This window comes from Saccostrea echinata, unplaced genomic scaffold, assembly GCF_033153115.1.
Source record: "Saccostrea echinata isolate AGI-Se365-2 ecotype Australia unplaced genomic scaffold, CSIRO_AGI_Sech_v1 ptg000080l, whole genome shotgun sequence".
Taxonomy (NCBI): domain Eukaryota; kingdom Metazoa; phylum Mollusca; class Bivalvia; order Ostreida; family Ostreidae; genus Saccostrea; species Saccostrea echinata.
This window is the reverse complement of record NW_026889829.1, coordinates 112020-256198: the sequence shown is the minus strand read 5'-3', so window position 1 is coordinate 256198 and position 144179 is coordinate 112020. Positions and strand designations below refer to the sequence as shown.

General features: G+C 32.7%; 4 protein-coding genes and 3 pseudogenes across 4 annotated transcripts in view; 1 reads left to right on the top strand and 6 right to left on the bottom strand.

Moving 5' to 3' along the window:
* LOC133176662 (uncharacterized) overlaps positions 1-4511 on the bottom strand; it is a 6158-nt gene extending 1647 nt beyond the window's left edge. The window contains exons 1-2 of the mRNA XM_061311759.1: positions 4480-4511; positions 1-318 (exon numbers count right to left, since the gene is read on the bottom strand). The exon at positions 1-318 is cut by the window's left edge and continues 417 nt beyond it. Coding sequence (XP_061167743.1) covers positions 1-313 — 313 coding nt within the window. The 5' untranslated portion in view covers positions 314-318; positions 4480-4511. The remainder of the gene's footprint in view (positions 319-4479) is intronic.
* Positions 4512-38940: 34429 nt separating this feature from the next.
* On the top strand, positions 38941-61596 carry LOC133176661 (heat shock 70 kDa protein 12B-like; annotated as a pseudogene).
* A 13078-nt stretch (positions 61597-74674) lies between these two features.
* LOC133176660 (interferon-induced protein 44-like) lies at positions 74675-81804 on the bottom strand. The gene is made up of 7 exons (XM_061311758.1): positions 81787-81804; positions 78989-79649; positions 78206-78285; positions 77783-77980; positions 75874-76020; positions 75568-75739; positions 74675-74943 (listed from the first exon to the last, which is right to left on the bottom strand). The coding sequence occupies exons 2-7, from the start codon at positions 79641-79643 to the stop codon at positions 74675-74677; spliced, it is 1521 nt and encodes a 506-aa protein (XP_061167742.1). The 5' UTR covers positions 79644-79649; positions 81787-81804.
* Positions 81805-82810: 1006 nt separating this feature from the next.
* Positions 82811-85387, bottom strand: LOC133176659 (uncharacterized; annotated as a pseudogene).
* Positions 85388-92401: 7014 nt separating this feature from the next.
* Positions 92402-98023, bottom strand: LOC133176658 (interferon-induced protein 44-like). The gene is made up of 6 exons (XM_061311756.1): positions 98017-98023; positions 97562-97638; positions 95176-95373; positions 94793-94939; positions 93785-93956; positions 92402-93523 (listed from the first exon to the last, which is right to left on the bottom strand). Exons 1-6 carry the CDS (start codon positions 98021-98023, stop codon positions 93195-93197), a joined length of 930 nt encoding a protein of 309 aa, XP_061167740.1. The 3' UTR covers positions 92402-93194.
* A 9377-nt stretch (positions 98024-107400) lies between these two features.
* On the bottom strand, positions 107401-112940 carry LOC133176649 (interferon-induced protein 44-like; annotated as a pseudogene).
* A 10599-nt stretch (positions 112941-123539) lies between these two features.
* LOC133176657 (interferon-induced protein 44-like) lies at positions 123540-128949 on the bottom strand. The gene is made up of 5 exons (XM_061311755.1): positions 128941-128949; positions 128466-128663; positions 125488-125634; positions 125124-125295; positions 123540-124132 (listed from the first exon to the last, which is right to left on the bottom strand). Exons 1-5 carry the CDS (start codon positions 128947-128949, stop codon positions 123849-123851), a joined length of 810 nt encoding a protein of 269 aa, XP_061167739.1. The 3' UTR covers positions 123540-123848.
* Between the last annotated feature and the right edge of the window lie 15230 nt (positions 128950-144179).

Below are 144179 nucleotides of genomic sequence, written 5' to 3'. Positions count from 1 at the left end.
TGATGTTAAATTTGTACGCACAGCTACTATTTTGATTTTGAAGCTGGAAGAGAAACGCGTTCCTATCCGTAATCGATGAGTTGTTTGAGTTCCAACTCTCTGAGAGATATCCACCAAACACATTTCCTGTTGAGTTATGAAGAACAGTTACCGTAGGTCCTTTATTATCACATAAATTGTGAAATGTTCTAGCTGATAAACCGTCCCGACTCACTCTGTACAATAACTGAAACTGACATGATTTCCCGATCCAACATGACAGCTGCTCACGATCTTTTCTCTGAAGAATTGACTCTGGGTCTAAATCGGCCATGTTATCTACAATTGAATACTAATTACAATGATATATCAAGTTTTAAGTATCAAAAATCTTTTAACTGAATTGTTATAATAGAAAGCCCATGCATAAATAATGCTTACATTAATGACAGTTGACTCGCATAAAGAGCGAGGTAGAGATAATAAATAAAGTAACCGAATCAAAACACAGGCCAGCTTACATTTTCAATTTCAAAATGCACATGCAGAGGAAAGAATTACATGTTGAAGCACTTTTTATTTTGATAGAAGTTCAGCGCCTGTTGCAGTTTTAAGATAACTTTTACAGGAAACATGTCATGATATACATATTTACTTCCTTTCGACGCTAGCATAATCTTCTATCCTCAGCTTATTCAAGTGTCGTTACTTGTCTACAGGAGAATACTTTAAACATTTAGTCTTGTTGGACATGTCTTTACTGATGATGTTGTAATAATAACAAGAGGCCCAAGGGCCTTAACGGTCACCTGAGTACAATACAACAATTTAGAGGATCCATAAACTGAAAAATGAAGCTTTGTTGCCCAAAAGCAAGAAAAATAGTATGATTAGCATCAACAAAATAATTGGTCTAGTATCTATCTGCCTATCTGACTTTCCAAGTCATTAAATCTATGAAAGTACATTTTCATTATACAATAAATTATCTTGCATAATTCTCTTATTCTATTAAGCTTTCAAATACATTATTTACATTGATTAATTATCAAAGGTGAATGGCAAAGGGGAATAACTTTGCTCAGCAGAATACAAGTTAATAGAGCCCTGGCCAGGACTAGAACACTTGACTAAATGGTCCGGGTGTTCAAAAATCTGGTAAAAATACCCTTGCATATTAAAACTTTTACTCTGTTTGCCTTGAACATCCCCAGAAGCATAGATGATTTTCAAAGAAATGCATTTTCACCATAAAATTAAATAAATAAAGCCCCATCCTTACCCAGAACATCTGACCCATTGGCCACGAACTCACAATTCTGGAAGAAGCACCCTTTCTCATTATAACTATACACTTGTTTCTTTACTTTATAACCAGTAGTAGAAAAAATATTTTGAAAGAAATTATGCATTTTCACTATATATAATCAATAGAGCTCTTTCCCCCTCACCAGAACCCCTGACCCAAAGGCCATGAGGCATTCTTCCTTATCATAACCATGCACTTCCTTTGTTTGAAAAATACCCAGGCGCACACAAGATTTTGAAAGAATTCATGCCAATTCCCTATCTAATCAATAAAGCCCCGCCCTAACACCAGAATCCCTTACCCAGAGGCCATTAAATTCATAATTTCTGAGGCAGCCATGCTCATCATAACTATGTACTTAGTTTATTTAATATCCAGGAGCAGAGAAGATTTTCAAAGAATTAATGCAATTTTACTATATAATCAATGGAGCCCATCCCTAACACCAGAACCCCTGACCCAAGGGCCATGAAACAATTTCTGAAAAGGCAGTCATGCTCACCATAACTATGTTCTTAGTTAGTTTATTTAATACCCAGGAGCAGAGAAAAAGATTTTCAAAGAATTAATGCAATTCTACTATATAATCAATAGAGCTCTGCCCTAACACCAGAACCCCTGACCCAAGGGCCATGAAATTCAAAATTTTGGAAGAGGCACTCTTGCTCATCATAACTATGTACTAAGTTACATTATTTAATGCCCAGGAGCAGAGAAGATTTTCAAAGAATTAATGCATTTTAACAATATAATCAATAGAGCCCCACCCTAACACCAGAACCTCTGACCCTGGGGCCATGAAATTCACAATTTTGAAAGAGGCACTCTTGTTCTTCATAACTATGTTCTTAATACCCAGGAGCAGAGAAAATTATTGCAATTCTACTATATAATCAATAGAGCCCTGCCCTAACACCAGAACCCCTGATCCTGGGGCCATGAAATTCAAAATTTTGAAAGAGGCACTCTAGCTCATCATAACTATATACTAAGTTAGTTTATCTAATACCCAGGAGCAGAGGAGAAGATTTTCAAAGAATTAATGCCTTTTCACTATATAATCAATAGAGCCCCACCCTAACACCAGAATCCCTGACCCTGGGGCCATGAAATTCATAATTTCAGAAGAGGCACTCTTGCTCATCATAAATATGTACTAACTTAGTTCATTTAATATCCAGGAGCAGATAAGAAGATTTTCAAAGAATTAATGCATCTTCACTATATAATCAATAGAGCCCCGCCCTAACACCAGAACCCCTGACCCTGGGGCCATGAAATTCACAATTTTGGAAGAGGCACTCTTGCTCATCATAACTAAGTACTAAATTAGTTCATTTAATAACCAGGAGCAGATAAGAAGATTTTCAAAGAATTAATGCATTTTAACAATATAATCAATAGAGACCCGCCCTCACACCAGAACCCCTGACCCTGGGGCCATGAAATTCACAATTTTGGAAGAGGCACTCTTGCTCATCATAACTATGAACTAAATTAGTTCATTTAATACCCAGGAGCAGATAAGAAGATTTTCAAAGAATTAATGCATTTTAACTAATGTATATAATCAATAAAGCCCTGCCCTAACACCAGAACCCCTGACCCTGGGGCCATGAAATTCACAATTTTGGAAGAGGCACTCTTGCTCATCATAAATATGTACTAAGTTACTTTATTTAATACCCAGGAGCAGAGAAGAAGATTTTCAAAGAATTAATACATTTTCACTATATACTCAATAGAGCCCTGCCCTAACACCAGAACCCCTGACCCAGGGGCCATGAAATTCACAATTTTGAAAGAGGCACTCTTGCTCATCATAACTATTTACTTAGTAAATTTATTTAATACCCAGGAGCAGAGAAGAAGATTTTCAAAGAAATAATGCACTTTCCCTATATGATCTATATAGCCCCACCCTAGCACCAGAACCCCTGACCCTGGGGCCATGAATTTCACAATTTTGGTAGAGGACTCAATGCTTATTACAATGATGCCAACAGTTTGACTGCTTGATGTCCAGGAGTAAAGAAGAAGATTTTTAAAGATTGCATTATTTTTGGTGGTTTTAGCCCCACCCCTCAGGCCCCAGGGGGGCAGGGACCATGGAATTCACAATTTTTGTTCCCCTTTACCCATAGGTGCTATATGCCAAATTTGGTTGAAATTGGTTAAGCCGTTTCAGAGAAGAAGCTAAAAATGTTCAAATGTTAACACACGACGCACACCGCACGACGCACGACGCACGCCGACGGACGAGAACGGATAGCAATAGGTCACCTGAGTGACTCAGGTGACCTAAAAATGGGGAACGTAAATCATTCTTTTGAAATGGCCTAAATTTAGGGAACCCTGATCTTTTTATTAATTGGAAACTGAATTTAAATAGGAATTCTGTTGAAGATTATACCAGAGGATGGGTTCAATATGAAGGAGAAAAGAGCTTAACGATTTGTCAGAATGGATTAAAAAATATAAAATGGATGTTGAAATATTGTGTAAATCGATTAAGAAGCAAAAGGAGATTTACATATCCTTCTGTCTTCAGTAATTCTGGATTGACTAAGGCATTTGTATGGCTACATGATCATTGTACTGCTCCCAGCTAACAAAGCAAATAACAACATAGCCTTTTTCTGTATGTCTCATTATTACAATTGCATTTTGAAGAATTTGGATTTAAGAAGATAACTCTTATTATTTATTTCACACTATGTATCATATAACAGTTGAAGTGCATAGAAGAACTGAAATACCGTAGAAGTATTTTAAAAAATCTCTTAATTCCTGGATAGCTATAGTTTTTTTAAAAAATCCTAAAGATACCTGTTAATGAATTTTCAATTTGAAAATGCGTAGCTGGTGCTTTTATTTGCGTTCCCAAAAATATGTTTGAAATCTGATAGATTCATTGTATAACATGATTAATTAGAATTATAATAAAATTGAACTTTGAAGAAATACCAAAAATAAATACACATTACTTTGTGAATTCAGAAACATTACTTTGTGAGCATTTTCTATTACATAAAGTTTTGCTAATATTTAGAACCTGGTGGTCGGACCACCTAAGTCTACAAGTGGTAATCCCAACTTATACTAGTAGAACACATTCTAAGTAAGAGATTGGCATTTTAGAATTTTTTTTCCAAATTTCTAACAACCACATAGATTTTGAATTTTCATACCTAAACTTGATTCCAAAACTTTATAAGAATCCTTGCAACCAAAGACACATAGCGAGATTTAACACATTTTCTACCAAGCATCTTCTTTTTACTCCTGCCTAAAATGATAACAGCATTAGATGGGAAACTTCAGCAGTACTGTGAAACGACATAGTTGAGAAGTTTTCTAAATCAAACATGAATGCTTATAAAATCCAAAGAACTTTTAGAAATATTTTTTTTACCAAAAAAGACACAGCTTCAAAATGTAGGACTCTTTAACACGTTATATACAACAGCTCTTTTCCCAAGATAAGTTCAAGGCCAAGCTATTTTACACTACAGACAGCTCATATCTTTTCACTGAAACTTTCTTTTAAAAACTTTTTGATTTTTCACACAAGTACCTTGAAGATGATATTAAAAAGTATGCTTGAGTTCCTCATTGACAATATCGAAGTAGTCTTTGGAAACCAGACTTTCCAACAATCTGTTGAAATTGCAATAGGGTCCTAATTATGATCCATTATAAGCATTTTTTGGTACTCTTAAAAGCAGAATTTATTCTAAAAATAACATGAAAAGAAGTCACTTACGGCAGTCTTAATTCGACATCTTGGAATATCAGAAGACACCACAGAGTCTGTCACATCTGTTTCATATTTGGAAGTTTTACTGACTACTGACGACAAAGGCCAAATAACTAAATTGTATGGCAAACAAGAGGTCTTCAGCTTTTCCATGTCAACTTTTCTTATTTATGTAATAATACTCTGCTATCACCTCTATATGGAGTTTATGTCTCACAACTTATTAGCTATTCAGAGCATCTGAGTACGATCAATTTTTAAACCCAGGCACACTATTCACATAAAAATTGTCGCCTGCGTTGCGCAATGGTTAGAGCGTCTGCTCTAGAGTCGCGGAGTAAGGAGTTGATCCTTACGTCGAGGGTTTGAATCCCACTGTGAGACGTGGAGACCGGTCCTTCGGATGAGACCGTATAAACCGAGATCCCGTGTCGCATTAGGTGCTGGCACGAAAAAGATGCCTCACTGCTAAGTGCAGTGTATATGACAATATTTGCACCTCTCCACCGGCAAGTGGTGGCGTCTCCATATGAGTGAAAAATTTTCGAGAGGGACGTTTAACAACAAACAAACAAACAAACACACAAAAATTGATGTTACAATGATTTCAACAACCTCGGTTAAAGTCAGCATTTCGTAAATTCTTTATTCGTTATAATGACCTTATTAGCAAATATATTGTTAGGCCTTTGTTTTTGTACTAAATTTGACTACGGAATGTTCCGCCTACTCGATCAATACATAGGGCACACGGCGGGTGTGACCGGTCAGCAGTGGATGCTTACTCCTCCTAGGCACCTGATCCCACCTCTGGGATTTCCAGTGGTCCGTGTTTATGCCCTGTTCACAGATTGGTATTGTTTGTAGTTTTTATGATATCTATCACGGTTCGTTATCTTTAAAGAAGATGGGTGAACAAGGCGGGCGAAGTGCCTATAGTGCGACAAACATGAAGTGAAAAATAAAATCTCAATTATATCAAAATTTTCTTTGATATTTCATCTAACGTTAAAGTATACTTTATGTAAAATCTCTACAATTTACAAAAATCTCACAAAGACTGAAATTATTTGCCTACGAAATAGCACACACACACTTAAGAGGACAAAAAGGATCATTTTCTCACACGTTAACAATTTTTTTCGATATGAGTGGGTCTTCGCTCCATTTTTTTGAAAGTTAATCCAAAAAGTTTGCATAAAAATATGCATTTTTTCGTTTACAAAAATATGGAACAAAGACCCACTATACCTTAAAAGTACACTTTTATGACAAAGCATTCGCATCTTTCCGAGAAAAACTTGAAGTCCATTAAGTCAAGGGTCATATCACAAACATGATTTAAATGCCACTATTCATCAGGAGCTGTGTAGCGTAGTGATTAGCGTGTTAGTCTCAAAGCAATATGATACTTCGGACTTTTATTGTTATGGGTTCGAATCCTACGAATACCATTTTATTTTTTTAATAAAAGAATAATTTTTTCCGAGATCTTTTTTTCTCCGAAAAGTTTTTTTGATCATAATTTCCTAAATTTCAATAACGAGAACTTTACTTCAAATACTTAATTCACAAATTGAAAATGATTTTTTAGTATCTGAAGCTATAGGCATTCTGCACGCCTTGTTCACCCATCTTCTTTTCATAAATCATGATACATGTAGTTAGGACCTGTAAAAGATTTTTTTTTTTTTTTTTTTTTTTTTTTTTTTTTTTTTTTTTAAATATCGACCAGCAAGAGCAGCATCTTGTGGATATACCATGGCTGACAATATGCCAGAGCTTGATTTTGCGATGGCTTAATATTCTGAATTCTTGAAAAAAAAGATCTCAATATTTATGCAAAGAATGGTACTTTTATTATAGAATGCACAATTACTTAACTATGCTGCATTGCTATAGCTAAATTTAACTTTTGTAACGTGAGTGGATGAGCTTCGCATTAATTCAACTCGTTAAAAATACATTAATGAAGGTACTCATATTACGATCGCTTTTTGAATAATTAAGTACGCACAGAGAAATGATATATCACTTATGCTCTAAAATATTTCAAGGTCGGAGATATTTGGTCATGCATGGTCGTTCAAATGAAACAAGTTATATAAAAGTCACATTTATAGAAATTGTTGTCGGGGTGTGCAGAATGTAAATGAAAGACACGTTACATTTTATACCTTGTACAATTCTTCAAACAACAGATATTTTGTTGGTCTTAAATCTAAACAGATCATTGCATTTCATATTTAGAAAACTGGGTAAATATAATTTTACAGGATATAGACTTGATCGTATTGTATGACGAGGTTTTATGTATAAACGTTACATTATTTTTGGCAGATTGTCAGATCCTAAGTCGAAATACTATCTCTCAATAATTTCAGTTTGCGTTTTCTTGATCTTCAACTATTTGAAGTAATACATGTACCTGTACTGATATCTATTAAAAAGTAAACTAACATTTTTCCGACCTAATTATTATAGTGTAAAATATAATTGAGAATCTGTTTTTGTCAAAATGTTTTAGGTTCACTTCTTAACCTTTATCCAAGAGGCCTTTTCTGTTTGTTTATAATGAACAACTTCCACAACAATTGTATATAAATAATGTTAAATATGTTTCATAATACTGTCACAGGCTCTATGTTTTAAAGTGGTGAGCTTCATTCTAACTCAATTAAAATTAACTATCACTCGAAGTATCCTTGTTACAGTACAGACATTGTGACATCCGGGGGTAAATATGCCTGGCGTTTGTTGCGTGAAAAAATCATTTGTTTTTCAAAGAAATTAATAAATATGTTACATACCTTGCCGACATATGCAATTTTACAACGATTTTCTTTTTTCCTTGAAATTTTACTTTCGTTTTAAAACCAGTATCCATTGTACCTTATCTAGGTCAAATGTGTGCAAATTGCGGTTGTTATTCAGAATGGTCATATTAAGCACATACCGTAGCGCCAAAAGACGCACCCCGACACTATTTTTCGTTGATATATTTGATTCAGCTTTAAGTGTAGATATAAAAAAAAAACAATTAAAAAAAAACATATATACATAAATAGTACATAAATACGTAAATACATAAAAAAGAACAAACAAACAAAATTATCATGAAGACATTTTGACGTTTTTAAGTTGAAATTTTCCATTCTCTCGGACTCCTCAGAATTTTATTTTCGGGTGGTTGTTGTGGGTGGGGAGGGGTACGTATGGAAGCGTAAAAGTCTCTACACTTGTTGCGTTATAACTTGCATATTGTCATATATTTTTTTTACCTTATTAACATATCAAGTTTTATAACTACTTATTTATGCACATATTTTGATTTGTATTTAGATGTTTTTACATAATTTAAGGCACCTTCTTTTATTTATTTAATTTTATTTCTATAAGTATTATCGACTTTAAAAAATATTGATTTTAAGATATTGATCAAAGAAAGATATTTGATCATATCAATATAGCAATGTCGATATGTAAAAATAAATATAGAGTTATATCGATATAAATATAAGAATATTTCCGAGAGAGAAGTGAGAAAATATTGTTATTGAATTAACTTCACTGGTGGTGGTGGGTGGTGGTGGTGGTGGTGGGGGGGGGGGGTTCAAATTTATAAGGAAATACAGTTTCTTAACCTTATGTTGCTTTATTTGCATCAATATAATACCTTAATGCAGATAATCTGTTGTTCACTAATCCCGGTCGGTCTTTCCGCTGTCATTCATGACAACAAAAATGCAATAAAACAACAATAAAACCTTTTGTTATACATGTACTTTAAAAATTGTTTCCTGTATAATTCTAAACTAAAAAAGTCTAACATTTCAATTGTTTTACTGACTGGTCATAAAAAATCGATGCGAGATATTGAACCTGTCGATGAGATGTTGGACAGCTCACGTCACAGTGTGGGTGGGGTCAGCTGTATCTTATTTGAATTCGTTGATGTCCGAACCTTACGGAATTGACCAAGTTTAAACCGCAATGCGGGTAAACAAAATTTACATCATGTTATATCAAAATTAAAAGAAAAAGGTGTAACAAAACATTTATTGACTGTGTTTTCGGGCAAAATGCGTTTTGTCGACCCCTCGAGCCAAACTGCTTGCCTGAGGCCTAACGGCCTCAGGCAAACAGTTTGGTTCTTGTGTCCGACAAAACGCATGTTGCCCGAGAACACAGTCAATAAATGTATAACGTTTCTTCAGCTCGAAAGCCCCAATTCTATAACAATTGGTGAGTGCTGCTAGAATCATTGAGTAAATATAATTAAAAGCTAAGAAAATTATAGGAATGACACATCTGTTTCCCATTTGGATAATTTACTATAAAAAGATATTAATGGCAACCTTACAACAAACCATTATGATATACGTTTCCAATTTTTTTACTTAACTGCACTGCATCAAAAAGATGGGAAACACTTTAATGAACATTTGCTATGGTAAAAATTATGTCTGGAAAATACTTGGGGGGGGGGGCAGTCCCCCCCCCCCCCCCCCGATTTTACGTGCCTGTATCTATTTGTGGATTATAAATATTATAATGATAACCATTTTATCTCTCTCTTAAAAAGAAAATAGAGAGGTTAAGCAGATGACCGTGTACGTCGACGTGTATGTGTAGCTAGGGAAATCCCCTAATTCACTGCGATTTACGTCATCAGTTTTGCATAACGCGTAATTCTACAAGTTGTACACAACGTGTACATTCATATGTACTCGTAGGAAAGAACGTGTAGCTTCTTAAACCCAAATTATAGAGTATATATTTTTCAGGCGGTGTTTGTTGTGATGTTGAGAGTTTATTACGTACATCTTAATCTTTTTTAATCAAAGTCATAGAATTATTTGATACAAATGGATTGTAAAGTGACTTATTGAAATCATAGGTACTTGTAGACAGGACCCCCCCCCCCCCCCCGATATTCAACCCCAGGGCTTGTTGGACATATTTTCACAAATTATATTTATTACACTTATTCATCATGTGTACAATAGGAAAAAGTCCTGAAAACCCCCAAATAATCATTCCACACAAAAATATCCCACTATACATTATAAAAGAGAAAGGTATGCCACTCAGGTTTGTTTACGTTGTACCCCAACTGGTCTTTCTGGGTTTAAAAACATGTTTTTATTTTATTTTAACCTAAAATCAGTTTACACTGTCTCTACACATATTTCTTTTCTTTTGTATCTAGACCAGGAAAGGGGCAAAAAAAAAAAAAAAATTAAATCGAAGAGAAAGTCAATTAAAAAAAAAAGTTGTTTTTTTTTTTAATTCTATGTTATGAATTTTTCCATTCAAGCCATTTCTGAGAGTCATATTGAAATCTAAATAGATTGAATATTTCCCAATAGTATTTATTTTTGATGTCAGAACAATTTCCCTTAGCTTTTAGATTCATATAATGTCATCCGAAAGATGAGATAGGGAGTAATCGCCGGTCTGGACAGCGCAGTGAAGGCTACAAAATGGAGACTGAGCCTAATTTATACGGAAAATATTCACTATGACATCACGTAGAAATGTCACTTATTCAATTTACCTCGAAATAAAACGATTGGCGATTTTAAACAAAATTTAATATTAGATGCAGTTTTATCGTTAATTTAATTTCACACAAGAAGGTTTAAACAATTCATCGCAATGCAATTGTCAATGTGAAGTCATATCGTAAAATTTATAGCAGTTTGTTCGCAGTGATAGGCAGATCAAGTAATATTTTATACATAAAACAAATGTATTATGTAATCAAAATAGAATATTATTTGAAGACATGTAGGATAACTTGGATGGGATATATGCTTTATGATTTTATTGATATGTTTCCCATAGATTCCCTAGTCAGGTGATATAGTTTTATATTTGTATGCTGATATAGAAGGGTCTAAATAAATCGATCTATTGCAAGGGCGTACCCTAGGTGGATCATGACAAGATTTAACACATTAACAAAAAAAGTTTTAATGCATGTATTTTAAACATACTGCGAATCTGATGAATTATTCTTCAACTTAATTATTTCTTTATTTCATGTCAGATTATCTTAGCGCTTCTTAAACACACCTGCGTACAAAAACATAGGCCATTATTTTCACACTGAAATGTCTACGGATTTTTCCGTTTACCTGATCTTGACAAGGAGCACAAGGCGGGTGTGATTTGTCGACAAGGGATGTTTATTCCTCCATGGCACCTGATCCCAACTCTGATATTTGTGAGGATCGTGTTTGCTGTGATTTGTACAGTTTCTATTGACTTTGAGCATGATTACGGTTCGTTATCTGGAAAGAGCTAGGTTCACTTTATGCATAAAATGGCCCTGTAGATATACCAATTTATTGACTAATACCCCGTGTACCATTTTCAACATTAATATAAAGTAGATACTTAGTGCTTTCAGTTTACACAACAGAATTTCCTTTGAAGAGTCCAGGCATTGAAAAACAGGTTGTGTGAAACTGCAATGTTATTGAACTTTGCAGAAAACAGGTGTTTTTGAGAACCTTCAGCAAAGAATAAAAAAATGAACACACCCCTCGATCCAAAAATTAAAATATTTTTATAATCTTCATTAACAGTTCTTTTATAATATATTTACACATTTTGGATCGGAGGTTGTGCTGTATACGAAATATTGAAAAATGGCATCATATTTTAGCAATTTTTGAAGGAATATTCAGGATATGTGAATAATGACGCTATTAATGACGTCATAATGCATTGACTAGAAAGAAAATTACGTCATTTTTAGTAGATATTCATTCACCAAGTGCTCAAGTATTATTTATTGCCTTGTTGACTGAAACTATACAGTTTTGAATTTTCAGAAATCCACAGGTCCAAAAAAGGCCCTAAGTGGCTCTTGCTCTTTCAATGATTGAAAACTCTCCGATATTTCCATTAGGTGCTTTTTCTGTACTGCGGGCAATTCATGATCAGAAAGGTTCATTTAAGGTCGACCACAAACAAAAATTGAAACAAATCTATAAGGAATCAATGATTTGATATTGTAAACCAATACATTATATATGTGAAACTGATGAACAGAAATCATTTTTGTTTACTTATGTGAGAAAAATACGAAAATAAAGTGTTCAATTAATTTATCTTAATTCCCTTGATTGACACAATTGAATACAATAACCGCACAGTCAGAATGACGCCAAATTGCGCGAAAATATTTCGTTATTCTTCCATTCCTGGTAGCTTGACTGTGCGTGTTGAAAGCTCATTCATTCTGGCATTTCTATCAGTTCTTGTGTTTTAATAAATAAATATTTTGAATAAAAAAAAACAAACTTTAAAACATAATTTATTTTGAGATATTTTGAATTTCTAAGTTAGATATTTATAAGTTTTATCTCATTTTAATTTTTGAGTTTAAAAAAAATGTAACCTAAAATAAACACATGTCTTTCTCCTTGAAAATGTTTATTTACCAATTTTGTTGATAACTATACGTGTAGTTGATTGACTTTTAAAAAAAAATACGAGTCAATCACTTAAATCCAACCAAGAAGAAATACTTTACTTTCCTCCACATTAAAAAAAATTACTCTCCACCCTCTTCCTTCCGTTTTCCACGTAAAACAACGTTTTGTGCTACACAATATAACGATTTGAGAGAAAATAAATTATTTCATAATGTAAGGAGCATTACTTTTGAGAAATATATACAATACAACAACCATTTCTTGATATTATGTAAACCTACTGCGACTTATAAAGTATCTTACATATAATGTAAAGTCTTATTTTGTGTATTTATATGCCCCCAATTCACTACAATAAAGACTACCCCAATTTCCTTTTCATGTTTTAAATGAGGAATGGATATTGCATAATACGAGGGGTGATCAAAAAGTTCGCGAACTAATTGAATTACTTCCTTAAAAGAAATAAAATGAGGTTTCAGTGTTCATTATTTTTTAAAGTAGTCCTCTCCGATTTTAATGTAAATCTGCCATTGTTCTGCCCATGTGCGAATCACGTGATCCAGGTGGTCACGTAACATGCTTTGTAGCTGTCTGTTTACAGAATCTAAGAGATTTTTCCAGTCTTATATCTCTTACCATGCATGTAATTTTTTATAACAAGAACTGAGCATCTGTCAGAAATGGCCAAATCTCAGCAATAGGATAGGTGGATAAGGATATCCCTTCCCAAAACCAAAACATTTCACCATTTGATTTTTCTTAAGAAGAAGGTTCGGTTTTAGCTTTATTGTGCCCTAAAAATTCAATGTTTTCAAAAGGTTTTGAAACTGGCTTAAATATTAGTTGAATATATAACAGTGATAAATCAGGAAAGAATATGGCATGAAGAAGTACCATTCTGGAAATACGACGTCATTAATTTAATGCATTTCTCTATTTTAAACGTAAAAAGCCTCAAAATGACCCATTTCAAGGGTTATTTTCCATAAGAAAATAGTGTCCACAGCCGTCGCCCACTTTAATTTTCGTATATGTTGTGTAAAATTATAATGTAAAAATCACATATCTCAAAATATTTGTGGGCGATACCTGTGGACAATATTATCTGAAGGAAAATTCCATTGAAAATTGGTGTCTTCTGCAACTTTTCAAGAAAATACGGAAAAATGCACAAGTTTATGACGTCACAATTAGCATTTAGAAGGTCATATAAGAAAAATGATTTGTATGACCTTTCTGCATGGAATTTGAATGATGCAGAAAGCATGAGTTTTAATTTTTTATCTCACTTTCATTTTTATGAAAAACACAGGGCAAGATTTGTATTGAAACCGTACCTTGTTCTTTATCAATCCATTGTTTTTATGTAGATAAAGCATATAATCAAGGCAAGGTAACAAAAGGCACTACAATCAAGGCAAGGTAACAAAAATTTCAATATATTTTTCTTAGCATGATACATACAAGTATAGTCGCCCGCATGGCGCAGTGGTTAGAGCGTCTGCTCTAGAGTCGCGAAGTAAGGAGTTGATCCTTACGTCGCGGGTTCGAATCCCACTGTTGGACGTGGAGACCGGTCCTTCGGATGAGACCGTATAAACCGAGGCCCCGTGTCGCAGTAGGTGCTGGCACAAAAAAGATCCTTCACTGCTCAATGGCCGTTAGTGCCGAGTATAGGACAAAATTTGCAGCTCTCCACCGGCAAGTTGTGGCGTCTCCATATGAGTGATAAAATCTCGAGAGGGACGTTAAACAACATAGAAACAAACAAACATACATACAAATATATATTAAAAAATTTAACAAAAAAATTGCCAGTCTGTTTTCGTTATTTCCAACAAGATTAGGCCTCGTTAAGAAATAAGGTATCATTTTAAAACTTTTAACGGGATGTAAATACGGGCTAGTCATGTAATCAAATCCCAAAAAGCCGAAAGAGCTTTATGGTAGATTTGATCACGTACCAACCCGTTTTTTTTTATCCCGATAAAAGTTTTTAAATGATAACTCATTTCTTATATTTACATTTGTGACCTATTGTTAACAAATATATGGATACTGGAGTTCAAAAGCCATGAAATGAGTTTTTTCAAACCTCAATGGTACCAATTAAATGCTTTGAACTTGTGACGTCACTATGAAACTACGTTGATTGTTTATGACTAAACAATGAGTTTATGGTCAGGTGACGAACCTGTTTATAAAAAAAACGTAAATAAGCCTTGCTCAAATAATGTTATAAGGGAAAGCATTTGCAGATGTAAATATATGCATGTAATAGATGTAAATAACTCCTGTCGGTATTAATTTTTAAAAAGGTGTGTCCCTTACCACACCACTTTATTTACTCTATGTACTTAACCAGTCTTTACATGAATATCTTAAAACACACAAAAAGAACATGAAGAGTGTAGAGGACATACATAAACACAAAAATTATAATTCTATTCAATAATTTCTCTTTTTTAAAATTTTATTGTACAGCATATACAAAAGGATACTAGAAGACACAAATGTACGAACAGCAGTCAAGAATTATTTCTTGAAGGGGAAGGGATAGACCTTTCCCTAAAGATATCCCTAAGCATATCTTAACCCTTTAACCCCCAAAGACGCATTTGGACGCATTTTCAGCATCACAGATATTTAACTGTTGGCGTTCTCTAAATATTCGGGTTACAACAAAACAATTGATATTTTCTGAAACTAGAGAAGAAACTAAAAATTTTCTTTACTCAAAATTTTTCTGTGCGATGTTGATAGATTCTCATAAACTTGAATTGAATATTGCATATCATTGCAGGAAGTTGATAAAACTACGCATAAATGACTGATTTTGTGTTATCTTCTGTTGGCTTTATATAAATTACAAACAAAATAAAATAAAAAATGAATGTCATAACCTGAAAGCCGAGAATATGCCCTACATTTTTTATTTCGGACATTATAAGGTACGTGCATCCGTTACAGAGATATTTGTTGTTTAATATTGGAAATTTTACGAGTAAAATACACAAAATGCACTACGACGTCATTTGACGTTTTACATGCACAATGAAATCGTTCATGCGCTCAGTGTAATACAAACTGGCTCTTTTGATATATGGAACAGATTTATTATTTTTTTTTAATGAATTATTTGTAAAGAAGAGTTAGTGTACGACTCGTTTTGAGCCATAAACATGTAATAAAAGGAATTTTCCATAGCTTTGGGAGATATATTATTGCTAGCGCTCTCGAGCGCTAGCAACTACGTTAGTCTATATTTCTGGAATACGCATGCTCGACTTCACGGTCGGGCATTCTGGGAAAACTACTGAAGATAGACTGTACGATGATAATTTCGTTTTATCATAAAAATTGATATGATCCGAATTCTGAATTTCTTAATTTATTGTCTAACCTATGACTAAAAGTACAAGAAAATTTGGGTCATATAATGCCAAGATTGTAGAGATCAACTGGTAAAAACCATGTATACTACATGTACATGTACCTTCCTAGATGATTCCGGCAAGCTCAGACCCCCCCCCCCCCCCCCCCCCCCCCAGGAAATCTTTCAGAGTTTGTCGGAAAGACACGAGAAGCGATTGATACAATGCAGTAGCACTGATATAATTGTTATTCTTTAATTTTTCATTTTTCCTTTTTTTGACGGAAAAGCCCGAGTAATGATCCGATTGTTATTGCTAGCTCTCTCGAGCGCTAGCAACTACGTTAGTCTTTTTTACTGGAATACGTATGCCAACTTCATGGTAGGGCATTCTGGGAATACTACTGTAGATAAACTGTACCATGTCAATTTCGTTTTTTAATCTGAAAATACATATGATCTGAAGTTTCGCGTTTTGTTGCCTAACCTTAAATAAATGTACAAAATTTAAGGTAACAGTAAATGCCAAAACTGTACAGATCAGTTATAATTTCTAAATTCATAATTTAAAAAAAAATAGCTATTTTTTAACTATCTTCCTGGATCTTTCCGGCAAGCTCGGAATAACAACCTCGGATATCTTTTTTTTATAAATAGTCTGATGAATAATCTGTATTAAACACTGAATAGCTGATACATTCACCATTCTGAATTAATTAGGGACGACCACTTGATTCTGAAGGGGGGGGGGGACTGGCAGATTTTGGAAATAAATAATCTGTCCTCAAAAAAATAGAAAATAAATAACTGTCTTTCCACGACCGGCAAGAAAATAAATAATTTGTCATTGACTATTGCTACTTAACCCCCCCCCCCCTCCCGTCCCTCTTTGAACTTTGTTTTTGTTTTTTGTTTTTGTCTAACTTTTTCAGTGAAGAAGAAAATAAATAATCTGTCCTTGATCTTCTTGAAAATAAACAAGCATTCTGAGAGTATTGCATTAGCAATACTAGTCCCCTACCGGCAAGTGTAATCTGGTTCCCGTTAAGAATTGAAAATGCCATAATTCCGTCAAAAATTAATAAAGCGGGACGAAATGCAAAGTTGATCTATAACTAATCAAGGTAAAGCTACATACCAAAAATCAGCTCAATATCTACAAGCGGTTAGAAGAAAATTGCGGAAAACCCTTAAAAATTGAAAAGGCCGTAATTCCGTCAAAAATCAATGAAGATGAACGAAATGCAAACTTGATCTGTAACTCATCAAGATACACTCACATACCAAAAATCAGCTCAATATCTGCAAGCGTTTAGGAGAAAAGTGCGGAAAACCAAGTGGGACAGACTGACAGACAGACAGAGGGACAGACAGACAGACAGACGGACGGACAGACTCAGAGGAAACCTATAGTCCCCTCCGGTTTCACCGGTAGGGGACTAATAATCTGACTCGAAAGATTTTGCCAGACCCCCCCCCCCCCTCCTCAGAATCAAATGGTCGTCCCCTTAATCGATTCAGCAAATTAATCCAATAATTCAGATATCTAATTCTGTGGTTTATGATAGCTACAGCGCTAGCTCACCTATCTTTTTTAAAAAGATAAGCTTGTATACATCTAGTATAATAGTCTTTCACCCAACGCCCCGATTGCGGGCATCCATTGTATCAGAAATCTCTGTAGAATTTTGTATCAGTCCTTCATGTGGTAGAAATAGTTAATCAAATAATTAAATAGTATCCTTACCATTTTCATAATCTTCAGATTTATTATTGAAAAATTAAAAAAAATATATAAATCTTTTTGTAGTACTTGGTGTACTTATTAAAGCGACAGGATATATAACGCAGTTATCCTTTTTTAATGATTAAAAGATGAAAAAAAAACTGTCACAATAAAAAAATAAATCAAAAGTACTACGTCGTACGTCGTAAACATAGCCAAACAAACAGCTGATTTTAATCAGATTGCTATATATATAGATATAATTTCTGAAGAAAAACACAGGAAACTCAGGTTTCTTTGTTCGTGTTAAATTCATTTTTCAGTCTTCACAGAGTTAAGAACAAGTGTATATCAAATTGGATAAAAATGGAAAACACCAGGGATAAACTAACAAATTCTCCCTCATATTGCCTAATCTTTTACAGATTAGCAGTGATTACAAGTATGTGTATTGAAAAAAACTGAAATGTTCAATCTACTGCTACAACAAAATAAAACGGAGCGAGTATGTAAAATACAGCAAAATGGGCTTTTGAATATAAAAACCGCCATTTTACTATTTTCTAAAAGCTGTGGAGAAATGTTAATGAAAGTACAATCAGGAGTATTCGGAAACTATGCCTACGCTCTATAATTTTGGAAAAACTTGTGTTTTTCACTATAGAAATCAACGGAAAATATTTTCAAAACATCTCCCTTTCCTTTTTACAGCAATTTTGAATTATTATTTTATAAATTCATACCAAAGCCTTTGTTGTTCCTGAGGGTAGGGGTATGTTTTCAGATAAATTACACGAGTTAAACATATGGAAAAAATGAAGGATCATTTATCCATGTCTATGAGTACTTTAAAATCTGAGTACTATTTCAAAATCTCTTGATGTTTTAAAGCCTGATTTCAATGGATATACATCTTGTAGACCCCTTATAAAAAGAGTTGTGATTAAGAGCAATGAACAATTTAAAACTGGTATTAATAATGTCATATTGTAATTTTTGAATTTAATTTAAACTACCTCAGGATGCTTTCATATCAATATCACTAATCATGGCTTTGTTGTTCTTAAACAGAAGAATTTTAAAGATTTTTTCCCTATGTTTTCCACTGTCATGGTAGCTTATGGTAGCTCATTCTGTAGAGCTCTGGCTCCGTGATCGGAAGGTAAGGGATTCCAGCCCTGGTCGCGACTGACCTAATTCGATAAAAAATAGATAGCAACTGTTCCTTCGCCAAGCGCTCGGCACTTTGAAGTTGGATGTTGCGGGTCCTTCAGATGAGACCTTAATAACCAAGGCCCATGTCACGGCAGATGTAAGCACGATAAAGATCACCCATTGCTCAATGGCCCTGAGTGCCGAGTAAAGGTCTAAATTTGAAGCCCTTCACCGGTATATGGTGAAGTCTCTATATGAGTGAAAAATTCTTGTACGGAATGTAAAACAACATACAATCAATCAATCCTAAGTTTTCCTATGTAAAACTATGATCTCTCACTGTGGCCCAACACTACCCACCCTACATTTGAACAAATTTGAATCTACACCACCAAAGCATGCTTCTATAATAATATGACTAATCATGGCTTTGCTGTTCTCGAGCAGATTTTTTCAAGATGATTCCTATATTTTTTCTTATGCAAAACTTAACTGACCCTTTGTTGTGCCCCCATGATTTGAACAAACTTGGTTTTACAATACCTAAGGTTGCTTCTACATAAATATGACTAATAATGGCTTAGTGGTTCTTGAGAAGATTTTAAAGATATTTCTTATGTAAAAGCATTTTATACTAGAAAAGGATTTATCAAGAGAAAGTTCCAAAAATGTAATTAACTAAGCAGTAATTAATTAACAAAGATTGCATTGAAGTCTAAGGGGACAAGCGATTTTTCTTTTTAAAAAAATATTCAAATAAAAGGAATATTAATAAATACTGTGGTGGAAAGATGCATAAAACATTAGAAATAGAATGACAATTGATTTTTTTTACCAGATAAGTTTTTTATTATTGAATTTTTTAAAATAAACAAATGGAGATAACCCTTACCAAAATTTTCAAGGTCATAAATTAGGACACATCCCACCCTTACATGCTAATAGCAATAAACGGGAATTATGTCTAAATATACTGAGTATTAAACACCTACACATCTGTCATGTATTCAATTTCATTGAATATGTTGCTATTAGGGATGGAATTCCTTAACTTCTTTATTGCTGATTCAGCATCCAACTTCTTCTGCTAGCTTTTGAATGCCTGACTTTCCCAAAGCTTTGGCTTATATACCCTTTGGTTTGGCTAGTCCATTCCAAGGGTTGCCAGGTCATTCCATTTCTTTCAGGTCTTTAATGCATTTCACTTGAATGCCCCTTAACCGGTACATTACACCTATATATTTCTATGTAAAACTCCGACCCACTGTTGTGGCCCTATCCGTGGGGGTCTTGATTTGAACAAACTTGAATCTACACTACCTGAGGATACTTCTATTATAATATGACTAATCATGGCTTTGCTGTTCTAGAGAAGAAGATTTTTAAAGACATTTCCTATTTATTCCTATGTAAAACTTTCACCCCCTCTTGCGGCCCTGCCCTACCCCTGGGGGTCATGATATGAACAAATTTGAATCTACAGTATGTCATGAAGCTTTCACACACAAGTTTCATCTTTTCTTGGCCAGTTGTTCTTGAGAAGAAGATATTTAAAACAAGCCACCAATTTTTCACAAATTCTTAATTATCTCCCCTTAAAAGAGAGCACGACACTTCCTGTGAACAAAATTAATTGCACCCAAGGATGCTTTGTGGCAAGTTTGGTTGAAATTGGCCCAGTGATTCTTGAGAAGTCGAAAATGTGAAAAGTTTATGGACTATAGACGACAGACGGACGCCGGACACCCTTTGATCAGAAAAGCTCACTTGAGCCTTCGGCTCAGGTGAGCTAAAAATTACAATATGACAAGTTGTAATATTGTAATTTTGTATTTACTTCCATCCGGTAAATTCAAAAATTACAATACGACAGTAATATAATTCAATCACTAGTGAACTCTTGTTTGCAATATAAAAAATTAATGGCAAAATTGTCATTTTTAATGAATAAAGGGGTGTAAAATATAGGCTGGAATCAAGAGTTAGTGTGCATAGTTCTTTGCCATACTCTCTCCATAACCTTCTTTTAAAACTTAATGATGAACTAGTGATATTGTATGTTCAGGTACATAACAGGGTGTTGTGAATTCTCAGATGCAGGTCTCTGGAACCAGGCAAGTAATTTTATTCAGTGATGAAACTCTACTTAAAGTAAATGGGGGACCATTTGATGTCAAAAACGAATGGGCATTAATATTGTTTCTTCTAGAACACATGGGTTTTCCAAAAAGAAAAAAAATCGGGTATTTAAGGCGAGATATTTTCTTGCATGATTCCGCGGACATCAAATCAATATTTAACAAACAAATTAGAGACAATGTTTATCAATATCCCTCCTCCTCTCCCTTCTACCAACGTTTAATATATGTCAATTTTTATAACGTTGATATTTGTAATTTTAATGTATACGATGGCGTTGAATATAGTATACCCATGTTTTGTTAGAAAGTTCCCCTCTCAAAATAGCTATTTTTGTAACAATGGCAACACTGTTCATTGAAATAAAAAAAAAATTGAATTTTGTATCTTAGTGTTCTTTACATGTGTACCAAATTTTATTGAAGTCAGGCAAAAACTGTTGGAGGGAAAGCGATTTGAAAATTGCTGAATATAGTATATCCGTGTTTTGTTAGGAAGTCCCGTTCTCAAAATTGCTATTTTGTAACCATGGCAACACTGTTCATTGAAATAAAAAACTAAAATAAAGAATTGTTTATCTTGTACACTATAAAAGTGAACCAAATTTTATTGAAGTAAGATAAAAACTGTAGGAGGGAAAGCGATTTGTAAATTGCTTATAATTACGACAATCAGACAGCTGTATAAAGCCAAAGTCTAATACACGGACATTGTGTAATTGTATAAACTCTTTCCATCAAATAAAATTGACCAGTATAACTAAAAACTAATTGTTTGCATGCTTTGTTTTAATAGTATCACTAAATCCTCTATTATGGAAACATTATTTGTAAATTTGTTTGTATTTCTGTGATGTAAAAGGGAGGAAAAACACACATTTTCGCAATTATGGGTCTCATTTGTTGCCATGGCAACCACAACGTCATTTTACTCTGCATAATTAAATACTTTAAGATTTTACCTTTCAGAAAATGTATAGGTCGCTATATGTAAAAGTGACTAGAAAATGTTAAAATTTCAATTTAAAATTTTTAGGCAGTTTTGCAGAAAAAATGCAAAATCTCTGGTAGTTAAAGGGTTAAAGGGTAATAAATCCTGATGTTTACTCCCAAGTAGATTATTTTAATTGAAGCTAATGAAAAGACATATAACTCAATGTTCTCATTCTTCTTTACTGTGGATCAGTCCTTTATGCTTTGAAATTGAGCGAAGGACTTCTGTGGGCCAACTGCTCAAAGTAATTATTGGCAAAAGTGAGAATTTGTTTGATCGCCCTTAAAGCAAGTATGCTGATTTCCGTCTGCAATTCGGTTTCTTTCTCCTAGTTTTTCACCGGGAGAATGTGAGCTCGTGGAATAGCTATCATTTTTGCAACTTCATTGACTTTATCTTCGACAGTTTCGCTTATGAAGACGTTTGTAATATCCTTTTCAACAAGATGGCAAACTTTTGTTCCAGTTTTGCTAAAATAACCACCAAAGGCAATCCTGTGATTAATGTTAATTACAGCAATTACTTAAAGGCAAATTTAACTCTTTCATGTTAATAGTTATTATTTTTTATTTAAATCAGTCTTTTTATCACTCGGTTATATGAACTCTTCAAATCTAATTTAATCACTTGTTGAGATTAACAGTAAATACATTTCAAAAATCAATATGATATATTTTGTCCACCTGAATGTTTACCTCTATCCACAACAAGTCTTTTGACAGCACCAAGTTTATGGATAACACCCGGTCGTAGCGCACCGAGATTACTGAACAACAACGTGAATTTTATCTTTGAATGTGGTCTCTGTCTTAAAACCAGGTACATCTGGAGAGGCTTGCAAAAATGGGTTAAAATAAAAACCAAGATCAAACATTTTTAACAGAATAGCTCTCGTGCTATATAGTTATATTTTTATATCGTACTTGTTTTATAGCTCATATATAAGATGCAGGATTAGAATACAAGAATTAGGAAAGCTTTTACCTTATATTGATTTGGAAGATGACCATCAAGGACAAAACTAATGTCCTCTTGTTTAATTGAAAGGTCCTCTTCTATTCCAGGAATATCAAATAGTTTGACATGCAGATAAGATCTTGTGGATGGATCACGAACCCTCAGTTGTTGAAGCTAAATAGGATAATAAACAGCTACATTATCAGCTGAATATTTACATTTCATCTATAATTTTCAGTACATACAGTTCATGATCACTAGGTGAGATTTCCCAAAAATCAAGGACTTATTGGTAATTAATTTCATTTTACAAGACTGTATAGTGTCAGGCTACCAAAATATGCATACAATTTCGATATGTAATTTGAACCCTTGTTACATAATAAACAAGAGGGCTTCTGCTGTAAATAATTTTGCCATAGATTGATACTAAACAACTGATGTTTTTCCTTCTCTACCATTTCTTAACATACTTAATGACGATAATTAATAACGGTCCACTTCATGTCAAATAAGTAACTCATGTTAATACAATGGTAGATTTTAACTTTGGAAAATACACAAAAGGTCAATTGAATTAACCCATTTTTTTTTTTAAGTTTTGGTCAAATGAATACATGGGGGAAAACATGAAAAAAAAGACAAACTTTCTACAGATGTCGTCATGGACCGAAACATAATTCCTATAATGTAAATCTTATACGGTACCAATTTTGATGCACCAGATGCGCATTTCCACAAATTTTGTCTATTCAGTAATGCTAATGCCGAAACGTTGGAAATCCGAAATGTTGAAATAAAAAAAAAACTTTGAAGAGCTGAAAAAGGGTCGCCAAATACTAAAGCCGTATACGTATATAAATATATGCGAAAATTTTGGACTTTGTAAGAGGCAAAATTAGAATTGCACGAGTTTCACTGTTAAATTTAGTATGTAAGTAATGATGTAAAGTCATTTAGAGCATATGGAAAATATATTTTTTAACTTCCTTACTTTTGTTGTAAGGCTATGATCAGAAGTTCCTGTGCATGCGCGTGATGTTTTATATCCTCGGAAAATAGAGTTTACTGTGTTAAGAAAGCTGGACTTTCCTGCACCAACAGCACCCACAAGCAGTATGTTGGCGTCAGAAACACCCAATACCCCAGGAGGTTGATAAGTCGCTATAAAGTCCTTCAAATCTTGACATGCCTTAAACAATCAGTCAAAAAATAAGGTATCTGCTCTCAACAATTTTTTTTCATAAAAATGCATGTTTGAATTGGTGGACTTATAAAGATCATAAAATGCACATTTTTTTTATTACCAAAATCCTGTACAGGTCCTTTTTAAATCTTACCAACTATTTCTTCCAACCCAAAGTTGTATCTAACGGTTACAATTATTACATTTTGTTTATGATTTACTTACACACTTTTTAACTTTAGCGGAATATTTAAAATGGAATTTTTTAAGATATTTACTCTCAAATAAGTTAGAAAAATCTCACATCACAAATTCGTTTAAAACATATTAATTGGGAGATTAATAAAGGTCTTAAAATGCACATCTTTTACGACAAAAACCTATGCCTTACCCTAACAATAGTAAACCACTCATCTCCAAATCATACAAACTATTTCCTCCAACCTAAAGTTGTATCATAACATTGTGCTTATAATTCATTTACGCACGTTTAGCGGGATATTCGAAAATGGAACTGATTATTTGAAGATATTTTGCAACAGTTTCACGAAAACAACAGGTTTGCAACAATGTGTTAATAACAGATACCATTATTCACCTGTAGTGTCCATAAAGGTGGGATTCTCCATGAAGTCATCCACCCAGGTCCGTCTGAAAATTAATATGAGATGAATACATTACAAAAGTTGTGACAGTAGCACTTTCTCAACAGCTTTGAATTTTAAACTATTCGTGAGGCATTTTCATATATACAAGACTGTCCAAAAAGTTCAGAAGCACATTCTATATCTTTCTTTGTCATTATGACACAGTCAAACATGTGTGATATTTTATACAGATAATGACTGAGTAAATATAGGGCAAAACATTATATTTTTCGAAGGATATCATATAAAATACGTTTTTATATTCAAGACTCTAGGCCCAGTCTATAATTTTGTTCTTTTTTGGACATTTCCTCTGTCTGTCTGTCTGTCTAAAAACCGATACTTAAAGCAACAAAACATAGTTAATCAAAGATTACGAAGCTCATCTTGACCCAGGTTATCTATAAGTGAGGGCAATGCACTTTATCAGAAGAATGTTTTGACACTGTGCATATTTGGATAATCGGTTTTTTAGTAATTTAGGAATGAACCTGCTCAAAAACTTTAACTTGGACATTCATCTTGAAACGAAGGCAAGATACATGTCTGGTAGTGCGCATCCCTAGATGCATCATCCATGCAACTTTGGTCCAGGTAGAGCTTATAGTTACTTGGGAATGCGACTGCCCAAAAATATAGGTCAGATGCAGCATCTGAAGAAAGCCTGGTAGTTTGCATTCCTAGATGCATCATCCATGCGACTTTGGTCCAGGAAGGCTTATAGTTTCTTCGAAATGGACCTGCTCCAAAAATTAGGTAAGATCTAGCATCTGAAGCATGTCTGGTAGCGTGCATCCTTAGAAGTATCATCGCTGCAACTTTGGTCAACATAGGTTTATTGTTACCAGGGAAGTGACAGGATCCAAAAACTTAAGGGGTCCGACGGGGGTTTTCATTGCGCAATACTTCGCGCAGCATGGTAAAATAAAGCGTATTAACTCTTTTAAAGCAACTATTTTTACATAATTTTTAACAAATTAACAGATTTAGGAAATCTCAAGTTAAGAATCTAATTACGTTTTGAAATAACTGATTTTCTAAACGATTTTTCAAATAATGGGTAGATAGACGTCGTAATAGTGTGTTTTTGACATTATGAATAACCGAAGTTCTATAAGCGGGGTTATTATTTATGCCATAAAATAAAAAGTATAAAATACATGCTCTGGAAATTTTAAACATAGGAAATTGAGAATCTAACAATCATTTTTATTATTTTTTATGTAAATCTGTGGTATCGGTCATGTTTTGTTGTACTCCAGAAAAACAGGAAAATAGCATGAATTTTGACATTTTGAGATGCCCCCTCCGGAAACCAGACGGTAGAATTTTGTGTTTCTTGCACAAAATGTACAATATAGTATTACCCATCAAATAATATAATTTGAGCAAAAAGTCTATAGTAGCATTTGTATAATTTGCTCCGAAGTGCGAAAAAATGGTATCTTCCTAATAGATATAATCCTATAGTAAATGTACCTGTGTTTTGAGATGGTCCCTAAAAAATAACCAGACGGTAGATTGTCACTAAACTTGGTATGTATATCGAAGTCAATGTAAGGTACATATGGTATAAAATTAAAGAGTTTTTCTATAGTACTTTTCACACAATAAAACCCCAGTCGACTCCCTTAAAATTGGCCACTTAACTAAAATATTGGTCATATCAATGATCTGAAGCATGTATGGTAATGTGCATCCCTAGATGCATCGTCTTTGCAAGTTTCTTTCGGCTAGGGCTCATTGTTACTTTAAATGGACCTGTTATAAAAAGGTAAACCTATCAATTATCCTGAAAGCTATATTACAAATAAAAGTATACTAGTATGATTTGGATTTTTATAAGAAATATTTTGGAATTAAAATGTCTTAGAGTAATGAAACTGACGAAAACGACAATGTCAACGAACGTTTTGGAAAACTGTTGTATACAAGTAATACTTCATGTCCTCTAGTACTTATTATTCCATACTAAGGGTCTCCAAGATAATCCTGCTTGTTTATGTATAGCCAGGTCTTATTTATGTTATGTTATACAATATTATGTCCACTTGCAATTGAGCCTGAATCTTCTCCTTCCATGTGAAAGAATTCTCCATTAAAGAGATAATCTTTATCCAAGTTGTAAACATTTGAATTCCTGTCAATTGGACTTTTGAAGGTGTGCAGCTCTTTAAACCATGGTCCATAATTATTTTCACGATGAAATGCCTGGTCTTTACATTTACTTGCAAATTTTTTTGGCTTCCACATGTCTTCGGTGTAAAGTTTAAGTAAAACAGCATCGTTATCTTTTACCCAACCTGCGTTACGAGTCCAGCTCTTAGATGCATATATCCCCCATACACATTATTATCTGTATTGAAGAAGACAGTCACAGTAGGCCCTCTGTTGTCATATAGATCGTGAAATTTTGCAGCTGAACAACCATCTCTGCTCATTGAGTAAAGAAGATCGAAATGGCATTCTCTTCCAATCCAAGTCGCAATCTGGATTTTATCTATGTTTTTCAAAATTGCCATCTTACTGGTAATTTTTCTAAAAGGATGTATAAAAACAAACCTGATATGTCAATTTCAAATAATCCGTAAATGGAGATACAACTGATACACAAAACAGCCTTTCAAACCGGTTATGCGCTTGCGATGTGTGAAGTAAACAAGGACAAAAATCGATAATGTACCGAAGTTATGTCATCAATATTAATAAGGATATTTAAAGGTACACAGAACATAAATGTTGGATAAAAGGTAAAAGAAATACAATAATGAGATAAACAAGACTTGATCACGCAGAAAAACCGATAGAGGTAGCGTATAAAAGGGTTGTCAGAAAAAGTCGCGGACACAGTGATTTACGGGAAGTTTACTGTGTACTTTTGAAGAATGACACGTAGATACTTTGTTGTGATAATATGAAAGGAATATCCATAATAGTTCTTGATACCTTCTCAATGATACAACTACATATTTCAGTCCCCGAAATTTTCAATTTCCAATTTTTCCGTTCGCTCACCTAGCGCTCACCGTTCCCAGTTTTACTTCAACGTTCATTAACATCAAAGTTTGCTCACCGTTCGTTTACTTTGCATTCACTTTGCGTTCAGCGTTCATCATTCAGTTTTTGTTTCTTCATTTTCATTCCAAAGTACAGGGAATGGTCTTTTTAACAGGAAATAAGAACGTGTGTGCAACGGTCTACAGGTTTTGTAATTAATATAATATTAATATAATAATTTTATAGAAAAAATTATGTACAATATTCATTATCATTTTATTTACTTAATTGTATGTTACCTTCCTACACTGTAACAATGTACACTTGAAATTTTTTTTGTATAATTCTGTCATACAATTGACCTTATAAGTTATATTATTTACAGTGATTAACTATTATAGGTGAATAACAAAGGGGAAAACTTCTTTCAGTATAAATTAATAAAATGACCAATGGGTACAGAATTTTAATTTCTGGTAAAAACACCAGAAGACACCAAGAGAAGATTTTCAAGAAAATAATCCATTTTCACTATAGACTTAAAGACCCTGACCCAGGGACCAAGGTATTCACAATATTTTGGAAGAGACATTCGATCTTGCTCATTATAACCATGTACTTAGTAAGTATCCTTAATAACGATGGGCAGATAAGAAGGTTTTCAAATAAATATTGCATTTTTACTCCATATTCAAAAGAGACTCACCCTAACACCAAAATCTTTTTTGAAAAGATTTCCTTGCTCGTCATAACCATCGAATTCGTTTTTCTATTAAACACCCTGGGGCACAGAAGAAAATTTTCAACAAAAAATGCATTTCCACCATATATCAAATAGATCCCCCAACATGAACCCCTCACCCTGGGGCCACGAATTTCACAATTTTGGAAGAGGCATTCCTGATCATCATAACCATAACTAAGTTTATCTTCTATATACCCAGGAGCAGAGAAGATTTAATGCAATTTCATACTATCTAGTCAATAGAGACCCGCCCTAACACCAGAACCCCTAACCAAGGGGCCAAGATATAAACACTTTTGGAAGAGTTACCCTTGCTCATCATAACTATATACTTGGTTTTCTGCTAAATACCCAGATGCATAGAACAAGATTTCAAAGAAATAATGCTTTTTCACTATCTAATCAATACAGCCCCGCTCTACAATGAAACACCTGAATCCCTGACTCAGGGATCAAGATATTCACAATTTTGGAAGAGGCACCCTCCTCATCATAACTATGTACTTAGTTCATGAGCTTAATACCAAAAGTAGAGGAGATTTCCAAAGAATTAATGCATTTTCACTTTATTATCATTAGAGCCCCGCACTAACACCAGAACCCCTGACCCAGGACCATGAAATTCACAGTTTTAAAAGACGAACCTTTCCTCATCATACATGTACCTATGCATTTAGTTTGTTTGCTCAATAACCAGAATAAATACGATATATCCTGGATATCACTATATAATCAACAGAGACCCGCCCTAGCACCAGAACCCCTGATCCTGCGGCCTTATTTTCACAATTTTGATAGAAGGCTCAATGCTTATTATCGTTATGCCAACAGTTTGACTGCTTGATATCCAGGAGTAAAGAAGAAGATGTTTAAAGATTGCATGAATTTTAGTGGTTTTGGCCCCACCCCTTACGCTCCAGGGGGCAGGGACCATGAAATTCACAATTTTTGTTCCTCTTCACCCATAGATGCTAAATGCCAAAATTGGTTGAAATTGGTTGAGCGGTTTAAGAGAAGCTGAAAATGTTCAATTGTTAACGCACAAATCACGACACACGACGACGGATGGAAACAGATAGCAATAAGTCACCATACGAATTTTGGCTTGATACAGGTACCTACACTGAGGGAGGGGCGGCTTAGACGGAATTAACATCTTTTTCTTTCTATCCCCATCTCTCTCTCTCTCTCTCTCTCTCTCTCTCTCTCTCTCTCTCTCTCTCTCTCTCTCTCTCTCAGTATAATTTGTCTGTTTATACATAAAGAAAAATACATCCCAAAATCTGTATCACAACCCAAATCAACACGAGACTCCAATATCAGACCGAGTTCCGAACGCCAGAGGGCTGATATTGGTCGGAGCTTGATATGGGGTGTGATACAGATTTTATAATGTATTGTCGTTTTTATTATATATTTGAAAATAGTGTCTTAAAGTCATATATATATATATATATATATATATATATATATATATATATATATATATATATATATATATATATATATATATATATATCTATATATATATATAAACTTGTAAATTAATTACTGATTTTTTTAAGGAATGTTTTTAGTGCTGTGTGAGTTATTTTATATTTACATTTTTCATACATAAATGCACCAAAAATATACTCATTCTTTGAATTTCTCGCTGCCCTATATCGTCAAATTTTTATTAACGTCTCTGTAACCTCATTGTGACGTCACTTTAGCGCGAGTTTCTCCGTCTATATTTCTACGCGTGAGTATACACAAAAATGACTTTCAAATCAATTTCACAATTGCCTTAGTAGAAAAGCGCAGCAAATGTAAATATCAGAGATGTTCCGGAAAGATGTAATAAAGGGTGTGTTAAAGGGTGAAATAAAGGGTGCTGATACAGGGTGTGTATTACAGACCGGATGTGTTCATATGAGGGATGCAAAATGCTGTATTATATAACACATATATAGTAAAAATTATAACAGCCATAATACTTAATTATCAATGTCTTAAATTTAAATCTTTAACAAATAATATACGAGGGGTGATCAAAAAGTTCGCGAACTATCTCTATATTTTAAAAATCACAATTCAGATCAGAATGATATTTGGCACACATATAGTCATACACATGTTCTATAAATAGCAGATATTAAATGATGTTTTCCTCCGTGTTTGTGACGTAACAATGTGAAAATGACGTCAGTATGTAGGTCACTTGTGACAAAAAATGATTGTCTCAGTTGTACTCGAGCAACGAACGGCTGTAAAGTTTAACGTATATCTCGGAAATTCCTTTGCAGTAGAATATGATAATTTGTATAAGGCTTATGAAAACAAAAGACTTACCAGAAGTTCAATCATTAATTGGATTGAATGTTTTAATGAAGGCAGGGAGATGGTTAAAAATGATGTTGTTCTGATGACCAGCGAAAGCAAGCCGGTAAAAAGATGTGTCCTTAGTTGGGCAATTTGTTTTGAAGGATCGCCAAGTTACAGTAAGAAAAATAGTGGAATATCTGAGCAATAATATAATTATTTATTCCCTAAAATGCCGTTTACTTTAGACTTTAAAGATATGAAAAAAAGAAAAGGAGCCCATACTTTTCCACATTGGATAAACGACGCTCTCGAGACAGAGGACTCGGATTGTGATGGTCACCATGGTAATTCTGGGAAGGGATATCCTTATCCACCCATCCTATTGCCGAAATTTGGCCATTTTTGACAGATGGTCTGTTCTTGTTAAAAAAAAAATACTTGCATGATAAGAAATATAAGACTCGGAAAAATCTCTTAGCTTCTGTGAAACATGTCACGTGACCACCTGGATCACGTGATTCGCGCATGGGCAGAACAATGGCAGATGTGCATTAAAATTGGAGAGGACTACTTTAAAAAATAATGAACACTGAAACCTCATTTTAATTCTTTTAAGGAAGTTATTCAATTAGTTCGCGAACTTTTTGATCACCCCTCGTAAATGTCTCTTTGTATGATCATTACATGTCCGAATATAAATCACGAGGGGGAGAGGGATCCAAAGAAAGCAGTCTGAAAAATAAAAATGTCACATATATTATTGCATGAAAATATTGGAATACATGCACGAGGGTTGTTAGAAAAGTTCGTGTATGCATTGGTTTACAGAAAATGTATTGTGTACTTTGAAGTATGACGTATGTCAGATTAAATTCCTATCATATATTTATTAGTATGTAAAAAATCAGGTCAATTAACAAATTTTGAAAATATACCATGTTTTTCTACTGTGTAGTCAAAGCATTCACGGAGCAATCGCTTGAAGTGAAGTCAGGTGACGTGACAACGTAGCTTCCAAACATGTTAAGCCTTTTCACAGGTTTAAATATCTTTCATTTTTATAGACTTTTCATATCCTTTTCTATGGTGGCATAGTTATGCCATCCACATCATTTTTTGTCAACATAGCATATCATGTCAAGGCAAGATAACTATCTGGTCGTCATGATAACTTTCTGGTTTGTCGTCAAACACCGACTTTTTATCTTGTCCAGTCAAGATAAGCTATCTCATTTTGTTGCGATAGCTATTTTGACATGACGAGCTAACTTATCTTGCATCATGAATAAAATTGTTTCACTGACAAAAACTGCCATTTTGAAATTGCAGTCACGATGTATAATAATGATGTTTTACGGGTGTCTCGGTCATTTTCGCATAAATCTATTAGGAACGGGTAGTTCTGTTTTTCAAATTTGACCTCTAACAAGACCCACGGGATTTGACAATTGCATTACAGTGAAATTCTTGCCAAAAATACTAGTGTAGGGGAGGGGGTTGGAAACTATTTTACTATAATAAGATTTAGAACGTGAGATTAATTTGTCAAAAAAGGGACATTAACAATTGTAGTTAAATTGTATATTTTACAACCAGTTTAAAAATTTTACGAATATAATGATTCCCTCCTTTTAACTATTATTTACAACATATATTATTTGTAAGTGTATCTATTTCCTATGAACTTGACCTTTAATGATTATTTTCACTTTGAAGTGAAGAAGTTAATATGCTGGTAAATGTATATAATAGCAATAGGCGCACGTGCTCGATCGCTCTCTATCATGATGTCAGGATACTGGGAAATAAGTTCCGAAATACTATTACCTAACATCTAATTATAACTATCTCGTTGTTTTTGATGACAGTATTTGAAAATGCAACAAATTTAGTCACGATTCAAGATAAATTATCTCTTTTTGTCGAGATAGCTATCGCATAAAATACGATAGTTTATCTTGACTGGACAAGATAAAAAGTCGGTGTTTGACGACAAACCAGAAAGTTATCATGACTTGACCAGATAGTTTTCTTGCCTTGACATGATATGCTATGTCGACAAAAAATTATGTGGATGGCATAAATATGCCACCATAGAGATCTTAAAATCAATGGCTATGCAGTCAATCCATCGGGCATGGAAATATTTGCAAGATCCATATGCGCAAAGTCCATGTGATAAGTGAGGTATTGGGGTATCGCAGGAGTTGATAATCACAAATATTAAAGGACTTGTCGCATCTTTTTCAGTTATTTGAAATTAAAAGCGTATTATGTACCTCATGATCACAGTATATATATTTTGTGTTTTTACTGCGGAAATACCACGGTAGTTAAACATTATTGATTAAAATAAAAAAAAAACCTCAGTTAAAAATCCAAGTTGATTAGATAGCGATCACGTGACCATAAAACGTCATAGGCGACAATGGCTGATCAGCATTATACGTTAATCTTACTGAAATATACGCGATACAAACTGGTTTTTCTGCGTTATGGACGACCAAATCACTGATTTTGTTTGCATGAAGTTGAACATTCAACCTTATAATGTTTAAACTATATTTTTGAAGAAAGGTTTTTTAGAAGAAAATGATCATTTTTTTTCCTTTTGAAGTTATTTACAGTACTGTTTAACTTAGATTTTTGTTTCCCCATGCTGTTTGCATACAGGCCTATTTTGTGCAGTGAAATGTTTTATGCTAATTCCAAATTATCTATTAAATTAATTCATACAAATTCTATCATCATATTGTGACAAATATAGAAAATATATTCTGAAAGTCTAGGAAAAAATTGAGCCAATTTTAACATAAAATTAAAACTATTTTAGTAATATCTACAAATTAACATCATAGACCCCCACTTTTGACTTTCTTTTCTGAATATATAAGATAGCTTTGATCATTCTGCTTAAATTCAGCAAAAGTTTAAGATTTTAAAATAACTTTCTTGCCTGCTAAATTTTTAATGCCAGAAAAATGATATTTTGTAAGTGCAGAAAGGTCAAATAATTGATTATGCTAATCAATTTGAAACTTTTTCTGTGTCAGAGTTTTAATGTGTCTTTTTTAAGATAGAATTTTAGTATACTCAGTCCCATGATTTATTTGGATTAAAAAACTAGGGGGGGGGATTTTAAGATGTAATTTTTGATTAAGACACAATATTAGTGCAAAAGGGTCATATTAAATGCACCCTAGCTCCAAAAGAAGTATATTACCCCCCCCCCCCCCATCTTTTGTTTTGATTTTTAATATAGCTATGTTGATACTAAAAATATAAAAATATACTTGACAAGAAATACTAAAAATATACTTGACAAAAAATTCTTAAGACTTTTAATATCAATCAAACCTCCTTAAATAATTTGAAACACAACATTTTAAACAACATTTATCAGAAAATTGGTATTTTTTATTTTGAATATCTTTTGACTATGGTAATCCTCGTGTACTAATTAGAAGGGTGATGTGATGTCTGGGATCAAATTCCTCAATGAGGATAGACCCTTCAACAATTAGACATTTATTTTAACGTTTATTCCGTAATTCTCATGATGATGTCTGTCATGGTATAATTTCATGAGAAATATATTACAGGTGATATTCATGCTGACAATTAATGTGTTTGATGTGTATCATTTTTAAATAATTTTGTGTGTTGTTTTGGGTAGCGTGTTCGTTCTGCATTTGTTTTGATGTACACATCTTAAAAAACAGATACATCCCACTTGGTTCATTTAATAGCCCCCTGGGAGTTTTTGTTTTCTTCAAGGTATGTTAGATTCTTCTCTCTTTTACATCTGGAAATCTTGTTTTTGGCTCCTTTATTTATCATCCATTTGGGGTTAAACAGTCAACAAGGACCTGCTTTATATCTTATTCGTCTGCTGTAAGGTCAGTTTCCTTAGCTGGTAATGTTGCGTCAGGATCGTTGTGAAAACTAAAATCCATGTCGGAATTTTGTAGATGTCTATTAAATTTGATACACTTGGAAACCTTTTTATTAATTTATTTTTTAATTGGGGGGGGGGGGGGGTTTAGAAATTCCACATTACAGATATTTCTATTTTTCTGCATCATTTCTATCATATCAAATTCTATACTAGCGTTTCTATTATTTATAACAAAATTCCCCTTACCTTTCTGTATATTAAAGAGCGGCTTAAAATTGCATTCTTAGAAATTAGAAAGGAAGATAAATAAAAAAGTAGACTGGCGTTCACTTTGATGACTTGGGATTTATATTCTCTTAGGAATTCTATCAAAGGTACGAATTTAAATTTTTTTAAACAAACATGAACAAACATGTATAATATCACTTTCACATAGATTAGTTATTGATAATCTGTATAATATATATACAGTGTAATCATTTACATCCTGAGTCTCTAAAACGAAAGTTGAAATTATTCCCTAGATGTTCCAGTTAGGTCTATATGTAGAATATCTCCAGTATGGATGCATGCAAAAGTACTTAAAAATATATTTAATCTTGTATATTTCACAACAAAGAGCCATGACCAATTCTCTGACACTGAATTTTGTTATTTCCCAACAAATGATATCGAAAATATAATCATCCTTATCTGAAGCTAAAACTAACTCTTAATTGGATAATTTTACATGGGATATTACTTTTACAGAGCATTTTAATTTGTGAAAAGCCCAGCTTACAGTATCTGGAGGGGTTTCAAAATAAATAAAAATTATATACGTATTTCGTTTAATGAATGATTTCACTACTTCCTTGCTTTTTCAAGATTTAAGGACATTGTATCAGATGAACGAACTGCTATCAAATTCATATGTGTCATAGATTAATATAAGGTAATTGTAGATAAGCTTTACGCACGAATAAATGACAATACTATTTGAGGGGCTTGCTAAAATACATCATTTTAAAGGCGTGAATAAAACTTCCTTTTATAAAGATGTCATGTATAGTGCTTTATAGCATCACTTGAAGCGAGATAAGATTACATCGAGTGTTTGAAGGTGACATTTAACATAACCGACTGGAAACTGAAATATATCGACAAAGTATGCTTTTTCATTTAAGCAGTATCACATTGTGTTATTTGTTCATTAAACCATATTTTTGTCCCCGGCTTTCACTGAAAGTGGGGGATATTAATTTGTGTCTGTCTGTACGTCTGTCCGTCCGTCCGCCTGTATTTCTGTCTGTCTGTAACACTTTCTTTTTCGCACGATATCTCGAGAACCCTTTGAGCTTTCGCAATGAAATTTTGCATAGCAACTCCCTGTAGCCTAAAAAAGAACCATACTGATTTGAGGTCAAAGGTCAAGGTCATCAATTCTGTCTGTTTTAACACTTTCGTTTCCGTGCGATATCTCGCGAATCCTTTGAGCTTTTGCAATGAAATTTTACATAGCAACTTCCCGTGGCCTATGGAAGACCCCTATCGATTTTGAGGTCAAAAGGTCAAAGTTCAAGGTTGTAAATTCAACATTCCGTCTGTGTGTAACACTTTCGTTTCCGGGCGATATCTCAAGAAGCTTTTGAGCTTTTGCAATGAAATTTTACATAGCGACTTCCCGTGGCCTATGGAAGACCCCTATCGATTTTGAGATCAAAAGGTCAAAGTTCAAGGTTGTAAATTCAACATTTCGTCTGTGTGTAACACTTTCGTTTCCGGGCGATATCTCAAGAAGCTTTTGAGCTTTTGCAATGAAATTTTACATAGCGACTTCCCGTGGCCTATGGAAGACCCCTATCGATTTTGAGGTCAAAAGGTCAAAGTTCAAGGTTGTAAATTCAACATTCCATCTGTGTGTAACACTTTCGTTTCCGGGCGATATCTCAAGAAGCTTTTGAGCTTTTGCAATGAAATTTTATACCATAACTCCCTATGGCCTCTCTCGCCTCTCTCAAAGTGTCCCGCTCCGTTTATTTATTTTTTTATTTATTGTATTAAGAGTCGTTTGGCACTATTTTTAGCACAGGTGCATGTGGAGAGTTATTATGTATAATACAGGTTGTTGGCAGACTTTATTTTCTAATTACATTTATTAGAACTGTTTAGTAAAGGCTAAATTAGACATCATGTATTGTGTAAAATTTTGACAATATCGAACATGAATATAAACATTATATGTGACTTAATGTTTGCATTTAATTTGCTGTATAATCAAGTGCCTCCGTGATCTATTGGTATGTTGCTCGCTTAGCAAGTGAGAGGCCCCGGTTCAATCCCTGGACGATTCTCTTTTTTTTTTTCATTTTTTTTTTGGGGGGGGGGGGGTGGAGGGGGGATACTATTCAACATGTGAAATGAAAAAATGATAAATATTCTGTATATACATGTAGTATATTAAAAAAATCTTCTATACACATATTAAAGAATAAGCAATCAAATCTGTATATCCATATTGGCTTTTTTTTAATTTGCTACAATATACATATATACGTTTAATAATTCTACAAATGCAGGGGGCAGTGTGACCCCCCCCCCCCCGAACTGTGCATGCTCTTTTTTTTCTCTAAGCGGGGGACACAAATTCTCTGAATTAGCTTGTTTTTTTTATTTACTAAATGATAGTATTCAACATGTAAAATGAAAAAAGTTATTACGTCTGGCGTGTACAAACTCAAAAAATCATTATTACATGCAGTGTGATAAATATTCTACATAAAAAGAATCTCCTATACACATATTAAAGAATAAGCAATCAAATCTTTTTATCCTTATTTGCATTTTTATTTTCCTTCAATATACATGTGTACATTTAATAATTCTACAAATCCAGGGGGGGGGGAGGGGGGGTCCAAAAATAAGATTTTTGAGAATCTTATTCTCAAGAACAATTGGACTAGAAAAGATAAAACTTGTATAAACTTCATTACATATTGTAGGGGTTTTTTTAAATTAGGACCCCAGTGTAGATTCGGGCAATCGGAGTTTGTTTTTTTTTTTTTTTTTTTTATAGAATTAATCAAGAATAAAATTGTTAAAAAATATTCTTCTCAATAACAACTAAGCCATGATTAGTCATATTTATATGCAAGCATCCTCAGTTAGAGTGGAATTACGAACAGATGACACAATCTTTTATCAAAAATCCTGAAAATAACAACCTAAGTTGTATTTATATCAGTCAAATAAATACGATTACCAGTAACCGCACATATTTTAATTTTTCATTCGAAGTTTCACAATAATGGGATTTTAAGTGACAAAAAAAACTGTATAGATTTATAAGTATGGTTGTAGAAAGGATAAATTTTGAACATCATAGAAAGTGTACAAATTGTATTTTAGAAATTTATTAGTCATATCATTTACAACCAAAATAGGTCATAAAATATCTAACAATCCAGACATTCATATTTTTGTATGTATCATCTGTCCTTCGCATGGTGAAGAGTGGGGCCACATATGTTTGGTACAAATATGTTTGGTATAATTCATATGTAGGGAAAGGACGTGTTAAGTTTTAAGAACTTTTGCCCAATTTCAGTTGAAAAGTTGATAGACAATAAAAAATATGTTCAAATCAGTTGGCCACAATTGGCGAATAAATTTTACATTAAAATATATACATTTGCGATATCTCTATATTATATGAACATGCACAGAGAAAATATTTTCATATCTGTATAAAGTTTTTTAAATTTGTAATTGGGTGATCTTATCACATGACGCAAAAATATCTAAATTACTTGCTCTACTTAGCAATTTCAAAGTATGATTTTCATGTACAAAAATGTACAAAATATGCAAGTAAAATAATATATAAATCGTATTATTCAAAATATAACAAGTATTTAATCCAATTCTGTGGCGATTTTACTTCAAGAATCCAAAACCTACGTGTTATAAGATTAATGCCAGCCTGCTTAGTCTCATCGTTTATTCTTATTTTTCCTGTAAAACTCTTGATTCATCTTCATCACAAGTTCTGAATGGTATTTAATATTTTTTTCTTCAATAAACATTACTCACGACAGATTTGCAAATGCATTACTTTAAATTCTGCAACAATTAAGACATGATAGTATTTTGATAATGTACTTTGAATTTTAGCGTTTTATCTATGTTTTGTGTGCATCATTTTATTTTTATTTTTAAACTACATGAACATGATCAGCATTCATTGCCTTTATATTTTATTTGATACCTTTTGCGATTTGTCACAATAAAACACATTTTAAATAAATTGCGGCATTTGTGAAATTCATTTCAGGAAATGAATAATATACTGGTTGCTGCAATTGATTTTGGAACAACATATTCAGGATATGCATTCTCATTTGTAAATGAATTTCAAAAGGATCCTCTTCAAATTTATATGAATAAATGGCCCTCTGGTATCGGTCGTCTAGTGACTGAGAAAACACCAACATGTGTACTCTTCAATCCAAAAGGAGATTTTCATTCATTTGGATTTGAAGCTGAGGAGAAGTATAGTGAACTAGCCTTAGAAAACAAACACAAACCCTGGTATTATTTCCGGCGATTCAAAATGGATCTTTACCATGATCAGGTAATTTAGAAGTATAGTGCTACATCAAAGATTACAAACATACTGTAAATGTACATAAATGAACACACTGAAAATTTAGTGTAATCACCCACATCAGCTAATAAGCATTGTCATAAACTAGCTCATTTGGAGCCAAGCTTCCATCTTTTTTTAGTTTAATCATATAGAAGCGTGTTCTTGAATCAGCGGAAATGAAGCAGCGCGAAAAATGCTTAAATATCAGTGACTTATTTCACGTTTTTGATCAATTTCTTTTCTTTTAAGGTCATTTCAAAGTCCTTGAAGATTAAGGGAGAAGGCACGAAGAAAAGTATGAATGCACTTAAAGTCTTCAGTGCTTCCATAAAATACTTGAGGGATCATATGGTTTCTAACTGGCAAAGCAAATTCCCAGAAATCGAAGAAGAAGATATTCTCTGAATCCTGACAGTTCCAGCCATTTGGAGTGACCCAGCAAAGCAGTTCATGAGACTGGCAGCAGAAGAAGTAAGTAAGACATGTATATACTGATAGGAAGAAGGAATACTGCACTATACAGTACCAACAGACCAACCATGACTTGGGCTGCTTACCATTCCCAGAATAGTTCCATAGCAGTCTCAGAGCAGTCCCCTAGCAGTCGTAGCGGTCCCAGAAAGTAGTCCCAGTGGGTAGAAATAATAATTTCAATGGGCGGAGATTAATCTTAGCTGAGATTACACTTTGTACTCATCAACAATGCCAGTATTATATATAAGTAGTTGAAATTAATGATGCACTTTTTATTTAAAAAAAAAAGTTGTTTATTATACATGTACATATAACACCAAATATTCACAAAATAACAGTACATAAACAAAGAAAATTAACAGAGGGGAAAAGACTTTCGCACTAAATAATTATGTGTAACATGTTAATTTCACAGCAATTTAAACCTAATATTTGTTTATTGACTGATTAATTCATACTGGTTACTGTATATTTTCATGAAAAATTAATCATTAGATGGCTTATTTCTAAATCATAATTTAATGTCCTAATAATAGATCTTACGATTAAAGAGCAAAGACGATTCCCATATAATTTTGTAAACGTTTTTAATTGACGTTAAAGTTTGCGAAAACATACAGGAATTTGATTTCATTTAATTCTTAATCAAAATGTTCCTATCTGTACTGTATTTGAGTGCCTTCAGCAAAGAATATGAGCCCACCCCTTGTTCCAAAAAATTAACAAGTTTTATGATTTATTTTCGAAACAGTTCTTTTATTATATTATTTCACAGTTTGGATCAGAGGTTGTGCTGTATGCAGCATATTGAAAGTCACGGCGCTAACATCTGACCATTTGTGAAGAAATGATTTGGGAATGATGATGCAATTTATGACGCCATAATATAAAGACTCGAAAGAAATCATTTTAATAGATATGCAGAAAACAACGATTCATGTAATATTTAATGTATTTTAATCTAAAACTGAGTTGTTTTAATTTTTCAAAAACTCCCAGTGCCAAAGAGGCCCCAAGTGAACCTTGCTCTTTTACCTACTAGTATATTCTGATCTTTATTTTCAATAACTTGACGAATGAAATTTCGGTAAAATCTTTATGTAACGTAAAACAATTTCACAAAAAAAATTTTTTTTATAGGCATTTACATGTACATGTAAATCACTCGGAAGACTACCTCAAACATGTGTAAAATTAAATAATCCTAAAATAACTGGATTCCATATTTATGGAAACAAGAGCATTTTCAGTTGAAAGATCGAAATAAGTACCATTGTTGACCAGCATGGTAAGTGGTGTGTTATATTGAATCCCAAATAATGCGTTTCTTTCTGCTAATCATCCCCAGGGAATGCAGTTCTTGTGTGTACCTTTTTTTTCCTCAATCGTACACACACCAAAAAAAGAAAGAAAGAAAGAAAGAAAACACAATACTGAAACGCAAAAGAAACGCAACATCCTATTTTAGGGGGAAATATTATATATAGGATATAGTTTTGTATGTAAAAAGTAAGGACATATCTTCAACTTTGTGAATATCGGTAATGTAACGGTTAAATGATTTTCACACTATTCCCGGAACTTAAGTTTGAGTCCGCTTAACAGAAATAAAAAAAAATTGTTTAATAAACATTTAGCAATAATATCGGGTTTTAAGGATTTGTATCTGTTCATCATAAGTAATGCAGCAGTGTTCCGAAAAATAATTTCTCCTTTCCTTTCTTTTCCGTAAGCGATGCCAAGGCTTTCTAAATATGACTTAAGGTCAAGATCTATTAAATGAAAGGTGCCTTCAGATTTCTGAAATTTGAGAAACAAGTTCTTTCAATGATCCTTTACAAATATAGCTTGGCGAAAATAGGTGCATCTGGGCATAATTTTTAGGTAAACTCAACGAAAAAAGATGCTTTAAACTGTTATTTTCAATGAAAAATGAAGGAAGTCAGGTATAAATATGGGAGTTTTTTCCTTCTCAGAAAAAGAAAATGTATCAATATTGCCTACAGTCTCTCAGAAAACAGTTTTTCATATCTATTTGACCTCTTCTTTAAAATGATATTAATTCGAATATAGGTATCAGGGTTAATTTTGACATGACTTAAATTGAATTCCATGAAAATGTTTCATTTTTTACATAATTCTATTATAGCCGTAAAGTACGGGAAAAATTAAGTTTAAATCAATTATGACGTCATAATGGATCTAGCACCAAAAAGACAGTCTAAACTCATTTACTAGATCTTGACCTTAAGTACGCATTTCCATTAGTTTAGCTGGAAAATCTCAACATAAAGGTGATGGAGAGTTGCAGATGCAAATATGCACCACATCACACCTAAACATGCCCTTATGTACATGTATCATCAGCATGAATGACAGTCCTTGGACCGGTAGTCCAAAGGCTACTACACTGCGCTTGGCTAAAGAAAATTGACCTCATCATCTGGAAAACAGACATTTAAAATGTAAAAGAATATTTCTTTTGTTCAGATCCCAAGATTGATGAAACTGTATATTGTATCGTAGAAATCAAGCTGCAACTGTTGTTTATGGCAGTTTCAAACTGTAATTAAATGGGCAGGGAAGGGTATTTTTAATATTCATGTGTTACTTTCTACTAATAATTGATTATGTTGTAGAGAGAATGATAAATAAATTTACATGTGTTTCATAAAAGTTAAATTTATTTTTAGGTTTTACTTTGAAGTGACGAAAAAACGTCATTGAAAGTTGGTGTTATTTTTCTTTGCGTGTTACAGTCTTTTCAGTTTAAAAATAATCACTTCCCTGTACAACATGTCACTTTGAATATCTTTGATGACATGAATGTCAATGTAAACTTTGAGTACATAATTTAGCATTTGATAATTTATCAATTAAATAAATTATTTCGTGTAAAACACCTGCATTTACATCAATTGCAGGTATTAAAAATTCATTTTGCGACATCCATGTTTCTGTTTTAAACTGGTAGAACAGGTTTATGATTATTTGCGGAATGCTATTTATTTTACAAGCATTTCGCTTGTCTGTTTTTTTTTTTCAATCCAAATAAAATAAATGAAGCGTGATTTACATAATTGAAAGCGGAACGAACTAATTATCGCTTGGAAATAAGCAATATAGTAAGTCGTACAATATTGTGTTCTCGTCAAAGAGCGTGATTTTTTGTGATAAACCGAACTTAGATGTTTAAGGATTTTTTTCTCTGATGTTAATTATATTTACTGCTAATTATGGTCAAGATATTTTTTAAAATCAATAGATCGTAAATAGGTATTTTTACAAATAAATAAATAAACAATTACCAATGCTTACATAAATATTTAGTCGGGCGAATGTACATTTACACGACATGATTGTCGGGGTTTCGTTTATCAGTGTTTATCTCTGGAGCTTACTTTTAATTATTTTTATGATTTCTGCAAATAAATTATTTGTAAAATAATTATTGATTTTAGAGATTCACAAACGGAAACATGGATATAACTCATAATTTAATTCATTTTCATGCCATTTTTTTTTTCAAACTTATCCCTTTCTACATATTATGAAATCCAATTCAATCAAAACTCACGGTCCACTTACATGTACATCTTCTTATAGAACGAAAAAACAAAAATCAGTTTTCTTAAGTCGGAGAATTGCATAAATAATTATTTATAATCTAAAATAATTAATAAGTCTTACATGTATTTAGTTCCAGAAATATCCTTTTCTATCTTTTTTTTCATTTTCAAAGTCGATGAAATAATATCAATAATTATTTGAAATCTGAAATAAGTATAAAGCCTTATATTTCATTTTGAAAATATCCATTCCTAAAGAATTTGAACTATTTTGCGTGAAGAATCGTGCGTTTGCGTTAGCGATCGTGTAAGATCGTGTAACATGTAGAATCGTGTGCGTGAAAGATCGTTCGTGTAACAGATTTTATCGTGCGTTAATCGTGCGGAATCGTTCGTGTAACGTGATCGTTCGTGTAAGTTGTCAACAATAACGTTGCAGCCACTGTATATATATATATATATATATATATATATATATATATATATATATATATATATATATATATATATATATATATATATATAATATATATATATATATATATATATATATATATATACTTTAAAACACTTTTTGAAATATTTCGACCGTGTTACCGGTTTAAGGTTGAATATTGACCCGAGTTGAAAATTGACCCGGGGTTCGTTGAAACGTTGAATATTGAACCGGGGGTGCTTTTTCTTCGTCGAAAATTGAGACCCAAAGTCGTTGAATTTATACCCGGGCTCATTTTTCAACAGTTTGAATTTTTTTTTAATCTCTGATGACCTCAACACGTTGAAAGTTGACCCTGTTGAGTATTGACGCCCAATACAGAATTTAACTGTCTTTGAACTGGGAAGTTGTTTAACGGGATTAATCAGTATCTATATAATTATATTTCGGTTTCAAATATTTCCCTTTTCAAGAATCATAGGAATAAGCCTATCATCCCCAGTATATATGTACATTTTTTTATCAATACACGATTACACTTATTTTCATGCATGACAACCTTACTTTTGACATCACTTTCTAAAATTCATAGCATCCATAAATAATTACATGAACGAATCTATGAATAGGCCATAAAACAAAAAACCCTGAAAATTTCAGAGGTGGGATCTGGTATCTAGAAAGTGAGCCCTATATATTGATCAGGTGGGCAGAACATTCCATCTAGTCGAATTCAGTATAAAAACAAAACCAAAAGCCTTACAATTAGCATGAAACACATCGGCCAAAATAAATCCAATGAAAGGTTGGTTATATTTGTGAAAAAAGGTCAAAAAAGCGACCATAGCATTTAAGTACTCCCTGTAACAAACTTATCTGTCGGTAGCCTGCCATAGCTTAAAAATTAATCGTACTCGGAGCATAACCTTGATAATGGAATAAGTTGGGATATGTAAACACCATATTATGGCGTGTAAAACTTTGCATTATTATACTTTTTTGTTATTTTTATTCAAAGAATTTATTATTCTAAAACATATCATTCCTTTTCAATAAAATGTGATTCCTATTCCATTAGTTGTTATTCCTATTCGTAAAAATGTGATTCCTTTTCGATAATTTGTCTTTTCTATTCAATAAATTGCTATTCCTATTAGATAAAAAATATGATAATATGATTCCTATTCCAAAATATATCATTCATATTCGAAAACACGTGTTTCCTATTCGATACTTTTGTCATTCTTATTCGAAAATTATGTGATTTATATGTTTAACGTTGTTGTTCCTATTCGAGAAGATATCCATTTCTATTCGAAAAGATACGATTCTTATTTAGTAATCTTCTTATTCTTATTCGATAATTTTTTCTTTCCTTTGCGATGTTTTCTTATTCTTTTTCAATAATTGCATTATGGGAAAGAATTATGATAAAAAAAAAAAAGAACTGGTTGTAAACTCAATTCATATTGATTTAAAAAGTGAAAGTAAGTCTTGGCGGGAATCTTTTGACAGTTGTAGACATATGAAGTAAAACTTTCGTTTTCATTATTCAATGAGCAGAGTCGTTACAAGGGAACAATTCATATTACCCAGAATGCAAATATTGAATAAGAATAAGAAAAAAAGTCGCAAAAGAATAATCAATGTATTGAATAAGACAAGAATATCGAATAGGAATTGTATGTTTTCGAATAGGAATGATATGTTTTTCAATAGGAATAACATATTTATCGAATATAAATCATTTGATTATATAATAGGAATAACAACTTATCGAATAGGAATGATGAATTATCGAATAGAATAAACTTTTTTGGCATAAGAATAACAACGTATCGAATAGGAATCACATTTTGTCGAATAGGAGTCGAATAAGAATGATATTTTTTTGAATAAGAAAAACACAATTTTGAATAGGAATAACAAAAAAGTATAATAATGCAACGCTTTACACGCCATACCATATACAGTTGATAGCAGAATATCGCTTTACAAATTAGTAGAGTTCACTTTAGAAAAGATGAAGTCATTTCTTATACAATATGGTTGTCAGTTGGCCTTATTCGTCCATAGTCAGTAAAACTTCAAAATATGAAACAGTTGTGGCACATTCAGTGGTGTTTTTAATTTCAAATTCAATGGGATATATCGAGTCGACATATGAACTAAAGTAACTATTATTACTTGATCATACGTCATCGATGTATCAAAATGACGAGTTGAAGGCCAAAGCAAGTGTTTTCTTCTTCTCATGTAATTTTTTTTAGACAAATTCTTCTTCATAGAAATTTAAAAACAGGCCGGCTAACAAAGGAGCACAATTAGTGTCCATCGAAATTCCAAAATTCTGTTGGAAGACCCGGTCTCCGAAGATTACAAACAGGGTGTCAATTAGGAACCTCAGCTTCCTTTAAACATCAACTTCAGGATACTTTAAGGTAGAATCAGGGTGATTTTTAACAACGTGATTTTGTTGATGACCTATTACAAGATACGAAAATTTCCGACTTCCATTTTTATTGAGAAAGCAGTTGTCCATGATAGAATGTAGAGTTTTAAATCTGTTGTAAGGAATGCCTGTAAAGAGTGTACAAAAGTCGTACGTTTTGATTATACTAACTTTTGAAAAAATTGTCGATTTCAAATTTTCTAAAACTTCTTTAGAGATTTTTAAGAATCCATATCTGATTTACAACACCTCTGGAATATGCTGTAGCGCACTAGATTGGAATATTTATTTAAAAAAAAACCCGCCCCTCTCTTCCCTGCTTTGGAATAAAATGGTTGTCCCTTAACTTATATAAACTTGTCTTCATAATTTCTGACAAATTGATATACCTGTCCAACAAATTCGGGTCAACATAATTTTCTGGCAAATCGACAAAATTTTCCAATAATTCAACATATTCATCTGACCAAATAATTAATGAACAGTTGTCTTCTGACTAGTCGGCATCAGTTAACATTTAATTTCTTCAACTTAATAAGATGCTATATGGACTTGCCAGCAAATGACGAATTAACAGTTACTGATCTCGACGTCTCAAATATTATGTCCACTACAGTAAATTATGATTGATGGCGATTTGTCTGAAGATAATGTGCAAAATCCTATTGTAGACTTGTAGTAAAGATATTTTGTCAACTTGATGGCGAAAACGTAGTTTAGACAGGTTTCCATGTATATGTAGATTTTGAAGCACGTCAACAATGACATCAAGTCAGCAAAAAGAGTTGACTAGACATTATTAACATATAAGTGGTTGCAAAACTTTGCCACTGTTATGGCATAGTTGCAATTATGCACTGTATATATATATGGCAACTGGACAGCAAATTTATACAACAAAATAACTAGAATTGCTGTTTTCCTATATCTTTTTGGTACTAATATTCTTATCAACTTGCGTAATAAATCTTGTATACATCAGACTTCTTACCGAAGCCGCATAAAATACTAAGCCTTGATTTACATGTACCTACACATTTCAAAGCCATTTTTTTTGGCCCAACAATTTTGTGGTGTAAATATATGGATCCAGTATTAAACTAATTGACTATGGTAAAAAAAAATATACTTAATAATTTCTTCTTAGTAATTTCACTTTTCAGAAAAAGATCAATTTTCATAGATTCAAAGTACTTAAAAAAATCTTTTTTGTTTTCGCAGTCGTCTAACGTCTAAAAATTTTGTTGAGATAAAACAATAAAAATACAAATAAACATTTTAAAATACAAAAAAATATTGAAATTCGTAAAGTACTTCACATGAAATAAATCGATCTATTGAGACATCATTTTTAATATTTACTTTTCAATTATACTTTGAAATAGAAACGGTTTTGAATTCAAAATCGCCATACTCACACAAGATGTTGAAAAAATTGCATCAATCTCCGAAGCAATAGCACTCATTTTGGGCATGTCATATGCTTTGCTTTGATAAGGTTTAACGAAAATGGTTTTGTAAGATCCTGTGTTTTGCAAAATTGTTTCATCTCTATGGTTATCTACAAGAGATGCAACCAACAGGTCTTGGGTGAAATATTTATGATATTTTTCGGGCAGGTAGTTTCTGATGGCGAAATAGGGTTGTTTACAGAAAATTGCATCATTCTCTCTACATTCCACTCCAAACACCGATTCAAAATGAGCATGAACGTTCTGTAGATAAACATTACACTCCGAGTTAGATGCTTTTTCAATAGGAGAATAGCAAGACCATCCCATTTGTGGCAAATTTTGGCTAGTGCCCTGTTGGCAATATACATATACACAAGTGTCCATCATTGTCGTGAAGGCAAATATTTCTACTTCTGTTCCCCAAGTGCCAACTTTTCCCATTTCTGACTATTCAATATACTTGTTTATACTTCTCCTCTCAGCGATGGAAGAAAACTCTGCGATACGAGATTTCATATATTCCAAAAGGTAGTCTCCTACTATAACATGATATGTTTGCCGAAGAGACTGTAACTTAGAGCTCGAAATAAACAATTACCATCTCCTTTCATAGGAATCACTTTCAAGGGTTTTGCGTCAAAGGCCATTTCATGTATTCTAGATTTTCCATGCAAGTTCTTTGCATTAGAACCGAAATGTTTTGCATGTTTCATCTGTCATTTGCTATCCACACACACAAATAATTTTTTGATTAATAAGGTTCTTCTATTGTGCATGTTACTGTGTCCTCTTCACCATTTATCTTATCTATCTCATCTTTAAAGCTCCTTGAGAATTTTCCATCATCTTTCCAAACATTGAACCGTCTTGCATTGTTTGATTTTTCTCCTTGTCAGATACATTATTAGAAAAATCTTGATTTGGTTGTTCATCTTCTTTAAAGTGCTCTTGACACAGGATGAAATTCAACCATTCAGTCGACGAAATGGTAACTGAATGGCCACTGAAAGGTCACTGAAAAGTTCCTTTCCCGTGCCTTTTCCGTGGTCTTTCAGTTACCATTCAGTCGACTGAATGGCAGATACATTTCAGTGACCTTTCAGTTATCTTTCAGTTGTAATAATCGGCTTATTTTTTAACTTTGAAATTTGAATATTTCACGTGTTTTTATTATAATGGTACATGTATTAAATTAATCTATTTTCGAGTAAAAATAAAAATTAAAAAAAAAAGAATTTAAGAAAAAAAAATCATGCCGAAAGCCGGGATCGAACCGTGTCCTCCCGCTTGATAGTCCTTGACATAATCCATTACGCCATGGCGTCTTGTTTAATAGGTAGTGATATAAAATCAATGAATTTGTGGAAATCGAATTGGGACACTCAGTTCATCTGTTGTATCGAGGAGCTGGACAATTTGTATATATCTTGTATATATTTTCTATATTCTATGTTAACTGCGCGGATTTTTGGGGCTGACTAATTAATTACACATCTCCTATCGGGATGATGACAATTATCGGCGACGGGCACCTGTATTTTTTTCCCCAAAGAAATGATTCAAGATGGATCTTCATCTCGGAAAACATTGTAAATTCTTGAAACGATATCTTTTGACATGCTAAATTATCGTGCTATTTTATAAATCAAGAAACAAAATTTACAATATAAAGGTTCTTCCAAAAGAGGCATAATATTTAATTCTGTTTATTTAAAATAATTTTAAACGATATCCTTCAGAAACTAAAATATGCGATTTCAACAAGTAAGAAACAAAATTTACAGTATAAAAGTTTCTTCCAGAAAAGGCATAAATAATTAATTCTGTCTCGTCTTTCATAACCAGATATTTCCATAAAAACTAACCGCATTATACACTGTGACTGGTGGATATAAAAATAATAAAAAGAAAACTTTATTTTAGAGTTGAAAAAAAAATAAGAAAAACTTTTTTCTTGTTTATTTTAAGAGCATTTTGACCGATATCCTCGTTTTTTTTTCAGATTGACTGTCTGTTTATTCATTTAACAACTTATCATATTGAATAAGCTTGTGAAAATATTCATAACAGATTTAGAGATTTTACAGAAAGAAAAAATAAGACAATTCTATTTCTGTTAATTCTGATACGAATATTATTTTTCATCATTTGAACAATTTTCTTTTTCTAGATCAATTTTCATGAAACAAATTAGAAATTCGAAAATCATTATGAATTTTATGAGTCCACAGTTGAATTGAAACCTTTAATGTTTATAAAATTATATTTAGACATAAATGTGATAGTTAATAATCACAATTTGACATTCTAGTAAACAATTTAAAGACGATTGAACATCTAACCATTACCAGTTCTACTTATCTGAATTTTATATTCAATAAGAAAACACATTTACAAATGTGAATGATTTTATTTTTTAAAAAAATTAAGGAATAACTACTGATAAACTAATGAAAAGCCGATGAAAAGGTAGTTGAATTACGAATGAAAGGTCACTGTAAGACGACGGACAGGTCACTGAAAGGCGATGGAAAGGTCACTGAAAGTCGACGGAAAGACGGCGGAAAGGTCACTGAAAGATGACTGAAATCTGTCCGCTGAATTGTGATTGAAAGATACCTGAATTGTGGCTGAAAGGTAACTGAAAGGATACTGAAATGTACCTGCCATTCAGTGATCATGATTGAATGGCCACTGAAAAGTCACTGAAAGCCGCCTTTCAGTTTTAACTGAAAGGTCTTGTTTCTTCCTGTATGAGTTTCTTCGTCTTTGTAATAAAGGATAGTGTCATCAAAGTCACTTGAAGACTCCTCTTCCTTACTTTTTAAATCAGGGGATCTATATTTTTTTCAATCTGCCTCCGTTGACTACTCCTTTCAAGCCTTTTAAGGCGTAAACACATACGCCGTTTTTCTGTACTTTCACATTAGTAATCTGGCATGGTCCTAGCCACTTCTTTTCCAGTTTTCCGCCTTTTCTGCTGATTTTTTCTGATATTGTGAAGAAGAACACTTTCTCCTTTCTTAAATCTTTCGTCAGAAACATTCTTGTCTTGGTACTTCTTTTGTTTTTTCTGTGCTTCACACATTCTTCTTTTGGCCCTTTTTCTTGCCTCTCTTACAGTCAGGAACGCTTCAGCATGTCGTTTTAATGCAAGGTCTTCGTCTTCTACCTACGTACTAGAACTATCAGTGACAGGAAGATCACTTTCTACAGGCAATCTTCCCTGTTGTCCATAAACTAAAGAAAACGGATCCATCTGCGTGGACGCATGATTAGCTGTTCTGTATGCAAAAAGTACCTTTGGAATGTGTTCATCCCAGTCATTACTTTTTGAGTTAACAACGTTGGATATCATAGTGAAAAGAGTCCTGTTGAACCTCTCTGTTTGACCACAAGTTTGTGGGTGGTAAGCTGTTGCAACTCTGTGCTCTATTCCCATTCGTTCACAAAAGCAATCATTTATTTCGTTAAAAACTCTCTGCCTTGGACGATAATAAGTATATTTGGTAAGCCATGGGTGCAGACAAATTTGACGAAAACGCTCATTACTGATACCGCACTTTTTTCAGGAATACCTTCTGCTTCAACCCATTTCGTCAGATAGTCAGTTAGAAGTACTATATAACGATTTCCTGAAGAAAAAAAATACATTGAAACATTCATCAAATTAAGTGCTTGACGGTACATGGTGAATATTACACTAATGCTGGAGGAAAATGTGAAAATAACGTTTCTATCTTTGTTCCACAATAACATGTAATTGTTGAACCTGTTAAATTTTTTTTATGATCTGGAAGGTGATTGATATGATAATACTTATAAACATGCAAAAATCTTCTGTTCTCCAATATAAAAAATTACCTTTTGATAAATATCTTTCTTTTAATTCGCTCTTATCATAAGTTGCTCATGAACTAATTACTAGTATTAGAGTTCTTAAAAACTTCCAATGATACAAACTGAACTAAACACTACACCAATCCATTTAGCATAACAATATGGTGTACCTCAGCTTGATTATTTATTTGTATTTGCTAAAATAGACGATTGCTGTATTTTGTTACTAATACATGTATGTATTAAACTTAATAAAACATACCCTTGTCTATATCATATCCTATATCATCCCTTGACCAATATCAGCCCTCGGTCTTCTGGCCAATATTGGTGTCTAGGGCTGATACAGTGATACAGGATGTATTTTTCTCTATTATTCTGAACAATAAATCTGGAAAAAAAATTCATACCTCTCTTTGTTTCTTCCAATGGCCCGATCAAATCCATACCAATCTGTGAGAAAGCTTTGTCGGATACTGCTATGGGGCGCAAGTGTTTCTTTGCTTTCTTCATATGCTCTTTTCGCTAGCAGGTGTCGCATTTTATGACATATTTCTTCACATCATTAAATGACCCCACCCAGTAGTATCGAGAACGGAGCTTCTGCCGCCTAGGATTGGAAAAAATACTTTATTTTACATTATTTTCAACATAATCCTTTGTAATATTTTTTTTGAATCTGGCCCACCAACATAACAATACATAAAATATGCATTACGTTCGGGGCCCCACTCAGTAATATGCAAAAGTTTTACTGTGAGTATCACAGGCACTTGGGGAATGGATCCCCCTTGCCATTTTTCTTCCTAAAATCTGGGATTGACACACCTTTTTCCTAATTTTGAATTGTAATATGCACTATATTTATCCATAATGTAACAATTTTGTCTTTATAAGCTGTTTTTATATAATTAAATCGTTTTCGACTGATTTTTAGATCACCTGAGCCGAAGGCTTACGTGAGCTTTTCTGATCGAAATTTGTTCGTTGTCTGTCGTCGCTGTAAACTTTTCACATTTTCATCTTCTTCTCAAGAACCACTGGACCAATTTCAACCAAATTTGCAACAAGGTTTTCTTTGGTAAAGAGAATTCAAGTTTGTTCAAATGAAGGGCCACGCCTTCTGCCAAAAGGAGATAATTACGAATTTGTGAAATATTAATGGCATCATTTAAAAATCTTTTTCTCAAGAATCACTGTGCTAGAAAATATGAAACTTACATGGAATCATCGTGAGGTAGTGTAGATTCAAGTTTGTTCAAATCATGACCCCCGGGGGTAGGGTGTGGCCACAGTAGACGATCAAAGTTTTACATAAGAATACATAAGAAAAATCTTTGAAATTCTTCTCAAGAACAGCAATGTCATGATTGATCATAATAATATAAAAGCATCCGCAGGTAATATAGATTCAAATTTGTTCAATTCATGAACTTTATAGGAGTATAGAGGGGCCATAACAGGGAACCAGAGTTATACGAAGGAATATAAAGGATATATCAATAAAAAAAAATCTTATTAAGAACAGCAAAGTCATTATGTGTCATATTAATTCCAAAGCATCCTTAGGTAGTGTAGATTCAAGTTTTTTTTCAAATCATAACACCCCATCTGAACCACTTTTATATTTAAACTTTTCAAGACTAAACTGATTTCTGCTATTTTCTAGCCAAAGTGCTCAGGTGAGCGATCTGGCCCATGGGCCTCTTGTAATGTTTCAGTCGAAAACGAAATCTTTAAAAACACCATAAAGAGATAAAAGGGTACATGATCAATAACATGTTATGCATATTTGAATATAAAAATAGGAAAAAAGGTGTGTGGATCCAGTTTTAAAAGAAAAAATGGAAATGGGGGGGGGGGGGTCCGACCCCCCCCCCCCCAATACCTGTGGTGTGTGTAGAAAAAGGTCTTTTAGTTTAGAGCATTCTTCAAGGGCGACTGTGGTTTTGCTAAATACTTACGTCTTATTGATTCCAAGGTGACCTCCATGTACTTGAGCATGTATAATTTTAAGAATGTCCGTCTTTTCATTTTCGGACACAACTTTGAGGTCTTTGTCTTTAAATTTATGGAAAAGGTTACCGTCCTTCACGGAACTTCTTGCAATCTCTTCTGAAATTTCTTTTTCTTGTCTCCGACTTTTTCACTACTTTTGGATAAATTCCTTTGGTTAAGTAATTTTTTATCTGTGAGATGCTTCTACTCTCCATCGTTGCTTCGAACTAAGTGACAGACTGGGTTTTATGCAGCAGTAAAGAACTGTCCTTCTTTGATCTCCCTGCAGAACTAGAGCTAGAGTCTGGGATGGATTAGAAGCTACATTTCTAACCATCTTTGATATCAACAATTAAAACTGCGCAGTTAATGCAACTTCTTTGATCTAAACAACTAAAACGCGCATTTCTCTCCAAAGAAACCGATGAGAGAGAGAGAGAGAGAGAGTTTTTCTCGGAGGCGGGGCTGTGGTTTCAAAACCCTCTGAAATATTGTGACAAAAAACCATAAACAAAATAAATAAATGAAACAAACAAACAAACAATCAAGCAAATAAAAAGAAGAAGCGAACCAATGTTGAAAACCAAACAATGTTTCTTGAGGATGGAAGGCCCGCTTCAGAAACCCCTCACATATAATTCTGTGTTTCCCCGGTGGTGGTTGGGGGGGGGGGGTTATATCTTTGGCTTCTTTGTTACAAAAATTAAATAAAGCTGAAAGTCAGGTTTTGTGTGTCTAAGCCACACATTTTTTGATTACCCCCCCCCCCCAAAAAAAAATCCAAAACGAAATAAAACTATACAATACATGAACAAAACAGCACAGTCACAAATACAAAAAAAATTCTTCATATATATGCATAATCTTAAAAATTTACAAGGGATCTGTGTTACCTTGGATGGTACTTTTCCCCCCTCCCCTTTCGATCCTCTACTTAACAAAATAAGTAGGTATTGTGGGTTCGTTGTTAAACTGTTTGATTAACTAGGCGATAAAGATCACTTAGCTTTTATTTAAAAAATCCGGATTTCAAGATGGACACACATGCAAAATGTTCACAACATGGTGTATTACGCACACTAGGGTCTTTAATTTGTTGTTTGTGTATACGAACCTGAGTATTTAGTTTTTCCGTTTGTCCGATATAGAATTCTTTGCACGTCGGACAGATTGCACAGTAGATAACGTTTTCGGATTTACAGTTCCTTGGTGAGTTGGTTCTAATTTCCATTCCTGATTAAAGTTAGATTCTATTTCCCTCTTCTAAATATGTACACTTTCCGCATCTTGGATCTCCGCATTTTTCAATGGTTGGAATTTCCTCCTGTGTGGTAAAACGGGCCTTGGTTAACATTTTTTTAAGATTGGGTGCCTGTCGTCGTCTATTGATAATATCATTTGGTTGTACATGTATTAAACTTTTCATATTTTCCGGGTTCGTATACACAAACAACAAATTAAAGACCCTAGTGTGCGTAATACACCATGTTGTGAACATGTGAAAAATGCGGCAAAGGAATATTTAGGATTTTCCATTTTTATAAACTTCCCAATGAAAATCTACGTTTGGCAGAAGAGGACTACTTTATCAAACTCTTTAAACCAAAGCTTAATCCCAAATGATACTTTTTTATATAACATATTGTAAGATTTTATGCATATTATGTGTTCAAGTTAATGCAATATTTGTACATTATCTAATACGGCAACTTTACGCTATCTTGATCTATTATGACGACACAATGAACTTTTCCTTTTGGACGTTACCAGGTAACCTACCTGACATTTGTATAACTGCCTGAAGAGCCTAACATGGCGAAAGCGCTTGCAGAAAATATTTTGTGATTTTTTTGGATTTTTATATTTAATACACTCAACAAAACTGTACATAATGTACCGGCTCTTCATTTTGTTTACTGAAATTATATATATATATATATATATATATATATATATATATATATATATATATATATATATATCTATATCTATATATCTCTATCTAATTATCTATCTATCTAATTCTCTATCTCTCTCTCTCTCTCTCTCTCTCTCTATCTATTTCTCTATCTATCTATCTATCCTTCCGTCTGTCTGTAAGGACTTATGTGCGGTATACGCACATTTTTGCCCCCCTCCCTTTGCCCCCCAGCCCCCCCCCCCCCCCCCCTATAAAGTCAAATTTTGAAACTGTCTTGAAATGTGCTGAGTTGTATATATTGTATGCAAAAATCTGAATTAACAAAAACTATTATATTGTCAAAGTAGTTTATCGGCATTTTTTTGTTTCTGTGACGTCACAAACTATTTGGATTTTGCATTATTTTCAGAAAGAAGACATTTGTTCAATTTTTAACATATAACTTATAGAGCACAAATCTGTCCCATACCAATATTTACATATTTCATTGATATTATCATTCTACACATTATATCAAAACATTGCGTTGGAGCAGACCTGCACTATGTGATTTTTACTCAAAATATCGACGCAACACCCCTTTCTCCATACATAATGGATTTTTTTTTAGTTTACGTCATTTTCCGGTTGTCATATCTATCATATGATGTCATGGCTAATGAAAATATTTAATGCTTTGAAGTATGCAGATATCCCCCCTGGTTTAGAACATAATTACAGATTTGTCCGTCAAAGGTTTTTTTTTTTTTTGGTGGGGGGGGGGGGCAAATGTTTGTTATTACCGAATATAGACCTTACATATTGTTCTTTTATATTGTAACTCAAGAAACATTGGGCCAATTTAATCAAAATTTCCACAAATCATCTTAAGGTGATTTGCTCAAAGTAAGGGGCACACCCTCTTTGTAAACAAAATAACGAAGAATATCAGTTTTATCTGTACCAGAAAAAAACGAAACTGGGGGGGGGGGGGGGGCTTCCTTTATTAGTATAGATTTAAAATTTCACGACGCATGATATGGGAATCTGCTTTATGTTGACTGCATTATGGATCCAAAAGTTACATGAAATATATGGAGATAACGAACAGTATTCAAGCTCAAAAGTCCATTAAACAATACAATGTAGGAGCAGAGCAAACGCGGACCTCCAAACATCAGAGGTGGGATCAGGTGCCATGGAGGAGTGAGCATCCCCTGCCGACCGGTCACACCCGCCGTGTGCTCCTTGTCATGATCGGGAAATAACGGAAAAATCTGTCGACAATTCAGTGTGTAAATAATGGCTTAACAATGAGTATAAGTCAAGAAGACTGGGTGCAAAATTTTCGCCTTTAGATAAATAAGGTCATGTTTCTTGTAGTCATATTGATATTGAAGCATCCCCATGTGTTGTTTGCATTCAGGTGATAGAGCCATACCCACTTCTGCCTGTCTTCATATCTAGGAATCACCACAATATGGTGCAATTATTTAAAAATAAAAATTAAGAATAAAGTCTTGTAAAAATCTTTTGAAGAAAAGCGAGGTTAAATTTTCCACATAAGAATTTTGCAATAATATTAGGAAACAAAATATTAGCTAACAACAAGATTTTCTATATCATATTCACCATGATAAAAAAAAATATTGTAAAACCAGATCTTATTCCAATTTGTTCAATCCAGATAATTATAGCTCACGATATAAAAGTTTCGAGCATTGCTATTTATTCAGTCATTGGATTTGGTACAATGTTATGTCCATCTTGGTGAAATAAACTTTGATTCCTTTGTACTGTCTCAAAAAGTTCACGATTAATAGCTTAATGATTATGATATGAATATATATTCAAAGTTTAAAATGTTCAAACAAAATTATACAGGTGTACAAGATGCCCATTACTACAAATCGAAAAATATACCCAGTGATTATAAACAAATTATGACAATTAATGTAGTACAAAACAAGTAGGTCCAATTTTTTCTAAAATCATTTTTTAAAACTTTCATGGTCAGTTCTTATATACGAAATCTCTATGTGTAAAATGAAAGATATCCACCAATATAAACTGAAATAACAAAATAGCCTATCGGACTCCTATAGAAAGAGGGTGACTTTGTAATGTGCATTTTTATTTAAATAGCCCCTTGATGAATTTCTAATGTGTGTTATGATGTTTATAATAAAGGTAAACTTTTTTTGCTTAAATTCAGTTAAGTATACATGTATTGATATTCGTATATCTAAACTACACCTGACAGACGTTACATTTTATAGGCATTTTGAACTAAGAAATTTCTTTTAATAGGCAGGGATTTCCTCTGAACGGTTAAAAATAGCCCTGGAACCAGAGGCCGCATCCATTTTCTGTAAATATTTGCAAATGGAAAAAAGAGGAAAAGCATTCGAACCTGGTTCAAAATACATGGTTATTGATGCAGGGGGTAAGTTTTCTGTTTCTCTATTCTTTCTTCCTTTTTCATGTTTTTTTTGTAAGATCAATTAATTTGATTGATCATTACATTCAGAAGTGCTTTTTTTGGATGATACCTTATAAACGTGGCCCCTTGTCACAGACGCCATTGGCAAGATAAAGAACCCTTAATGCTCAATGGCCCTGAGTGCCGAGCAAAGGTCTTAATTTGAAGCCCTTTACCTGTTTATGGTGACATTTCTATACTGTAAATGTATTACATTTGGCTGTGTCTTCTTTTTAGCGCTTTTGGCGGAAAGCAACTTCCGCTAATTTAAGTACAACGCTAAATGTCTTTCACATATAAAGAAGAACATAAAGAAATGCGAAAAAAATCAACACTGCACTAATTTGTTAAATTTTCACCAAATATCATACACGCTAAATATAATACTAAATGTAATATATGTAAATAAGCAGTATGAGTGAAAAATTTTCGTACGGGACATAAAACAACATACAATCAATCAATCATAATTGACAATTATTTACACTGAATATAAGGAATAAAAAAGTTGGAGATTTGAATCCTGATTGCCAAACTGTACGGAAATGGACCTTCATTGACTGAAAATCAAAATTTCAATTGTTTTTCAACTTTCAGACTGAATACTTCAAACACTTTTTAATATTTAAACTTGCAAATGTTTTCCCCTATATAACACTATTTGAACAAGATGTTTTTACATCTTTATTAAAACAACTTTGGGGTCAAGAGCTCACATGCTAATTAGTGCGCATGAATACAATGACCCCCCTGAGAACTAGGTCACTACTTTTACTACGAACGTAACAAAACCGACTGAAATCAAATACGAGGGGTGATCAAAAAGTTTGCGAACTAATTGAATTACTTCCACAAAAGAAATGAAATTATGTTTCAGTGCTCATTATTTTTTAAAGTAGTCCTCTCCCATTTAAATGCACATCTGCCACCGTCCTGCCCACTCGCGAATCACGTGATACAGGCGGTCACGTGACATGCTCCGAAGCGTTCTGTTTAGAGAATCTAAAAAACTTTTCCGAGTCTTATATTTCTCACCATGCATTTTTTTTTATAACAAGAACAGTCCATTTGTCAGAAATTACTTAATCTCAGCAGTAGGATGGGTTGATAAGGATATCCTTTCCCATAATGAGCATGGTGACCATCACAACCCGAGCCCTCTGTCTTGGGGGTTTATCCAGTGTAGATAAAGTATGGGCGTCTTCTTTTTATCATATATGTTCTGATATGTTTCAAGTCTAAAGTAAACGATATTTTAGGGACTTAATAACTGTATTATTGTTAAGATATTCAACTTTTTTTTCTAACAGAAACTTGGCGATCTTTCATAGCAGTTGCTCAACTAAGGACACATCTCTTCCCCAACTTGCCCTCAATGGGCATCAGAACAAACATAATTTTTAACCATCTTCCTTACTTCACTAAAACAATTCATCAAATTAATGATTGAACTTCTGGCAAGTCTTTTGTCTTTATAAACTTTGTACAAATTATTACATGTTACTGCAAAGGAATTTCCAAGATACACATTAATCTTTACAGCCGTTCGTTGTAAAGTACGACTGAGACAATCAATACTTATTTTTCTTTTAATAAAAAAATATACCCTCTAACTAATAATTATGTAGGGGGTATATTTTTTCATTAAAAGAAAAATAAGTAACGTCAGGTGTCTGTGGAAGTGACTACATTCTGTATAAACAGGCAGGTATCGTTTTTGAACATGTTGAGGGGGGGGGGGATTTGTCTCTTACAAATCCTTACCAAATCCGCAATCGCAATATCACCAACCTTTCGTGCAGTGCCACCACGACGTCAGCTCCATCTGCTTCTTTCACCGTTCCTCCTTGTGAGCAAGAAAAGCAAGTTCTGAATAAAAAAATCATCCTGCTTTCGATGTTAGTTCTTCTGTGAGCAACAAAATGTCGTCAGAATTCCTTTCTAAATCTGTATTTAATTACTGAATTTTTAACTTCAAGTAGACGCTTTGTGACCTTTTTACTTCAACGGAAGTAATGATATTCCGCGAAGCTTTAATCGTTGTTTTCAAAATAAACAATAACTCTCTTTTTATTTAACTTCATTAAAGCATATCATGTTCACCTGACATAAAATATTGTTGTATTTTTACAAAATGTTAATTAAATAATTGCAACATCGTCGAACTATTTTTTGTCACGTCATTTTAACTGAAGCGCTTATTAAGGTCAAAACAAAGGATTGTAGGAAGCACAGTTTTAGGCAACATTTTGCAACAAGTGTAAATATAAGTAATAAGGAATCATTTTTTGAGTTTTATTGGGATGTAAGACGGGTTTGCTCACGTGATCAAATCCCATAAAGCCCGAAGGGTTTTATGGAAAATTTTGATCATGTGCCAATCCGTTTTACATCCCAATAAAACTTATTTCTTAAATATTTTTTCTATAAATACAGGTATCCTTTAAGGTGTCTTGAATTCTATACCACCAATGTATACATTTATAAGCCTTATGTTGTCAATTCGTGGAAATCTTTTGGTTTCATCGCTCATGCATTGTAGATATTTTCGGGATATATGTTAGGGGAACATACTTCAGTTATATTATCATCAATTTATGAATATCTAAGTGTAATTGTTCTTCTTTCATAATTACAAATTCTGTATATGCAATGTTTGTTTACAGGTGGAACCATTGATATAACTGTGCATGAAGTACAAGGAAACAAGTCATTGAAAGAACTCTACACTGCAAATGGTGGACCTTGGGGTGGAACAAAAGTTGACAAGGCCCTGGAGTGTCTATTAGCAGATATTGTTGGAGAAGATGTTATGGAGGAATTTTCGAAATCTCAAAAAATGGATCAATTAGATCTTTTCAGAGATTTCGAAATTAAAAAGAAAACTGTTAAACCAGAATTAAAGAACGATGATTTAATAACTTTTAAAGTCCCAAATAGCCTGTCCAGTCTTTATTCTGTTTTAAAAGGGAAAGATATTTCTTCAACCGTTCAGTCAAATGCCAAATATAAAGAAAAATTGAAATGGTTCGGAGATAAAATGAGAATGGAAGCTGGTTTAATAAAAACATTGTTCGACAAAAGTTGCAACCGAATCGTTAATCATATACAATCAATTCTCCGCGAAAATGCGATGAGTGATGTCGAAGCAATCTTATTGGTCGGTGGATATGCAGAGTCCCTAATGTTACAGGAGGCCATCAAAACAAATTTCAATCATCTGAAAGTTATAACATCACCAGAGGCGGGACTTTCTGTTTTGAAAGGAGCTGTTATTTTCGGTCATGAACCAGATGCAATTTCATCTAGGGTGTGCAAATACACATATGGCATACGTACAAACGTAGATTTCAATCCAAGTGAACACCCCTCCGAATAAAAGAAAAAGTTAGTAAACGGAATCGAAAAATGCGAAGACATTTTCAATATTCATGTACGAGTTGGTGAAACACTGAACGTAGGTGTACCAACAACTTCCCAAATTTATGGCCCACAAAACCCCGACCAGAAAACTATAGGGTTTGGGATATACACTTCACCATGTAAGAATCCGAAATTTACCACTGATCCAGGATGTCGCTTTTTGGGCTATCTACAAATAGATATGCCAGAAACTTCGATAGACATTGATAGAGATGTTGATGTCCAAATGACATTTAGTGGGACAGAAATAGAGGTATCTGCGATCGACCAATACACCAAGAAAGCAGTCAAGACAACTGTAGATTTTCTGCATTAAGTTAGCAAAATCAAATAATACTGCATGGGTGCATTGCAAATTTGACAATGAAGTACTCCTGATCAATGCACTGTACTCACGAAGGGTATGGCTGGTCAACAGGGGATGCTTTTTCCTGCTAGACACCTGATCCCACCTCTGGAGTTTCCAGGGATCCGTGTTTTTGCTCTGTTCATGATTCGTTTTATTAACTGGATTTATGAAAATGATCACTGTTATTTTTATATTTCACATGGATTTTATAAAAATAAATTTAGAACCATCAATAATCATAGAACAAGAGTATTTTACATTGTAACTACATTCAAATAATTATAATAGTAACTGCATGCACTTGAGTAGAAATCTAATAAATGTCTAACATTAAACACAAATATTTATGCAACATTTTTCGGCTTAAAATTACTCTATAAAACATTAGTAATTTTTTTTTTTTTGGAAAAATTACAACAGTTTAATGTTTTACAAACTGGTTGAAAACTATTTCCGTACTTTAAGATTGTTTGTTCATATCTAGTTACGCAATAAATGTTTAGTAACTGAATATACATTTTTCTTTGAAGTATTCAAGACATAGCAAGGAACATATCCTTTTCAAGTTTTCATTATGATTTATTCATTCATTACTGATTTTGAAATATTCCATTTCAGAAAGGTTTGTAAACCTTTTCTCCGATATTTGGATTTTTTTTTTTGGAATAACTGAAGCACAATATACACCTCTGATCCTAAACAGGCAAAGGGCATATCAATTACATATAAAATTAGTTCAGGTACTTACACTTACTATTTTTGCACAATTCTTCGCTACGGATTTAAAAAGGAATATCTGATTGAATTAAAGGTCTCTCAAACCAATATTCAGATCATTAAAAGTAAAAATATTTTGTGCAAATGTACTTAGGACTATTCTTTAGAATTCCTCTATAAAACCTATCGAATAGATTTATCGCATAAGTGAAAACTGTATATAATACCAAGATCACATGTAATACAAAGTGAATATTCAACCATCCAATAGAAGTCTAAAAATAAATGATAAATGTGGAATTGCAGATCCACCATTTACTACACTCCAAATGTCTTAACAACAGGACGTTGCTCTTCAAAGAAAAATAATATTTCTTTAATATTCGAAAAAAAATGATTTTCTCTGCATACCGCAACTGTATATCCTTGCGGTGCGGGTAGAAAAAAAGTGTTTCTGTCATGAATCATTTAAGAAACCTTAACCGTATGTGAAACCAAATTGGTATATGCAATCATTTTCTAAATATCTTTCAATGTTAATATATACATGTTCAATATATACATGTATGCATGTATACACACAACTGCTTCTGTGTGACTCTATATATGTATTAAGTATTAAAACTTTTTAAATATATCGATTCTAATGTTATATTTATTTTTCTCAGCGGGTTATTCTTGATATGAAAAACGAGCAAGATTTTTTTGGTGCTTCATAAGGGAAAACACGATCTTTAAATTAGCTTCAAAATAGACAACTTTAGACATGCTTTAGCAATAAATACAAATGGAAAGGTATGTAAATAAAAAACGGAAGATGAGATTGAACAATTTAACATTTTTGTTAAAAAAAAATAAATAAAAAAAAATCCGATGCGTTTTTTCTTTGAAACCCGTAAGGCATCTATGTTAAAGCTGCCCGAAGCGTTAAATTGTTTTTAAAACATGCGATTACATCGATTTGATTTTAATATATATGCTATGTACATAAATACAGACAAATTGCAGTTAGGGACCTCTCAACTGTACATATTTTAATTAAGAGCCATTCGAATTCTCTGTAATGACTTGAAATTTGATATAGGAGCTGTGTTTCGATTTTCTCCAAACTCTCTATGTTAAATGGCTTTGATACCGTTAAAAAATCAGACAAACTTTGGCTGTCATGAAGGATCAAATTCTTACATTAAAATATATAGCCAAGATCTTAAAAGTCTTCTGAAGAACAGCAAAGCCATGATAGGTCCTCAGGTAGTGTAAATGTAAGTTTGTTCAAATCATGACACCTGGGGGTAGGGTGGGATACAATGAAAGATCCAAAACTTAGATTATGTAGGAAAAATCTTTAAAATCATCTGAAGAACAGCAAAGACATGATTAGTCATATATATGGAAGCATCCTTAGGTAGTGAAGATTCAAATTTGTTCAACTTATGATCCTCTGGGTTAGGGTGGGGCCGCAATATGTGATCTTTATTTTTTTATAGGAATGTAAAGGGGAAAATCTGCTGAAGAAGAATAGAATGGCCATATTGACACAGATGAACATTGTGATCCATATGCTTTTTTCCTGTTTCTTTTCTATCTTCAAGCAGGAAAACTAAAATAATAAACCGTTCCCAAAATGCAACTACATAAGGCGCAATTGACCTCTAGCGTTTCTGGAATTTTTTCAGGCACGTAATATGCTATTTTAGTTTTATAATATCGCAGATTTATAACGCTTATCAGACAGACTTCATACAATGAATGGACTCACACCGTACATTAAACTTGTGCAAAAATGGAAAAGGAAAGATTTTCAAACCCTGAGCAACCTTTTCTAAAGCCGGTAGAATAAATAGTTACACATCTGTATTTAGGCTGTGTTGGGAGCTTCCTGTCGAAGTATGAGAGAGATTGAGGTGATAGTACTTGACAGGCTTGACTTCCCCGGCGCCAACTTGACAAATGAAAAGAATGTTTACATGGGAGATGTTTGTGCCCTAGAGTAGCGAGAACCTTGTAATAATGTTCTTTATTGTTTGCAGAGTCTGTGCAATAAAGGGGTAAGTTAATCGTTGATAGCAGAAGAAATTTTTCTATAAATACATATTCTTTCATTTGGTGAAAATTTTTGTGTATTATGAAAAAAGGAATGGATACCTCATACACGACTAGTATTTTCCAACACACCAGGGTATAAGTAATTTGTAATTATAACATTTTTAGATACACTATCAATTTGATGTTCATATTTTTGTTCTTCTACTTGCCTACTAGCCTGAAAATTTACAACCTGAAGGCTGTCTACATGGCTGTTGTAGACCATCTGTACAAAAAAAAATCGAATTTTAATTTTCTTTATTTAGACTTACTTGATAAATCCCACTTACTTATATAGTTTTAGTGCCTGTAGTTATTTGAAGGTAAATTTGAAGCAAGGAAATATTCTCAGCTTCTTAATTTAATGCATAAAGAGTGAAAACAAGGAAAAAAGGAGGAATTGAAATGTTCAGAATCACTCAAAACAGCGAAATCTTTTATTCGTCACTAGCATGAAAAAGATATTTTGCATTTTTGATTAGTTAAAAATCCTCTTCTTCTGGAACTATAAAGAAATTTCTTGGTTTGCACTTTGGGGGGGGGGGGGGGGGGTCTTAAAGCATGCCTAGAGGGCTCTCTGTGTTCTCATGATAGCTATACCTATAAATTAATGAATTTTGCCAATAAATTCCGATACTCCTGCACCAGAGGTCATACTTTCACCTCTAATATTACACTAGGTATTAGATGATGTCTATTACCTATATTTAGATTTCACTCTCATAGTAATTACTGTTAAATTAATTAAAACCATACTCTTATTTTCAATAAACAGTCGTGAAATAGCAAAAAAAGAGAGTGGTGGTTACGGTTTGCTAAAGTAAGTCACTGGCATTTTTTAATTAAACTGACAAGCAATCGTTTATCTATTTAATAAAACATTATTAATGAATTAAGTAATCAAAACTTGATTTAAGTGTTTGTTTGTTTGTTTGTATGTTGTTTAACGTCCCTCCCGAGAATTTTTCACTCATATGGAGACGCCACCATTTGCCGGTGGAGAGCTGCAAATTTTGTCCTATACTCAGCACTTAGGGCCATTTGAGCAGTGAGGGATCTTTTTCGTGCCAGCACCTACTGCGACACGGGGCGTCGGTTTATACGGTCTCATCCGAAGGACCGGTCTCCACGTCCCACAGTGGGATTCGAACCCGCGACGTAAGGATCAACTCCTTACTCCGCGACTCTAGAGCAGACGCTCTAACCACTGCGCCACGCGGGCGACTGATTTAAGTGAATCGAAGAAATAAATTGTGATAACTGATTAAAAAACAAAAATAAAAAAACAGAATTCGACCGTACTTTTGATAGAAATTTCTAGAACGTCTGATGGCATCAAACCCATGTAAAAAAGAAAAACGAGGCGATTTTCACTTTATGAATTTAAAAAAAAGTACTTTGATGTGAATAGACAAGGAAATAAAGATAAAGCAACTGATAACACTACAAGTTTTGAATATATTGATATATCGAAAGAATATTAGTAATTTAAGTTGTGCTAATAAGGTTACTAGTAAAATGTGCACATTCGCCATTGAAAGCACCATGGCAACGAACCCGAGTACAATGCATGCTCAACGGTGTTTTAAATTTGCATTTGGCAATTTAGATGGCCAAGACAGAACAGGATGCGGTTGTATTTCAAACGTGCACTTGTCAAACGAGCCTTATGTGGCTGTGTATCAGATTAAATTACAACTCCAGAATGCTGCATTATTGGAAAAACATGTGCAGGTACAAGTAGGAACATCTTCAGAGTATCGTTGTGTCATAAAATTCCAATGAATATGACCCAAGTCAGTCCTGCTTGCATATAATACCGTTGTCCACATTATTACACTATCACCATAGTGTAATGAGACAGTTTTCTGCAAAGCAAACATTACTAATTTTATGCTCTCTGGCTCTTCCACCAGGCTTTGCAATGAAAATTATGGACCCATAGCTAAACTAGTCTGTTCCGTGGTGGTGTTGTGGCAAAACTCTGTTGGTAAGAAACCTTCGGTATTAGTGATGATGTGCGGTCACAACAATGGCATGAATAAATCCCCTGCACGTAATTCCAGCATCCCGTAGTCAATTGCAAACGGTCTCGTTCGATATTCTGTGCGGTTCAGGGTTAGCTAATGCTGTAGACGACCTCAGTGTGGATTACGCAATCCAATAAGGTTGTTCTATGCTGCTGATGTCGGGCGTAGTCTGTCATATTTTTGGCGATCATTTATTTTACTTTGCTGTTGGTATCAGTTTAACAAGTGGGATATGGTGTTTATGCATCATTAAAACCTCTTGCAATTGTAGACTGTAGTACACCTGTTTTCAGTCGCCCAATTTCCGATTTATGATATGCATCATTCAGATGTAGCATTTTAATAGCGCAAAGTTTCGAAAAACAAAGAATAATGGAGAACCTCAGCTTTTGATTGACCTCGCAGCTCTGTTAAGGCTGCATAAAGGGGGCTGGGCCTAATTTATACGGGAAAAGTTTACTGTGACATCACACAAATATAGCAATTCCTTACAATAACAGAAAATGAAATAATTTGCGAATCTAAACTGCATAAGAGTAATGAACTACATCAAAACTTACCACTGCATTCATTTTTGTTGCTAGTTAAATCCCACACAGCATGATATAAACAAGTCACTGATCGCAATGCACTTGTCGACATGACGTCATCATGGTAAAGTTTGACGCATTTTATGTGCAGTGAGAGGCAGATCAAGTAATTTTTTCACAGTGAAAAATGCATTTTATTATTAAACAGATTATTATTTGCAAATCTTAGGTAGACCATTAATACAAATCTGAAACGTTTGTTTAGTGCCATTATTTAAAAAATATCGAGAGAATGTATTGAATTAATTCTACCGTGTTTTTGTCTACAGGGTGTGCATGGTTCACGCCAAGGTGCCTCATTAAATCACCTTTTCGCAAGGGCATACACTTAATAGATCTTGAACATTTTTTAAATACACATATCGGACGTATTCCTTAACTTGAAAAGTTCTGCTGCTTTCCTGAAATCGACAGCATAATTTAATAACTACGTAAAATACTTGGTAAAGGTCACACATATTTCGACGTTAGCCAGATAACTTGAAATTTAAACTAATAAAATGCGAATTCTATTTAAAGCAGCAGCACTTTCCATAAACTACAAGTTCTGTAGAAACAATCTATTACTTTAATTTTTAATTTTAACTAGGGTATGCCCTTGCGATATTGAAATTTGTTTGTGACCTACATACAGTACACATTAAATGCATTTATCACGTGACTATCAAATAACGTGACCAAACCAAACTCAGTACAGAGCGGGGTATACAATGTTATTTCAAAGAATGTTAAAGTCATAAGACAATATAGTACCCTTACAAAAATAAATTCAGTTTTAAAAGGTATGTATTTATGCACGTTTATATTCTGTTGATTTCTTTGAAGTACGCCTTAACAGTGCTGCGCTTTTGTACCCGAATGATGTGGATCAGAAACCAACAAAAGAAAAGTGTCAAAAAGACCAGATTTTATCATTTTGTTAAATCGGGTCTTTTTGTCTGTATGTTATATAGAGTGACTGTTAAGTTAGCAATAGTTTTAAAAATAGTGAATTTCAACCTATTGAATCAAAAGTATTGTATGACAAAATTATGTTATATTATTCATTATTATTATTGTATTATTTTTATTATATATTTCTTTTTGGCAGAGTATATTAAAAGTGAACTTATTAGAGACAGGATGTACATTAATGGTATAGCAAATACAATGTCTTTATAATTAAAAAAGAGATTTCATAAACTGTAATTTTCATGATAAAACACACTGGATTTTGATGTTGGCACAATGAACTATAATTTTGTAAAATTTTTTCTAATGGGAGTGATCAGATAAACCAATCAAACCCATCGATACCAAGTAACAAAATTTGAACAGAAATGCAGAAGTACTATAATTATTCTAAAATAAGAGCAATAAAATTGGGAACTTTAAGAGTCATTCTCTGTAAGCATCAAAGAATTTAGAAAAAGGTTGGAAATGGTACATCACAGATTTGGCTGATATTTTGCATGTAATGTAGAAACACCAAGTATAGATCATATTTGGGGTCAACAGACAAATTTGAGTACTGGTTGCCATGGTAACCGGAACTGCCATTTTAGCCCATAAATGAGCAGCATTCTACTAAAATTATTACAACTTCATCTTATTTTTTTTTTATTTTCTACACATTTCGTACTGGATTAACAATTACCTTTTCTGATGTATTATTTTTAGGACTAACTACCACAATTAGTATATTAATTCAGTAGTGGGTCATGAGTGAATGATCTTTCAGTGAAAAGTGACAATTTTTACAAATTTAACAAATTTTTAAAAATGCAGATTTTGGGCATTTTCTACAAAGAATAGCAAAAAAATGCAGGCACTCCATAGCAAATGTCTACCATCATTTAAAAGTTCATTCCATATTCAACAAAATATAAAATTTCTAGAGTGGTAATATTTCTTAAAATAAAATAAAACAAAAACAAAAATGGTTGCTATGGAGAATTAGGATGAATTTGAAGATTCTACATTTGACTGATTTTTTGTATATATCTGCATTAATTAAATCATTAATGAAAAAATATCTCACTAATTTACCTTTTCATTTCACTAAACATTTAAACAAAATAGAAATCTAAAATTTAAAGAAAACATATTGCTATGGCAACCAAATAGTTCAGGAACAAATCAAATAATTATTGATACTAACAATATTAAATAACTAGAGCCACACTGCATTATTATATGTCTTCTTCTGAATCAATAAATAAATCAAATTAATCAATTTTGTCATTTCACTTATTTATAATTTATAATTTAAAGAAAAACAGTTGCTATGGCAACCAAATAGTTTAGAAACAATCCCTATAATTATTGATATTATCAATGTACACATCATTGAATGTTTTGTTTCTTCTTCAATAAAATAAATCATGCTAATTAACCTTGTCATTTCACTTGCATTAAAATAGAAATTCATTAAAAAACCAGAAGTCTCTAACGAGAATGTAGCTCTACTAGGTGGACTTATAATGGAAGATAAAAGTAGAACTTGGGCTTGAAACTTTGCAACAGCAATAAATAGAATAATGATCCTTGGTTTCGTTTCTTTTTGTGGAAAGATTTATTGCAATCAGACAAAAACTGAAGGAAGAGTAGCCTTTTAAAACAATTTTACAGAAATTTTGATTTAAGTAACCACGACAACGTCATTCAACAAAATCAAAAAACAATAACGACAATTATGTATCTCAGTGTAGTCTACTTGTATGCCAAGTTATACTGAAATCAGACAAAAAGTGTAGGAGGAGTAGCGTTTTAAAAGTATTTCAAGAAAATTTCTATTTTTAGTAACCATGGCAACACTTCAATGAAATCAAAAACCAACATATAGAATAATGAATCTTAGTGTAGTCTACTTGTGTGCCAAGTTATACTGAAATCGGACCAAAACTGTAGGAGGAGTAGCGTTTTGAAAGTATTTCACAGAAATTTCTAATTATAGTAACAATAGCAACACCATTCATTGAAATCAAAAACTGATAAAAGAATTATGTATCTTATTATAGTCTACTTGTGTGCCAAGTTATATTGAAATCAGATCAAATCTGTAGGAGGAGAAGCGTTTGAAAGTTTTTCTCAGAAATTTCTATTTTTAGTAACCATGGCAACAATGTTCATTGAAATAAAAAACTGATAAATAGAATTATGTATCTTAGTGTAGTCTACCTCTGTGCCAAATTATATTGATATCGGATCAAAACTGTAGGAGAAATAGTGTTTTGAAAGTATTTCCCAGAAATCTCTATTTTTAGTAACCATGGCAACACCGTTCATTGAAATCAAAAACCGATATACAGAATTGTGTATCTAAGTGTAGTCTACTTATGTGCCAAGTTATACTGAAATCAGACCAAAACTGTAGGAAGAGTAGCGTTTTGACAAATTGTTTACAGATGGACGGACAGACAGACGGACACCTTACTATCGCATAAGCTTTTCTGGTCTCTGACCAGTAGAAATAAAAACCAGTTGCCATGACAACCACATTATCGCAGTTCAGGAACAGCCCCTATTTTATCGATATTATCAATATACAAAACTAGAGACTCAGTGCTCGATCAACTTCAAATCATGCACTTACCCTCACATACACAGACGAACAAAGATAAAATACAAAAAAAAAAATACTGCGGCAACAGAAGTTGTTTTGCACTATGTTGTTTCCATGGAAACAAACAATAAATGGATGTATAAACAATAACTGCCCATATAAAATTCAATGGAAATTCCCTTTCCCTTCCTTTTTTGCAGTTATATATAAATATATAGTGTGACCCCCCCCCCCCCCACCCACCCAAATAGTATTTGCCTCATATTTTGCCATAAAAATATGCTTAGGGAATCTTAGGAATGGAGGGCAGAAAGGAAAATGGAACAACCAAAGATGCAAATGACATAATATTTGTCATGTGCATCTTTTGTTGTTCCATTCTCCTTTCTGCCCTCCATCAGTTTACATTTTTGCTTATGTAAAAAGAAACTGTTGAATATATTATCGTCTATCATCATACACTGATTAAATTAATTTTCATAATTAATCACAATTCAAACATTTCAAGATTTTGTGATGTTGACCCTCCTTTTTCATTTCATTGCTATAACATTTCCTAATGTTTATTATACTCATTTACGCTGATATTGACCTTGACCTGATTTTGCATTGACCTTGATACCTTGAATTTCATACAGAACTCCAACCATGCTATTGTTCGACTCTGAAATCATTACTCATGACTTTGACCTGACCTGATCTATTTTTCTCCTGGCCAGAGACTACTCTCCACGCAGGTTTAGTCAGACTTCAATAAAATGTAGTACACAAGTAAACTAAATCAAGAATCATTTTATTTATAAGAAGCAAAATTTTGAGTCAAGGAGCTACATTGTAATTTTCTCCCTTTTTTATTATAATAACAAACTAGTAGTCCTGTTAGAGACATATTTTGCATGTATTTTGATTTTAGTTAAAATTAATTACAGTTATAGTTAAAGAAAACTACATATCTTTGTTGACAAACCAAGAAACAAGAAACATAAAAATATGAAACTGACTTGAATGAAAAATCAATCTCATGTACTAGAAAGTACTCTGCCTACCCAAACTTCCTGTTTATGTCTTTTTTTAACTTGTCATACTAAAAAAGATCAACAACAACAAAAAACCTGTATTAACACACATGTACTTGATAAATCTGACAAACTTATAAATTCATATTTTCCTCTAATTGACAAATCATGAAATTTCACTGAGTAAAGATTTTGTTTAGTTGACCACTTGAAATATATGTACCAACATGTATTTACTAATTAAATAATATATCTAAAACATCCTTCACTTCTAATGAGGCATCATGTAGCAACCCTATTATGCTTATTGTCAATAATGGTTGCATAATGTCATGACAAAAAAAATATTATTTTGTGAATCTTCAATATCAGAAAAAATCTCTCTTTTCATCTGCCCTGATTCAGCATTTTTAGATGATTTCACTTGTGCAATCACGTAATGTCATTGCAGATTTTTTTTCTCAGTTTTTGAACATTTTTGTGTAAAATCACCATAAACATGTATTTTTCAGTTCCAAATAGTATTTCAGCAATTTGATGAACAGTTTCCAAAACAAAAACAAAAAAACATTATAGATCAATTAGCATTTACATACATAATCACTTAAAAAATAAGAGCCATTAAATGCAAATAATGCATGAGATATGATTACCCCCCCCCCCCTTTCAACCTCATATAAAAATAATATGCATCGAGATCCCTTCTGTTCTCCCAAAACAAATTCAGGGGCAACAGTCGCAGCATACATTGACAACTGCATGCATCAATTTAATTGTATAAAAATACAGTAAAGCACGCTTATAACGAACACACTTATATTGAATTGACGCTTATAGCGAAGTCGTTTTCATTCCCCTTGTCTTTAAAATATATTATGAACTTAACGGATATTATAAATTACATTTATAACAAAACAAAATCGTTTGTCTCTGACACTTCATTATAATGTTATAATGTTTTACAGAATAGCTTCCATCATCATCCTTTCTTCTGCATATGTTAAACAAAAGCAAATCTTCACTACACTCTATACACCAGATAAATCTGGTTTGAAGTTAATTATTAAAGATTATTTAATTATTTGAAGTTAAAAAGAACATTTCAGCATTACGGAGATAGAAAATATTATATTTTGATTCTTTATTTCAAATTTTGTAAGGATATCTCATTAATTAAATTCCATTTATTAATCATTACAGAATTTTATTAACTAAAGTCTGATGGAGTATTGGAGTACTGTTTTATTAATAAAAAAATTTCTTAATACATGTATATAGATCTATATATAGCAACTTTCTTACTTTGTTACAATTATATGATGTATTCAGAGTTTTTCCAGTTTTATATAATTAGTTCTTAAATGAGAGAGCACATGACACTACCCCCCCCCCCCCCCCCAAAAAAAAATATCCATCCAAACAAACAAAATTAAGCCCTGAACACACTGAAACCTACAAAACTTGCAATGATGTATTTTGTTTAGCAGTGTTATAATTTTACATGTGTATACAGTCTACTTGGATAAACATGTAAAAACAGTCAATGATTGAATGAATGCAAGACAGTAAATTGTTACCCCCCCCCCCTTATGCAAACAGTAACACACACTGGAATTTGATGTTACTTTAAAACCAATGTAGATTTAATCATATATACTGTATGATTGTGATAATTTTTATCAACAGATATTTATTATATGCAGTTTGAAAATTTGACAAATATTAATTATTTTTTTTTTACATAATTGAATTCCAATATCAGTGATGTTTTCTGGATACTTTGGTGTTTCTCTTTCTTATAGATATTCAAACACTGTTATTAATTAATTTACTTATAGTTACCAAACATGCAAGAGTTACAGTGCTTAAATATTGACAAAGGTAAATAATATAATTTTACAGGTTTTTGTACTTTGATACTGTACTTGCCTTAAGTGATCTTATTAATACTAGGTATCTTTCAACATCATGGCCTTATCACCAAAGGCAACTTAATTGTAGCTCTAGAATCCATGCATAACTGATGTTGCTTTCTTATAAATATTTTGTTTGCAATGTTCATGCAGTACATCAGTACGTGTCACACTTGGAATTTCCATTTTCAGGCTTTTCACAACTAAACACATACTTCTCAGGCACAGCAAGGCCTGACCAGACATTTAACTTCCAGTAATACGAAAAACTATAGAAAGTGGGTTTAAAATGACTGAATATATCGAAAAGAGGTAGAATTTACTCCTCTGAATCATGTTCTGCTCTCTACTTTCACTTTCATTTTCTTGAAATTTGGCTGAAGATTTCCGAAAGGGGAAACAACTCTTGGTGAAAAAGTATGTAATTTCAGAGATTTTTACAAACTTTACAATTGATTTATTTTCTTAAATCAAACATTACCACTCCAATTTTTTGATATGTTCCTAATACTGTAATTGTTCAGGGTAAAATTAGGAGCATCAAAATATTCCAGCAGTGTCTGCGTATTTTGGGTACAATGGTATGTTTTCCCAATCTTTTTAAAAGCATTTTTTGACATTACTTTGCATTTCCTGGCAGGTCCAAATTTTTTTTTGCAATTTTCTTGTATACAAAATACAATTTACAAATAATTTTAAAGACAAAATTCATAATAGTAATCTATATTCATTAAATATATATTAATAGGATGAAATGTCTTTTGTTGCTATTTCCCACATTTGTGCAAAAATAGGCGACCTGTTGCCATGGAAACAATGCCAATTGATCACTTTCAATACTATTTTAGTAAAATGGGCTTATAGTGTAATTATGTCACCAAATTTAAACAAAATCGGTGAGAGTCAATTTCCAGCCCATTTTGATGCTTACAGAGAATGACTCTTAAAGTAGATAAGTAGATGATAATTATCCCTAAAGATAAGGAAAAAATAATGACCTTGACCAAAACTTGCTACAAAAATAAGACGATCTAACTATAATGACATCACTTAATGATATTGTCTTCATGAGTCTATAAAATTTAATTAATTTTCAAATGCAATTAAAATCAGAGTAATCCTTCCCTCAGTCACTTGATAACAGATGGTATCAGTACACATCACCAATTTCGTACTGGTCTTCCAAAAAGTCGTCTGCAAACACAAGAGTCTGTCGAAGAGCTGTAAGAGCCAGGATGTTGATAGACACGTGTAAACGGGTCTCCTTCTCGTAATTCTTCACAGGGAAAACATGTGACCTGGGTACACCAACCATCTCAGCAACCTTATCCACGGCCTGTTTGCAGGTTGTACTTGTGAAGATTTTTGTGACATCCTTATCTACATCTGGACAAATCTTGTCGAGCTTCGTCAGGTAAACTGTTTGTGGAATACATATTTGAGTCACATCTAAAGACATTAGATACTTAGAAAAACACAAAAATCAAAATGTTTGTGCATGCCTTATCACTGCTTAATAAATAATTATCACAAAACTGTATTTATTTTTTTCTCTAGATTCTTGTGAAATATTTTTGTCTAAAATACGATGGCTTGATTCGAGAGCTCCGTGAATAATACCTAAAAGAAATTCAAGCTACTGCATATGTTTAAGTTATCAATAAAAAGGGGAAAATGAACAATTTCAAGGAGAAAGTTTAATTGGACTTTACATAGGAATTGACGATATTATCGAAATAAATTAGGTTTTAAAATCTGTCTATAAATTAAAACATTTAGCTATGAAAACCGAATAACTAATATAAATATATAGAGTATAAGCTTTTAATATTCGCAATCAAGACCTATGCAAGGATCGCGATATTTTTCACAGCAATTTGTTACCATTTAATATGTGACCTTATAGCATTCAAATGTGTTGGCAGTCAGTGGTGATGTACATGTAAGGTGTCTGAAACAACACTGCGTGAAAACGTCTGCGTATATCAAGTAGATTGGGCCCTCTTAAGTCTAAGCCTGTTTCATAATCCAAGGATCACTTACCTTTCTCGACAATAACGTTTTGAATCTCCTTAATGTGATGGACAACTGAGTCAGTAATGACGTCAATGGTGCTTGCATCTATAACAAAAGCCACACAATGGATTCTATCTTCAAGCTTGGGATTTCTCACAAAGCCCTGTACTTTGGGCGTGGCTTGTGAAGCTGGATTAAACTGAAAAAGATGAAAATAACATTACCAGAAAAATGTTGAATTTATCATTACCATATCAAATCAAGAAAGTTTCCAGTTTGATTTTTATCAAATAGAAGTATACTGTATCAAATGAACATGTTTTGTCAAATCACCTGATAATGTTCAGGAATGTGTCCATCTAGAATATAAGCGACATCTTGAGTCTTGATTCCAAAACTTTCCTCCAGACCACGAGTGTCACACAGTTTTAAATTTAAATACCGCCCAGTGCCTGGATTCCGAATTCTGTATTTTCTAAACTATTTAAGATTTAAACAAGATGTGTTTATAAAACACAGATGCCCCAATTTAACAGCTATTTGCAGAGGTTAAAGTTTGTCAAATGTAACTCCAAGGCTAAAAGATCAAACATATTGTTACCCAAAAAAAGGACTTCTCCATGAATATACCAAAGCACAAACTATTCAATAGTTATGGCCAAGGTTGTGAAGTATTTAAAAGTTGGTCAAACTGCTAGGTCAAGGTCAAAGGGTCAAAATTAATAGTACCCAGGGAAGGGATTGTCATAAGAAATACATATGTGAAATATAAAACCCTACCAGTAATAATTCAAGAGTTAAAGCCAAGGTGAATTGTTTTTTTAATAGGTCAAACTCCAAGGTCTAGGTCAAAATTCTTAGCATCCAAAGAAAGGACTTGTCAAAAGAAATACACCTGGAAAAAAATAAAGTCCTAGTTGTATTTCTTAAAAAGTTAGTGCCAAGGTAAAGTTTTTAAAAGTAGATCAAACTTTAAGATCAATGTCAAAAGGTCAAAATATTTATACCCAAGAAAAGGACTTGTCACAATAAAACCAGATGTGAAGCATGAAAGCCCTAGCTCTAACTGGTCAAAAGTCAAGACCAGGGTTAAAATTTGACACTTTTTTGCAAAATAAGTTGAATTCCAAGGTCAAGGTTACATGTAAAAGGTCAGATATATGCTTACCCAAAAAAAAGTCTTTTCACAGGAATTATACACCTGAAATATGAAAGCTATAGCTTCAACCAATCAAAAGTTACGGACAAGGTTAAAGTTTTTGCGGACAAACAGACAAACAGATAACAGACTTACAGGCAGATAGACAGACAGACTGGCAAAAACTATACACTCCATAATCTGCCATTACAGGGGCAAAAAAAATAAAATGCAACAATGTTCATTAAATGCTCCATCAACTAAGGAAGGAGAGTCCACTTTCTGGAAGGGATTATCTCACAAATATTCAAACTCTACATCTACTGAAACGTCAACAAGGTTTTTTTCCTCATTTTTTGCTACGTACATATGCGTTAATTTCTCAAATTTGCATATACTTCTTTCTTATCAAAATGTTTTAGATGAAAATATATTTGGAAAAATGATTGTGTTATTGTATCGGCCTTTGCTTGTTGATTGAAAAACAGATTTATTGCCAAAAAATATTTTGAAAAGTTGAGGAATTTCATGTGTTCAAGCATGCAAGAAAGAGAAGAAATTTGAAGGAAAAAAATATCGGATGCAGCATGGAAAAAAAATGCATATTTATACCAAATTGTACTCTTTAATAATGCATTGTACGTTGTACATTGCTCACAAATTGTTCACTAATGTGAGTACGTTTTTTTTAACCAAAATGAAACTTTCCTGATGCTGCTTTAAAATAATTTTTGCACATGATAATGTATGATCAATTTATAATTAAATGAGATATGTATACTGTTTTAGGTTGATTAAAGGTATTGCATTCCACCTGACAAAAACAAAGTGTAGTATTACTTCAGAAAAAGAGAAAAAGAGATTCATCCCTCGTTTGGTTTAAAAGTTCATAAAATGGAATAGTTCGTATTATCTCTATAGTTTAGTGAGCATGTTACTGTGTACTTTTGATTTTTAATTTTATATCAGTGATAAAAATATTCACGGTTAAAGCAACTCTTGAATAAAGTCATGATAATAGAGAAATATATATACAGTGTATAGGAAGCATTTTAGAGAAATTTAAGGGAATAATTAAAGTGTAAAGAGCTAGCTAACACCAACCGTTTTTGACAGGCTGTGTTCCGAACTTCCTGTACATGCACGGGAGGTTATTTCTCCACGGAATATTGAGTTAATTGTGTTGAAGAAACTAGATTTTCCAGCCCCAACTTGACCGAGCAGAAGAACATTGACATCTGGTACATTAGAATCTTCCATAGGATGATAGCCTGTTATATAATCTTTCAAGGATTGAAAAGACTGAAAAATGAATAAAGTTCAAATCAAATTGCACATACTAGTATTTTTTTATTGCAAATTTTCGTAATAAGTGTACTCTACTGTGTTCGTTTTTATATTTTCTAGTTTTCTACATACATTATAAGAGAAAAGTTTATAATTAAAAATCACTATACTGCCTGTAAGATGAAATAGAGATTAGTAGTTTTAAGCTTGTAAAATAAGTTAAATATAAGTTAATTGTACCTGAACGTTCCAGAAAGGCATTTCTCTCCAAGGTTGAGATTTCGAAGATTCTGTCTGTTTTGCTGCACTTTTTACAATTGCTGTAGCCGAAGACACAGACATTTTAGTGATTCTTCATAGGAATGTTCAAAATTTATCAAACTTTTGTAACCAACAAAATGTGTTTCTGAAATACTGATGCCCCGCATGGCAGCTCGAGGCGAAGGATAAAGTTTCCCAAATTTAAAACTCTGGGGTTCATGTTAATAAATCAAAAATATTAGTATCGAAGGGAAGGTTTGGGCACAAGAAATAAAAGAAAAATATGAAAGCCATTTTAGCAGTTATTGAAAAAATATGGTCAAAGTGATTTTTTTATTTCAAGTAGGTCAAACTACAAGGTAAAGGTCAAGACTTTTGCTATCGAAAGAAAGTTATTGCTACAAGGAAAAAAAACATCAGTTAGTAAGTAAGTTTACCAACATCAAAATTAGATTTCCCTCAAAAAAAGATTGGCAATTTGCATGTTAATATAATTAGGGTGCATGTTGATATAATTATCTTGCATGTGGACATACTTTTCTAGCATGTTAACATAATTTATCTTGCATGTAGGGGGCAGAAATATGCTACCATATCTTACATCACCTATTAATTTTATTATATGTACATATACGAGACTGCTTCATTATTTAGTCCGATTCTGATACTGCTACAAATACGTACAGATTTGTAATAAGAAATACACGCACTGAAAATAAAAAAAATAGTATACATGTATTTAATAGTTCTATGAATGCATACCTTTCACAAGATAAACTTCAAGATCTATAACCCTAAAATCTCCCTCGGATAAAGGACAAGCGTAGCATCCTGATGTTTCATAACTGTTTCCCAGATTTTCTTGTCCATTGAGGTTAATTAATTGTTGATTTTGGAAGGGCCTACCTTGTCCAAAATGAAACCCCCCTTGATATCCGTATTTAATGTTATTGTCAGAGAAAGTACGTAAATCGAAATTCTGCGCATCAAGCAACTGAGGGCTGAATTGCAGATGATTTGGTTTGACTTCCCATAGATCTTTTGAACTCCCTCCAAAGGTTGGACCCCAGAACTGTACCCCATAAGCAGCCATTTCTGGTTTGTGAACGTTAAATTTTTGTGCAGAGGATGTATTCCGATTTTTCAGTTGGAAAAGAAACGCTTTCTCGTCCTTAATCGTGGAATTGTTCGAATTCCAGCTATCAGAGAGATACCCACCAAACACATTACCGATTGAGTTGTGAAGAACAGTTACCGTAGGACCTTTGTTATCACATAGTTTGTGAAATGTTTGTGCTGACAATCCATCCCGACTTATTTTGTACAGTATCTGAAAATGACATGGTTTTCCTATCCACGATGACAACTGATCTGCTTCCTTTTGATGAAGAATTAAGTTTTGACTGGATTGTGCCATAATGACCTGCAATGCAAATTCTGTATTTGAAATCTCTTCACACCAAAGTCTTCAAAAATAAATGAGCATTTACTGAAACGACTAGAACGTGTTGACACATGTGTCTTTTTCAGTCTGTTTTGCTCAAGACTGCTTTTTATCATAACATTCTCAGACAAATACGAGTATATTCTCTTCAATAAGGATTAAATAATTACTTAATCAGTTATGATTTCCTAGGTACATGTTGCATAATTGAAATTCCTTCCTTTTGTTCAAATCGTCACAGGTTCCTTTTTCAAAATCTCTATATTTCAATAATGCCGTTGAAGATTATTTACAGAATGTTATAATATTCTTGAATATAAAATAGAAAATTAAACATCTTGATTTTTTTTATTTTTTCCCTAATTATTTTTAGAAAAAAACATTTCTTTGAGAATATCCCAAAAACATTTTTAAATGCTTCACGTGTGCACAATATAATCCCAGCATTCCTCGCAAGATAAATATGTAAATATATGGCATATATAATTTTCTCATTAAGTACATTGCAACGTAGTTTTGAACTGTTTTTTTTTTTTTCTTAATTACTAGTTTGTTTGTTTTGTTTTTTTTTTTTTAAATGCCAGCCTTACCGACATGTTTGTTCACTCTGTAATCATACTTTACGAAAACTAATCTGTTGTTGTTTAACATCTATCTCGAGAATGTTTCACTCACCTGGAAGATATATCTACATATATATCTAAGGTACCTGGAGCACTCTCTTGTTAAAAGTTGCATGTTGTTTACTTGGAGATAGAGTGGTTTCGACTGCCTCTTTAGTATGTACATTTGTACAATTTATTTATTTAAATTTTATTCATTAATTTTATTTTACTTTAGATTATTCGTTTATTTACTTATTTTTTTCTCTTATCTTATTCATCATATCTCAATGTATTAATTATGAAATGACAAAAAATATATTTTCCCCATTAAAGATGTTATAAGCATCCAACAAGATTTGAAGCAATGGTCATAATAAAGAATATAGCACACGTTTTAGCTACTTTGTTTTTCCATAATGGGTTTCCTTAGCCGTAAAGAAGCAAATAAATGTCCTTTGGTTCAATAATTAAGGCAAAATTCTGCATGCTTTAGTGATTAATTATAACAAGCAACAGTGTGCACACTTCTGAAAGACATCATGAAACTGTTTTAGTAACATTTACTGAAATTGTTGTCTGCTGTGGAAATACTGTAACTTCAAACAATATTCGCTTTAATAAATAGTATGTAAAAATTTAATAGTGTTCTTGAATTTGATCGTGTTAGTACACAAATTTACACACATTTATATAATTACGCAATTAAAAAAACCTGTTTAAATTCTTATCGTATGAAAAAAGACAATAGGTTTAAGTCGATGTCGATCGATCTTCTTGGGTATTCATGTTAGTATTGTATTATTTATGATATATAAATTGCAAAGAACAATTAATTCAGAATATGAATATAGGACTAAGTACTCTAATTACGAACTCAGTAATTCAAAGTATTGTGGAATGCTTAATGATGCATCAAGTTGCCTAAATTAATTTTACTTGTTCCGTACAAGTGTCACATAGTAAATTTTACAAAATTAATTTACAATCTAACAAAATTTGACTTTATAAAAAGAATGATTTTTATTGCTTCATATACTTAAAATTATTTATCTAACAATTAATGTTTAGACAGTAAAAAGGAAATTGCCAGTCAATATTTATTTAAGGAATTAGTGTCAATCCTCTGCCTCAAATAGTGTCCGACTCGTATGTGTGAAAATTGCGTAAATGTGTTAATTGAAGTTTGAGTGAATGCCATGTGTTGTTTGAGAGAGTCAGTTTTAGAACCGCCGTGGACAATCCCGGACGTGAATATTAGATGTACTGGACATTCCGTCATCAAGAAGACAAAATTTTACTCTGGACTATTCCGAGTTACCAAAACGTTTGTGTGTGTGTCCGTGTGTGAGCATTTCAATGCGTCTTTGTTTTATTTAACTTTACTCCATTTATTTTCGGATATACAAACTTCTACCTTTATATTTCGTAAATTATCTTTTAATAAATTTCATCACAATTTTAACTTGTGTTACAAGTGACACAAAATGAAATAAGCGGTAAGTAAACGTTACCTTTGTAACAGATCGATCAATTCCTCGACCAATTCTTCGAATAACTGCATTTTTACTTTCGTTTTAAAAATACGGGATGCCAGTCGAATACATAATAGGTATTTTTATCATATGAAATATATCTTTAATTACAAAAGTAACACAGAAAAAATAATAAAGATTCACATTGATAATTGTAAAATCTTAAACACGTTGAAATTAATCAAAAATAAAATCAAAGCTGAAAACCTTTTCTATGATCAGTGACTATTTTACATTTATAAACAGTGATTTAGTACTTTTTGATTAAATGTGTATCCATTGTACAAACAATTTAAGGAAAATCAAAATAAAAACAAACGCTTAAACATTCAAATTAGCATAAAATGTATGACATTTCATAAATTTGATGACGCCACTTTCTTTGTAGAAATATATTGATGTTAAATGTGCACATATTGAATACAAGCTGTCTTTGCTTTTGCTTTAATCAAAAGCTTAGTTGGAGTTTTGAGATAATAAAGGACCTTGTAAGCCTAGCTTGACATAAGGATCATTTTGTAAGGAAAACAAAAGGTATTCGATGCACAAGGTACGTGGAAAAAAGGGTATTTTATTTTAAAAATGCCACTACCATCAAACTATGAAACAGTAATTATCAAGCAATCATTCAGCTGGACAGGCCTGGTCAACTAATCTGCGTGGAAAGGAGTTAAATCTGACAACATACTGAAAAAAAAATTGACCGTCGAATATGAATGGAAGAAATATGTCACTCAAAAGTTATCATGCATTTCAGTGTTATATAAAATGTAATTATTTGATGACTTTAAACTGTATATACGGCATTCAATTGATTTTATTGTTACGTACTACAGCATGTATGAACACCAAGGCTACAGCTGTTAAATAGATTGGAGAGAAGAAATGAACAATATAAACTCTATAGAAATAATTTTTTTTTAAAGGTAAGAAACTGAAGTTAATTAAATTCACCAGAAGTTCAGATCTGATGTCATTGCTTCGTTTTTTTGTTTTTTGTTTTTTCTACAAATTTATCAGCTGGACCTGTTCCTCAGTTTAAGAGATTTCATACTCAGGTCCTCTAAGTAATCATCTGCATAAATGAGAGTCTGTCTTATTGCTGTCAAAACTAGGATATTAATCGGAGTGTTCAGTTGACTCTCCCTTTCGTAATTCTTTACCGGAAACACGTGACCCTTTTGAGTTCTGCAGTTTTCTCCAGTGCTTTTTTGCAGGCCTCGCTATAGAACGGCATACGTACACCTTTATCAGACAGAGGGCAGATTTTGTCCAATTTGGTCAGATACACAACCTGTGGAATGCCTGGTCAATAAAAAGATTGTATTAGAGATCTACTAGCAAATAATAATGTTTTGATACAATTCTTACCCTTTAATTTCATCAATATTTAATCCATCATATCTTTCATTATTTCAATTGAATGCCGCATCCAATTCTCAAAATGAATAATTGTATAATCAAAACGTGTGGAAAGCAAATATTTTGAATATTCAAATTACGTTTTAGTAAATAAATACAGAACATCTCATTTATTTACCCCTTTCTACCATCAGAGATTGAAATTCCAACAAATTTCGAGGGACGCTTCCTAGCAAAACATCAACAGAACTGCCATTTGCCATATGATTAAACTACAAAAATTAATTATCAAACATTAATATGCACTTCCTTAATTTGTTTTCATGTTTACAAACTGAATACAAATTGTTTGGCGAAGTGCAATTACAGAGTAGCTACTGACCGAATGCCGACCTTGTACTGATCAGAAATATACCCGTCTAGTAAAAATCCAATTTCTTGATGTTTGATGGACATTTCTTTTTCTATGTCACGGGTGTCACAAAGCCGGAAATTAAGATAGCCACCCGTTTCTTGATTTCTGATTCTGTATTTACGTAGCTTTAAAGGATGTAGACATTTATTTTACATATGACCTTTTTAACTGATTATCAAATTTAAAACTTCCAATCTTAAGAGTTGTGTGTATTTTTTTATTTTATTTTTTTTTTTTTTTTGGACGACAGATGGGCGTTAAGAGACTGCATAATTATCAATAATTACTTATTTAAATTTAAGCTATTTCCAGATGCAGTTATTAAACTAATTTCATTCTGACTTACATTCGTAGTCACACTGTGTGAAGAATTTCCAGCACACGCACGTGCAGTCATTTCACCACAAAAAATGGAGTTGACTGTATTGAAGAAACTTGATTTCCCAGATCCCTATCTGTCATACTAGTAAAATATTAACATTCAGAATGTTCATGTCTTTCAGTGGTTTGTAATTGGAGACAAAGTGCTTCAGAGTTTGGAAAATCCAGAGAAAAGAAACCATCATTGTCACGTATTTTAAATTCAATGTTTTTGCCTTTCCAAAAAAGTGTACATTTCATAGAGTGAAAAATAAAATTATATCTCAACATTCTCATCCCAGAGTGGTGGTTCCCTCCATGTCTTTGAGGTTAATGGTGACTTTGGAGGAACAATGGCGGGTCTCCTAGCTTAATGAAAATGAAATAAATTCTGCATTGACTGACTTAGCTCACACTTTAATAACTTAAAATAAATAGGAATATTGGTTTGAATTGATTTTATTAAAAACGCTAAAAAAAAAAAGAGCCAAAGAAAAACTTGTTTTAAAACATCCCTACCTTGCACTGAATAAACTTCTAAATCAAATATACACATGTGACCATTGTTTATAGCATGCCATATTCTCAGATGGTCTTTGGAATGCTGATCCAAATTCAGCTCGCCCATTGAGCGTTAAAAATCGCGTCTGACTCCCATGTTCAATAGATATATTGACGTCATCATGAAATGTCATCATATCAAATGCCCTACTCCTGCTGACTGGGGTTGAAAAACCAACCCGTGTTGCTCCTTTCACTGCAAATATTTGATTGTTTGGATTTATCACAGACATGTCCGCTTCACCAAAAGTTGGTCCTAACTTTTGATGCGCATAGGCAGCTTTATTTGCAATGGTTACGGAAAATTTTCTTGGTCTGTTGACACCGTTAAAGTATAAAGTAAAGAGAAACGCATGCTCATCTTTGATATACCCCCAGAGGAACTCCAATGTTTCAGGAGGAAGCCTCCATATGCAGTGTTATCAGTGTTATATAGAACTGTCACTGTTGAACCTTTATCAATTCACAGAGTTGATGAAATTTAGATGCTGAGCACCCATCACGACTTATTTTGTAAAGCAGCTCAAAATGGCACGCCTTACCAATCCACTGGGATAATTGATCTTTATCATCCGCTGTCAGCAGTTCTATTGATCTAATAATGACACATACATATGCATTGCTTAACGCACATTGTATCAATCTTCTATTTTATATATACATATATATATATATATATATATATATATATATATATATATATATATATATATATATATATATATATATATATATATATATATATATATGTCAAAGAAAAACATGGCTACATCATTTTCATAGGCAAAGTATGTACGCATTCATTGCCTTTGGGTTTTATTCAAACAGATGTCTTATGAAGAACTTTGTAAAGCATATACATGTAAATATTTACTGCTGCATTGTTGACTACATGTATTACCTCAAATTTTAACTTGATACTACATGTATTATTTCCCTTTTCAACCAAAAGGAAAGAGGTAAAGCATGGAAATATACATTTACATCTACCTGATCGAAAATCTATTTCATTGGGAAATCAACTCAATCTTTATAATATATATCCTCATCGAAAATTGACCTCTAGATATCATTGCTCCAGTTTTCTTTGAAACAATGTCAGACATTTGTTAAGTTGGAAAATAAGAACATGATGAATTTTCAGGTACATAATGTGTAAAAATAATGATTTGATTTTACTTTATTAAATATCATTTGATAATCAATTTCTCATACTCTTTCATCATATAAGTAATTATTCATCTACATCAATTAATATAAAGAATATGGAAATCTACATATTTATAATTGTCTTACTGTCCATCTGGTATGTTTTGTTTGTTTGTTTTTGTTTTTGTTTTTTTTTTTTTTTTTTTTTTTTTTTTTTTTGGTATTGTTCTGGATTGGAGTAACTGTTGTAAAGCCATCTGATTACATAATGATATTTTCAGAAAATCAATGTTCGATCGCATGATTTTTTAAAAATCGTTTGATTTGATCGCGCTGTTGACAAAAGATTTAAATGGCTTTTAATCTTTACTTGTGGAAATATGACAACAAACACTTAACTGTTTTAGGGACACTTATTGGCCTGTCCTGCATATATAAAGGTGCTCTGATATATCTTCATATATATTCCTATCTATTCATCCACGTTCTAGTCTCTTAATGGAGTCGACTGGCATTTGTTTTGTTAAAACTACAATAGAAAAACTCTTTAATTTGAAAGCATGTGTAGCCTACACTGACTTCAGTGGACATGCAACGTTTCAAGAAAGTCTTACATTTGTTAAAATTTTAAAGATAATTTACACTTTTCAATGCAAAATATCAAAGCGAAAATCTATGTTTCCAAAGTGTAACCAACTTTTACGAAAATCATTAATGTGTCGTTTCCCCGTCAAAATATTTGGATGTTTAGATACTATTGTTTGTTTACTCTTTCAAAAAAAAAATCAAGACTTTTTTCCCTTATGTAATCATAGATACCTATATTAAATGGATTCGGTTTTCTTTTAGTCTTAAACAGTTACGAGTTTAGTTCTGCATTTTACACTCTTTCTCCAAATCAAAATAGCTATAAGCATTGCTATTTTTTAACTATTCAGACCACTGTCAAGGATGCTGCAATAAATAATCATTATTTTAAGTTTGAATAATGAAGGGCTACTTATGCCTGACTTTATAAGTAAATACGTGTGCTTTTGTGCCAAAAAAGGTTAAAAGGTTAACGAGAATAACTCTTTGAAAAATATTTACAGGGCAACAATATGTCAAAAGTTCACGATAAAAAATATCACTGGCGACAATGTGCGTGAATGTGTACTGCACACATAGTGACTCATCCGGCAGTAAAAATAAGGCGAAAAAATAAGGCAATTATCGGCACATATTGTCGCCAATTACAATATGTGCCAGTAGCCGATAACAATCCACATTTGAACATAAAACCGCCGGCGACAATATTTAGCACGGGCGACAATATATATGGTATCACATAGGAGCATTATAATACCTGTCTATCTTTTCCAAAGCGACAGAAATGGGGGGAATTCTGGATGTGTTTTGGTCTCATCTTCTACGCCCTGGCATTTTTGTCTACCTATGCCAAACTGACACTTTTTACAGCACACAATCATTCTCTTGAAATGAGTATCAGTTAATACTGTAGATATGAGTTTCACTTTAATCTTATTAATGGGAAATGATTTTATTTGAACTGATAAAAATTTATTTGTAAAAAATTCGGCAGTCAGAAATCTTCATCGCCACTTTGTTAGTAAGTATTACGCGTCAAATGATTATAGATTTCCCACGCATTGCTTTCCTTCCTATTTCAGTTTTATGTAGTATAGGAGTTGATAGGGATTGAGTGATATGAGAAACTTCCTTCTGCTTTATTGTATATATAGACCATAAATCAAGATTAAGGCACTGTCTAGCTCTTCAGAGATATGTTCTCTATTTAGAATATACTTTTCTCTCTCTGATTTTGGTGGTATATTATTTCCCCATGTAATTTATTTTTTAAAAGCCTAAGACCCTAGTACTATAACAATAAAACTCTTAAGAGCCCACGAAAGGTTTTCTTTGGATTACATGTACTTTAATTCCAGAGTAACCCAAGTTTGATTTACAGTTGTTTTTATAAATGCCATATATTATATATTACATTAGGGACAAAGTCGCCTGCGTGGCGCAGTGGGTAGAGAGTCTGCTCTAGAGTTGCGAAGTAAGGAGTTGATCCTTACGTCGCGGGTTCGAATCCCACTGTGGGACGTGGAGACCGGTCCTTCGGATGAGACCGTATAAACCGAGGCCCCGTGTCGCAGTAGGTGCTGGCACGAAAAAGATCCCTCACTGCTCAATGGCCGTAAGTGCCGAGTATGGGACAAAATTTGCAGCTCTCCACCGGCGAGTGGTGGCGTCTCCATATGAGTGAAAAATTCTTGAGAGGGACGTTAAACAACATACAATCAAACAAAAAAACATTAGGGACAACCACAGTTTTATTATATAATTACACGTCGCAGCAATATGACTTTATTGCAATATCGGAAGATAAATCAGGTAACACTACTCCCCCCTCACCCCCATCCCGCTAGATGTTCAAACCTGAGACAAATTTACCAAGCACCAGTTATCTTCACCTAAAAAGAATATTTGCAATAATAAAATGTTAAACAAATTACAGCAGAAAATATGTTTATTTAAATTGACAGTTTTGTGTATAAGCTATATAATTGTACGAAATAAAAAACTACTTTTTTAAATCATAAAATATAAAGTTTTATATAATTAACGAGGATGGATCCTGATTTTTGAAGTCTTAAACTCTTTTTGTCAAGTATATTTTTAGTTTCTACACACATAGCTTTATTAAAATCAAAACAAAAATGGGGATCAATATGCTTCTTTTCGCGCTACACTACATTTAATATGGCCTTTTTGCACTGGAATTTGTGTCTTAATCAAAAATCACATCTCCGACGTTTTCCCTCCAATGTTTTTATCCAAATAAATCATGGGACAAAATAAACTCTTAATCTATTTAAAAAAGACACATTAAAATTGTGACTAAGAAAAAGTTTCAAATTGCTTGGCATAATAAATTATTTGACCTTTCTGCACTCACTAAATATGATTTTTTTTTTCTGGCATTAAAAATTTAACAAGCAATAAAATAATTTTAAAGTCTTAAACTTTTGCTGAATTTAAGCAGATTGATCAAAGTTATCTTATATATTCAGAAAAGAAAAAAGCAAAAGTGGGGGTCTAATGATGTAAATTTTTATATATTACTAAAAAAATGTTAATTTCATGTTAAAACTGGTTCAGTTTTTTCCTGGACTTTCAGAATATATTTACTATATTTGTCATAACATAATGAAAGAATTCATAAGAGATAATTTAATAGATATTTCAGAACCATCATAAAACATTTCACTGCAAAAAAAAAAAAAAAAAAAAAAAAAAAAAAAAAAACTCTCTGTGTGCAACCAGCATGGAAAAATAGGAATCTAAACTTAACAGTAATGTACAAATTTCAAAAGGGAAAAATTGATAATTTTCTTCTGAAAAACCTTCTACCACAAAATATAGTTACTGGCTTAATCGTATTTGGATGGAATTTAATCGCATTTTTTTTTTCATTGGATATATTTGCATTGTAGAATCCAGATTTAATGTTAGAACTTAAAAATGATGCAGGATTTTAGAAATAAATTTCCAGACCAAAATCTGCTTAAAAGCTCAGGATCGAACCTCCTTAAAAGCAGATGATACAAACGTTTTCAAACAACTAAACCATGTTATAGGTAAAATGAATAATTCTAACGGCATAGATTTTAATTTTTTATTCACGGTTTCACGTATTAAAAAATTGAATAGATTTATAAGGGTGAGCACAAAAAGAATTTTAAACATCAAAGAAAGTTTTCAATTTCTTAACATTTTCCGAAATTAATATTTAAATCATTTACAATTAAAATATGTTCAAAAATATATATCAATAAAGGCATCCATATTTTTTTACGTATCATCTATATCCTTAAAACTCATGTATTTAATCACTTCATAAAACTCCGTTGTATTATGTTCGACTTTATTATTTTGCATTAATCTATATATTTAAACGTGCATTACCCTTAATATACGCAAGTTTTTCAGCTGATAAATAATGTTTTTATTCAACATTTCATGAAAACATTTCCTACGCTAAAATAAAAACTAAGATAAATTAAAATAAAAGTCGCAAATTGTCGTATTTCGTACTTTGTCATTAGCCATTTACAACGTACTTTAAAGTTGATACTAAGAAGATTCTTCAGTTTCTATTGGACAATATTTATGTAGTCTTTGGAATGCGGGTCTTTTAACAGTCTATGGAATTCCCATGAGTTGTAATTGTGCCACATCATAAGTAAAGAGAAGTACAAAAATGTGTTTAAAACATTCATTTTCATTGGCATTGTTCTTGTATTCTTATAAAGCAGTATTTATTCAAAAACGTCTACATGATAAGAGGAAATCTCTTGTTGTGGCCTTCAAATCGACTTTATAACAAAACTCATTGTCATTAATACGTCGATTCGATATATCCAATTGAACTCAAAATAAAAGACACTGAGTCTGATACATCTGTTTCATATTTGAATGTCTTAGTAGAGAAAGACGTTGTTGGTAAACTATTGATTAAATTTAAAGATAAACGTGATGACTTCAGTCTTTCTATTGTCAACTTTCATTACTTCTGTAGCAATATACATACATATATATGAGATTTATGTCTCCCAGTTGATGCAATACACAGAGCATATTCTATGTATGAACAATTTCAAAACAAAGCAGGCTACTGGCAAATAAGTTGATGATACAATGGTACATGTATCAACATCTTATTTACAATTTTGCAAATTCTATAGTCGATACAATGGTCCTGCTAGTAAATACAATCTGTCATTAGGTCGAATGTTTACTTTTGTCTCTCATATCGTTAGGCTTAATTTTCAAACTGAATTGTCCACGTGTTTACTCATTCATGACAAGAGGCACACAACGGAGGTGAAAGGCTGACAGGGGAAGTTTACTCCTCTATAGCAACTGGTCCCACCACCGATATATGCAGAGGTCATCATTTGCTCTGCTCAAAACTTGTATTGTCTGGTTGGTCTTTGAGCATGATTTATGTTTGATATCTTCAGAACCATGCGTTGATTTTCTTATTTGTCTGATTTGAATGCTTACTTAGTGCATTTTACCTTTTTAATCTTGTGCAAGCGTTGTCAAATCTCTTAGAAAAACAAATCATGCTGACCTGTAAAGAATTCGTTTGCCATTGAAGATAAAAGTATACCGGTACTGGCACAAACAATAAGGAAATAGGCGCGGCAAGGATATCCAAATTCTATTTCAAATTGATTTGATGCTTTCGTTTTGGTCATTTATCAACGCGTTGACATTTCATGGTTTGCTTTTTAGATTGCCTGAAGCAAGACCAAAAATATTTCAAACAGCGTAGACCAATATTTTTTTTTCTATCGAATGGAAACTCACAAACATGTTGAGAGACAAAGGAAAGAAATTATAAGGTCACTGGATATTTCTAAACACATTAAAAAGCTAATTAAACAACGAACCACACAAAAACTGATTTTGAATTGTACCTACGCCAGTGTTTAAAAATACGCGACTGTTTAATGCTGAAAGACACGGCGAAGAGTAACTAAATTTGAAATAATAATGAGAAAACAAACGTTTAAGTTTTGATGAAAATTACTTTCAACCAATGCTTGTGAAATTCAGCTGAATTTGTTTTTTAATGAACCAGAAATATACATGGCTACGTGTAATTCATAAAACGCATTCTACTGTGAGGGATCGAGCATCATTACACTTCTAGAAAATATTTTTTGCGAAGTATTTTGTGAGGCATGGGTAATTACATGTAATCATGCATTATTCAAAGGACATTTTGTTTTTGTTTTGTTTATTATTTTTACCCCATCAAACTAATGATAGAGGCTGAAAATAATTATAAATATCTTTTATATATAGATATTTCAAAATATTTCTTTTTTTCCTCCTCTTTCTATTCACTTCAGCAAATCTTGTTCGTTTAGCTTTTTCTCCTGCTTTAAAATACCAAACGTAAAAAAGCATGGTTATGAAGAATTTCTTTAAAAAATAAATTACACAAGGAATAAAATGCGTCATATATCTAGGAACATACTTATTTGGTGGACTAAAAGTGTATCATACTATCACTTATTCACTCTTAAAATGCATTACTTTTGGTTTGCATCCGCATCCGTCACTACATCTGCTTTATTTATATAAAGAGAAATAAAAAAAAATGTGTCTTAAACATTTATTTTCATTGGGATTGTTGGTCGCGGCATGTTATAAAGCGGCATATACAGGGTCGCCAATTTTACATCATTAGTATTGAATGTAAGAGGATTTAAGCTTCGAAATCTCCACAAAAGGTTCTAGAATAAAGTTTCATAGTAAGTTAAAGTATCAAAGTATCTACTACAGTTAACTATATTACAATATAGCTAACTATAATATAGTAAAATTTGTTAGGGCAATATAAAGAAGCGGAAACAACATACAACATCAAGCATATATTTTTAATAAACACAATATAGATGTCCCGAGTTTATCGCGAACGGTAATTAACAACTATCTATTGACCTAGAGTATATGTTTTAAATATTACACAACCACCACACCCTTTTTTGAGAACATGAACAGCAGAACCTCTTTTATTATTTTTTATACTCATTTTGAAATTATTGTATTCGTGAGTCACATTAAATATGTAATGATTATTCAATCTTTTTTTTTTTTTTTTTTTTTTTTTTTTTTTTTTTTTTTAACAATTTTTGAAAAATAGATTACAAACACAGGAAGTTCATTTATTGACATTTTTATTCACATGAATATTTATTGACAAGTGTATGTACATATATGGTCCATAAAACCTATTCAGTTTAAGTATTAATTTTCTTTTATCTCAAAAATTTTATATGGATTTCAAGGTTACAAAAACCATTCACAACATGGCATGGTTTGTGAGGTGTAGGAATATTATAGTATGGTTAATATTCTATTAAAAAGTTTCCAAATTTAAAATTTTTATTCGACTTTCTAGTAGATAATGTAGGCATTCAAATATGGCAAATGTTTAACCGTTTGAAATACCGGAACTTGTAAGAGTGTGAGGATTCAGGCTGGTTTCTAGAAAACCTATGATAGCTGTAGAACCAGAACATATATGAACATTGAAATGCATTTATGTATTAGAATGTGAGTATTCTAAACACCAATGGATTTGGCATCGAAACTTTGTACTTCACAATGGTTTCCCTATAACAAACCACGATGCTATTTCGAAATATTTGCCTAAGCAGCCATTTTATGAGTATTGTTAGTGTTAATTTGTTTGCCTCAAAATTTAACTTGTCTCATAGGTCAGAAAGAACAGTTATCATTTACAAGAACGCTTTTCAGGTGTTTGTGACCTGAACATTAAATATTGTCAATTTTTTCTCAAGATCTAGAGCATTCAAATTCTGATTGACCTGCATGATCTCGTGAGCCATCATCTCAAAGGGGTAAAAACGATCTCCTTCAAACTGAAACTTGTGTACAGTCAAGGTCTTCATAATTTGTAATGTTAACGATAATAATGAGAACCTTGTCTCTAAGACAAAGTACACATGTACCCAGTCTTTTCTCTTGTCCTTTTCCCCTCGGAATCCATTTTGTCGAGCTGCCCATCCATGAAATCATCTGCGAAATCCAAACACTGTTTTAGAGCGTCCATCAAAAGAAAACCTGCACCTATATTCAGTTTAGTCTCTTTTTCGAAATTTTTTACCGGAAAAACATGACCACGTGGGAGACCCATAATTTCTCCCACTGTCTTCACGGCTTTAGAAATAGTTGCACTTGCAAACGTGTTTGAGATGTCTTCCTCCACTTCCGGGCATACTTTGTCGAGTTTGGTCATCAGAACAACCTGTGGCAGGTCTATAATGAAAAAAGCCATCAAAATGTCATTTACAACATTCACAATATGTGTTGTTGTTTTGGGTTCTAAGAAAAATTTTACAGTTTGATACGAAATTAAAGATTTTAAAATATTTCCAGAAAATCTCTTATCTCTTTTCCTTTAAAATAAACTTTTATTATCATTCATAAAAGTTCAGAAAAATGGCTGTTTTATTTCAAAACTCAGATTTATAATACTGGTATGATCAGTAAATGACATTATTTTAATCTGTTCCTTACTTCTGAGATTTAATATGACTTGCAGATCTTTTAACTGCTTACGAACTTTTTCAGGCATAACATCGACGGTGCTTCCATCTACCACTATTGCCACGCAATGAATTTTATCCTGTAGATCCGGGTCTTTCATAAATTTAGGGCTATCTGATGTCATTGGAACCATGGGATTGAACTACAAAAGCGATTAACTAAGTACACTTTTGAAATTAGTAGCAGCTAGCCACCATAAGAAATTTGTAATTCTTTTGAAATATTTCAAGATAGTATTTCAAAGTTTGCAAAATAAGTGAAAATTTATTGTTACTTGACATGGTGAATAAAAAGTTTTCTAAATCCAATTCTAGGACATTGACATCCAACAACTGTCATTGACTTTCTACAAAGTCTTGAAATTCTGAAATAGCTTACGTATAAATTTTATACATATCTAATATTTCATTAACAACTGCAACATTAATAATAAATTTTAGACCTTTAATTCGTTACATAATCCTGTTTTAATAAAATTTCATGAAGGTTCTAGGCTTGCAATCTTGAGCATTTAGAATACAAGAATTAAACTATTTTCGTAAATATTCAGTCCAAAGTTTACTTCTGATAACTTGTTAAAATCATGCTGGTAAATTTCAGGGTTATCCTTTTTCACAGCGAGCTTACAAGCCAAAGCACATCTGGCAATCGTTTTTTCATTGTGTGTTGCAAACAATAATCATGTTTTTTTAAAATAAAATGGGTACATTGTACACATTATTTTTTAATTGTGAGTTTTTTGATATATAAAAAAGTAATAAAAACAAAAAATGTCGATTGAGAATATAAAAAATAAATGCAGAAAATTCCTGCATTACCTAATAAATTAGATTGAAAGTAATCAAATGGGCTCATACTTGAGACTATTAATTTGATCAATATCTTTAATCTAGCTTGAAATACACCAAAAAAAACGAGTACATTTAACGTTTGCACTTCATATTCTTGAAATTATCATAGAAATCAATGAAAGCAAACCTGGTACTGATCCGGGATATTCCCGTCCAAGATGAAGGAGATTTCGTGTAAATCAATTTCAAATTCATCCTCAAATCCTCTCGTGTCACACAAGCGAAAGTTAAGGAATTTTCCTGAGGTGAAATCTTTGATTTTGTATTTTCGGAACTAAAATAACAGTCATGATAATCCTTTATATTAAGGTAATAGAAAATGAAATGATTGATGTTCAATTACATTACCATCATGTAATGAATTGCGCGGTAATCACCATATCAAATGCCCATTTCATAAATTTACATGTAAAAGTTAGTGTTGAAAGAGATAGAACCCATCCTTTTTTGCCATTTCTAGTTAGAGCTTTTCTAATTTAAAGTTATACAATCTTTATATTGTTAACATACTGCTGTTGTCACACTGTGTTCAAAGCTCCCACTGGAAGCTTTACTGGTGATTTTCCCCCGAAAAATTGAGTTGACGGAGTTGAAAAAGCTGGATTTTCCCGCGCCAATTTGACCAACCAGAAGAATGTTTGCTGCAGATACGTTCGCCTCCCTCATTGGTTTGTAGTCGACGAGCAATTTCTTCAGTTTGCTATAAGCCTTAAACAAGAGATTTATGCTTAAAAACCTATTGAAATAAGGTTCGTTGCTATTGCAAAATGCTTTGGACTATTATTTTGCTATATTTAGCAGGTTTAGCATCAATTTGCATTTCCTTATCAGCCAGTTACCTGTATCCAATTTCAAAAAAACTAACTGGAAAATCAAATTCCAACTTGTAGTCCTTAAGTTTCCTTGGCATGATCCTTACATAAGAAACCATTGTAATGAAACATTTTTAGTTTTAGGCTGACGTACATTGAGGTTTTCTAAAAGTGTATGGTTTTTTTTTTTTTTTTTTTTTGGTTTTTTTTTTTTTTTTTTTTTTTGGGGGGGGGGTCCAAAATTGTCTCTGAATCTGTCAAAAAATCATTTTTAAAAATCTTGCCAATATCTCTTAGTTTCATTCCTATTTCATACAATAATTATAGTTTATTAATGAAGTTTACTTGACTGTCAATTATTATATTTCAAAACAAAGTAATTTTCACTAGCAACGAGCAAAGCAAGAAAAATATACTAGACTAAGTAATAAATCTACTAGACAAAATAACATTCTTTGCTTGCTTAATGTCAAGGAAATGATCATGATTAATTTAAATGATTTTCGATAATAAATTTTAAATAAGGAAAACATTTTTTAACTTGAAATTGAAAGGAGGGGGCATAAATTTGTCAATTTTGGTAGAAGGTTATCTGCGCAATATAACCATGGACATTGACCTGCCAGAAATACTGCAGAAAAAAAGATTTTCAATAATTTTAATGTAATTTTAACATGCATACATTTGTATATTTAACTTAGTCCCTGTCTGAAGCCTGAAATCTGGACACAGAAGTCATGAAAAAGATAACGATCAGTGATCGATCTCAAAAAAATCTACAAACAATACATGTCTGTGAACAGGGCATAAAACAAGGACTCCCCGAAATTCCAAATGTGGGATCAGATGCCTAGAAAGAGTAAGTATCTCCTATCGACCGGTCACACCCACCGTGAGCCCTAGGTATTGATCAGGTAGACGGAATATTCCCTAGTTAAATTTAGTATAAAAACAAATGATGTCCATTTTAATTGCGCAAACATTTCGTGTGCTTAATATGCATAAGTAAATTAGAGTGTTCCAAGGAACGCTTGTTTTGCCAGCTTTATAGAATCATCAAAGATGCAAATAAATCTAAGAGTGTTGAGTTATTTATTTGGTCCTAATATTATAGTTCATGCATTTGTCTGCAACGATTAAAAAAATCCGCGGATAAAAGACTTCGAAAGATTGGCAGTTATCTTTTAAAATGTGACAAATAAAAATTTAAAAAAAATATGATTCCCCAACCCTCAAATCGAAAATGAATAATAAAATTTAAATTGAAAGAATTATTCTTTATTTTATTCATACGCGTTTATCCCAACCATTGCCAGGATTCTTGACTAGAGAGAGAGATTTCTGTTTGTTTTTACTGTTGTCAGATTACCGATAACTTTATTTGAAGTGCATTCCATTTTAGTATTATTAATACCGATTTATATTCACAGCATTAAATTTCAGAGTCAAGAATTGTGGAGAGGGACCTTAAACAACAAACAAACAAATTTAATTTCAGTTTGTGAGTTAACTTTGTACAGTTTCAAAGTACAGTGTCATCATTTGTTTATAAACTTGTGATATATATGTTATAGTCATACAAACTCTGCCTCTCAATATTCGAAAAGCAAATTCTAAATTAATCGTTCGAAGTGTTTTTGAAAAGGAGGTCAAAGGTCAAGGTCAAGCGGACTTTCACGCTGGTATTTTCCGTATAATACACGTGCACAGACTTACCTCTTAAATGTCAACAATAAGCTTGATATAGGCCCAATGTGAACTGCGTTGAAAAGAAGGTCAAAGATCAGGTTCAAACGTCATGGGTAACCCTGATATTTTACAAAAGCCATAGTATCAACCTATATATGTGCAGAATATTAAATCCATACCTCTTGCAGTTCTCAAGATATAAGGTACGTGTGACAGAAGTTGACGGTCAGACGGACAGACAGACAGACAGACACCGGGTTAAGTGATCCCAAAGTGTCACTCTGCTCTGCAGGCGACACAACATTTTCCAAAGGTGTAAATATTTTTCAATTTATTACTAATTAAACCCTACTATTATGTCTGATCCCAGGAAATAAAAAAAAATAATGTTTTACTTCATCACTCCATTCAGGTGGTTCTCGCCAAGGCTTGTTAGAATTATTCTTTCTATTGGGTCCTTCTACAACAAATACTAAAGATACATAACTCCCATCACTTTAAATCTATTAATATATCTATGCATATTCGAATTTCTTTCCCGTATTTTAGTTGTTGCTTTCAATATTTCCAAATAATATCAAAAATATAAATATATTACAAATATAGTACAAAAGAATAGTAAGTTACAATGTACATGCTAATAGAACTTTCTCCATTATAAGTATAAACGAGGGCAAGCTACAACACGGGCATGCCCATGCCAGCTTTTCAGCAGACGGAAAAAGAGAGATATAGTTATATTTTTTTAATCAATACTTCATCTGTATTGTCTAAATAACTTGCCAATCAATATCAAAGTAAGTAATAAAATTCCCCTAATAAAAGTCTTAACCATAATTAATAAGCTTACCTGACATGCTTTCACTTCCTGGTTCTCGGAAAAAGACTTTTTTTTCTAAAAATGTTAACTATTTCTGAAAAATAGTCTTCTTTCGATATTGCCTTGCATTGTATGGTCTGCCATTTGCAACCTAATTCTAAATTTGATTTTTACTTTATTTTTCATTGAAATTCCGTTAAATGATATACATGTAGTTCGCCTATTCATAGACAGTCATGTGACCGTAGGTCTCTCGTTTTGTATCACGAGTAGACTGGTTATAAAGTTTACATTGAGTGTAATTTTCATTATGAATTCCATTGGAAATCTACAACATTTAATACCCTTTAACACATGCAAAACCTTTTCACTGCGCGATAGAAGACACAGTAAGAACTATATGCAGTTTCAATACTCTAGGGACACCAAATGTACTGTTTTAGTTTAAAAAAAAAACAATTACGCTATTAAATCATTGTTAAAATATACCAATTTTAAGTTTAAAAATAATTTGTCATTTTTCCCCTCGCAATATTTAAATCTCCAACGTTCACAACGGTTCTTACGTTTATTAAGCACACCAGTTCTGAATGGCGCTAAATTCATAATAAAGATAAAAGAAATTGTCAATTAATAAGAAAGAAAATTAGAGAATGCAATTATAAGCATTGAATTCTTATTTTTGATGTCGTCGGTCCTATAACAGCAGCGACAAATTATCATCGCAATCAATTTGTTGGCACGGCCAGGTGCTGTTATAAGACCAACAACATCAAAAAATAAGAATTCAATGTCTTAATATATATAATAAATTATCATGTGAATATGAAACCTGATGCTCCATAAATTCTAAGAATTGAATCACATTTTGTGCATTTTGCTCAGCCCTTTTGATCGCTTTAATCCCACTGACAAAGAGGGGGATAAAAAAAAATTAAAGTTGTGGAACTTTCAAATTTACTTTTTCTTTACTCGAAATTGATCCTGCTCAAATAAAGGAAAATCATTGAAGTTAAAACAGTTTGTTTTCGTCATCTTTTTTTCTTTCATGAGAATCTTGACCTTTTTGCGCATAAAAATAATGAACGTTAACATGAAAATTCAGTTATGCTGAAATGTCATTTTCAAAAAAAATGCATGAACATTATTGCTATATATTCTAGTTTGTATGCCTAGAAAAAAATAGGGTTAGATGTCATTTTTTTTCAGGTTACGGAGGTTATGAATAAATTTTAATGAAAAAACTGAATTCATTTTTCAAGAATTTTTGTGAATGAAAACCTTGTGTATTTTCATTACACATCGAATAGTATATTTTTAAATTCCATAAATTAAGTTAAAGCAAAGTTTTTTTTTCTGTTTTCAAAAAAAGTTGTGCATAACAATAACTTAATTTTAGGATATATTTTAAACAAATTTTAGTCTTCACTGTTTATCTGATGTCTAAAAAAAATAGTTCTGCATAACGACTTCTTCATTTAGAGATGTTTAAAAGCCACTGTAAAATTAAGATAAGCAAACATGTATGTATTTCTTGTTCCCAAGAAAATTCCTTTAAAAGCATCTGATTTTCAGTCTTTTGATAACATTTGTTAGGTTGTATTTGTACAATATCTTATGAATATTAATCACACATTTTGAAAGATATTTATCAAGTCATTTTGGTATCAAAATGTTTGGGAGCACACTTCCTTAAGTGTGTAACTTTTCATTAGGATATTTATATCCTTTATATCATGCATATGTCTTTTTTTCCATTTTCGTTGTATGTCTTATATTATGTTGAATGTAAAATATTTAATCTGATGAGCAATTTCACTTAAAGAATGATTTAAACTAAGTTACGTCTGACTTGGTTTGTTTGGTTTAGTTTGGGTATATAAACCTTTTTCACCATTTGCCATGTGTAGTAAACGATTCACAAATTATGAGGAGAGCCAACACAGATCTCTGTAAAGAGAGGTGGGATCAGGTGCCATGAAGGAGTTAGCATCACCTGCCAACCGATCCTACCCCGCCGTGTGCTCCTTGTCATGATCTTGTAAATGGAAAAAAAACCTAGTAGTGTGAAAATAATGGCCTCACAATTCGCATGAAAACGTCAGTGAACATTCGAAAGACAGATTGTATTTGCAAACAAGGTCATTGTATCAGCCACATGCATTTTTTCTACTTAACGAAATATTCACTTTAAACGAGATTGTTATATTTTATTGGTATACATGTACTAGTATAACTAAATAATGCCTAAACTTCATTCTGCTAGAATAACAAATGCTGCATTACAAAAGCTGGATTTATTCAAACCAATCTAAAGTCTCATTTAATCATAAATACATATAAGCTCGTTCAAATGTACTAATATTCCTTTCTTTTCCCGACTTTCTACTCACTCTTGTGCAAGTGTTGGCCATTTTATATCGATTTTTTCTTGCAATATAGCAACAAATGCTGAAGACGCAAAACTTTAAATCTTTCCTTTGAATGACAAATTATCCTTTATACGCGATGCCCTTCTCGATATGACCTCTCGTTGTTTTATGCTTGACATTTTTTCAGACAAATCTCTCTTTTTAATTAGCAATATACTACCTGTAAATCTGTTAATATTTTTTTTTTACTTTATGTTCGATTTCCAACTTTAGATATGGAGATTCAGGAGTTACTTTAGTAATCATTTTAAATTGTTTTGTCTTTTATTTACATGATATACATGAAAAGAGTAAGGATCAATTTTTCATGTTCGTAAACTATACTTTTTACTTTTTTCTGTAAATATAGACCCAGGTGATTTATTTATTGAAAGATATTGCGTATTTATAAATTTGCGTTTTCTTTCTCTTATTAGACATCAATTGACTTTCTTAAGGAAAAATCCCTTTCAAATTTTGAGTATTATTATCTAATGATCTATTATAGAATGTAAAATTGGGGGGGGGGGGGTTAGCTTATACGTGTATTTCTGAATTATAATTTCATTGATTCCCTGTTTGTAAAAGTCAAGAATTCAAAAGTTTTAAAAGTTCAGTCTCTTGAAGAAAAACCTGTTCTTTGAGAGTATAAACAGGTGAGAGGAATTTGGTTTCAACGCCGTGAAGAACATAAAGTAGTAAGTTGTTATAAAAAAAATCCCTTTAGCTTACATTGTACTTATTATCACAGTATTTTTTTTTTTATTTTAACATTTTGCATAGTCATAACGTCACAGTACCCATTATTGCCAAGTACCCATTCCGATTTACGTTTTTACGATTAAAAATCAATCTGACGGTAGTTTACTTAATTTTTACGCAATATGCGTAAATTATATACCTTTTTTTCAAGTAACCGTGCATCTCACAGAAGGAAAAAGTTGTAAAACATAAATAAACTCACCGGCGACAAGTCCAGCCTTTGAAAACACACAAAATAGAAGTCGTGCGACAGAACATGCCATAGGATTTTCGACTAAATGTCCACTTTCATGACAGGATCAGTCATGCTTTGGTCAAAACGCATTAAATATTTTCCTGTATGCAATGATACTAAACGAAAATATCCAAGATAATGATTCTACTTCACAATATTTCACGAATAGTAAGATGAGTACGAAGCGTCTGCTGTACGACGCCATTTTTATTGTAACCGGGAGCGGATCAAACATCCACCCCGCGCACCTGTTATAATTATTCTTTTAAAGGTTATTTTTATTTGTTGAATTTTGCTATGATCGCTTCCCAATTATGTAGACCATCTCTAATGTAACAAAACAAGATGTATTGTATTTTTTTTAATTTATTTTTTTTTTATTATTTATAAATAGGCCTACGAGAAAACAAATACACAACTCAGTGATGAAAGCTCTGGATGACATGACTAATGAGAAAAAGGGCATATCCAGGATTTGTGCTTGAAAGATCAATATACCCACTTAAAAATTGACTCTGATTTTTTTTTTTTTTTTTTTTTTTTTTTTTTTTTTTTTGAGGGGACAAAAGAACACACAAAATAATTATTTTAAAAAATAGGATTTTTTTTTTGGGGGGGGGGGCACTTTCCTTCAAATGACCCTTTTTCACAACAACCCCAAGTCATTTTACAGCTACTTTTCCTTGAGACAGAAAATCTAGGGGCTGGAGGGTTCAAACCCTCCAGACCCCACTCCATGCCTTAAATGTCAACATAAAATCCCTTCAAATATGAATCACCAGGGTCTACCTTAGCTACTGACACAAACATGAACTTTAAAAGATATCCAAATAGGAAGAAGACATAGGATAAATTGAAAATTTCAGAATTATTGAACTTTTATATAGTTACATTATACTTTTTACATATGCATTAACAAATGTAAGTCTTTATAAATTGTTGATAAAGTAAACTGTAAATTAAATTAAAATGCTTCCATGTAATTAAATTTGTGTATCTTGTGAATTGTGAAACAAGAAACAACAATGTAGGTAGCGGAGCACAACAACAACAACAAAAACAAACAAAAAAAAAACTGGAGAGTTCCTTAGTTAAGCAACATCAAAATATTGTGAACAATTTAAGGGTATTCCATCAATGATTCTCATCAATATCAAAATGTCAAACTTCAAATTCATTAAAAAGATAGTTTCAAAGATCAGTGTAACGTATAAAACAAGTTATGAATAGTAAAACAATTTTAATATTGAAGTAAAGGACAACAAAATTTTGAAATTAGTAATTTGGAAACAAAACTGCATGTAAACAATGCAATTTTAATTTTACAGCCTGCTATTGAATAAGGGGAAAAATACTTTTAATTAAAATCAAAACAAATATGCATTGCCATCATATTGTCTACTTCATATATCATAATACTTTCTAGGGCATAATGGACAACCTTACACAATTCTCTGTGTACGTGACATGGTAAGTTTGACAAAAAAAAAACCAGATTGGAAGGCATAAGAAAAAAATATTTTACAGTTACCCGACCAAATCTAAATTAGATCTGCAATCTATTTTTCTCAGTGAACTTGAAAATGATTTTTTTTATTAAAAAAAAAAAAAAAAAAAAAAAAAAAAAAAAAAAAAGGGAAATGTTCAACTGAAGATTCAAAGTGCAACATGCAGAAGAATTAGAAATATTAAAGTGTTTTACTGCTTATGATAGTTAATTGTTAAAAAAAAAAATAACAAAAGTGATTTTCAGGCAAACAGTTTTCATTGAAGAGATAGTAAATGCCTAACCCAAATTCTGTATCAAGCATAGCAAAAGGATACATGTACATGCAGTTAATAAATGTGTACCATACATCAACAATCATAAGGTACCTAGTACTAACACTCACCCCACTTAACAAATTGACTGCTTAAATTTTATACAATGGACATTTAAGGAATGTTTTTAAGTTTTGTGTCAGTTATTGGTGTGTAAATCACACAGACTTGTCACGTAGGCATATTTCATGAAGCGCGCTAGCGCTAAGCCTTCATGAAAAATATGCCTACGTGCAAGTCTGTGTGATTTACACACCAATAATTCACACTAAACTTAAAAACATTCCTTATATTTACATTTTACATGTTTAAATGCACCAAAAATAAACTCAATGTTTGAATATCTCGCTGCCCTATATCGTCATATTTTTTATTAACGTCTCTGTAGCCTTATTGTGACGTCACTTTACAGCAAGTTTTTCCGTGTATATTTCTACGCGTGAGTTTACACAAAAATGACTTTCAAATCAATTTCACGGTTGGCTTATTAGAAAAACACAGCAAATGTAAATATATACTTTTCAACATTTTTTTAAATTTTAGAATCAATATATTTACAATTAACTAGCCTTAAACTATTTGATATACAATTAACATTTGCAACAAATTGATTATTCATTGTATGGAAACTTTTTTTTTAAATATGGATGAAAATTTATAAAAGTACTAGTACATGTATTTACAAATAAAACATTTCTTCACCTACTCTTATTTTTTTTTTTTTTTAATTTTTTTTAAATACAAAACTGTCAAGCTAAGTCAGCAGCCATAGGCAGAGGGTTGTATGACATCACTGTGGCTTCTGCCTTGTTTTTTGTTTTGTATATGTACCTCTGACCAGTTCTGTATATAATGTATAATATAATATTAATGTACCCCATGTACCAATATTTTGGTCTAGATGAATAAACTGAACTTGAACTTGGCTCTAATCAACTCCATCTAAACAAAATCTTCAGATACTGCTGTCAACCACTGATTTGGTCATTGGCAAGGCAAAGTGAGGACATGTGCTTGATATGTGCCTGAAAAAAAAAATTAAAAACTTACCAGAAACACAAAATTTAAGGGTACACAAAATTATTATTAAAAAAAAAATTAAATAAATAAATTAGGTAATTTTATTCATAGGTATTTTCATTCAATTAATGAATAAAGATAAGAAAATTTCTGTTTCCAGAAATATTTGTGAACATTAACAGCGCATACTGCAGCAGTGCATAATTGACCCTTTTTGTACAGGATCCTAAAAACTTTCCATTGGGAAATTTAAAATCGAAAAAGTGGCAAAATTTGGAAATATTTAGGTTTTATATAAGTTTTGCTGATGAATAGAGAGTTCAGTTGAAGGTTTATACAATATTCCCATCTGTATGAGTTGTCAAAATCTCAAATTCAATTTTTTTGTAATATATAAAAAGCACTAAAAATTAATCTGCTTGTCATTTTGGAAATTTTGCCTACATTTTGAGGAAAAGGAGTAAATTTTAGTTGGGACAGGGTCCTTTTACAGGACCTTGATGCAAGAATTATTAAGCCCTGTGCAGAAAAGCTGTTTAGAACCTTATTAATAAATATCTTTAAACAAAAATTGTGACAGAAAATAATAATCTACTACTTGACAGATTCATAGAGTCTTTCAGGAGTTTTAAATATCTCTAAAATCCAGAGCCATGCCACTATGTTTGAACATTAATCATTTTTGAACAGCTAAGCCCCTAAATGGTCTTTAAGAATAAATTGAGCTGGACAAAAATGCATAACATTAATGATAATTTGTATGTCTCTTCATCAGAATTATCAGACATGTACATGAGTTACCTTCTGCAATTAAATAGTCATGTATTCCACATCAATGAAGAAGGCCTTCAGAAAGACTGATATTTGTCGCTTCTGACACAGCTCGCGTTTAATTTTGGTGATGCTCTGACTAAAATTAATCATTAAAATAAGGTATACAGGTATACATATAATTAAATTACAATCTAAATGAAAAAGATGGTTAAATATCCAAGTTATTTATGAAGAATAATATATTCAACAAACCAATCATATTTTTAAAAATTCTAATACCTTTGCACGTCTCTCATCTTCTAGTCACAACATCCTCTGCCATCTTGTGGGTATATTCTGGGAAAGCACCCACTAGTCTTTCAAAATCCTTTTCCCAAAACTTTCAAATTTACACAAACAACCTCTTTGAGAAAAAACCGTTCACGGTAGCTCAGTCGGTAGAGCGCTCGCTCCGTGATCGGGAGGTCGTGAGTTCGAATCTCGTCCGCGACAGCCGCTAAGTCGATAAAAAATGGGTAGCAACTGTTCCTTCGCCATGCGCTCAGCACTTTGAAGTGAAAGTTGCGGGTCCTTCGGATGAGACCTTAAAAACCGAGGCCCCGTGTCGCGGCAGACGTTGGCACGATAAAGATCCCTCACTGCTCAATGGCCCTGAGTAAAGGTCAAAATTTGAAGCCCATCACCGGTATATGGTGACGTCTCTATATGAGCGAAAAATTCTCGAATGGGACGTAAAACAACATACAATCAATCAATCAATCTTTGAGAAAAATGAAGAATCATGATAAATTCTTGAACATGCAATAAGTAAATAATTACCTACACTTATACCACATAAATGTGTCTCGTCTCTCAGGTAACATGTTTCAATGTTGAAAGTTTCTTAAAGATTTCCTTAATTTTGCAGTTTGCATGCTTAATGGGGGGGGGGGGGGGGTTCTGTGTAACTTGTTTCATAAAAATATTAAAATTATACCCAATTTACCATTTTAAAATAATTATTGTTAAGAAATATCCAAATGACATTACCTCGACGAAGAAGTGACACCACCATGCAAAACTCCTAACTTGAGTTTGAGTGCATATATTAGGTGCTAAGTGCAGGTGCGTGTGGGGTGGGGGCTGTGATTTATTCGATAAATATTAACATAATACTAATCTTCTTCTTCGTCCAGTTCATTGCAAAACCACTAAAGTATTACCGCACGATACTTCATATTGTTGAGAAATATTGAAATGACACTGACCAATTACATCCAGTTACTGCGATCGATGTGTTAGTGCACCATTGGGTCTGCTTTAACCATGAAGTCCCGCCCACCATGTTGAAAGGAGTATTTGAAGGCTGGTTTACAAGCGAAATTATGCAAAAACTGGTTTAAAAGGGTTTGTCATAGCTTTGCAACCGACGAGACATGCACTTCTCTTTCTACAATCTGTCACAAGACTGCGTGAACTTGGAAAAATAGCGTTTCGGTCATTGTCAGGCCTGAGTAGCACATGTTCCTCCATGTGTTTATTTTTTGCGCATGCGGCCGTATCAACATCGAAAAAAATATTACCAAAAATTAAAAATAAACATTAAAATATTGCGTTTCTAATTAAATGATTTGACATCATAGACTTTTTTCTGTCTTTTGTTGTCATAAATTTAAAATTGTTTGGTTCATTTAGCAATAAATTGGTGAATAATGACGAAAAGATATAAGCGGCAATAATGGGTACTCGACTTCCTATGTATCGAAGGTCATGGACGAGGTTTATTTTTAGCCCAAAAGTAAGCCGAGATAGACTTGTTTCAAATAAAAAAAATATCACTCATGTAAATTGAATGAACATTGCAGAAATACGTATAGAAATTATTTTAAATAAACTTAATATCTAAAAGACATAACAAAGAAAAATGTGGTATTTTTCGGCAATAATGGGTACTGTGACGTTATGCATCAGATGTTATTTCGATGAGTACACACTTTCTGGGGCTGAACATCAATAAAATTGACTAGCAACACTCACGATTCGAGACTTATGTAATTATTTTGCTAATTTGGGGGGGGGGGGGTCACTAATTTCTTTTTTTCTGATTTTCAAAAAGGACCATTATTAAATCACGAGAATCTACAAACATTTTTCATTGTGTATACATTTGATACTAGAGGTAGCTGAAAGCATTTCTGATGGTCTTGCTCTAATCTAAAATATATTTTCAATTATCTTCTAACAAGTTCTACAGTATACAACTTTCAGAACATCCCACGTGCTCCCAAGATTCCCAATCTGCAGCTGTTGTAACACCTCAATTAAAAGTAAATTATGCAGAGTACATTAAGTTAAATTGTACTTTTAAATCAAATCAAGAATATGATTTAACTCATAAAAATTATGCGGAAACTCAATCTTATTCTCTTGTCTTCTTTCCATCTGAAGCCATATTTTCAAGTTGTTCATCCATGAAATCCTCTGCGAAATCTAGACACTGCTGTAGAGCCTCCATAACAAGAATATCCACCCCTGTTTTCAGCTTGGTCTCACTTTCGTAATTTTTCACTGGAAGCACCTGACCACGGGGAAGACCCATCATTTCCGCCACTCTCTCCACGGCGTCAGAAATGGCGGAACTCGAGAATGTGTTTTTGACGTCCTCCTCTACATCCGGGCATATTTTGTCTAGTTTGGTCAGGAGAACAACTTGTGGCAAATCTGCATCCAAGGATAATATCAAAATGATTAGTACACATGTCATTAAGTATATACATGTATTTGTATTTTGTTTTTACTTTTAACATTTTTGAGAACAATGAGGTTTGAGTTTTATTTTGGTTGGAACTGACAAATAAAACCTGGATTAGTTCACATGATTATCGTACACTTTTAATATATCTGCATGTATTAAGCATGGATTCTTTTAGGATTGGGGGAATCTGAAATAGATTTATACAGGACTTATTCTTCCTTTCCTGAAAAGTAGGCATCGCGCTTCATGCTTCAAACTATTTTCCATTTCAATCTAATGCTATATTATTGATGAAAATCAATGGTGAGAATTTTTAACTTTTTGGATGGAAATTAGAACAGAAGGTCAGTACCCCTTAAGTCATAATATTTCACGTATTATGTTTTCTTATAGTGCACATAAATGTATGTTCTTTTTGCAAAAGTAACAAATAGTATTCAGTGTGGTTTTTCCGTATATTTCTTACTTCTGTGGTTCAGTCTGACTTGCAGATCCTTTATCTGCCTGCGAACATTGTCAGGCATAACATCGACAGTACTTCCATCTATTACAAAAGCCACGCAATGAATTTTATCCTGTAGATCTGGGTCTTTTATGTAACCAGGTGTATCCAAGTAAAAGGTACCATGGGATTGAACTATGGAGTAAAGCAAAACTGTCATTATTTCACAATTCATAAGAAAAATGTCCTACTTTAGATACCAAAGAAAAATTCCTTTGGTATCTCTGTGTCACAGACATATACCAAACTGTTATGGCAATATTTCCAATATATACATGTATAATATAATATACTTGTGTATACGAGGGTTGTCCGGTAAAATCGTGGACAAGTTGTCTAGAGTGAAAAATAATCATTACTGCGTTCTAAAAGTTTCACTACTCTTTAGTACATTTTTTATCAATATACATAGCAAATTTCAAATAGATATATGCATAAATAAACAAATTATGAGATTTTATATTACCGGTATGTGTTGTATCGCCTTACGGCGCACGGATGAAAACGTCGAAGTGTCTAAAGCAGCGTCACATTTCCTACTTCCTAAAAGAAAGTTGGATAAGTCCCATTTAAAATTAGAAATAACATTAATGCACATACTTGAGTTTCCCTTTATTCCTCCATAAACAGTCGAGGAACCAATCTCGCACACACACATGGAACCTTCTGAAGATTTATTAGTAAGTTATGGACAGTATTCTTACCATCATTCAACTTAATAGGCTATCCTATATTGACGGTCAACAGTGACAGCGTCTTTCGCTATTTCTATAGCTGTTTGTTCTACCCGGGGACTCAATCAAAAACGATTTCGCTAAGAAAACTCCCATTTCACTTGTATACTAAAGATCTGGTGATAATTTTGAATCTTGTTTTCTTTTGTGTTCATTTAAAGTCTTGTAGGGCGTCATTACTACATCTAAATCAAACTGAACTGCCTTCCGGTGCGCCGTAACGTCATCGAAAGTCGCCATTTTTCTTGTGTTTACCACTTTCCCATTTCGAATGCTCAGGAAACTGCCAAAAATTAAGCAAATGCCTTGAAATTTTCAAAAGACGACACAATAGATAGTGGATTAAAAATAGGATAATTTTTACCTAAATCTTATCTATTTAATACTTTTATTTCGAAATAATACTCGTGTATCCTCGAATGAAATCCTTTTAACAAAAAATCTTACGACTAAGACAAAAATTTTCTTTTTCTCCAAAAGGTATCTCAGCTGTTGTAGGTCACAAAGAATCTTATTATTTTAATAAACTGGATTATATTTTAAATAATATCTGGGAAAATAGTAAATATCTTTATTATACAAAATATGATGTAGTGGTCAAATTTTTATCTTAGTCGTAAGATTCTTTGTGAAAAAGGCCACTGGGTTTTTGATCGTCCGCCGTACGACTGTACCCTGTGCACATTTAATCATAATAAAATCTTTATCTTTGTCTATATTTTATAAAAAAAAAATTAAGATGCACCTAAATATAATAAATAAATACTTGCTGAAAATTTCAGCTTAGTGCACCCATTATTTTTCGAGAAAAACGCTTTGTCCACGATTTTACCGGACAACCCTCGTACATGTGTATTGATGCTTTGAGGTTCTGAACCGCCGTTTGAGTCTGACTTTTCTGAAGCTTTCAAAATTAAATTAATTAAATTCTTGACATGATATTTGAGTGGATGAGATATATTTTATATATTCGAAACAGCTGCAAGCAGAAATTAACAATTTTGATGATTTTCCTCCATGATCATAAGAGGGCGGCGAAATTTATTTTACAGAGGGATGTACTGTCATGTAGAAATGTTCTATGGAATTCTAGGCATAGGAAAAGTTACTCCTGAGGGCTGCACAAAATAAATTATAATATATATTTACATTTCATTTCCAAATATTTTTCATTAAATGTTCTCATGAACTACCGTGGGATGAGTAAGAATATTTCCATTGTGATGTAATTGAAGTAAAGAAATAGTGCAAACTTTTTTTTTCAAAAATGATCGTTGAATTGACAAAAATATGTGGCAAGTCATCAGAAAAATAATGTAAATATAAGATACATGTATGAATTTAATTTTTGAGAATTCATGAGGTACATGAACTACAACGCTTCATGCCTGCACATTTATCATGAAGCGCTATTAAATGCACTTCATGAAATATGCAGGCGTGAAGCGTCGTAGTTCATGTCCTCATGAATTCTCAAACATTAAATTCATCTCTTAAACATGTTAAATACTAAAATATGATTGGTTTAGTCGCATTTAACAATCCGTTATGTTACCTTTAGCGTTAGCAACACACTTGACAACAGGTAACACAACGGAATTGTCACATGAATGTTTAAATCATGCGCGTGCGGTTCGCCGTAGTCTTCTTAAAACGTCAGTTGTGCGTTTGAAAGAAGGAGAATAAACTTGACGTCAATCAAACTTGCGTCCGATTTGGCTTAATTGAAAACAACAAACGACAGACGAAAATGCTTGCGAATGTGCAGAAATCACGAAATTTTAAATGATAAAGGACCCTTTGAGTATCAAACAAACAATGAAGAGGTCGGTAAATCTTCTTTGAAGCTATCTTATTGAGAAAAACAGAAGCAGGAGTTTGCAAGCTTTCTAAATGTGAACTTAACGACGATCGACTATGTTTTTGCTTACATCCTAAATCAATAAGACATTCAGTAGAAAACCATTGTCAACCTCCGCTGATGTGTCGGTTGACAATGGTTTTCATTGGGGTGTCAATTTCGACTGTTACCCTCCAAAAACAGGCACCATTTATATATTGTTAAGCATAAAAAACACGACGACTCTTTAAAAAGGATTTTTAAAAACAAACCTGGTACCGATCCGGGATATTCCCGTCCAAGATGTAGGAGATTTCTTTTACATCCATCGCAAATTTTTCCTCTAAGCCTCTTGTGTCACATAGACGAAAGTTAAGGAACTTTCCAGATGTGAAATCTTTGATTTTATATTGTCTATACTGTAATAAATGATATTATGACTTTAACAAAACATAGATGTTAGGAATTGAACTAATGATTAATATCCACTTTATTCATTATTTTTTCATGCTTTGAATTATACTGTTCAGTAAACAAAAATATCAAACGTCGATCTAAAAAGAAAAACACATTATGCCATTTTTCTTAAGATATCTTCTCCTTCTGGTACAATACATGTAAAAACGTTTGTTGTAAACATACTGCCGTTGTCACACTGTGTTCAAAGCTTCCACTAGAAGCTTTGCTGGTAATTTTCCCCCGAAAAATCGAGTTGACAGAGTTGAAAAAGCTAGATTTTCCCGCGCCAATTTGACCAATCAGAAGAATGTTTGCTGGAGATATGCTTGTCTCTGCCATTGGTTTGTAGTTGATGACTGATTCCCTCAGTTTCTCTAATGTCTTTTAAAAGTGTAATGATATTTTAGTTAAAGTAATCTTAAATAATGTTTGCAGCTGCTGCAAAATGAAATGCAACTTTACTTCGTGCTATCATTACAACAGGCTAAATCTTTTTTCATCCAGATTTTTGCGCCCTAATCAGAAAAAGCTCTGGTATAGTAAAAAACTACATTTTACTCGTTTGCTTTCAGCAAAATTAGGAATAAGATAAAACGAAAGATTAGAAGAAATATTTACATCTGAAAAAATTGAAAAATCTTACGAAGAACAGTACTGTTTTGAACAGTAATTGGCTTTTATAAGCAAATAATGATTTTATTATTATTATTATTATTATTCATGTAGTTTCCACGCATAAAGAAAACTTAATGCCTGCCATGTATTACATCTTTACCTTTGTTTTCCATTCCGGAGGTTCTCTCCAAGGTTTATCAAAAACTTTCGGTCCTGGGCCATCTAGAATATTATATATATATATATATATATATATATATATATATATATATATATATATATATATATATATATATATATATATATATATATATATATATATATATATATATATATATATAGATAGATAGATAGATAGATAGATAGATAGATAGATAGATAGATAGATAGATAGATATAGATATATATATTAAATTATTTGTGTCTGATGTGCTTGGAATAAATTTATTATAACTCCGCTCGCAGGATTTTCCAAAAAGAACCCAAACGAGCATAATACAAAGGGACACTACCTACGACAAGGTAAACTTCCAAATCCGTAACCTGCAGGTTGTTGTTTGTCATAGTGCCGGTATTCTGTCCGTTGTACATATAGTAATTATTATTATTCATGTTCAGACAACCATTCAATGTAAACACATTTCAAACTTTGAAATACTCCCTGTAAATGACCGTAAGTCATTATTGCCTCCAAAGGTTGGACCATAATTACTATTCCCATGCCCAGCATTGCCATAATTGGAGATATTGACTGAAGCTTTCAGTGGATTTGACGAACCGTTATACTGCAGCCGGAAAAGAAATGCATTGGGATCACTGATGTAACTGCCACTAGAGTTCCATATCTGAAATAGGTATCCCCCAAATACCGTGTTGTTAGTACTGTATAGAACCGTTACTGTTGGTCCCTGACCGTCACACTTCTGACGAAATGTCGTGGCAGAACATCCGTCTCTGCTGATCTTGTACAATAACTTGAAATGACAGGTCTTCCCTAACCAGATGGCCAGCTGCTCGCGGTAATTTTGCTTTAGAGGTTCAGGCATTGTTTATAGTCTCTGATTGTGCACTGGGGGAAGAAAAACGAAATTAATAATAGTTTTGTTAAAGCAATCCTGAACAAAATACATAAACAAATTTGATTCAATATATATATATGTAATAAGAGTGATGGTAACCAGTTCTTCTCATTAAATTTTAATTGGATGTGTTTTTGAAGAAAATGGTTTAAGATATTTTTTAACGTACCTACATCTTGCACGTTCTAAGCTTTCTAAGTCAATAAGTACATAAATATTGCACGTTCTAAGCTTTCTAAGTCAATAAGTACATAAATATTGCACGTTCTAAGCTTTCTAAGTCAATAAGTACATAAATATTGCACGTTCTAAGCTTTCTAAGTCAATAAGTACATAAATATTGCACGTTCTAAGCTTTCTAAGTCAATAAGTACATAAATATTGCACGTTCTAAGCTTTCTAAGTCAATAAGTACATAAATATCTATATTTCCTAGTGCTGAGTCAGTAATATGAAAGTTTTTACAATCGTATACTCGCTATCTGACGTCACAATTTAAGTGTTTTGTTGACTTTAACTGTGTTGAATTTGTGTCAAAGTCTGCATGAGAAATATTAGAAATGTATTGAATTATTACCACAATTTAAGATATAATGAAAGAAAGAGAGAGAGAGCATTACCCCATTATCGCTACATTACCCCCCCCCCCCTCCTTCCCAACCTAACTTCCAAAATAAAACGAGTCTCTACTTTCTCGAAAATATGTGAATTTTCCGTCAATTCCATCTTTATGTCATTCTGTCAATCGGTTTGTACATTTTTTAAGGTTTGACATTTGGCCATATTCTGTTTAAAAAAATACACTCTGGATCCTCTGGACCACTTGTACTGCATCTTGCGACGTCCTATATGACACAAGATTTGTTTCTGATTACTCGGCGGCATTGTTATTAAATGGTGAGATTTGCAGCTGTTAATGAAAAAAAAAAAACAAGTTGCTGTCCTTCAAATAGGACTACAATACGTGGACCATAGGCCTGTGTTTCTGACAGAAATCTAAAAGAAATTCTGGGTTGTAATAAAAATATGTGTTATAAAAAAAGATTTCTTATATCTTGAAACATTAAACATAAATTTTTCATTATAATTTAACGTTTTAGTCGAGTTCTAATTCGAAGAGGGCGAATTGTCCTAAAGACAAATTGTCCTAGGGGCGAAATGTCTAGCATTCTCGTGCATGCGTATCCTGATATAAGCCCATGGCATCCGGTTTAACCCCGCTTATATATTTTCTGCGTGGACCCTGGGGTCCACGCAATGAATGTATGCAACCTTTCTCTTACGAATCATCATGCGGTGTAATTTATTTTTATCAAATATTTAATGACGTCACAATGACACATCTCAAATGTGAACTCAGGCCTTCTTTCATAGTCGCAAGCAACAAGTTTTGATTCCATTCTATTTTCACAAACCCAGGGATGTCTACATGTACTACATAATTCACTTGTTCTCCTGAATGATTCACCGAATATGTATTTAGTTATGCGCGAGATTTATCTTGACCAATGAAATTCCCCTGTGTCAATTTTGGGTAATATTGCGGAGCCCAAATTAAAATCATTTTTGCTTTGCGTGGCAGATAATACGAAAGATCCTGAAGAACAGAGGCGAGTATATAATTCTAAAATACTTAAAAAGTTTCATATTAAAAGACATCCAGGAGGGTTTTGAATGCAGATTTTGTATGAATACGCTGAATATAGCATCACTCGTCGGACAAGGAAAGTCGAACCGAATTAAGATGAGGTACGGCTCGTGCTTAGGGGGCAACCATTTGATTGATTCTCTGGGGGGGGGGGGGGGGACACCGAGTCAACTTATTTATTTTCATGTCGGTGATGACAGATTATTTATTTTGAAGATGATCAATGACAGGTTATTCATTTTCTTCTTCACTGGAAAAAGTCTGACAAGCAGGAAAAAAAAAACTATTTGCAAGATTTTTGAAGACAGATTAATTATTTCCAAAACCTGCCCCTCCCCCTTTCAGAATCAAATGGTCGTCCCTTTACAACATCACAATTACAGCGGTCCTGTGTCCTCTCGTTGCCGTGTGACCCCTGACAAAGAACGAGGGTAATTTAGATTTGCATTCAGCAGGAATCTGGGCGCACTTGAAAAGTGATATGTCACATGAAATTTTAGCATTCTTTGATGTATCTGGTTCCTGTGAAGTAGGAAAGGGAAATATGTTCCTGCTATTATGTTTCGATTTGCTAAAAAAAAAAAACAACTTGAAAGTTTGCTAGATGAGTCATTTTGTACCAAAAAAATGCATTTTTTGCACATCTTTCTAAAATTCTCTGGGTCAACTCTCCAAGATTTTGAAATGTTATTTGTGTGCATTTTAATTCAAAGAAACAAACATCTGTAAAAAAAAAAAAATGGAGAGAAGACCCAGAGACCATTAAAAAATAAACATTTTCGAAAAAAAATCTAATGTGTAAATGCGGTGCTTCATTTTCGTTTTAAAATCCATAGCGTGTGTTTAGCGATGATAGTTCAGTAGTATGCTTTACCCGTCCAGTGCTATGGAATAAAAACAAGCTAATTCAGAGAATTTGTGTCCCCCGCTTAGGGAAAAAGAAGAGCATGCGCAGTTCGGGGGGGGGGGGTCGGAACCCCCCCCCCCCCCCCTGGATTTGTAGAATTATTAATTGTATACATGTACAGTGGCGCCGCGGTAATCCGAACGCCAATAATCCGGACGCTTCACCTTCCGGACGATATTTTTTGGGAACCGATTTTTTCCACGTTATTCTGTCTCATTAATCCGGAAATTCGCGTTCCGGATCCGGACGGTCAATTTCTACTACAAAACGTAAAATTTCATTGAAAAATGACTCGTTTATCCGGACGATAATTTTTCGAGGAACGACTTTTCACACCTTTCTTGCAGTAGTGATAATTATTGTAAAAACATTGTCCGTGGAGTCAGTTTGAAGGCGGTTACCTGTGACCTCTAAACAATAGCGTCTATAATCAGCGTGCGTTTACCTCAGACAAAACACATGTCTTTTATATTATAAACCCGAAGAATTTAGCTTATACTGTGCATTAATTAAATTGCTAACGGTACATAAATTTATTAGAATTTTGGAGAGTTGTAAATAAAATTTGTTACTGAATAATAAATCACGAGATTTCGTTGTGGTATCGTGTTGCGTAAGTTTATCAAAATACGATCGTACATTATTTGAAACGTGTTTTTTTTTCTTTTCACAATTTATTATTAAACATAATTCAAGAAAATATATTTCTATTAATGCACTAAGAAATACGTAACTGGCGTTAGTTATAAATGCCGATCACGTCTTTTCAAGATATATAACTTAAGAGTTTATAGAAAATGTATTGATTATCCTGAATATGGCTTGTGTTTATGTTGAATGTTTGCAATACGTACACTGATTACAGTATTTAGTTACTTACTTCCCTATGTAGTGAATATACGCTGTTAGTCATTTGAACATTCTCAATGGTGATAATGAAAAGTTCTACTTAATATGAGCTTGAATAAATGAAAAAAAAAATGTGCCGAGATAAAACAGTAGCAGATCTAAATTTGGTCAGCCCATGTAACTACACGTCAAATAGAAGGCGAGTAAAGTTTCCAGTGTTAGAAAAGGAAGTCTCAACATAAAACTGCCTATCCATTTTTCATCGTGTAAATTACATTTTATTTTTTTATTTTTTAAATTTTGATTATTTCTTTTAAAACTATAACAATAAAATCAATAAGTCAAGGTAAAATAAAGGTGTTTTCTTTGCCTTCACATTTGATACCACTATGTTCATGAGTACATGCTTTAAGAGGGTACGTCTTTTAAGAAGTGATTCACTTATCCGGACGATTCATTTATCCGGACGATTTCGTTGGGGACGGAGGCGTCCGGATTAACGAGGCGCCACTCTATATTGAAGCAAATAAAAAATGCCAATATGAAAATAAAGATTTGATTGCTTATTCTTTAATATGTGTATAGAAGATTATTTTTATATACATTGTAGAATATTTATCATACTGTAATAATGATTCTATAAGTTTGTACGAACCAGATGTCATAACTTTTTTTCATTTCACATGCTGAATACTATCATTTAGTAAATCCAAACTATCATTTAGTAAATCCAAAACAAAAAATTAAAAAAAAAAAAAAAAAAAAAAAAAAAAAAAAAAAAAAAGGATCGTCCAGGATTTGAACCCGGGACTTCTCACATGCTAAGCGAGAGTCACAACCCTAGACCACGGAGGCACTTGATTATATAGTAAATTAAATGCAATCATTGGGTCACATATAATGTTTATATTCACGATCGATTTTGTCTAAATTTTACACAATACATGGTGTCTAATTTAACCTTTACTAAACAGTTCTAATAGATGTCCGCCGACAACCTGTATTATACGTAATAACTCTCCACATGCCCCCGTGCTAAAAATAGTGCCAAGCGACTTTTAATGCAATAAATAATAATATAAAAAAAAAAAAAAACAGGGCGGGACACCTTGAGAGGAGCAAGAGAGGCCCTAGGGAGTTATGATATAACATTTCATTGCGAAAGCTCAAAAGCTTCTTGAGATATCGCCCGAAAACGAAAGTGTTACACACAGACGGAATGTATGAATTTACGACCTTGAACTTTGACCTTTTGACCTCAAAATCAATAGGGGTCTTCCGTAGACCACAGGGAGTTATTTTGTAAAATTTCATTGCAAAAGCTCAAAGGATTCTCGAGATATCGCCCGGAAATGAAAGTGTTAAAACAGACTGAATTTATGACCTTGACCTTTGGCCCTTTGACCTCAAAATCAATAGGGTTCCTCTTTTGGCCATAGGAAGTTGTTATGCAGACAGACCCAAATTAATATCCCCCACTTTCTGTGAAAGCGGGGGACAAAACCTGGGTCGGTAGGTAGGTGGAACATATATTTTATTTAAATTTCAGCATCAGTGCTAAATTTTCAAAATCTATTTTCCAGAATGCACAAAAAAACAAGCCAATTCAGAGAATTTTTGTCCCCCGCTTAGGGAAAAAAGAAGAGCTTGCGCAGTTGGGGGGTCACACTGCCCCCCCCCCCCCCGTATTTGTAGAATTATTAAATGTATACATGTATATCAAAAAAGCCAATATGGATATAAAGATTTGATTGCTTATTCTTTAATATGTGTATAAAAAATTCTTTTTAATATACAAAATATTTATTACACTGTAATAATGATTTTATGAGTTTGTACACGCCAGACATCATAACTTTTTCATTTCACATGTTGAATAGTATCATTTAGTAAATCCCAAAAAAAATAAAAACATTAAAAAAAGAAAAATAGAATGGATCGGGGATTGAACCCGGGCCTCCAGCTTGCTAAGCGAGCATGCAACGTACCCCTATACCACGGAGGCAGATGATTATTCATCAAATTAAAGGCAAACACTAAGTCACACACTAAAGTCAGTAATGATAATGTCGTAAGAGTTATGCTTCTTTGACTATGTAACAAGAAGTTGATCTACTCATTTCCATAATATGACTCATATTGAGTTTATTCTGATTAAATGCAAACATTAGGTCACATATAATGTTTATATTCACATTCGATATTGTCAAAATTTTACACATTACATATTTTCTAATTTAGCCTTTACTAAACAGTTCTAATAAATGTATTTAGAATATAAAGTCGGCAGACAACCTGTATTATACGTAATTACTCTCCACATGCCCCCGTGCTAAAAATAGTGCCAAGCGACTTTTAAATATTCAATAAATAAAAAAAACGGGGCAGGACATTTTGAGAGGGGCGAGAGATGCCATAGGGAGTCATGGTATAAAATTTCTTTGCAAAAGCTCAATAGCCTTTTGAGATATCGCCCGGAAACGAAAAAGTTACACACAGACGGAATTTGTGAATTTACGACCTTGAACTTCGACCTTTTGACCTCAAAATCAATAGAGGTCTTCCTTAGGCCACAGGGAGTTGTTTTGTAAAATTCCTTGCAAAAGCTTAAAGAATTCGCAAGATATCGCGCGGAAACGAAAGTGTTTAAACAGACAGAATTTATGAATTTATGGCCCTGACCTTTGACCTTTTGATCTCAAGATCAATAGGTTTCTTTTTTAGTCCATAGGGAGTTGTTATGCAAATTTTCATTGCAAAAGCTCAAAGGGTTCTTGAGATATCACGCGGAAACGAAAGTGTTACAGACAGACAGAAGTACATCTAGACAGACGGACAGTCAGACAGACAGACCTACGGACAGACTCAGAGGAAACTTAAAGTCCCCTCCGGTTTCACCGGTAGGGGACTAATAAATACACTAGGCAAAAGTGTTAACGCAACATCTAAGAAAATTAATATTTACACCCTAAAAAAATTGTTTAAGATGTATTTAATGTTTAAATAGGTTACCTTAGTTATAAGTAAGACATTTAAATGCCCAAACGGATAAATGGATTCAATGTGAACTGAAGCGTAACTGTTCTTTAGAAATGCTTAAAAATCGTGTTCACACTTTTTGGAAGAATTAATCTTTACTTTCTTTTTTGTATTCGTATAATGCATGCATTCATAAAAACTCACCAAAAACCGACGGGGTATGCGGCGTTTGATCACAGAAGAGCGTGGAAGGGCAGCTGGTATGGTCTCTGCAGGGTGCTCCTTTAGAGAGGTTAGTAAAAATTGTAAATGATTTAACGATTGCTGTTGAAAATTGGCTAAAACATAATGCGGCAAGCTTATTTAATATGAAAATGTCTTTTTAAGGTAGCCACAGTGTTTAATAGGCACCACTCTTCAATTGCAAGGTTATACCGGAAATTCGTGCAAACCGGAAGTATGATGGACCGAGTAAGGATTCCGAAGCGCCGGGTAACTACTAGGCGACAAGACAGACACATCGCTTTATCTCACTTGAGAGACAGAGGCACGACAGCCTTTGCAACATCAATGATGACCATTGGTAACCACCAACGCAACATCAGTGCCCAAACAGTGCGAAATCGACTTAGAGAGGTTGGTTTGTGGGCAAGGCGTCCATTTGTTGGTATTGTATTAACTCAAAGACATCGGCGGATCCGCCTGCAGTGGGCAAGACGACATCTGAGATTTACTCGTGCTGATTTGGCAAATGTCTTATTTACGGATGAGACAAGGTTCAATTTACGTCGTTCAGATGGAAGATTGAGAGTTTATCGCAGGAGAGGCGAAAGGTACAGTGTACCTTGTGTTAAAGAAAAGGGACAGTTTGGAGGATGTTCTGTGGTGATCTGGGCCGGAATCTCTTTGCACACAAAGACTCAGGCAGTAATCGTAAATCAAAATTTGAATGCTCAAAGATATCAGGATCTGATCATCCGGCCTTGTGTGATACCACATGTGCGAGCCAATCGTGGAGTGGTGTTCATGCAGGATAATGCTCCGTGTCATGCTGCAAGGACGACAAGAGAGATGCTGCATAGGAAAAATATCAGGGTTTTAGACTGGCCGCCGTGTAGCCCATATCTTAACCCAACTGAAAATGTGTAGGACGAGGTGGATAGGCGAATTCGTCGACTGCCTGCTCAACAAAATCTTGTACAACTGCGAAGGGTCATTTTGAATGAGTGGAACAATTTACCACAAAGATTCTTACACAATTACATCAATTCCATGAGGCAGAGATACTTAGGAGTAATCTGAGCAAATGGTGGCCATACCCGATATTGATATGTGAATCATGTAATGGGGGTACCAAAGTTCCATAAACTGTATTGAACGCAACTGTATTATAGGTTTGCAACAAATGATGTTTTTGTTTTCTGTATTATAATAAACTATTAAAATAATATACAAATCAATCTTTGTTGCGTTCAAATTTAAAACAATCCAAGAAATAGTAAGTGGTGCGTTAGCAATTTTGCCTAGTGTAGCTACACATCTGTATTTAGGCTGTGTTGGGAGCTTCCTGCAGAAGTACGTGACAAAAACTCTCTCCTAGAAAATTTGAGGTGATAGCACTTAACAGGCTTAACTTCCCAGGTGCCAACTTGACAGATGAGAAGAATGTTTTCATGGGAGATGTTTGTGCCCTTGAATGGCGAAAACAATGTAATAATGTTCTTTACTGTGTGCAGAGTCTGTGCAATAAAAGGGTAAGTTGATCGTTGTTGGGGAGAAATTTTTCTGTAAATACATATTCTTTCATTTCATGAAAATTATGTATTATGAAAAAAAAAATGGATGCCTCGTACACTATTTTCCAACACACAAGGGGTATAAGTAATTCATATTTATAATATTTTTAGCTACACTATCATTTTAATGTTAATATTTTTGTTCTTCTACTTGTACTGTTTTTCTAAGCCTGAAATTCACAATCTGAAGGTTGTCCACGAGTTAGTTGTAGATCATCTATGGAAAAAAACACGAAATTTTAATTTTCTTTATTCCGACTTACTTGATAAATCCCACTTACTTATAAAATTTTAGTGCCTGTAGTTATTTGTGAGTAATTGTGAAGCAAGGAAATATCCCCAGCTTCTTAATTTAATGCATAAAGAGTGAAAACAAGGATAAAAAGAGGAATTAAAATGTTCAGAATCACTCAGAACAGCGAAATCTTTTATTCGTCACTAGCATGAAAAAGATATTTTTGATTAGTTTAAAATCTTCTAAAGAAATTACTTGATGTGTACATGGGGGGGGGGGGGGGGGGTGTCTTAAAGCATGCCTAGAGGACTGTGTAACTATATTTAGATTTCACTCGCATAGTAATTAAGTAGTTTTTTTTTATTAATTTTAGTAATCAAACGAGCCTTATGTTGCTGTGTGTCAGATTCGATTACGGCTCCAGAATGCTGCATTATTGGAAAAACATGTTCAGGTACAAATAGGAACATCTTCAGAGTATCGTTGTGTCATCAAATTCTTATGAATATGAACCAAATCAGCCCTGCTTGCATATAATACCGTTGTCCACATTATTACAATATCACCATCGTGTACGTAATGACAGTTTTCTGCGAAGCAAGCATTGATAATCTTATGCTCTCCGGCTCTTCCATCAGGCTTTGCAATGAAAATTACTATTGAATCATCATTGTTCGTGGGGATCAATGTTCGTGGATTTTGTGGGTCACCCTTACCCACGAATTTACATCCTCACGAACAATTTTTTGTCAACCTACTGATTAATTAAATCTACCAAATAAACGAGCTGCCCACGAAATTACATCCCCACGAACTAATAAAATTTTGCTTGCCCACGAACATTGATCCCAACGAATTTAAATGATTCCACAGTATGGACCCATAACTAAACCAAACTGTTCTGTGGTGTTGCTGTGGCAAAACTCTGTTGGTGAGAAACCTTTTTACTCGGTATTGGTGATGCTGTGCGGTCACAACAATGGCATTAATAAGTCCCCTGCACGTAATCCCGTAGTCAATTGCAAACGGTCTCGCTCGATATTCTGTGCTGTTCAGGGATAGCTAATGCTGTAGACGACCTCACTGTGGATTACGCAAGCCAATAAGGTTATTCTATGCTGCTGATGTCGGGCGTAGTCTGTCATATTTTTGGCGATTATTTATTTTACTATGCTGTTGGTATCAGTTTTATAAGTGAGATATGGTGTTTATGCAACATTAAAACTCATGCAGTTGTATACTGTAGTACACCTGCTTTCAGTCGCCCAATATCCGATTTATTACATGCATCATTCAGATGTAGCATTTTTAAATAGTGTCAATTTTCGACAAACAAAGAATAATGGAGAACCTAAGCTTTCAATAGACCTTTTGTACCCGAATGATGCGGATCAGAAACCAACAGAAGAAAAGTGTCAAAAAAGACCAAATTTTAGCATTTTGTTAAATCAGATCTTTTTGTCTGTATGTTATAAAGCATGACTGTTAAGTTAGCAATAGCTTTAAAAAATAGTGAATTTTAACCTATTGAATCAACAGTATTGTATGACAAAATTATGTTATATTATTCATTATTATTATTGTATTATTTTTATTATATGTTTCTTTTTGAAGAGTATATTAAAAGTGAACTTATTAGCGACAGGATGTACAATAATGGTAAATCAAATACAGTGTCTTTATAATTAAAAAGGAGATTTCATGAACTGTAATTTTCTTGATATAACAAACTGGATTTTTTATGTTCCCTAACAAAAATTTACTACAGTTAACTATAGTTTACTATATCTAACTATCGTGAAAACTTTGATACTTTGATTTACAATGAAACTTTACTCTGGAACTTTTTTTGAGATTTCAAAGATTAAAATCTCTAATATTCAAAAGCAGTAATGTTAAATTTGGAAATAATATGTGAATATACAAATAATATTTCAATTTAATATAAAATATATGCATGTGTGAATTGAAGAACAAAAAATATAACAATCTAAAATCCATAGTAAAAATACTTTGATTTACTATAGTAAAATAACTTTGATACTATAGTAAACTATAGTTAACTAAAGTAAACTATAGTTAACTATAGTACTTTTTTGTAAGGGTTGGTACAATGAACTATAATTTTGTAAATTGTTTTCTAGTGAAAGTGAACAGATAAACCAATCAAACCCATCGATACTAAGTAACAAAATTTGAACAGATATGCAGAAGTACTATTAAGATTCTTAAATAAGAGCAATAAAATTGGGAACTTTAAAGTAGATAAGTAGATGATATTTATCCCTAAAGATGAGGAAAAATAATGACCATGACCAATATTTGCTACAAAAGTAAGACAATATAACTATAATGACATCACTAAACGATATTGTCTTCATGAGTCTGTGAAATTTAATTAATTTTTCAATGCAATTAATATCAGAGGAATCCTTCCCTCAGTCACCTGATAACAGATGGTATCAGTACACATCACCAATTTCATATTGATCTTCCAGAAAGTCGTCTGCAAACACAAGAGTCTGTCGGAGAGCTGAAAGAGCCAGAATGTTAATAGAAATATGTAACCGGGTCTCCTTCTCGTAATTCTTCACAGGGAAAACTTGTGACCTGGGTACACCAATCATCTCAGCAACCTTATCCACGGCCTGTTTGCAGACTGTACTTGTGAAGATTTTTGTGACATCCATATCTACATGTGGGCATATCTTATCAAGTTTCGTCAGGTAGACTGCTTGCGGAATACCTATTTGAATAATATTAAAGGACATATATGTGAAAAAAAAATATTATATAAATCTGTTAAATAGTTTAAGAGGTTCGTGTTTGCTCTGCTCCAAAATTTGTATTGTTTAATGGACTTTTGAGCTTGAATACTTTTCGTTATCTCCATATATTTCATAAGTATAGTCGCCAAAACACAGAATTACAACGCAGTTGCATTATCTTCTAAATAATTACATATTTTCTATTTAAGTGAAATTCAATGCAAAATCATGAAAAAATTAAATCTTAAATGCCGATCTATTTTGGATATTAATGTGTTTCGTCCTTTCAATCGGGTATTTATGATCGATTTACATTGTTGTATGACCACATTATAGTAAATTAGTGCATTCACAAAACAAAATTCCCACTTGTTGTAATACTTCAAATATTTTTTCTATATATTTTTGCAAACATTTTTCTTTACATTATTATGTATAAAATAAAAATGGCTATATAGTGAAATTTCTTGATTTATATGACTTTGAACAATATTGAATCTTAAACATACTTTAATGCAAATTTCTATAACAATTTTATTTTGAGCAGGTTTTAGGAATTAAAAATATTCGATATTTTAGGGGAAAATTTAAATTGTTAGGACATGTCTGGTTTGCTTAATTTTAAATTTCTTTTGGATCAAAGATTATAAATCAAAACTTTTTTTCTCTCTTTTGAGGATTTGCATTGTTAAACGAACTCTCAAAGCTACGTGTACATTATCCTCTTCCAATTGAGATAGATAAACTATTCTTTCATAGAAACCTTGAATACATGGGAAAAAACAATTTCTTTTATGGCACGGGCAGTAACATTTTAAAAAAAGTTCTCAAAAATATTTTCGGTGTGCTCAATTGTTTGTTTACTTTTTTATTGATGATATAATTAATAATTAATTCTTCTTAATTTTTTTCTTTTCTTTTTTTTTTTTTTTTTTTTTTTTTTTTTTTTTTTGGTAAAGGAAAAAATACCTCTCTCGACAATAACGCTTTGAATCTCTTTGATTTGACGGAGAACCGCTTCACTAATGACGTCAATAGTACTGGCATCTAACACAAAAACCACACAATGGATTTTATCTTCAAGCTTGGGATTTCTCACAAAACCTTGTACTTTTGGCGTTGCGTGTGAAGCTGTATTAAACTGTAAAAGAATTGTAACTTTAAAGAATGTGAAATTAACATAATCAGAAAAAGCATAAAAAATATCATTTTAATTGAAGTTAATAAAATTTTAAATTTGAATTATTTATCCCTAAGTAGTTTGAGCTCACATAATTAAAACTGTAAACTTGGTTTACGTAAAAGGTGAAATCAACGATTTATGTCAAATCACCTGATAATGTTCTGGAATGTGTCCGTCTAAAATATATGCAATATCCTGTGTCTTTATCCCCAGACTTTCTTCCAGACCTCTAGTGTCACACAATCTTATATTTAAATACCGTCCTGAACCTGGGTTTCGAATTCTGTATTTTCGAAACTATTTAAATAAAAACAAACATAAAATACAAAATTGTTCATCGAACATTCATCAACTCTAGGAAAAAAGTTCATCTGCTTTGTGAGATAACTTTGCAATTGATAAACTTCGTTTCATACATAGAATTTGAAGGAAGATTGTCTCAATTTCTCTAAGTATGTTAAACATTCTTTTAATTTTCTGGTTTAAAATTTTAAATAAATAAAAAAAAAAGCCTATTTGCAATTTTGTAAACTTGCCAAAATGACCTTGATTAGAAAAAATAACACATCCTCTCGTATAAAAGGATCTTTGAGAGAAATATTGACATGCACTGTTTATCCAGCAGAAAATCAAGGACTTTCATGAATCTTGTATTTTTTTCTGCCAGTGACCTTGCACTTGTCACTATGACCTTGTGTCAAGATTTTACACACACTTTGGTTATAAGCAATCTTTATACTAAGTATGAACTTCCAATGATTCTCCATTACAAAGCTATTGTCAGGACAATTTTTTTTATACTTTTTCTGCCAGTGACCTTGAACTTTACAGAATTGCATTGGGATAAAGTCATCAGAAACCCTTAGGTCCAAAACAATCTTTGTACCAGGTATAACCTTCCAATGATTCTTCCTTACAAAGTTACATGGATATAGCCCGGAGAAAATTTAAGACAGACAGACAAGGCGATTCTTATATACTCTATAAACTTCAATTGCCAGAGTAAAAACAGACAGGTGGACAAGAAGATTCCAATATTCCCCTCAAATTTCGTTTGTTGGAAGTATAAAAAGCAAAAAACAAAATTCAGTGAGCAGAGGTCCATACCCCTTTACAGAATTTTATATTCAGACTGAGGTTGTCATTTTGGGATGTACATTTTCGTAATTTGAATGGCGGCCATATTGTTTCCAATATGACAGATTTCTATCTAATCTATGTCACGCGTTATATGAATTATATCAAGGATTTTTTGAGAAGTATATATTAGAAAAGTACTCAAAAGCACGACTCAAAATCGCAAAGAAAATTGGGGGTCAGTGTGCATCTTACTGAGCAATGGCACAATTAACTTGACCTTTTTCACTTATATTGTCACTTTTCGATTAATCACTTAATCATTTATCATATTTTACCAAATGTAATCATAGCAATAAAAATAACATTATTTTATAAAAAATAGTTCGAATAATATTTATTATTGAAAAAGTCATGCAAATTAATGCGTGTTAAGTATTGTGTGAGCTTTTTGCACTAAAAAAAATATCAAATTTGGGGTATTAAGAATCTAGATAGGCAATGAAATATTTTCTTCTATCAAGCTTTTTATGAGTTTAGTTCTGATCGGTTTAATCATGTAATTTTAAATAATGATTAAAGGTCAGTGATGTAAATTTTGAGATATTGGTCAAAATATGAAATTTCCAGGCAAAAACAAATCGAACGTAAATTTTATCTTGACTTCTTAAATATATCTTCATTCTTTGCTAAAGTATCTTGAGTAAATACGTAAAATGTGTTTTAAAAATGTTAATTGAAACGTGTATTTAATATTCCTAGCATATAATAACAAGAAAATTATTCGAATAAAAATGTATAGGGCTAAAAGTTCCAATATTTATATTAAATCAAATAAATGTGTAGATTTGAAGAATTCTCTTCTAAATATCCTTCCACCACAAGAAATATCCTCGGTAAATCTTGCTCCTTTGGAATTTTGTGAGCAGTTTTTAAATTGAATATTGTATGATTTGCATTGTTTAATTCAAATATGCCATAAAAACGGAATTTGGATAAATAAATTCTAACTTAGAGGTTCTGACCAAACTTTTCTCAAAAAGTGACGAGTGAAATACCATAATTAATTATACAAAGGAAAATAAGAAAAAACCCGAACACAAATATATTAAATATCTCATTTTCAATTGGATTTACATTTTCAATTTTCTTAAAGAGTTCTTCCTCATCTTCACTGAACATATCATTTCCAAAATACTAAGCAATTCAAAAATTAGATGCCGCCTTTTGGACTTAAAAATCACATTTAGCCTAGAATTTAGAAATATTAAGAGATTTGGGGTGTAAATAATTTTTCAGTTATCTTCATCCTGGGATATTTCACTTACATGTACCTATAAAAATGAGATTTATTTTCACTCAATTTTTAATTTGGTATTTCCTCTATTTATAAAGTTGATCTTACGCTATATATTTCTTTTTTTTTAAAATTATGGAACTAAAAACATTTTAAAATGTATTAGACCATTTATCTGGTTGTTTACTGTTTTTTTTTTATATAGTTTTCATGATCAGCACATTGATTTCTATTTATAAAATTATCATTTGTCGAGTAAATCTATAGGACTTATACTGGTTTAACAAGAATCTGTATTGTTATAATTGGACTGACTGGATCTGAGTGAACGTGTACGTGTTCGAGAGCGATGCCTTTTTTTTTTCTTTTGTAAGACTGTTGTATTTTAATTATGTTTTATGCTTCTGATGTGAGATAACAAATTAACAAATACTTATTTCTCTGAAACCTACACGCACGTATAAACTACGAGTGATTCGGTATGGTACCGCCATTCTTGGGGATATGTTGATTAAATTTGAATGTAGATACTGATTAATTCTTCCCATATAGATTTAACAAATTTTAAATTAAAAATCTTACAGAAAACAGACTTTTCTCGTTACAGTTAAGGAGACTGACCAATGCATAAAGATGAGCATCAAAGAGGAGAGAGAACTACACTGACTTTAATTAGGTTACACAGGTTAACGCAACTAATGTATAGTGCTTACATTATTTTGAATTCGATTACTCTTTAATGGGAAACATGTACCGTTTTTGTCAAGCTGTGCTCCGAACTTCCTGTACAAGCACGGGAGGTTATTTCTCCACGGAATATTGAGTTTATTGTGTTGAAAAAACTAGATTTTCCAGCTCCAACTTGGCCTAGCAGAAGAACGTTGACATCTGTTACATTGGAATCTTCCAAAGGATGATAGCCAGTTATATAATCCTTAAGGGATTGAAACGACTGAAAGATAAATAAAAAAAACAACAATGACAATATATCATTTCTTTTGCAGAACAGGCGAAGAAGCAAAACTTATCCCCTTTGTTCAGCCTTTAGGTATATATGCATCAAGCTAATCTTTATTGCAGGGAAAAGTACTAGATCTACACTTTAAAAAGTGTGAAATTACTGCAGAGGTTCATTATCTAGTTTGAAATTATTACATTTTTTCACATATTTATGCCCTTTATAAATTATATTCTTTATTTTTATCATTTATTTAATTAACCCCCAGTACCGTTACCATTAGCAGAAAATACGCTGCGTTGCTGAATTATGTTTTGATTTATTTTTTTGCTTGCAATATTTAAATATGACCTCAGAAATTATTTTTATACAGAAACAAAAATGTTATCTTGCTTACATAAAAGTTCTGTTTTTAACGTATATCAAATTAGTGTACATAATTTAACTCCCTCACTTGGATGTATTCATATACATTATGTATTGGAAATATTTTTTGCAGTTTTTTCGTTTTATTCTAAGATAAGTTAACATGAAAAATCAAATTTTACGATTTAAAATAGTATTTATTTGTTTTTACTGAGAGTAAAAAAATAAAAATGCTATTTTTTATATACTTTTTATATGTTTATTAATACTTACATTTATGAGTTAAATAAAAAAAAGATGCGCTTATTTCATAAGGAAAACTAAGTTTCAGATCTGCTATTTGAGTCCAGTTAGCTAGAAAAAAAAGATCGGGATCGGAATATCACAAATTTCTCCTCTTTCCTGGATCCAAAAACGAAAGGACTTTTGTAGCAGACAGATTTTTGTAAAAATATACTTTCAATCACAGTTTTTTTTTTTAAATAGTTTCATAAAATAATATGTTGACGGTGCGACTGTTGAGTGAGCGCAGTTGTTCACTTGATTTTATCAAACCGCACGAGACATTTAGAACGTCTAAACTGTGATGTGACAGGACGTCGCACGTTAGCTGCATGTCCATAAAATTTTGAAAAGTGCAAATTTTTAACAAAGAACGTTGAATCTACTATCCATATGCAATATCCGTTAAATCAAGGTGAGTTTGTTTTTTTTTGTGTTTTTTTTTTTAGTTGTTGTAACAATGTACCGCGAGAACGTAGTAAGCAGCGAGATCCACAAGCGTTGCATTGTGAGTCTAGACATAACTGCGGAAAAAAGTTCATTTGAATCGATTTGCAAAGTCCGAATTTTCTCTTCGCCATTGCGTTGTCGTTATAGCTCGCATTGCTGTGCTCACTATTATGGGCACATACATGTATCTGATATGTTGATTTAGCGCATCAATGGGTAATTTTTTTACGGGGTAATGCACGATTGGCTTGTATTGAAAAGTTCCCTTGTGGTGTGATCTTTTTTTGAAAAAATGTTATTTATTAAAAAAAAACAACGTATTCCAGGAATATACATGGAAATTAATTTGTGGTTTCGAGCATTATTTAAAAAAAAATTAAGGGTGGCGTGGAGGGTCTTGTGAATAAAGGGGCATCAAAACATTATAACCAGTGTTTTTGTAATTTTTCACAGCATTTATTCATTTGAAAATTCTTGGTTTATATAAGGGAATTTTTCAGATAAATCATTTATTGACCATGCATTTATGTTCAGGTCCCCATTGACACAACACCGGATATAAAATACTGTCCTCCACATTAAAACAATCAACCAACAAGACAAAGCCAATGCTTTGTTGGCACGATAAAGATCCCTCACAGCTCAATGGCTCTGCGTGCCGAGTAGGGTCTAAATTTGAAGCCTTTCACTAATATGTGGTGACATCTCTATATGAGTGAAAAATTCTCCAATGGGACACTAAACAACAATCAATCAATAATTTTCTGAAAAGCTGACCTATTACAAAATACAAGAACATGATTTATTTAATCGGAAATCCTACACTATCAGTAACATAGGTTTTCCTCAGAACAAAGTTACCGTTCACGGTAGCTCAGTCGGTAGAGAAAACATTGACGTTTTAGCAATTACGGAAACCTGGCTGGGCACAAACGTTGATGAAAGTGTAATTTGCAACCTGGTGCCAGTTGGTTATAACATTACGCGGTTCATCGTAAGGATCACCGCGGCGGTGGAATTGTTGTTATTTTTAAAGAAGGAATCAAACTTTCTCCGATCCATTCTCAAGATTTGAATTTTCATGCATCTAGTTTTCTACAAATTCTGAATGATAGGAACTTTATTCAACACATAAACGAGCCCACTCATGTGAAAGGATATACATTAATCCTTCCTATCACCAGGTCAACATCTAATATACTTTCTAGTGTTCCAATTGTTAAAGATCCCCACCTTTGTGACAATAAAGGCAATCAAAAATGCGACCATTTAGTTATTCTTGCAACACTCTCCGTAAAAAAAAAAAAAGATCCAGAAAGGAAAGAATTAACATTTCTTAAAATCAAGAACATCAGCATAACCGATTTACGAATTGAAATCAAAGAAAATCTAGTTCTCCTTCAGGACAAACAAACTTGTGAAAGCCTTGTGAGCTTGTATAAAACCAAGCTAAGACTTATTGTAGATAAGCTTGCTCCAACGATAAATAAATCTGTCATCGTAAGACCACACACACTTTGGTATACTGAGGAGCTGCGTGAATCTAAACAGGAAAGGCGTAGAATGGAGAGATTATGGCGATGCACGGGCATGGAAATTCATCACCAGCTCTACAAGGAACAGTGTACACGGACAAGCGTCTTGCTTCACAAAGCAAAGAAGGACTACTATTCGTGCAAAGTTGTGGAAAGTGGCAGAGATTTTAATATAAACAGCTTTTTTAAGCTCACAAAGGACCTCATGGAAAAAACAGCATCCCCTCTACCAACTACTTTGCCAGATGTTTATCTTGTGGAGGCCTTTTCAGACTTCTTCATAAGCAAGGTGACTAAGATACGAGAAGGACTCCAACAAAGCCAAGCAGATCAGTCAGAACCCCTTAGAGTAGATTTGAAATTCACTGGAGAACACTTAACTGCCTTTGATTTGACGACTGAAGATGAAGTTGAGTCAATCATCAAAACGTCGGCAACCAAGTCTTGCGAGTTTGATCCGCTCCCAAATTATCTGACAAAACAATGCTTGGAATCGCTTCTTCCTATTATATCATCAATAATAAACGCATCTCTCTCAGAATATGCAGTTCCTTCTAGTTTCAGGGAGACAGTTATTACGTCCCTGCTCAAGAACCAGGATTAGATAAAACAAATCCTTTCAAACTACAGACCTATCTTTCATCTCTAAAATACTTGAAAAGGTAGTTGCTAATTATAAGAGACTAGACAACCATGTAAACTTAAATTGCCTCAGTGACACAATGCGGTAAGTGTACAGAAAACATCATTCTACAGAAACTTCTTTGTTCAAAGTACATCATGACATTACGCTGACTTTAGATAGTGGGTCATCTGTTGTCCTTGTGCTCCTCGACCTGTCAGTTGCATTTGATGTCATTGATCATCATATCCTATTGGATAGGCTTAATGCAGCTTATGGAATAACAGGCGGAGCCTTAAAGTGGATTTAATCTTACTTAGAAAATCGACGTCAATCTGTGTCAATTAACTCTCTCAAATCCAGCGAGCGAGTTCTTCCATTTGGAGTCCCTCAAGGGTCTGTTCTTGGACCGAAACTCTACTGTTTGTTTTCCAAACCAATTGAGGCCATCTGTCGACAACATGGACTGTACTACCACTGTTATGCAGATGACTCACAAATTTACCTCGTTATAAGACTAATGGAAGGGTGGAATAACTATTTTTCAGGATTAGAAACGTGTATAGCAGACATTAGTTCATTGATGGCTAAGAACCTGTTGAAACTTAACTGAGCTAAGTATCTTCTCTTCAAAACACAACGCAGCAAACATTCCACTTTTCTTTATCATGTATGTTTCTCAATTTTTATGCATCTTTCATTTTTTTATTCTTTTTAAAGTTTTAATTACTATCTTGTTCATTTATTTTACTATAATCTTGTTGTTAAGCGCCTTTATTATAACAGGCGCTCTACAAATGTTTTATTTATTTATTTATTTACGTGGCATTTGAGCCGAACCATTCAACTGATGCTATAATTCTTTGTTCTGCTGCCGCTTTAAACAAACTCTTTTACTGTGAAAACGTGTTCTGCTTTCAATAAATATATTAGCTGGTATGAAACAAACTCAGTTACTGCTGTTTTCAACAAATTTAAGAACTGCTTTGCTTGCTAAATTATTTCCAGTAACGTTCGCAGTTAACCTGAATGATAACTACATATATGTAAAGTTTCTGTAAATATAATTTCCGTTCGTGGTATGCTCGGAATAGCTATATTATGTTTCTTTATAGTATATTTATACTTTTATGTTGGATGCTGCTGCTGCTGCTGTGCTAGTTGTACATGTACTCTGAGGTCGCCCTTTACGCTCGGCGATCACTTGCTGCTTTGCTACGACCAACAATCGCCATCAATCAACAATATTGAAATAAAATGGATTAAAATCATGTCTGTTTTATTTTCCCGTATATAAATAACAACGCATTAACGATATCGCCAACGTTTAGTGCATAATAGCAAATGTAGACAAAAAAGAAATATTTTATCTTTTCGATATGGTTTATCCTGTGATGCATGTACATTTGACATTAACCTTCCTACAAATGACTCAGAGATGCAAATATGCATGGTGTCGCACAGATATCGATGAATAAGGAAAAGTGCATACTGATTTTACAAAATATATGGTAGATACAATAGCTTTCTTGTAGCTCTTGTTTATTTTTTACCTATTCTTAAGCGGGACTCTTTCAATGTCTTGAAATTTGCTTGCAAATTTTCAGCATGCTAGAAATGACGTAAATTGCATTTGTTTACAAACAGCGCAATGTTTTCTGAAGATGAGATTTACGACAGTGACGGAGTTTAGAGGTTAGACGATTGGAGGTTGAAATAACACTTTGTCTTCAATACGTATACTTAAAGAATAAAACAATCTCTACTAAGTCTTGTAATTTCCTTCAATTATACTTTTTAAATTTACCTGAACGTTCCAAAATGGCATTTTTCTCCAAGGCTGAGAGGTTTCTGTCGTCTTTTCTGCTACCGTTTTCACATTTTCTAAAACCGATTGCAAAAATTTTCAGCAATAATTTCCTCTTGAAAAATAAAGTACAAAATTTATCTACCTTATGTGACTAGAATAGAGAAGATTTATCTAGGAATACGTTATAATTTAGTCTTAAACACTCTCATATATAATTTCTATAATATGTACGAGAATATCTTCGATCATGTTAGTTTGATTCTGCATAGGCCTACTTGTTCAAATATGAATATATCTGTATCAAACTGACTAAATTCTTCAAAACTGTATTTCCTCAAATAATTGTTTCCAAGATGTTAAGGGTCCTCCAAACTCCTTCAACAAAGCATTATGTTCTACTATCATTTACTATCACTTTTAGGTAGTATATCAAGCATTAAAACATTATCAGGAATTGAAATATGTTTTTTTTTTTTTTTTTTTTGTTTTTTTTTTTTTTTTTTTTTTTTTTAAAAAGTTTTTTCAGTATATTGAGTTGAAAGAATTTCTAGTTTCGATAAATAACTTTTCAGGGTTTTTTTCCCCTCAAATTTATCATTAAGATAAAAAAGGAAAAGCAACAACTTAATTTAAGCAGTCGACTTATTTACGAAATTAACGAAAGTTTCAAAATATTGAAATGTCAATTTTCTAAAATCAATGGATGAAAAATTACGATAGAATCCTGAGAGAGTGGGGGGGGGGGGGGGGAATAAATGAAAAATTACAACACGATATTGAATAGGAAATACAGTCCCAGGAAAATATCACCGGTTAACAATCCATACAAAAGCGGAAAAAATGTATTTTTTCTTGATATACCTCTCAAGTTATTGGGTGCAGAGAATCCTTGAATATATAATTTCAATATATACATGTAACTACATCGTTCTATTATATTTTTTTTTTATCTGCAATTGATTTTTCCTTTTGTGTGTTAAATGACCAAAATTTTATAATTACATAAAATTTGTTTGCATACCTTTAACAAGATAAACTTCAAGATCTTTAAACCTAAAATCTCCCTCGGATAATGGACACGCTTCGAGACAGACATCATTGTTATAGCTGTTTCCAAGATTTTCTTGTTCCATTTAAGTTAATTAATTGTTGATTTGTATCCAGATAATGTGCACCTTGTCCAAATTGAAAGCCCCCTTGATGCGCAAAATTCACATCGTTAAAGAAAGTATACAGATCGCATTGTGAATATTGCAACGGCTGATTCTAAACCATCTGATTTCTTAACTGAATATTTAAGTTCCCTCCAAATGTTGGACCCCAGGTTGGTACTCCACACGCAGCCAGCTTTGGTGTATGAACATCAAGTTTGTGAGCATACTCTCTATTCCGCTTCTTTAGTTGGAAGAGAAACGCTTTCTCATCCTTAATCGTGGCATAGTTCGAGTTCCAGCTTTCAGAGAGATACCCCCCAAACACGTTACCAATGGCGTTATGAAGAACAGTTACCGTAGGACCTTTATTATCACAAAGTCTGTGAAATGTTTGTGCTGATAATCCATCCCGACTTATTTTGTACAAAAGCTGAAAATAACAAGGATTTCCTATCCACAATGATAGCGTATCTGCTTCTTTCTTATCAAGAATTACTTACTAGGAGCACACGGCGGGTGTGACCGGTCGGCAGGGGATGCTCACTCCTCCATGGCACCTGATCCCACCTCTGATGTTTGGAGGTCCTAGTTTGCTCTCCTTCTATTTTGTATTGATTAATGGACTTTTGAACTTGAATACTGTTCGTTATTTCCATATCTTTCATTCTGGATTTGACTGCGCCATAATGCCTATAAGGCAAGTACTGTATAAGTATATGATGGCATTGCATAAATTCTTTTTTTAGATAATCTCTTCATGTCAAAGTGGTAATAAATCATCATTGGGTATTTCAAACAAAAGACTAAAATGCTTCTCTTTATTGAATAGACACACTGCACATTCTCGACCTGTTATTTTCGTTGTTTTGGTTAAAGGCTATCTTTTCATTAACATGAACGTTTCAATCTTTGCGTATAATGATGTATCCCTAACAAAAATTTACTATAGTTAACTACAGTGAAAACTTTGACACTTTGATTTACTATAAAACTTTACTCTAAAACTTTTTTTTTGAGATTTCAAAGCCTAAAATATCTAAAATTCGAAAACAGTAATGTAAAAATTGGAAATAATGTGTGAATATACAAATAATATTTCAATTTAATATAAAAAAAATGTGTAGGTATGAATTGAAGAACAAAAAATATAACGATCAGAAATCCATAGTAAAAATACTTTGATTTACTATAGTGAAAAAACTTTGATACTATAGTAAACTATAGTTCACTATAGTACTTTTTTGTTAGGGATGTAACGATTACTTTATCGGTCATTGTGTCCTTGGCAATAACACAGTTTCATCCGATTTCTTCAAAACATTAGGAGTTCCCTTTCTTGTAAAAAAAAATCTTAATATTAAATAATCATGTCCTTCAACGTTACTTGTTTTTCAAAATGTTAGCTGTTCCTGTCATTGAATGAGTTTCAGATACTTTAGTTTTCGACTAACATTAGATCTTCTCTAAATGTTTATATTAAGACAAATTAATTCCTTTGAGATCATTCAAAACCATCAAAGCAGCCGTTTCTTTCTGTCTGCGTAATAATCAAATGATTCTTAGTAAGATTCATACTTTTTTTCTAAAACAAATACAATCTACAAAGTCTATGTACGCGAACAGACAAATCCTTTATTTTAATACGTATACAGTTAAACTTGACTAATCCGGATGTTATGTATCCCGAAATCTTGCCTAATACGATTTGAATTTTAAGTCCCTTGTTGTCTATATTGTTGTCTAATCCGACAAGTGGATCTTGAAAAGCCTTCTATGATTAATAGCTGTGAGGTTAATGAAACTTGCTATTTTGTTAAATAACGAACATCTTCTTTAAGTAGTACATGCAATTTTTCCATAACAATTAACACTTTCAGTTATATTTTCACAACACATGAAGCATATTCGAGTGAGCACAAAACGTTGCTTGTTTTAAATCCTTTACTCAAAGTAGACAAGTTGTCTTATACTTTATTTATTTATTTATAACAATTTATTTATTTATCATATATTTTTTTATTTATCCTATTTTATATATTATACTATCAATTTTTCTCATTCATTAATTATGAAATAAAATAATTATTTTTTTCAACATTTCAATAGGGTGAGAAACCAGTTTTATAAACTTACAACTTCCTCTCCTTAAATATAGCACATAATTTACGTGCAAAATTATATTAAAAAACGTATAAAAATATTATAGTTGTTATTATAACTATGTCAACCAACAGGATTCATTTATGACTTCGTGAACAGCAGCTAAAATGCAGTTTTTAACTCTAATGATTAGGTTTTTCATTGTCCCAAAGTAGTATGCGTATTTCTATGATATCAACAGAGATAACCAAAAGATTATTTCGAACATTAAGATATTTTCTGCAAACAAATAAAATATGGTTGGCATCTACTTGTTTACCACGAGAGCAATAAGGATTGTCAATGATATTGCGTTTATTCAAATCTTGGTTGTGTACAAAGTTGTGCCTTAATTTAGTATGGATTATATTTGTAATGCGTTTACCATTGCTTTTGAAACCATGTTACTTATAAATCTACCCCCCCCCCCCAAAAAAAATAACAGAGATGGCTTCTCTTGTATATGTATGTAATGAATTCCATTTTTAACAGCGTTTGGTACAAATGAGCTATTAAATATTTTTTACCTGTCTGCACGTTGGATTCGTTAATTAATCTTTATTACGTGCATAATACATTTACCTGTATTTTGATATGTTTATGTTTTCTTTTTTTTTTTTACTCTATTCCTTGGATTATTTCTCGTAAATATCCCGGTACCTTACAATTAATAACTGTAAACTTTGTAATCAATTTTGCGAGGTAAAGAAGGTTTTTCAAGGGTATCCATCCTGTTTTGATAAAAAGTGATTCTCTTGATTCTGTAGCATTGCAAGACCAGTATCTATCCTACCGGCCATTTATGGTACTTTTTCGAGTTTTTCTCCATCAGATTATGTGCAGCCAAACCAGAAAACTGAAGTTTATTCAAGTATAGGTCTTACATATGCTGTATACATTATAGAAAGAGTCATCTTAACTATTGAAATTTTAGCTTCTTTATTAACCCGAATTTCCTATATGAATTACCGGTTTTTACAATGCTATCAATTTATACAGATCGACTGAGATATTGTTACAAATGAAGACCCAAGTAGCGATGCAGTGGTACAAATTCCTGTGTATTGATTTAGAAAAAGATATTTATTCTTTAAAAGGAAAAATGCAACCTTTGTTTTTGATGGATGAAATCATAACAGCCATTTGTTCGACCATTTATCAGAACTATGACTTTTTTCGCTTTGAAGATGTTATATTAAGCATTTGCCCTACAAGGAGAGTGTAAACAATATTATTGCAGAGATGTTAGCATTTTTATGATCGGCTTCGGCCGATCACAGTTGATTCCATATTAGGCATCCGGCAGATTTAACTATCGGCGCACACATTCCGCCCTACACTACTTTGTTTACTATGCTCTGACAGCTTCGTGTAAATCTTTCCAAACATGTTAAGTATACTAACGAGCATTATTTTAATGCATTTACCTGAAGACATAAACGTTTATACAGTTACATGTTGAATAAACTTACATTTTTCTTTTCATGCGTAAGAATTTCATTCGGAAGTACACTTCCCTAAAGGGTGAAGTTTATCATCATTGGTGTTTCAGAAAGCAATAAAATATGCAAGTCAAATCGAATAAAGGAAGCGCGACTCTTCCTTTTCTGTCTATTTATAGCATTGTGGACTTTCACCAAATCCCATTTCAGTTTAGATGTATTTTGAATTTTACCGAAATATTGATTTCAAAAAAGTGTTCGACACATCACATAGCCAAATCATAACATGAAATCACATTGTCTCCATCTACCTACGATGACGCTATCTCTAATTTTAGAATGTATCGATTGGTTTTGCTCACGGCTGATAAATCTTCTGGCGTTTAGCGGGAAACATTCATTCAAGGTCGTTAAAACTATTTTCATAGCCCTTACTTTGCTAGGTATATTCCTGAACATAATTACTTATATTGTTAGTAAGAAAAAATCGTTTACAAAATTGACTAGGTGAGAAACTGAGCAGAATAGATGCATGAGTACTTCAGTTTTATTTCCTAGCAACTTTTATACATGTAGCTCTGTTAAAAGTTCGATAGTTAATTTATCTGCAGAGTTTTTTTTACACAGATTTAGCCCGTTTGATTTCATGTCTCTCATCCTGTTTCAAAAAAATGTCAACGTTACATCTTTCCAGTAATAAGAAATTTTTAAAGGTAACATAATGTGGTCATACTACTCAGTATAACAATATTGCCCTGTTAAATTTTGTTCTTCATTTTAAATTTGGTATGCCTTTACACGTTATAATCAGTTGAGAAAGAATTGTGAAATTAAATATACATTATACATACATGCATATACTTATAGAAAAATATTAATTTAAGGCAATTAAAATAAAAAGAAATGTCTAAAAACTTATTTCAAAATATTTCATAATGCTGACTTTAAGATCCCATGCCCATCATTCCTTTATAAGGAATACTTGTTTTTTTTTGTTTTGTTTTTTTTACCCTTAGGTTAAATCTTATGAATCAAAGCTGTGTTCAACTCCAGGTACAAGTCGATGTCAATCGATCGTAATATTTGCTTTGCTTATGCAAGTCATATATAATATCAATTATATAATCCAAATATGCCTACCAAAGCCTCTAAGCAGTAAATCAAAAGTATTTTCAGACGCAGATAATGTGTTTCATTTCCTAAATGAAATGGTTGTGCTTCCTGCGTACAAGTAATAAATTGACGAATGTAGAAAAAACAGTTAACTTGTGTACCTTTGTGACAGATAAAGTTCCTTGAACAGTTACTTGAAAACTGTATTTTTACTTTCGTTTTAAAATTAATTTTAAAAAATACGGGATGGCGGTCGAATATAAAATAAACAAGTTGCTGTCCTTTAAAAAAGGACTGCAATACGTGGACCATATGCATGTGTTTCGAAACGAAATTCAAAGAAAATTTCTAGATTTAGTGAGTTTACAAAGGTGTAATTAAGTTTAATCTTTTTTTTCCTAATTTTCATCTTTATTTAAGTCTGTTTAATTAGGCTGTAATGATTAGAAAAATCATGACCTTGAAATGATGTGAATATGAAATGTTGATCTAGGTATCTATCACAATTGTAATTTAGCTTTTAAAATTAACAACAGAATTAAAAGAGGCTTAAGCGTGCAGGTATCATAATCTCCATTGGCGTATAAAGGGAGGGGGGGGGGTCGGGTGTTGGAACCTCCTTTATTTTTGCAGAAAGAGGAAGAGAGAGAGAATGTTTATTCTGTAATACATATTTTTTTTACATCTAGTATTTTCAATAAAATATGAAGTACTTCAATCTCTGCCCTTCCTGCTCTCTAGATAGAGTTTTGCTTATTGCTTCCTCCGTGTACCTTCACAATACCGGTCCCGGGCCTCGACCACCCACATGTAACTTGAAATATTTCACTTTGATATCATCGGAAGATTCCAGCGAACGAACGTACGGCTATGCCATTTTTTGACCATCTTCTAAAGTAACTAACTTTAAGAAGTATGCATAAAAAGTCATGAAAGGGAGTATCCGTAAGAGAATATTATCCTTTACAAAAATTTTGATATTTCTTATGCAAAATTTGTACATGACAATTAATTGTCATGTACAAATTTTGCCTAGGAAATATCAAAATTTTTGTAAAGGACAATATTTATCTCCTTATACTATAGGAATATTTTAACCATTGAAGAGAAAGGTTCAAAATGTCCCGTAGTATGTGGGGGAGGGGGGCTCACTTTTTCTTTAAAAAATCTTTTGTTAGAATTTGAATATATAAGTTTTAATTTGCATTGGAAGCTCGCCCGCACTTTTTGTTGCGGAAAGGTTCAAAATACAGAAAATCAAACATTTAAGAGAAATCAAAATGTACCCGAAAAGTTAGACGAAGTCCCCCACCCCCCACCCCCCCCCCACCCCCCCAAATAGGATTTTAGAGGGTGGTGCACATGTTGTTATTTTTTTTATTTATTTCTGCTTGTCAACTCTTTTTGGAGGTTGTACCCTTTGAAAACCGTTGCTACGGGCTTGAATGTAAGTGCCTGTGGTGTGACTTAGACCCCCCCCCCCCCTTTACTAAAGCGTCTCGAGTTATCTTAAACAATGCTAAGTTATCGATTAACTCGATCAATTTAAAAACACAAAAAAGAGATTAATTTTGTGTGTGTGTGTTTCTTCGTCTGTCTCATTTAAATAACGGAATGGTTAATATACAACACCTGCAATCGTAACTTCTCGGCAGAAGGTCTGAGAATCTTATCGCACGTGTGTAGACCTAGGCTATTTGGTCTTGCAAGCACAGGTATGTGTATTGTTTGCTAGTGACGCTTAGACTGGTGACGGTATTTGCTACAAACATGAAGAACTATACACCAGTTTCATAACATGTACAGTTTTTTTTTCTAGTGAAAATTGGAGTAAATTAAAAGTCGAATATTTTGGATACGGGGTAACCCAAATCTATTCTTGTTACAACGACCGTCAATGCATCCATGGGCGAGTTCATTGGTTACTCTGAAAGGTGGCACAGGTTTACCTTTCGTTAACATTTTCTACAATGATCTGCTTACTTTGAGTGATTGTACTTTCATAGCAAAGTTGTTAAATTTTATTCCCGATTGGCCTATAAGTTTTGTCATTTAACTGAAAAAAATCGGGCTATTTCGATACATGTAATGCTTAACGGCTGGGACTTGAGATCTGTACTAGATTTATACGGAAGTATCCTATCATTGGAAAGATAGATGGTACACGTGTAGCACAGATCTGTAGTACGCAGATTTTTTTTTTTTGGATGTTTCTCCCTCTCCCCGTCATGGAAAAACATTGCTACAGGCCTTTATCAAACTATATTTGGATTGCTGTCTATCAAATTATTTTGCAAACCTTGATGCACAAAACTAATGCCGGTAAACATGGCAAAGACTATCTTTTAAAACCTAGTGTTTTAATTCAACATGTTCAAGCTGTTAAGCTATCTCTATAAGTTCTTCCTACTTATTTAAAATGCTTGTACCATAGAATTTAGTTTGTATATAAGGATATATGTGTTAAAGAGAAATTCAGATCTTGGTTACGCCAAAGAATACATAAATACGATGTGCAGATTTTAGAGCGAGGTTTGCCAATGATTGGCATTTTCTAATTCGAAGAGGGCGAATTGTTCTACGGGCAAGTTGTCTTAGGGGCGAACTCTCTAGCATCCTCGCGCATGCGTAGCCTGACGTAAGCCCATGGCATCCGGTTTAACTCCGCTAATATATTTTCTGCGTGGACCTCAGGGTCCACGCAATGATTTGAAGTATGAAGAATATCTTTAAAAATTAACACTGATAAAAAATAAAATCAAAGCATATGAACTTATTTGTGATCATCGACTGTGCTACTTATACTTAGTAATACAAAACTTGTTTAAACGTCGGTACATATGTACTTCTTTTTTCAATACATATCCATTTTACGTACTAACGATAAGTTAGAAAAACTGCAACTTTAAGCTTCTAGAATTGTAACAGGGTTAACAACTATAGCTTCTAAAGATTCACTATACTTTGAAACGGGATGGGAACCTCTTAGTTGTAGAAGACAAGAAGCTAGAATAAAAACTATGTTCAAGCTTCATAATAATTTAGTGCCTGAATACCTAATGGACATACTTCCAGATATGCGCTGTAACACATCTATCTACTCTACAAGAAATTCTCAAAATTATGATATTCCAAAATGTCGATTACAAACTTATGAGTCTACATTTATTCCGACAGTAGTTAATGAATGGAACTCAATTCCACTTGAAATTCGAAATTTACAGTCAATGTCAAAATTCAAATCTTAAATTAATACTAAAAAATCTGCTCCACCATCATACTTTGATTACGGTAACAGACGACTAAATGTTCTTCAAACCAGACTACGGCATAATTGAATAGTGACCTTTATAGATGGAATCTAATATCAAGTCCTTTATGCTCGTGTGGTAAAGTTGAGGATACATATAATTATTTTTTTGTATGTCCAACGTATGAGAAATCCAGAAAAGAATTTTAAATATTTTTTTATAATTTGACAAGATCCACATTCTAGATACACATGTCTTATTATGAGGGGTAGATTCATTGAATGCTGCAGAAAATGAACGTCTCTTTTCTTTTGTTCAAACATTTATTAAAAATTCTGGTAGATTTCCTTGTTAGCATTAATTAATGTATCAGTATATGCACTTGTACAACATTAAGTGTATCTATATACTAGCGAAATGCATCGATTTGTAAACCTTTGCAAATATTGTATATTTTAAAACTTCATGTTTAACTGTGACGATTTGTGTAAATTTACTTGTAGGGAGAGGGCGTAATAAGTTTTCAGAACTTGTGCCAAATCCCATTGTATTTATAAATTACAATGAAATACATGTATGTTCAAACCAAACCACTACGTACTAGCGAATGATTGGGGAAAAAAATAGAACAAAAGCTAATATTAACCACTCAAATTAACAAAAAATATATAAACCGTTTACTTTCAACGCCACTTTTACTATTACGTATTGATGATGTGTCAAATATATATATGTAGTGAACATAAAACTTCATTTGTTGGCTTTAATCAAAAGCTTTAGTTACAGTTTTAAAATTAAGATGATATTAAACGAATAATAAGGAGGAAGATATTTAACGGACAAAATAAAGTATAAAAATCCAGAGTATTGATAAAAATTACTGATATCAAATTTTGTTTAAATTTAATTAAGCACAAAACGAATGCGTTAATCACTAAGTAAAAATAAAGTATAAAAATCCAGAGTATTGGTAGAAATTACGAATTTCAAATTTTGTTTAAATTTAATTAAGCACAAAATGAATGCATTAATCACTAAGTAAAAAGTAAACAGAGTGTATATATATATATATATATATATATATATATATATAGCATGGCTTCGTTAATTTGGTTGGTGTCCAGATCACACACAGCTTAGAAAAGAGCACGGTAACAGATTGGCCTATTAGATGTAAATAAGCTTTAACTTAGTACATGTATGTGCCATTCCTGTTAAAACACAAAACTGTTTATAGTTAGAAACTCATCACCTTATCAACAACAGGATATACATATTTGTTTTTGTTGATCACTGTAAATAACTTTGAGATTCTATTCTTCCAACTGAATAATTGTCGGGTACAT

What these genes read in the sequence shown, in the direction of transcription:
- LOC133176660 (XM_061311758.1), bottom strand. Translation starts at nt 79,643, where the DNA reads ATGGCACAATCCAGTCAAAACTTAATTCTTCATCAAAAGGAAGCAGAT. An exon ending in TGAAGTTTATCTTGTGAAAG is followed by an intron (nt 78,286 to 78,988) that starts GTATGCATTCAT and finishes CTTCGGCTACAG; the next exon opens with CAATTGTAAAAAGTGCAGCA. An exon ending in AAACGTTATTGTCGAGAAAG is followed by an intron (nt 74,944 to 75,567) that starts GTAAGTGATCCT and finishes TTCCACAAACAG; the next exon opens with TTTACCTGACGAAGCTCGAC.
- LOC133176657 (XM_061311755.1), bottom strand. An exon ending in AGCACAGCTTGACAAAAACG is followed by an intron (nt 125,635 to 128,465) that starts GTACATGTTTCC and finishes TTATTTAAATAG; the next exon opens with TTTCGAAAATACAGAATTCG. An exon ending in AAGCGTTATTGTCGAGAGAG is followed by an intron (nt 124,133 to 125,123) that starts GTATTTTTTCCT and finishes TTATTCAAATAG; the next exon opens with GTATTCCGCAAGCAGTCTAC.
- LOC133176658 (XM_061311756.1), bottom strand. An exon ending in ATATCCCGGATCAGTACCAG is followed by an intron (nt 93,957 to 94,792) that starts GTTTGCTTTCAT and finishes TCGCTTTTGTAG; the next exon opens with TTCAATCCCATGGTTCCAAT. An exon ending in AGTCATATTAAATCTCAGAA is followed by an intron (nt 93,524 to 93,784) that starts GTAAGGAACAGA and finishes TTTTCATTATAG; the next exon opens with ACCTGCCACAGGTTGTTCTG.